Source organism: Cynocephalus volans, chromosome 8, assembly GCF_027409185.1.
Source record: "Cynocephalus volans isolate mCynVol1 chromosome 8, mCynVol1.pri, whole genome shotgun sequence".
Lineage (NCBI taxonomy): Eukaryota > Metazoa > Chordata > Mammalia > Dermoptera > Cynocephalidae > Cynocephalus > Cynocephalus volans.
Genome location: NC_084467.1, coordinates 155,569,711 through 155,687,886, shown reverse-complemented (window position 1 = coordinate 155,687,886; position 118,176 = coordinate 155,569,711). Strand labels below are relative to the sequence as shown.

Genomic DNA, 118,176 nt, shown 5'->3' with positions numbered 1-118,176 from the left:
TATCTATTTTAGGCACTTGCTGTAAGGATCAAATTATATTAAGTAGGTAAATTGTCTAGCACAGTGCCTGGGCTGTAATAAGTGCTGAATAAATAATAAATATATTCATTAGCCTCTTCTTGCTGAGTCTAGTGAAGCATAAATGAGAGGATAGGATTATGAAATGGTAAATCAGAGTTGTGTCCACAATGGATGCTGGGAATAGTGTCCTGGGAGAGAAGAACCACATGACTGAGAAAGTGCACATAAGCAGAAGGCACAGTGGAAAGAGCTGGAAGCATTCAGGGAAAACAACCTGAAGCAGCAGATAACCCATCCATGCAATGAGCTGGGACCCAATCGTGCAAACTGGAGACCAAGAGAAGATAGCAATTTATGCTCCTGGAAGAAAATTAGAATAGAAAACAAAGTCCACGCTGGGAGTGAGAAGGCTTACCCTGCCTCCTGCCTCTCCCCTGGGGGCTTCCCAGCCCCTGGGTTTGCCTTTTGCAGGTTCCTTCTTTCTTAACTAACCCTCTTCAACTTTACTGAGGTTCTGTCTGGAAACCAGATGGAATGGGACGGCTCACACTTCTCTTGAGACAGTCTTCACCCACCTTATCCCACGCTCTCAGGAATGCTATGGTTTGAATGACGGTGTGCCCTCCAAAATTCAGGGGTTAAAACTTAATGGCTAATGCAATAGTATTAACAGGTGGGGCCTGTAAGAGGCAATTAGGCCCTGAGGGCTGCTCCCTGGTGAATGGGATTAGGGCCCTGAATGGTACAAGAAAAGAAATGCAACAATCCATTAGCTCTCTCCCCTCCCCTTGCAAACTCATGCTGTTATAATGAGGGAGAAAGTTTGAGGGAAGTAGAAATTTAAACAATTGCTTTAAAGAACGGGATGAAGTGAAGACTGAGGACTTCTAGAAGGACGACCAGGTGTGACCGAGTGTACACAGGAAGGAGTGATCATGAAATATGGTGGCATTCATCGCTTAGGTTGCCTTATTTTCTCCAAGAGGGAGAGACATCAATTTTCCATAAGTTGATGTTTAAATTAATTTTTAAATTCCAATTAAAAATCACAAAGGGAATTGTTTCTTCTACTTCCTATTCCTTGAATACCTCAAGTATTCAATAGCCGTAAGCTATTGACTTGCATGTTTCTTACTCTCTTTCATGTCAAAAATCAAATGTCCCTAGCCCCACCATTTTTTATCATGTCATGCTGTTTTTGCTTTTGTTTTTCCTGTGTGCTATTTATCATTGTCTAAAATTACTTTACTCATTTATTTATCTACTTGGTTATTTTAAAGATAAAACCCATGTGTGTAGAAACCTTGTCTGTCTTCTTTTCTACATATCTCGAGTGCCTAGAATATTGCTCCCCATATATGGCATGCATGGATACAGTACATAATAAATATTGCTTTTTAAAAAAAATATGTAAAATGTCAGTGTTCTGATATGAAAAGGTGGTTACAAATCAGTAAAAAAAAAAAAGAAAACAATAGAAAAGGGGGAGAAAGATGAGATGCAAATTTTAAAAAAATTGGCCAATGAAAACAATTTAAATTTTAAAGAAATATAAATTGAAACAAACTTTTCACTTTTAGTTTCTACATACTTAGGACTTGACAGACTTTATGTTTTGTGCTATAGGGAGACAGTCAGCAAATACACTTTTCTACACAAATGCAGAATTTCTTATCCAGGGAAATGGCCACATGAGAAAGAAATAATTAGCTTTTAGAACTCAAGGCTAAAAAATATATACATATTTCTTGATTACGCTGATTGTATTTCATTTCACTTCCATCATCCAGTGATCAATATTGACATATAATAGCAAATGTCTTGATGAATTTTCATGTTTGATTGTTTTAGGTACCATGGCTATAGACTTGCAAGACACAAGCTATAGATCAGCAAGTGGCCCTACCCTGTCTCTTCCTGCAGACGGAAGCAAAGAAGTGAGAAGACCTAGTATTGCTCCTGTTTTAGAGGTTGCAGATACAGCATCAATTCAAACATGTGATCTTCTAAGTGACCAATCAGAAGATGAAACTGCACCAGATGGAGAAATTTCTTCAAACTCAGAGTATGTTTAGATGCTTGAAGATGTAAGATTACTGGGTTTGTGTCCTTAGGTAATGTTTTCAGGTACTTTACCAATAGATAAGGAACTAATGTTCTTACCTTGTGGACATTGTAGAATCATTTCTACGTGCTTCTACCAAAACACCCTTCTATTACTCAGTATCTCTTGACTACAGAACATTCTAAGCCCTCAAGTTTCTGGCTTCAACATGTATTTCCAGCCTCATTCTTCTAAGTTATTCTTTATCTTTAAAGAAAAAAAAAAAAGAGATATAAATCAGTATTCCAGGATATAAACTGCATTTACGTAACTGTGAGCTTTTTTATTATATTGTACATCCTACCTTTTGTTTTTCTTATTTCATGTCCTTATTAAAGCTCAATCAATTATTCAGTGGTATGTGAATACAGCCTCTTCCATTAAGCTTTCCTTGCTCATCTCAGCTTTTCGCAGTCTTTTTCACACAGGATGCATCAATAATATTTTAAATGTTTGAATAAAAGAAGTGCTGTGTCCCTTTTGTAAGCTTCCATAATAATGCAGTACCAACCTATATAACATTAATCACATTTTAGCCTGCAGTAGAGTTTGTTTACATGTTTTATTCCACATATATATATTGCCAGTGCTTGCGTAGTGGTCCACAGCCTTGACTTTGGAGTCTGAAAGACTCTGCTGTACCAGACCCACCTTATATTATTGTGTATGAATGACTTTGATTGAACAATCTTACCTACAATTTCTTTACCTGTAAACTGAGTGAATTACTACCTCCATAATGTTATCTGAAGATTATATGAGATAATGGAGAAAAAGTGGTTATGATTATGTTTTGGCAGAGTGAGCAATCAGTAAGTATTAATTACCGTTAGAAGTAATACCGGTATTAGTGGCATCAGTAACATCATCTCCTAACATTTCTCCCAATACCTTTCATATAATATAAGCTTGATTAATGTTTAATTAAACTAAAACAAACTGAAATACCACTAAAACTTGGAAAGATCTCTTCTTTTAAAATCCCTTGCCCCGCCCTTTTCTTTTTTCATTTATTATAATAAACTTTGATGTACCCAGAGAACAAAATCCACTCTCCAGGAAATTAATGGCCTGAGTGCTCAAATATATTTGTGGAATCCAGGATGGGAACACGGAGAGGTTTGGCAACCAGTATCGTTCCAGGAAATGGTGTTTTGGGGTGTGGTTGAAATTCTTTTTTCATACTTATTTCTGAAAAAAATGAGGTAGATGTTTTTTTATTTGTAGAAAAATGAAAGAGATGTTGAAGTAGTACTAAAGATTACCAACTTCAAAATTTGCAAAATGTGCTCTATTTTTACTTCTCAGCAAATGATGTCTGGAAAACAGTTTCAATGAGGTCTGAAATTTCATGTTTTATCTGGTAAATTTATTTAAATCAAGAGCTTCCCTATTGCTTTCACTAAATTTTCTTTTATTTCCTAATTTTCATTTATGCTACTACTTTTTAGAAGTTTCCTTTTGAAAGTCAGCATAGCCAAAATGTGCATGTGGCTATTTTTCAGAAGTCAGCAAACAAACTGAATGTCCTTGATAAATGATTCCAGAAAAAACTCTAACAAATTAAGTCAATCATTTGCCCCCTTTTGATTATGCATTCATAGCTAGTGAATACTGAGAGAGTGATCATAATAATGCATTTTTCTTTAAGTGTATTTTGTAAAAATTGACATTGCTGTTTGTTAAAAATATATCTAAATTCTCCACACTAAGGGTTGGCAAACTTTGTCTAGAAAGGAACAACTAGTAAATATTTTAGGCTTTATGATCCTAATTGCAATGATTCAACTCTCTTGTTGAAGCACAAAAGCACCCATGCACAACACATAAATGAATGCGTATGGCTGTATTTCAATAAACCTTTATTTATGGATACTAAAATTTCAACTTTATGTGATTTTTACATGACATAAAATATTCATTTTTTTTTTTTAGCCATTTATAAGTATAAAAACCACCTTTAGGTCACAAAATCATGTGGTGGGCCAGATTTGATCTCTGAGCTGTAGTTTTCCTACCCCTGTTCTAAACTACGTCATTAATCGAAATATGATTACAACATAGTGAGTTACTGATTCTAACTTTATGAAAACAGAGGAACATGGCCGTAACTTAATTTTCAAATGTTGCAAGCCTTATTCAAGGGTAATATTTCATCTTATTTTGCAGATATGCTAAACGCTACCCACCTTATTCTCCATATATAGGAAGTTCACCCACTTTTTGTCATCTCCTTCATGAAAAGTGCCATTTTGCTGCTTAAGACTAGACTAGGTAAGCGCTTGTTGTTACCGTTGTTCCCTCCAAAAATAAAAGCATAGCATTTGACAATTACATATATTTAAATAATTTGTACAGCATTTTGACTAAAGTATGTTTAAAGGGTATTATCTCTTCCAATATAAATTTAATTAAATAAAGTAGTAAGTTTTACTTTTTATAACCGCACTAAAGATTATCCAAATGCTCTACTCTTCTACTAAATTAACCAAATGGATAAGCCAGTCAAGTTTTTAAAGAGGAAAACAGAGGTACCAGAATCTCAGCCCTATGAACCCTAACATCCAAAGTCTTTCCAAGTCACTTTATTTTGGCCAAATATGCATTATTTCTTTTACTATTTATGCTTCAAATCTCAATATGGAATCTCTTGACATATGTTAGACACAAAGACTCATTTATGACTAGACTGGAAGCTAATATCAGTGTCTTGCCTAATACGTCTTCTTTCAATGTTTCTACTGTGGTTCTTGACTCCTGCCTGGATGTTCTAGAGCAGCCATCCAAAACGAAAAAATTTCATTAATGTTAAAATTTTTATCTTTTTTACCATATAGGCATGGGCTTGACCTGTATTAGTTTAGAAAACACATAAAAAGTAGCGCTTTGCACTTTCCCTAGAGATTCAAATGTCCCATTAATTCTAGCCAGGGATTTCTCATTTTACTCTAAATTTTGGAGTAGAATTAAAATCCCAGCTCTCCACTTATAAGTTATACAACTTGGACAACTAACTTCACCAATAAATCTTAGTTTCCTCATCTTTAAAATGGGTATAATTTAATATGAACCTCATAGGTCTCTTGTAAGGTTTATATAAATTAGTACATGTTTAACATAGTACCAGGAACTTAATAACTGAGTAGGTGCTTAATAAATTTTTCTATTAGCACCTAAGTAGGTGCTAATGCTTTTGCTCTGTCTAGTACTTCCAACACTATTTTGAATAGGAGTGCTAAGAGTGGGCATCCTTGTCTAGTTCCTGTTCTTAAGGGAAAAGCTTCTAGCTTTTCCCCATTCAGGATGATATTGGCAGTGGCTTTATCATATATAGCTTTAATTATGTTGAGATCATTTCCATTTATACCTAACTTATAGAGGGTCTTTGTCATGAATGAATGTTGAATTTTATCAAATGCTTTTTCAGCATCTGTAGAGATGACCATATGGTCCTTGTGTTTGATTTTATTAATATAGCGTATCACATTGATTGATTTGTGTATGTTGAACCAACCTTGCATCCCTGGGGTGAATCCCACTTGATCGTGGTGAATAACTTTACATATGTTTTGCTATATTCTGTTTGCTAGTATTTTAGTGAGGATTTTTGCATCTATATTCATCAAGGATATCGGCCTGTAGTTTTCTTTTTTGGTTGTATCTTTACCTCGTTTTGGTATCAGGATGATGTTTGCTTCATAGAATGAGTTTGGGAGATTTGCATCTGTTTCAATCTTTTGGAATAGTTTGTAAAGAATTGGTGTCAATTCTTCTTTGAAGGTTTGGTAAAATTCTGCTGTGAATCCATCTGGTTCTGGGCTTTTCATTGTTGGGAGCTTTCTGATAACAGCTTCAATTTCCTTTATTGTTATTGGTCTGTTCAGATTTTCTATGTCTTTCTGGCTCAGTTTTGGCAGCTTGTGTGTGTCCAAAAATTTATCCATTTCCTCCAGATTTTCAAATTTGTTGGCATATAGTTGTTTATAGTAGTCTTGAATGATTCCTTGTATTTCAGATGTATCAGTTGTAATATCACCTTTTTCATTTCTAATTTGTGTTATTTGGATCTTCTCTCTTCTTTTTTTAGTTAGCCATGCTAATCGTTTGTCAATTTTACTTATCTTCTCAAAAAACTAACTTTTTGATTCATTGATCTTTTGCATTTTTGGGGGGGTTTCAATTTCATTGAGTTCTGCTTTGATCTTAATGATTTCTTTCCATCTGCTAACTTTGGTTTTGGATTGTTCTTGTTTTTCTAGTTCTTAAGGTGAAGTGTTAGGTTGTTCACTTGCCATCTTTCCATTCTTCTGAAGTAAGCATTTAATGTGATAAATTTCCCCCTTAGTACTGCTTTTGCCATTACCCACAAGTTTTGGTATGATGTATCATTATTTTCATTAGTTTCAATAAATTTTTTGATTTCCTTCTTGATTTCTTCTTGGACCCATATGTCATTAAGTAGAATACTGTTTAATTTCCATGTGTTTGTATAGTTTCCAGAATTTCATTTGTTACTGATTTCTAATTTTAATCCATTGTGGTCTGAGAAAATACCTGGGATAATTCCAATTTTTTTGAATTTATTGAGACTTGATTTGTGACCTAATATGCGATCTATACTGGAGAATGATCCATGTGCTGATGAGAAGAATGAATATTCTGAGGTTGTGGGATGGAATGTTTTGTAGATATCTGCCAAGTCCAATTGGTCTAGAGTATTGTTTAGATCTTGTGTTTCTCTACTGATTCCTTGCCTAGATGATCTGTCCAATATTGACAGTAGGGTGTTCAGGTCCCCTGCTATTATGGGATTAGTGTCCGTTTCCTTTTTTAGGTCTAATAGAGTTTGCTTTATAAATCTGGCTGCTCCGACATTGGGTGTGTATATATTTATGATTGTTATGTCTTCTTGATGGATCAATCCTTTTATCATTATGTAGTGTCCCTCATACCTCTTCTTATGGTTTTTAGTTTAAAGTCTATTTTATCAGATATAAGAATAGCTACTCCAGCTCGTTTTTCTTTTCTGTTTTCATGGCAAATCTTTTTCCATCCTTTCACTCTTAGTCTATGTAAGTCTTTATGGGTGAGGTGGGTCTCTCGAAGGCAGCATATAGTTGCGTCCTCCTTTTTAATCCAGTCAGCCAGTCTGTGTCTTTTGATTGGGGAATTTAAGCCTTTTACATTAAGAATTGTTATTGAAAAGTGTTGATTTATTCCTAGCATTTTATTGATTATTGTTTGGATGTCTTAGGTGTCTTTTGTTCCTTTCTTTCTGATGTACTGTTTGTTTTCTGTATTTGTTGATTCCTTGGGTTGTAGATAGCCTTTTGTTTGTTTTCTCTTCATGAATGTCATTCTTATTATGCTAGTGGGTTTTGATTTTTCTTGGGTTTTTATGGCAGTGGCAGTTATTTTTCAGGTACCAAACCCAGTACTCCCTTGAGAATTTCTTGTAAGGGTGGTCATGTGGTAGTGAACTCCCAGTTTTTGTTTGTCTGAGAAATATACTACTTGCCCTTCATTTCAGAAGGATAGCCTTGCAGGGTAGAGTATTCTTGGCTGGTAATCTCTGTCTTTTAGTATTTTGAATATTTCATCCCATTCCTTTCTGGCTTTTAGGGTTTGTGATGAAAAGTCTGATGTTAGTCTGATTGGGGCTCCCATGTAGGTGATTTGATGCTTCTCTCTTGCAGCTTTTAAGATTCTCTCTTTGTCTTTAAGTTTTGCCAATTTGACTATAACATGTCTTGGAGTAGACCTTTTTGGGTTGAGTACGTTTGGGGATCTTTGAGCTTCCTGAACCTGAAGATCTGTAACTTTTCCTGTACTTGGGAAGTTTTCTGCCACTATTTTGTTGAATATGTTTTCAATGCAATCTCCTTTTTCCTCCCCTTCTGGAATATCCATGACTTGGATATTTGAGCGCTTAAGGTTGTTTGATATCTCCCTCAGATTTTCTTCAATGCTTTTGATTCTTTTTTTTTTTTTTTTGTCTGCCTGTGTTATTTCAAACAGCCCATCTTCAAGGTCAGAAGTTCTCTCTTCTACTTCTGCAAGCCTGCTGGTTAAACCCTCTGTTGTGTTTTTTTATTTTGCTGAATGAATTCTTCAGTTTGGCAAGATCTGCTACATTCTTTTTCAGGGCATTGATTTCCTTGTACATTTCTTCTTTCAGGTCCTGTATACTTTTCTTCATTTCATCATGTTGCCTAGCTGAGTTTTCTTGTATCTCATTCACTTTCCTTAGAATTATCACTCGAAATTCTTTGTCAGACATTTCAAGGGCTTCTTGTTCTGTAGGATCTAGAGCTTGGGAGTTATTACCCTTTGGTGGTGTACTTTCTTGATTTTTCATATTTCTGGTATCTTTTCTTTGATGTTTAGTCATTGTGGCATGGGGTTTCACAGTCCACAGTTTTGACACTATTGTCTGGCTAGGATCTTGCTGGGGTTGCCAATTTGGTATGGCTACCTCAATCCCTGCTCAGTTGGCTACTAGGGCCTTGTGTGTGTGGTTGCCTCAGGTCTTGGGTCTCTCCAGGGAGCCACCTCTCTGGTCAGCATGCACTCAGCCAGGCTGCTGGGTCACGGGACTGTTATTGCAGGGTGTGCAGGGTGTGTGGGAAACTCTGCCAAGTTTCCAAATACCCTGCTGGATGTCTCCCTGTTCTGTGTGCACTGGGCTGGGCTGCTGGGATGAGCGGAGGCACCGCAGAGCGTGTGGTCTCTGCAGAGCTTCCGCCTCCCCTGCTGGATGTCTCCGTGCTCTGTGCACACTGGGCTCGGCTGGGGATGGAGCTAGGTGGCAGTGGTGAAGCTTACCTGCTGGATCGTGTGGCGGTGGACCCGCAGGGCATGTGGTCTCTGCAGAGCTTCCTCCTCCCCTGCTGGACGTCTCACTGCTCCATATGCACTTGATGTTATATTTTTATAGTTATAAACTGGTTGATTTGTGGGAGAGAGTGACACTGGGGATCGTCTATTCTACCATCTTGACTGGAAGTTGCTGATGGTATTTTAAATCAGATATATTATGGTACATGATTCATTGGGAGATATATTCTGTGCTATGATACAAAAAAGTCATTGAATATGGTTATGTTTCACAAATGCTACTTAAAACATCACTGGAATACTCTGAGATTTTTATTTAAAACTATTTTGCAAGTGATAATCTATTCACAATGCGATGGAAAACAGGCTACTGAAATAGCTACTGCAATTTTCCTTAAACTAATCAACTAGCCAGAAAAATCTTGTCAAAACTGGAAAATTTTGTTGGCATACTAAATAACCATTAATTATCAGAGAAGCATTTACTGATCTAGTTTTATATGTTATACCATGAAGCATCATCATAAGTTATTATTGTTGTATCACTGTTAAAATTTATATTCTATAATATAACATAACATGAATAATGCTCTACCGTGTGAATTTATCTTGAAAATATTTGATTAGTTTACTTTTGTTAAATAATACTTCTTAAGCATGTCAAAATTCTTATGCAAATATAAATATAGACCACTGAATACAATGGTCAAAGGCATTTTATTCTAAAATGACATTATTCTTCTCTGAAACTGAAAATTAGTAGCAAGTGGTCCTTTGAGAAATGCCATATTTTAGAATTCTTCCACTCTAATCATCCATTCGAAAATGATGCAAATTTCAGTATAAACTAAATGAATCCAAATTTATTGCCTTGTCTCTCTCTTTCAAAATTATCAAAAGCAAATGCATCTCCCCAATATGCTATAACTTCATGTTATATTGTTCATTCTGGATATACCAGTATCAAACTACTCATTGGTGCATCGTTCTTAGCATCATCATCACCATGATAATCAACCCTAAAAATTGAGCGCACTTGTAGAATTTTCAGTTGAAGGATTTCCAAGTACGATGAGTGAATGACTTTGTAAATACTTCTTTGGTGTCCAAAGAATGGTGAGGCATATTTAGGGTAAGTGTGGTGGAACAGAAAGTCAGACTCAATGTCAGACAAAATAAAAGCTTATTGAAATAAATTTTAGGAGACTAACAGCTGGGTATTGGGATGGCTACGGAAACAGTGTTGCAAAGCATCCCTCGGGTCTATTGAAAATAGCCTTAGTTCTGAAGTTTCCCTGCTGGAAGCTCTGAGAGACTGGCTGAGCTGGGACATCAGAGATGCTCAATCAGTTATGCAGGTTCAAATGTGTCAGAACTTGTCTCTTGTGCTTATAATGTGTCCACTCACCTAAAGGTAGAATTTAAGACAGGGGCATTTACAAACTGATTGCTTTGGGGCAACCCCCACTTGTATTGCTTGCATCACCCTGGATTACCTCAGGCCTCAGGATGCAGAGAGGAAGGCAGGAAGAGCCTTGGAAATGAAGAGGTGCATCTGTGCTCATGGCATTCCTCTGGTGAGGATAAGGGCAAAACTGTCCTTTCCTATTCCTTATATTATTTCAAGATAAAATTTCTTGTCCTGATGTGTAAAGCTCTTCCCAAAATCAGTCTCTTCATATCTGGAAGTGAAGTTCACTCTATGGACAGAGAAGGACTCCTCCTTTTCAATCTCTAGTCTTGCTAAGTAATCCCATTTCAGAATCACTTATTTCCCCTTTTCCACCTCATTTTTCCCATCAAGCAAGTGACAACAGCTAGGGATTCTATCATATGTGTCCCTTACGTAGATTTTAGAGTAGGTGTAACCAGATTAGTCCCTTTCTGTTTGGTTCTGAATAAGCAGGGTACAAAAATGTCTTATTACTGAATGATTGATTGATTAGTATATTAGGATTATAACATCAAGATGTTGTTTGTACAGTCTTAATTCCCGGATTTGATGAATCACAGAAAAATCTGAAGGCTCTCCTCTTAAGTACTGACAAAGTGATCTGTATTTCTGTACAAATATAGACGTGGCTTTTATCAGGGAATATTTTATCTTACTGAGAACATAAAGATCATTTAATGATGTTAATATTCTTTACCTCCCCCTCTGTTCATAATAGTGGTAACTACTGAGCATTTACCGAATGTCAGACTAGACACTTTACCTTTTTTTTTATGTTATTCCTGTAAGAAATTTGGTCACATTACGTAGTGATGATTTAGCCTCAGACAGATGTACCAAGCTGTTTAAAATCTCAAAGCTTACAAATTACAATGTAAACATTTAAATAATCTGAAGACTGTGTGACTCAGATACACTATTGTCTCGTATGTTACAGACCATATAAAACAGACCCAAAATAGTTAAATGATCTATTCCAAGGTCAATTCTAGGATTAGAACCTTCTATGCAATGCGTAGAATACTGGGGGTTTTCTTTTTGTTTGTTTGTTTGTTTTGAATATGCAATCTTATTTAATTTACAGGTTTTTGGTATATGAAAAGAAAATTTTGTCAGTTCTTTTTGGAAACAAGAATATATTTAACTTGAGATTTTTTTTACTAAAATTTCCCTTTGGCTTCCTAATGGCTTACATTTTGGAATACAACTATTCACATGATGTTGATAGAAAATTCTTGTAGGGTTTGACTTTATTTCAAAAGGTTAGGCTGAAGGTGTATGCTGTAAAATCTATTAGCTTTCTGTGTACTTCCCGAAAGTGGTGTCAAACATTTTTATTTGTTGTCCTCTTGTCCTCTGTTCCTTTAGTCAAGAATGAGGAAACAAAAACTAAACACGTACAAATGATGTTCCAGGAAGTTTTATGCATTTTTTTCTTTTTAAACAATGAGATGTCTATTGCTCTGAAACGACTAGTATTTTTTGCAATCTATCCTACAATATTACAAAGAAATATGATGCTTTCTTCTTTAAAATATATACATGTTATAAGAACTTGTATAATGCACTTCGGTAATTGTTAATTAGTTTTAGGGGTTTGACTTTATTTTAAATTAACATGAGCATTGCTGAAAATAATATTTGGTACACAGCTATTTAGGAAATTTAGCTGAAAAACCAATTGATTCAATATAACAGAAATAAATAATAACAGATGTCACAAGTATGAAACTTTAAAATGTAAATTAAATTTATAATATACATATAGATAATATGCTGAAATAAGTGTTCACAATGTTTCCAAACAGAAAGCCTTCTAGATCTCATATGGTAATTAAATAAAACTTAGTCGTACTAAAAAGCATCTTTCACTTAGTAATGGTTCATTAGACCAGGTGTCTGTTCTGATTGGTTGGCCATCTGTTCTGTTTGGTCTGTTGTGCAATATTGATTTTAAATATTTTCATTACCACCCAAACTTAAATGTCATCTAGTTATCTGGCAGCACCATTTTATATGAAAGATAGAAAAGTGAGTCAAAAGCTGGAATATGTTACCCAAAGTTACACAAAGATGAAGTGCAAGGTCCAAGCTTCTGTTCTTCATTTTTACCAAAGTCTTGTTTACACTACCCATTTATTAAGTGAATCTTTTCACGTATAGTGCGAAGTTAACTTCAGTCCAACTTATTTTAAAAGTAACGATAAAACATCTGATATATGAGTGTCCTTATCAATGAAATTCAAACTTTGGACTCATACAGATCTGAGATAAGATTTAAGCTTACCCTCTGGATAGTCCTGTTACCTGTTATTGAATATCTCTAAGCCTCATTTTTCTGGTTTGTAAAGTGGTTAGAACATTTATCTCAACAAGTTATCATAAGATCATACAACATAATGTATATGAAGCACTATAGCAATATCTGACTCATAAAAGGCAGTCAGGAAAGGTCAAATTTTCTTCTGCCAATCAAGAAAGTAGAACTGTCACTATTTGAACTGATGTGTGGATTGGTGTGTAAACCTCATTAATAAAAAAATATGTATTTTAAGTAGTTTAAATTGAACTACTTTTATGTTTTTTAGGAAGAAATAAGCTACTTAGAAGTGGAATTATGAAATATTAACAAAATAAACTGTGCTCATAAAAACAAACTGCACTCATTTCTTGAACTGGAAATATAGAAATTTATTATGGTTATTAGTTAAATAGAAAAGAAGTAATGGTCTTGTATTATGCAAATTCTCAAACTTTTTCACTTCCTAGCAATCAATAGTTATTCATTATTTGCCTGTAATGGCAATTTTTACTGTGAGAGTTTTTATAAGGATATGAGGCTTTAGGCTAATTAGTAGTTATCTTTCTTAATGGAATTACAGCTAGGACTCTACAATTGTGCTCATTTTTTTCTGTTTACTAACATCAGTTACCTTTTGTGTTTGTTGAATTTTAATTTCATTTATTACAGGTTAGTTTCAGCCTGTTTTGTTTTGTTTTGCCTTTGGTCTATGCATATTTATTCTGCCCTAGATCTGTTATCCTATCATGTTTATCATTCTCATTGATTTAAATTATTTCTTTTTGTATTAAGCAAATTTGATCTATAAATTTTTTGACATTTGTTTTTTATATGTTAAAATGTTCGTGATGAGCTATATAGTTAAATCTGTCAATCATTTTTAGCAGTTTCCTTAACATAATTTCTAACTTAGGCCTTCTATATTTAGTAGCCAGATAAAAAATTTCCATACGTCTTATTCTATTGTGTTAATGGTTTTATATTTCCACTTTCAACTCTTCATCTGTACTTTCGGGGTGTAATTTAAGAAGGGAACATCAATTTTCACGAATGCTTTATGTTTTTGCTTATGTTTATCAATAATAATGCGAGGGTTATACTTGCCAGTGAACTGTCTCTCTGTGACTAAACAGATTAGTCTATTAAGAGCCTGTGGTGTCATTTATGTTAATCAATTCCTAAGCAGGTTGGTGCTGTAAATACCGTTGCCAATTTATTTAAATGAGCTGGCACAGTACATGTAAGTGCACAATTGATTTGTTCTTTACGTTTCAGGTTTATTTTTAAACCATCTTTTTCAACAGCCAGAATAGGGCTGGCTGGTTAGCTCAGTTGGTTAGAGCTTAGTGTTGATAATAACAAGGTCAAGGGTTTGTATTCTTGTACCTGCCAGCTGCCAAAAAAAAAAAAAAAAAGGTAGTAGTAAATGTATCTGTTTTTTATACAAAATTAAATTTTGCAAAGAGTATGGCACAATAGACCTTTCACAACAGATATGTTTCATTAGGATTATATATTTATCAGGGTTCGGGGGACTTCATTTACCTTCAACATAGCCGAATTCACGTAAGGATGACCCATTCTACCACAGTACATATGTTAAAGCAATGTCTAAGGATTTTGAAGATTACTTGTCCATTAAATGCATATTTGTGGCAGAACTGTATGTGACCACAATGTATAATTTTCCTAAAGTAAAGCAATAATTTTGATGGCCAGTTAGACAAAGCAACACAAACAAAGGGCTTATCTTCAGTTTTAACTCTCACAGAAGGGTTCGCATAACAGAAAGATTTACTTTATTCCCATGTACCTTAGTACTTGTGATGACACAGAAGATTTTCAATATCTTTATTGAACTGAGTGACTCAATACTATTTTTTTATTGTGAATATTCATGAGATACAAAGCTAATTGTCACCCCTCGTGCCCGTGATGTGAGGGCCAGATTCATACTGGCTGTACACCCATTACCAGAAATTACTTTTGTACCCCATGTCCCCACCCAATTATTCCCCAACCTCCCTCCCTGCCCCCTTCCCACTTGTAGCCCTAGGAATGTTCCCTCGGTCTGTAAGTCCAGCACCCCACCGTGGTCTGTCTTTCCTGGCTTCCTTTGTCTCTTAGCTCCCACATACGAGTGAGCACATGTGGTATTGATCCCTCTGTGCTTTGCTTACTTCACTCAACATAAATTTCTCCAGGTTCATCTATTTAACATTGTGGCCAGACAATGTCTATTTAACAAGTGGACAAATGATCAGAAAAGACAGTATGAAGAAATTGAAATGATAAAAGAAGGGGTCAGATTAAAAAGGAGACTATTTCACTCTGAGTATATCTGTAATAATGAAGAATTATAGACCGAGCTCTGCCACATAAATTATAGTTACTTGAAATACTTTATCTAACAGGAACTATATGAAAAGTTAAGAGCAAAGAAAATAAAAATAATAGCCCCCCCCAAAAAAGACACAAGCAAAAGGATTTTTCAAACTCGCATAAAATGTCAGTGTCACCCCATTTTTGTGGTACTTTCATTCTCACCCATGCTTCTATAATCACAAGACAAGGTCAGAGCGACATAGAGCATCTTGAATTAGTGATCAGAATGGCCCTCCGATTTTTGAGAAGTAAGAGAGTGCCCAGAAAAAGAACTAGAAATCTTTACAACAAGACACTGTCAGAAACTGCTACTGCGAGTGTCCTCGCCTATTGTTATAATATTTGCTGAAAACAACATACGTCAGGAGCTTTAAGAATGTTTATAGACTGTGATCTACTAATATTGCTTCTGTGAATGTTTTGGGGGTAATGATGAAAACCAGTGCTAAAAAAAATTTAAAACTGAAAGTCACCCAGAGTATAACGCTAGTCGTAGTAGTGTTCTGTATAATAACACGGTATTGGAAACAACTGGGAACTTCAATAATTAATAGTAAAAAAGTGAAAGTAACCTATCAACTAAATAGTTGAGGATTTTTTTAAGTGAACTGTGTAGCACATTTATAAGATGTAATAATATTGTGCCATTTAAATGACTACAAAGAAATTTAATGATAAGAAGAATTTAATCAAAATTTAACAGTGGGATTCTTAGAAGGCTTCTTTTTCATGCTGTGATGTTTTGGGCATTCTTTTTCCTCAGAGCGTGAGGAGATAGGCGAATAATCAACAAGATGTCATGAAGGGAAGGAGTTGACCTAGTTGGGGATGAGCATCTGGGACATCGCAGGTGCTGTAGTCCCCTGGGCCTAGAATGTCCTTCTCTTTCTCTTGTACTGGACAAAATCCTCCTGATCCTTCACCACCCAAACTAGATACCCCCTCTGTGAAATGGGCCCCACTTCTGCTTCCTAAGTGCAACGTATTGTTTGTTTTCTCAGATTAAAACAGATATTGTAATTGTGTGTTTTTATACATGAATTCAAAAACCTCTATGTCTTACAAGTGAACATGATATTATTGTTTTGTATATGAATGAGTATATTTTTCGGATACACACATATTTTGAGAAACAGATGCACGGAAAGATTAATAACTGTAAAATGAATATAATAGATTAAGTGATTTCTACAAAAGCTTTCCAATTTATGTTTCTTTCCTCAAATATGCACATAATTAAAGATTTCGGTCATCATAAATGTTTAATATGTTTATATATAAATATATATATTTACTCAGTTTCTAATGCTATATATATATATATATAGTAAATCAATAAATTAAAAGGTGAATTACTTTCATTGTAAATTTAAATAATACGTATTTTTTATGGAATACATATATTTATTTGATGTGTTTATATATTATGAGGCATGTTTTGATTTTATATATATATATACCTTAGAAAATGTTGCTCTTGAAAGATATGCTTAATAGTTGCTCTTAACAGGCATTAGTACCCTATGCTTTAGGTTATCTAAGAAAAAATTCATTAGTTCTTCACTTTCTAAGGCCTCCTTAGCATGGATAACTTTTTTTTTTTTTAAATTTTATTTTGTCGATATACATTGTGGCTGATTATTGCTCCCCATCACCAAAACCTCCCTCCCTCCTCCCTCCCCCCTCCCCCCCACAATGTCCTTTCTGTTTGCTTGTCGTATCAACTTCAAGTAATTGTGGTTGTTATATCTTCTCCCCCCCCCGTTTTCTTTGTGTGTGTGTGTGTGTGTGTGTGTGTGTGTGAATTTATATATTAATTTTTAGCTCCCTCCAATAAGTGAGAACATGTGGTATTTCTCTTTCTGTGCCTGACTTGTTTCACTTAATATAATTCTCTCAAGATCCATCCATGTTGTTGCAAATGGCAGTATTTCATTCGTTTTTATAGGTGAGTAGTATTCCATTGTGTAGATGTACCACATTTTCCGTATCCACTCATCTGATGATGGACATTTGGGCTGGTTCCAACTCTTGGCTATTGTAAAGAGTGCTGCGATGAACATTGGGGAACAAGTATACCTTCGACTTGATGATTTCCATTCCTCTGGGTATATTCCCAACAGTGGGATAGCTGGGTCGTATGGTAGATCTATCTGCAATTGTTTGAGGAACCTCCATACCATTTTCCATAGAGGCTGCACCATTTTGCAAGTGGTGCTGGGATAACTGGATATCAATATGCAGGAGAATGAAACTAGATCCATACCTCTCACCGTATACTAAAATCAACTCAAAATGGATTAAGGATTTAAATATACACCCTGAAACAATAAAACTTCTTAAAGAAAACATAGGAGAAACACTTCAGGAAATAGGACTGGGCACAGACTTCATGAATACGACCCCAAAAGCATGGGCAACCAAAGGAAAAATAAACAAATGGGATTATATCAAACTAAAAAGCTTCTGCACAGCAAAAGAAATAATTAAAAGAGTTAAAAGACAACCAACAGAGTGGGAGAAAATATTTGCAAAATATACATCTGTCAAAGGATTAATATCCAGAATATATAAGGAACTCAAACAACTTTACAAAAAGAAAACAAGCAACCCAATTAAAAAATGGGCAAAAGAGCTAAGTAGGCATTTCTCTAAGGAAGATATACAAATGGCCAACAGACATATGAAAAAATGCTCAACATCACTCAGCATCCGGGAAATGCAAATCAAAACCACATTGAGATACCATCTAACCCCAGTTAGGATGGCTAAAATCCAAAAGACTCTGAACGATAAATGCTGGCGAGGCTGCGGAGAAAAAGGAACTCTCATACATTGTTGGTGGGACTGCAAAATGGTGCAGCCTCTATGGAAAATGGTATGGAGGTTCCTTAAACAATTGCAGATAGATCTACCATACGACCCAGCCATCCCACTGTTGGGAATATACCCAGAGGAATGGAAATCATCAAGTCGAAGGTATACCTGTTCCCCAATGTTCATCGCAGCACTCTTTACAATAGCCAAGAGTTGGAACCAGCCCAAATGCCCATCATCAGATGAGTGGATACGGAAAATGTGGTACATCTACACAATGGAATACTACTCACCTATAAAAACGAATGAAATACTGCCATTTGCAACAACATGGATGGACCTTGAGAGAATTATATTAAGTGAAACAAGTCAGGCACAGAAAGAGAAATACCACATGTTCTCACTTATTGGAGGGAGCTAAAAATTAATATATAAATTCACACACACACACACACACACACACACACACACACAAACCGGGGGGGGGGGGGAAGAAGATATAACAACCACAATTATTTGAAGTTGATACGACAAGCAAACAGAAAGGACATTGTTGGGGGGGAGGGGGGGAGGGAGAAGGGAGGGAGGTTTTGGTGATGGGGAGCAATAATCAGCCACAATGTATATCGACAAAATAAAATTTAATAAATAAATAAATAAATAAATAAATTTAAAAAAAAATAAATGCATTGATAAGATTGTTCTTTACTCATAATTAAGAATATCAATTTGGTATTTTGGTAGAATTATGCCATAATGTTTCTGATTTAGACAGCTAAAATACAACTTGTTTTTATAATTCTGAAAGTATTGTATGATTCATAACAAGTGCAAGTGATATTTTCTAATTAACGTTAAGAAAAATACCACTTAAAATTCATCTTGTCAGCGGTGTTTCGTTTTGGAAATGCAAACTGTGTCAACTTACTTCCTTTCCCTAGAAGTGCTGCCACTCTGTGACATTGTGTTTCATTTTGTAACCCATCTGCTGCTTAGGCCAGATATGCATTTTCTGGATGCAATCTGTTGGTTTCCAATGGTTTCCAATGGTGGGCTCTATTGACAAGTAGGTGACAAAATCTTTGGCACACTAACTAGTGTACTGTCCTGTAGTTTGTCATGTGTTGTGCCCTGTTACTGCATGGTAAGTGTGATTTGTCATGTCAGTATTGCAAATATGATATATTTTGCATGTAGAGCTTATGTTCTCGTGTTATACATTTTGTATAAAACTTCTAATCAATAATCTACTACTAAATTAAAACAGATGTCTCTGCATGTCAATTTTGTCAGTTTTACTCAGTTCCTATAGCTATTTCAGTTCTGTGTCGTCTACAAAAATAACCTTATTGCTACTGACATTAGTGGTAGAGAAAAGCTAAAGATTCAACATTGTGATGCATTGATATCATTACCATAACTTCTGGGAACCTTCAAAATAATTTTAAAATGCTCATTTTAACTTAGATTTATAAATTAAAGAATCCCTTAGGAGTTTACTTTATTCTAGTCATGTGTCAGAGTCTATAATTTCTAAAATATTTGTTAATTAAAAGGTCATATGTGTGTAATGCATTAGTTCCCAAATACAAATTCTTACATGTGCATCATGGTGACATTATAAAATACATAAAAAAAAAAGATCAGAAAGCTAATATACTTGCAATAATATAAAATATTCGATGTTTTCATTTTTTAAAAACTGTCAGCCAGGGCCTTTAAAATAAAATGCTAAACCTTACTAACTGGGAACTTTAATGTTTACATTTCATCCTGTAGATCTTGAAAGAACAAAGTTGTTTTTCAAAGTGTTTATTAGCTGTGGATACATTAAAGGTCAACCAGACTAAAATATTTTTAGTCTCCATTCTACATTAATAAATTTACATTATCAGTTAGCATATTACTAGCCAAGTAACTAAAATGTAGTTAGATGTACTAAAATTACCAATTAAATTCTACACATGTTTTGTAACCAGTAATATTACTTTGAAATGATAGTGTTCTATTAAAATTCATTAAAAAAACAGTGTATTTAAAAGACAAAAAGTAAAACTCCCCTCTCTTTTTTCTGATGTCAACTGTGAAGTGAATTCTTCTACAAAAGTATTTATGGTGAGGAAAAGAACAGAGAACATCAAATTTCTAGGAACAGAGATGAAACAATATTGGCCATCAATTATCAATTACAAATTACAAATTGATAATTACTGAAGTTGGTAATGGGTACATGGAGGCTCACTGTATATAATTCTTTTTTGTTTATGCTTGAGATCTGCCTTAAGGGGGAAAAAAACTTCTTTGAATGAATTAAAACGCAATTACAGACAGATTCTCCCTCACACTTGTACATTTCACACTGTAGTCCTTGGAAAAAGGGGTCTTGGAAAAGGGTGGAAAGAGAGACAGCCAGCTAGGTTGTAACTTTCTTGTTCATCCTGATTGACTTTCTTCGGCCGCCATCTAGTGGCCGAACTTTGTAAAGCAAGCATGCTGAAGAAAAGATAAGGCCATGGCCTACTAAATAGGGTAGTGGGGGGAGATTACAGTAGACACGAGTTATAAGAATTAGTTGGCCTACTCAAAAAGAAAAAAGGAATTAATGTAACATCAGATAAATAGAAAAAGAATAATTTAACATTAAAATATGAAGAACAAAAACCCTACGTGTTTCAGAGATATTCCAATTTTATGTATTTTCTATGGATTTAAACTCATATATAATGATAATTATTAAAATATTTTCTAAGGTTATATGTAAACTATAACAGCCGATATTTTGAAGATGGAATTAACTGATACATATGGGTATATTTAGATGTTAGCTCTTTAGTCCAGGTACTCTCAAAGTGAAATTTTTGTCAAGTATTAACTTCAACTTCGTTAGATTATTGCTGATTAAATATTCATCTTTCCTATTTTAACTTCTATCTGTATATCCTTATTCAGTCAATCTCACCTTCTACTCCCTTATATTTCCCTTTTCCTATATAGATAATTATAATAGAGGTTTTTGGTTTTTTGGGGTTTTTTAGGGAGGGAAAAAAGGGAAAAAAGAAGTTCTTAGATGAAAGGAAGACCTAAGTATGCCTAGGGATTCAAATTTCACAGTCATCATATTGTTTAGAAGTTATGGTCCTGGCCTCTTTTACCATAGGAAATTTATTTGGAATAACATTCTGCTTCCACAGTTTTAGCCATAAAATCTCTGGCACAGAGCATTGTTCCTGATTCAAGTGAAATATTTTTTTCTGGACTACTCCTGGGGATCTTGGACTCAAGGCTTTGGTAACACTCTCTCAACTAATAACAGAGTAAGAAATCCTGCCTCCTGTCTTTCCATAAAAGGAAAATAACTCTCTTTAACCATGGCTAATTCGAACAAACATGTGCTTAGAAAAGATCCTCCGGAGCCTGACTCTTCAGTTGAAGAATGTGAAAGGAACTGCTGTATTTTAAGTTTTAAACTACCTGTTTTAAATCAGAAGAGATGGAAATCAATTAACCTTTCTTTTCTTATATGTCTCCAGTCAACTCTGTACTTAGAACATTCTTGAACTCATTTAAGTTTATTATCCACTTCAGTCCTATTTTTCTAGTTTCTATGAAGCAGAGGCAATGAGAGTAATGATTTCCCTATTTCAGGTTTAATAGTAAACATTTTCTTTTAGTTCATTGGGCGAATGCTATGTAAGGTTTTTATCAGTGATAGGAGAGAAGACTGACAATTATAGCTCACAGGTATCTGTATCCTAGTTTAGCAATCACTTTGTGCAGTCAGAGAAATCATATTGTTTAGTAACTTGCTCAAAACTTAGGCTGAGTTAACGGTAGGCTTGAATACAGCAGATATCTTTATATTTCACATGCTCTTGTCTGTGTAGAACCAAATTTATAACACGTAGCTTTTAAATAAAGAAACAATAGACACATAAAAATAAACATTTTATAGTTTTATATTATTTTCTTTAGGCTTGACCATCTCCATTAATATAGAAATTTTCATTTCTACTCTTACCAAAAGCAACTTAGAAATAAAAAAATGTAAACATGTCTTTGAAGCTGTTTGTTAACTGTAAAAATAAAGTTGTATCTTGTTCTACTTCGATTTGATTGCAAAATGGGTGTTTTTCATGTTTCATTTATATAATTAATAAATATTATTAAATAAGGATTCTTAACACACATGCCTTGAAACAGTTGAGATCTAACAAAATGTAAAGAACCCCAAATAATATTTCATATCAGTGGATAATATTATACCATAATTCCCATTAATATCTACCTGTGCACACTCTGTTAAAGCCTCCTGTAAGAGCAACTTATATAAGCACAGAGGATAAGCAAGTCTTAGCACTGATTCTAACTTTATGGTTTAAAGTCCATTTTTCTTTGTCAATTTTTACCAAAGCCTAGATGATTTACTCAGGTGTGGAGTGACTTTTGCTGCCAACATGGTGGTTGTGGACAAAGAGAAGAGCACTGTGAGTGCTGAGGAAGACTACATGGCAGACGCCAAAACAATTGTGAACGTGCAGACTCTTTTCAGGTAAATGTCTGAATAATTCAACCTGTCATTTAGTTGGTGCTAAACAATCAGATTTGAATCTGATTCTGTGTGTGAAGAATACACATGAGATACTTACACTTGTGATTCATTCATTTATTCACTTGATCATAAAACAAATAGAATCTAATACATGACTCGCACTGCATAAAGTAAATTTTTAACACCACATCTGTAATTCTTCTCTTAAAGTAAATGGAATGATTTATCTGTTTTCTCAGGTAGTTTAACAATAACAAATTCTAAAAAAAAAAATAGTGTGCCATAGCAGTCATGATTTGTGACAAGCTATCCATGTTGGAATTTGGGTTTTATGTCTAGCAGTGGCCAAAGGTATGCATTTACACACTGGATAACTGTGATTGACAGATTGCAAGGCTGAGGATATTTAATTTGCCCATGTTAGGAGCAAAGTCATAATCTTAGCTGCAGTGTTTTTCCTGCCTTTCATTAGTTAAACTCACCCAGATATGAACCCCTAGTATGGCCATGTTTGGGTAAGATTGAACAATACTGACCAAAGAAAGGTTTGAGTTATGAACACAGGCACAATCATCTACAAATTAAGACATCTACATTACTTGGAATGATTCTCTCTAAAATTATCTGAAAATGTAAATATCAGAAAGATTATTCCAGTTTTATGAGTTTTAGCAGAAGTTTAAAGAAAATATGTGAGCTATAGGGCTGGCTGGTCAGCTTAGTTGGTTAGTTCATGGTACTGATAACATGAAGGTCCGGGGTTCAATCCCTGTACCCACCAGCCACCAAAAACAAAAAACAAAAAACAAAAACCCAGAAAATATGTGAGCTACCAAATTATGAAAGTAAATAAAACAATCTCAACTCTATCATAACCCTCTAACTTTATCTTCATACTGTCATATTGTAGCAAAGCATATATTGAGACTAATGATCCAGTTTATAGTGTGAGTTCAAAATTCAGAGAGAGCCTAGGCGTGAATCCCAGCTAAATAGACTTTGTTTTTTATAATCTTAGGCAAATGACCCTCCTTCTCTAAAATTCAGTGTCTTAATCACAAGATTATTCTAGATTTAAAAATATATATTGCCTTAGCACATACTTGGTAGTTTCTAATTACTTAACAAATATTAGCTAATATAATTATTAGCAATATAACTATCACTTTTATGTGGAAGAGTGGAAAAGCTACTGACCTTGGACTCTACAGCAGCAAACTCTCTGGCTCAACCTCTATCCAAGAGCCTCCAGGAGACACTAACTTTGTGACCTTCCTAACCTCATTGAAATTCGGTTTTCTTCCTGCATAAAATGCTGTGCAAAATAATTAACCTACCTTGCAGTGTTAATGTAAAGATTAGGAGATCAGGTAGGTAAAGAATCTGTCACAGCACCTAGAAAATCTACCCTGAATTTGCACAAGAACTTCTAGTTTCAGAAGGGTGACTATGCACTCTGAAGTTACTGTAATGCTACAGTTCACTTAGAAATAGCTAACTAGTTATTGAACTGTATTACATAGTACATTTAAAGTAGTTTAGGACATTGAAAATATGACAGATATATAAGCAATTTTTATTCTCTAGAGGATAAAAAAGGAAATTACAGGATAGAAAATTATTTCAGGGATGAGATTTGTAGCAAATAAAGTAAATAAAGTAAAATCATACTTTTTGATTCCATGCTTGGCAAAGGCTAATTAGAGTTTTAACAGGCGAGGATCCTAGGTCTTTTTGGTTAAACATGCGATTTTAATTTTCAATTTACTGTGAGTTTATTTCTATTGTGGTGAAGTTTCTATTGATTTGATTTTTATTATTTATTCTCTGAATGAGTTATTTGATTCCAAGATAATAAATCCCCATCTTACTGAGAGTTGCAAAGGCTCTACTTAATAATTTAAAATAAAATAACTGATAAGAATAATTGAGCGTGAATATACACATGGCAACTGACTGTGCAAAGGCTGCCCTTCTCTGACTACCTGTACGACGAGGAGATCACCACATGTTGAATGAATGAATAAATGACCTTGGATCCCTTAACTATTAGGCTTACTTATCTTCAACAGTGGCATATTTTAGGAATTAAGCATTTTTATGGTATATATAGGCATCTACACTGAATAATTTCAAGCTGAATTTTTCAAAAGGACTATAAGATACCCAAATTTCAAGGTACCTCTGTTTTTCTGTTTCTGTGCCTGGTAAAGACACTAGCATTATTTTCCTAAGTACATAGTGATATTTTTCAGGAACTTTTTGATGGAGTGATTTATAAGCTGCTAATCTATACACGCTAAACTAGCTAGTTTATATAATAAAAAATAAGACATTGGTAGGTCCTTATGATATAAGAAATATCACTTACATATCTCAGTGACAAAAATCATGCAGACTTTGGAGTTTTCTTTTACAGGTACACTAAGTTACCACTGTCTGGGTCACTCTTCCTCATTGCTTGAAGATTTTAGTTTCTGATTTACTGTGACTCTTGCCAACTCTGATTCTAACATAATCCTTGATGTTTTCAACCATCCTACATAGATGATCCTTTCAATATCTTACCTTAGCCATCCATTCTCACGGTCATATCCTTGACCTTGCACTATAAATAATTTTACTCTCCCCATTCTCAGTTTCTAGCATTTAACTCTCTGAGTACTACTACTTATTTTCTATTTCTATCTAATTTCTGCTAACATCCCCAACTTTTAACAGTCCTTAGACCACACAGGAACCTATCATCTACTGATCCTACTACCTTTTATTGACCCTAATCACCCAAGGGCTTTTTTCCCCTACTTACCCATATTAAATTCCATGATTAATCATTATAATCACTGCTGTGCTGAAACCCTCAATGGATGGTCACTGACTATCTACTATAGACTAACACTGATCTCAACTCTCTTTCCCTTTTGTCTCTTCCTCCTACTCCCAGGTTTCTCTCCTTTTAGGTTCTCTTCCCACCACTTTGCATGAAATTCCTTAGAGGCAGATGACAACATTCCAGAGGTAGGATCTAGTTACCCTCATCATTAAGCATCAGGCAACCGGAAATTCAGCCTTAATGGCTGGGTACCTCACTATTTAGGATTAAGGCTTTGGACCCCATCCCTAAAGGAACTAAATTGTTACACATTAATTATACAAGAGTGAATAGTATCTCTACAGTATCTCAGCCAATTCTCATATCTTGATGAACATCATTAATTTCCTCAATAGAGAGCCAATTTCTAATTGGTTAATTAGTAAGGCCTGTGATGTTGATAGAAATACAGATAACAGAAGCAGTTGCCGGTGAACTTTCTGATTAAAAACCAAAGTGAACCACCCTGGATAGTAAAATAGAATGCTAGCTGTACCTGTAGTTTAGCTTAAGCTAACACATGAACCTATCATGTGATTTATTCTGAAGTATTTTAAAGTAAATTACAGACATCATAAAATTCATTCACTTGTTATTGATGGAGACTGGGACTTAAATCAGAAGAGTTCCAAAGTCTAAAGTCTTGCTTTAATCTAGGCAGTCTGAATGTGTACATACTATTGCATCGTTCTGCCAAACAAGGTTGTTGAAATGACTAAGTGAGATGTTTCTGTAATGCACTCAGAGCAGTGCGTGACACATCGTAGGCAGTAATAATTCGCAGCTGCTGCTTGTTAAAAGAACACTTCCTTAAATTGATGTTTTTAAAATATAGTGGTCACAAAATGAATATATGTAAGTAGACATCAAAGCTATTTTATAGTTTATTAAGGCAAGAAATTTGATGCAATATTTTATTTGGTTTGCTTGCTTGTTTATTTCTAGAAAAAAAATCACATCTTGTGATTTACTCCGTATCTGTATGTATTAGACAAATAAAGATTATTGTATGGTGTTACTTTACGTGAGGTGATGCTACATTTCATTTTAACATTTGTAAAATGACTGCGAAGCTATTTGGGCCCATGCCATTTTTTTTCTTAGTACATTTTTTTATTGGTTATGAATATTCATGAGATACAAAGCTGATTGTCACCACTTGTGCCCAAGATATGGTGGCCAGATCCATACTGGCAGCGTGTCCATTACTAAAGATTGTGATTATACCCTGTGTCCCCACCCAATTATCCCTGACCTCCCTCCCCTTCCCCCTATCCCCCACTCCACTTTGTATCCCTAGGTGTGTTCTCTCCCTCTGCAAGTCCAACACACCACTGTGGTCTTTCTTTCCTTCCTTTTTCCTCTCTTAGCTCCCACTTGTGAGTGAGCACATGCGGTATTTACCCCTCTGTGCTTTGCTTATTTCACTCAAGATAAGTTTCTCCGGGTTCATCCATGTTGTTGCAAATGGGAGAATTTCATTCTTTTTTATGCCATGCCATTTTGAATTGGTCATTTTAGCATTCCATATTAATGCTTTTAAAACTGCTTAGTGTGTTTAAGAAAATCTTCAGTCTGTGACTATGTTAGAGCCCAGTAGACAAAAATTAGATGGAATTCAAGGATAAAATGATAGAAGGGGTGCCCTGGTTCACAAGGTATTTGTAACTGGTATGGTCTATTTTGCAGGCTGGAATAAGGTTAAATTTCTTGTTCAGAAGCTTAAATTGATCTCTTGAGATCTTACCTGCCCACCTTACTAGGACATACACCTTCACTTGACAGGCCTCCACTCTCCCCAAACTTGTCCAAGGACCCTTGGAAGTTACTCAGTTCAAAAGGATCAAAAACTGAAGAATCTCATTCATTCACTAGCAGTGAATGTTTGTGTATGGGGGAGAGGTGGTGGTTAGGGGAGAGCTGAGGGCGTGAGAAGATTTTCTTTCCATCTGTAATTTAAACATGGTTTGGTGATTGAAAACTGAACCGCACAATTCAATGTGTCTTCGTCCGTAGAGAAGGATAAATAATTTTCCCTTTACCTTTCTGAGTTCTCAGCTGGGGCTTCTGTAATAGATTAACAAAATAGAGTAACAAGATTTAAAAAAAAAAACAGATTAACAAGAGAAAAACAAACAAATTTTAACATGTGTGTCACACATGTAACACTCGGGAATACCCAGAAAAGAGTAACCGAAGGATGTGGCTTAGAACTCTGGCCTATATGGCATCTTCAACAAAGAAAACCACATTTTAGAGAAGTGCTGAGACAAAGGAAAAGGGCCTCGAGTCTCTAGGAGTTGGGGTGGGGGAGGGAGAGAGGGGAGTAAACATGTGGGAAACTAATGGTAGACAACGGCCAGTTAGTAAAGTTGGATATGTAGATCCCTCTTGGTCAGGTCATCTGGCCATCTTTGTTGATTAACTTTTGTCCTTCCTGGTAGAGAGGGCAGGAGGACACTTTTGTAAGTTTATGTTCTACTTTTAGACAAAGAGAGAGAGGGCAGAGAGCTTTTCTCTTTGAAGTACCTTTGTATGTCCTTTTTCTCAATTGCCTTCAACTGAAGATAACCATTATGGCCAAGTGGCATATTTAGGGGTGGCATATTCTGCCACCCTTCAATCCACTGTGACAGTTATGCATTTGCTGGTTCACCTCCTGCATGATTATTTGAGGGAGAGATGTCATTCCTTCCAGAGAACCTATCCACAAAGAGCTTCATCTTCAACATCCAAAGTCTTGAATATAGGATCTAAAATTTTAACTATCACATGTTTGGTGAGTGCCCCTGAAGTTTGTGCTGGGATGGCTGGGCCAAAAGGAGTGTTCAGCCCAGTCGTGCTTTGTGCCAGAATGAGCTCTCTCCGCAGAGCAACCTACACTGGCCTTTTATTGATCACTTATACTGATTCGTTCCTCTTCTCATGGTGAGATTTCCTTTATAGGCCCTCAGTAGTGCTTTATAGCAGTGAACTTCCTCTGGGACAAATTCTACCCCAGAGGTTCCAGATGCCCTGAAGGAATAGAGTAGCTCCACTGCAGGTACTCAGAAGAGATTCCTTGAATCTTGAGCAATTCACTCACCACCTTTCCAGAGACCATTTCTGAATACCAAAGACATTAGGAGATAAAGCCCTTTTCAAGTCAGATTCTCTTATACCTTCTCTTGCATATGGCTCCGCACTTCATCTACACATTTAAAATACTCAAGTGAGTCTTCTTAGTACAAAGCTCTCCTAAAAAGTGAATATCTGATTTCCAAAGTGAAAGAAAAGCAGGTCCTCACTTTCAAATTTAAATTTCTCTTGCTAAAGTTTTACCTAAAAAGATATTTATTACATTTGGAAATTATTATAAGTTTTCATATTTTTATGAACAGGTACTAATATCTGAACTAAATTTAAATAGGCACGTCAAAATATTTCTTTAATTAAAAACAACCACTTCAAATGGCTATGTCAGATTGACCTATCAAAGTGCCCTATTTTGAGAATGTTTGGCATATCAATGGCATCTGTCATTTTTTACTGAGAAAGAAAATCACATTGAGAGAAATGTAGTGGCTCATCCTACCTCATATTAAAAAAAAAGCAGATTTAGGTCTATACCCTGGGTTTCAGCAGAAAGAGGAGATCAGGAAACTTTCTCTAGGAGGTGACACACAAGTTTCTCTGGAAAGCACCCAGAATAATGTTTAGTGCGGAATGGGTACAAAATTAAATGGTTGTTAAATTTGTATGGTGAAAGTCCAGGACTGATTTCATTCTGAAGGTATCTTGGTTTGATTTTGTTTTCATATGAAAATGGTTGTTGCTATTTTTGCTTGTTTTCTAAAATTTAGCTCACCAGACCTGCAAGATAATGAGCACTGTCAATGGAAACATTCAAACAAGTCACGTATCTGTCACCTGTCTGGAGTAGAGCAATTCCTGCATTAGATGAGTAGTAGGACAGGATGACCTCTATGACCACTTGCAGTTGTGACTTGATGATGTAGTGTGCTAAGCCCATAGATTAACTGAGCATCTAGCAAGGGTCGGGACTATGCAGAATGTTATAGCTGCAGTGCTGAATAAGGTAGACATAGCTTGTGACCTTACGATGTTGATACACTAACAGGGAAGGTAGTGAACAAGCCATTTAAAGATTTAACTAGAGAATTATAAGTGTGGCAATTACTGAAGAAAAAGTAGAATGTTACATGGACCTCGATAGCACGATTATTTGATCTAGTCCCCTGGGTCAGGGAATGCCTCCCTGAGGAATTGATCGTCATTTCTTTGAAAGTTATAGAGACTAAGTAGGCAGAGATGGATAGAGCATTCCACGTGGGGCAGCACATACAAAGCTCTGAGGTACTGAGACTGTGGAATATTCCAGGACTTGGAGCAGAGCAAAGGGAAGAAGAGTGACAGGAGGCTGCAATGGCCATCAGAAGCCAGACTATTCATGGCTTTGTAGAGTATGTTAGTAAGTTGCTCTTTATTTTAAAAACCACAGGAAAGAACTGAAGGATAGAGAAGTTTTAAATGATTGCTTTAGGTACAATGTGGAGAATGATTTTGGAGAAAAGGAAGAACAGGTGAGAGCAGAACAGTTAAGAGACTTTGCCCTGCCAAAACTATAAGAGCACAGAAGGGCAAGTTTTTTGTTTTGTTTGTTTTGTCTTGTAAATGAATGTTGTCTTTAGCTTGGCACAAGGGGGTCATAATGTTACTAAGGAAATTATATGCATATTCATGTGAAAAATGACTGAAAATAATATAACCATAAAAACAAGTAAATAATTTAAAATAAATATTCATTGTCCACAAATACAAGAGCAATTTCTTTATATAGTTAAAAAAAACTCTTAATGTTTAGATTTGCTATGTCTTACATGAATACAATTTTTAAATATAGGAGATACCTGATATTTATCATACTCTATTACTAACTCGAACTTCCTAAAATGTTTTAAAATTATTCGTAAAAGATTAAAATATGTATATATCTTTACCCCTATAAATAAATGTATACTCCCTGTTATTCAAAAACATAATTTCCAGCCACCATGACAGATCAGAATTTATAGTGTAATGCACTAGCTCATTAAGTAATATTTTGATTGAAGTATTGTAAACATTTTTCAGATCTGTATGTTCTTATGCTTGTTTTGATTTAAGATACAAATGCAACTAGTTTCAAAGTCCTACCAGCAGCCTGTGAAATAGAGTATATGATATGTTTTTCATCTTTATATTAGTTTGCATAACTGAACATGTCAAAAATAGATACTGAATAATTTAATGCAGTCAGAGAGCTATTCCACAGATATTTTACACATCTCCACAATTACACTTACATTACTGAGTCAGAATATAAAATAAATATAGACAAGTTTTGAATAGAATAAACTATATTATTTTTTAATTATGCTTTATTATGATCCTATTACCTAGGGAAAAGAGACTTATGTCATTTTATTTCTGAAATATTTTGTATTCAAAATGTGTTTAGCTCATATTAGGTGCAGAAATAGATTTGCAGTATTAATGTCTCAAGATACATAATTAAATATATCAGATGACCAAATTTGTAAATGTAAAATAATTAAATATAAGTAATACTCTGTAGGTATAAAAGACACTGCAATACAATTTTTTATTGTATAAGTACTACTTAATTCTAGATTTTCACTAGGTGGCAGGCTTAGCCAATGCATTCAGAGTCTCAGTATTAAATAACATCAATGGTGTAGGTTCACTTCTATAGAACAGAAATGGCAGGTACATCACATAAATTTTGTTGTCCTATGTAATTCCAACTCTAGAAGTCCCTCAAATACAATGACTACGTCACTCGATCATATTTTCACTCACATTTACTAAGACCCAAAATGCATCTACCTACATTTATGTATATATTCCTATTTGATACAGTGTGTTTTAGAAAAGTATTATAAACAAAAGAATCAAAGTCATCACAAATTTATTCAAAGTGAGAATAATGGCATATATTAAAGACAAAAGCCATATTTCTAAGGAAAAATAAAAATGTTCCCAAAGATGAAATAGATTTTCATTAGTTTGTTCCTGTGTTTTCCTCATAAATTTCTTCTCGGGTCTTATACGTCAGTCCTGTCCTACATGTTCTTCACAAGCTGTCCATTCCCTAGTGTCTTCATTCTACTTAATCTACGAACATTCAGTCAACCATAATTTATCACCCCAACAAAAATATGTATGGCCTTATAATTTGTGAATTTTTGCTGTTTCATCTACTCGGTCATAATGTGTTTAAAGGCAGGAATTTCACTTTGTACATCTTTGACTCTCCTGGAGACCAGAGTTTGTGAACAGTAAATACATTGTAATATTTGTTATATTAAATATTAAATATTGCTATCAATAAATGAAAATAAAAATAATGAAGTTATGACCTAACAATCACTATTTAGGGGTTAGACAGGGAGGTAGAGTTTACAAAATACTATATTTTAAAAATAGAGTTGATTTTTAATATACAAAACCCCAGCATGTTACTAGACATTCTTAGTGATTTGTTATTTTACTTGGATCGTTTGAGTTTCCTTTCCATTGGTCTACCTACCTGTTTATTATAACATTAAGGGGAGGCTTTAGAACCTGAATGCTGGGGTGTGGCTCAAGCTCTGCTGTCCACTAGAACGTTAACTTGAACTTGTGTTGGGAAAATAGAATAGTTTGGTCAGGGCCCTCACCTTGGGTCCAGTTGGGTGTGGTTCAGTAGCACATCTATTGTAAGCAAACTGTGTGTGTGTGTGTGTGTGTGTGCGCGTGCGCATGCGCTGCGAAGTTAGTGTGCATGTGCACCAACGTATCTTTTTAGTTTTGTTGCTATTCTTGTGTTCTTCAGAGAGCGAGAGAGAGAGTAGACAGAGAGAGAGAGAGAGAGAAAGGAGAGAAAGAGAGAGTTTTAGTGAAGCAGGCAGGCGGGTGTCGGCCTTGGGCTTCTGCCCCACGGGGCCATGCGTTCCAACCTATGGCTCCAAGGACCTTTTGGCCGGTTACCTAGCTCATAGACCTGCGTGAAGGGGTCTGGTGACCCAGCCTGGCATATGAAGGGTTTGTGACCCAGTCTGTGAACAGGCTTGAGGGGTCTGTGGGCTCCAGATCCGGCCCTAGCTCGACAATCGGCCCAGTCGGCAGGATTACTGGCAGGTAAAAGAGCCCGACATCTGGCATGGTTGTGGTCACCTCGCTTTACAATTGGCCTCACGAACAGGATAGAGAGCTGGACAACTTGCTATTTGATTTCTCTGTGCCACATCTGTTTCTCATCTGTAGACTAGTAATTATAGGTAAATCACAGAATAGTTTTCTCCAATTTGAAGAGATGTTGTGGCCTGCTTAACTTCCAACAAAAGTTAGAAACTATCAAGATCCAAAGAGGTCAGGCAGATACAGAACAAAATATCAGGTAGGAAGATGTGACATTGGTGTATGGTGATAATGAGCTTCTTAAATCCACCGTGGTCAATCTCTGTGCTGGACAAGCACAGAACTTGCCCTGTAGGCCTGAGTTCACCTCATTGCTTGGAACAGACCAGCACAAGTCTAAAGGTTACTGAAAAGATAGTCAGGTTGGAGTCACATGCCCCCAACGTTTTCCAGGGAAGAAGGTGGTACAGGTGGAAGCATGAGGCAAGGAGGTTCTCACCTACTGTCATGAAGATCACGTGAGTTAATATATGAACAACTTGTAGAATAGTGCCTTGTAAATTTTAGATAATATTATGTCATGGACATTTTTGTCCTTCCAGAAGATAAAATGGGGAAAGACAAGGCGGAGAACCTTAGGTCAGTTAATTCCTTTTTAGAAGTTCAGATGAGACTATAGAGCTTGGTGTTCATTGATCCGTTTTGGTCCTATTATTCACTCCTCATTTCAGTTTCTGTTGTCACAGATTATTGAATATTGTCTGGGACAACCCATATTATGAAAAAAAATCTTTAGTGACACTTTCATTTGAAAATATTTCTGAAATCAATATGTTTAAACTCCCAGATGGTATGAGATGTGACAATTGGTGGCATTTCCTAGGCCTACCAAATGGAGTTTGCTGGCCAAAAAGCCAAGTGATTCCCCCCCACCCCCCCATCAGGACATTCTTCTAATTTTAAAGATTTTCTGAAAAAAAGAACTTTAATTTATTGAATTCACTATCATTGGTGACTTTTGAGTGACAAGAATAGAACTGCCAAAACAAAGTCATGTGGAATGTGGATAATACTGTGTTTCTCCATAAACTAATGTAATTAAATTCAGCATGCTCTTCATCAAGAATTTACTCAACTATGAATCCCAAATGCACAAACAAGAATTGTGAAATTATTTATTTTAACAAAGTTTGATTAATTAAAGAAATAGAAGATGCAGTAGTAGGCACTGAGAGGAAACTTTTGTCTTTCTAGATGTCGTGATTTAACAGGAGAGCTAGAGCTTGAATAAAGCCAACTACAATATAAGGCAGGAAGCAGTGTAATAAGTGGTATAAATCAAAGACCAGGGAGCCAAAGTGGAGAAAATGATTCTCACTTTAAACATGTTTTTAAATTCCATGTCAATTAGACTCAAGAGAAACTTTAAGTAGTGGTTGGGATTTCAAAATATAGAGTTTGAGGAGGGAAGTAAACAGGAAAGAAAGTACATATCAGGCAGAAATAGCAGCACAAAAGGAAAATAGCTAAGAAAATAGTAATACCACCACAACCGACTGTGTGTCAGAAACCGTGCTAAGTGTTTCACAAACCAGGTCTCTAAGCTTCTAGACACCCCACCTTTACAGAATCTGAGATTCAGAGTTTCCTTAACCAACTCAGGGTCACAGAATTATTGAAGACAGTGGCCCTTGGCACAAATAAAATTAAAATATTTTAACATTAAATATCAGCCAAAGAAAATATATTCTGATTGCTGTTTTGCTTATATTATTTCAGTCACACTTACTATGATTTGCCTAGATCAAGAAATACAATAATATTTGTTCTCAAAATGGAGAGCAAGCCATATGGTACTGACTATATTCCGTCCTATTATAAAGAGTGGATTTCACAAAACACCCAGTGATAACATAAGCCTTCATTAGGTAAATCCCAAGTATTAATCTATTTATGTAGCTAAGAGGGCATACGAGTTTCACAGATAACTCTGAAAGAAACTGTTCTTAATGATGGTTTAGTGTCTTAACTGGAATGGTGACGAAAGCCCAGGGGAAGCAGACCTCAGAGGCAGGTAACGAAGAAAGGCTCAGCCACAGGCTGGAGAGTGGGCCCCTCCAAGGTGCGGAGCCATCGGGCAAGCCCACTGTCCCTGGCAGAAGGGAGAAGTCCTGGCAGATAATCAACCAGCATTAGGGAGTTAGACCTGAGCAAAGGTAAAAGCTCATCAGTAGCGCGGGGTTCAGCGACGGGGCTCCCATCTTAAGAGAAGCACATTTCTTTATAAAGCACCAAAGCATGTGCTCAGATACATGGCGGTAACAGTAACCTCAGTCCTGGAACTGGCATAAGATGAGAGTCACAGACTCTAATTTGTTTTTGGGCCACAAATTGGCTGTTTATATCCCGCATATTTTCACTCAGTCCTAATCCCTGAATTCAAGGGATGAGTTTAACCTAAAGAGGGGACTTTTAAGTGGCTGTAACTGATTATCACAGGAAGGGGTGGCCACAGAGAATCTCAAAATATCTGAAACTGGGAAAGCTACCTGTCACGCACAATATCAGGTAAGGATCGCATCATCAACAGCAGCAGAAATAAAATGGCACTCATTGTGGCTTTATTCTGCCCCTTTTCTCTGGGGGGAAAGAAATCTCATGTGTATGTGAGTATAGGTGTGCATGTTTATGTATGTATTTGGCAGGGGGGAGGGGTGTCAAAATGGAAAGAAAGCTAGTGCAAAGCCAGGGGCCATGAAAATTCCCAGGATCCTTTTGGAACAACATTATCAATGCTTTATTTAGCCTTCATCCCAATTCATTACAATGAAATTGTATAGAAAGATATTTCTTCTTCTCAGAAGTTCATTGTAGCAAGATATGACATTTAAAAATTGTGTACTAGGAGAATAGGGAGCCATAGGACATCAAATGGACAAGAAATTCACCGTGTGGAATTTTTGCCTGTCGGCTTTATTCATCATATAAATTTCTGTTTCAATATTATTCACAAAGTAACCTCGTAACTTCTTCAATCAGCTTTATGAGTTTCCCTTCTATACTGTTTCATAATCATAGAGAGAAAATGTCTAATAAAAGCAAAATTACTGAATTTATTTTTCATATTCTGCTAAAATGTTGACAAAATATTCTTTGGAAAATAGTGTTTCATTTTTCTTACATTGTACAGAACATTTTATGTGGCACTGCCTGCCGTTGTAATTGGGTATAGTTTTATGCCTAAGGCTAGGGATCACTCACTCATAAATATGTTGTTATAAAAAAGTCCATATCTGATTGTTATTGTAATGCAATTTTTTTTTTTTTTTGGAAATGTAGGTTGTTTTCCAGTCTCAGTATTATCACAGAGCTTACTCACCCAGCCAATATGAGATTTATGCAATTCAGAGCCAAAGACTGTTATTCTCTTGCTCTTTCAAAACTGGAAAAGGTAAGATCGCACATTATTAAGTAAGTTGGATTTAACCTTTTGGTTCAAAGAATATCTATATATTGGAAGAAATGCTATGAGATAGTAAAAGCAAAAATGCTGTTTTCAACTCCTATTTGGGAGCTAAAATCCTAACTTGTACTGGTAAAAAATTTAAATTGATGGGTTCGAACCATTTATATCACAAGTGAATATGTTGGAGATATTTTGTTCTATCATAAATAAATCAAAGATTAACATAATTTATGAAAAATTAAACAGAACAGAAATGTATACACTCATTTATAATGTCAGTTATGCAGATATTACAAATGATTTTCTCTGTCATGAAATCTATACTTACTTAGAGCTCTACAGTTTTGAAAAAAATTCTTATTCTTAGAAAACTCCTAGGTTTTGTTGAAAACTGGCTTCTCAAATGTCACCAACACGACCTGAGATAAAGCCAAGTGTTTATTCTTTACCCAGGTAAGGGAGAGTGCCACCTCCAGAAAGCTTTGGCAATGCCTTGGGGGGGAGGGGAAGCGATGTCAAAATTTATTGAGAATTGGAAATTTGATCCAATGAGAGTATTTCAAAGTGGGGACTTTATTAGGATTGGGCAGATATCAGGATAATGGAGACCGTGGAATTGCAAGATCATGCTACGCGGTCAGAAAGGTTTGTTTTTTATTCTCTGTATCTGCACTGAGTGTGGGGGTAGATGGGTTTGCTCTCAGCTTTTACTTTATTCTAGTACACTAGGAAAATTGGATGCAAAAGGACAAAAAAAGTAAAAGACTCAATCTCATGCAGGTAAGAATATGCTGCATCTATGCTGTCTTCACTGTTTATGATATATGGGATAGAGAATAATGCCTTACTTCTTAAAATTTTTCTTTCAGTTACTTTTATTTCGATCAGCTGTTATGCCAGACACTGTCCTAATTCCTGGGGGACATATTGATAAGTCAGGTTGTTTGTGCTCTCTCGTCTGTTGGTCTCTATCCCCAAAGCTGGCCATGCACCTTAGGTCAGTAGAGACTCACCATGCGTCTTTATGGGCATAGAGAAATTGCTGTTAGGCCCTGCTTCCAGAAGTGGAAACTGAGTTTGCGACAAGTTACATAACTTTTTCAAGATTATACAGCTGTCAAGTCAATGCAGTAAGGGAAAGTTAAGGCCATTAATGTTCAGGACATTCAAGAAAACTTCCATTTTGCAGCACCACTTTAACAACGTAGAAGTGGTGTAAGCAAAGCAAAATTGTCTCAGCATCCACTGAAAGAAATGGAGCCGAAATGCCGGGTACTGATCAATCAAGCTTTATTAAAGAAAGAAATCTGCCGGGCTGTGCTCACAGTGGAGGACAGCAGCTAACCTAGGGCGGTGGGAGCTTATGTTGGTGTGTTGGCACCAAGAGCTAGTAATTCCGGGGTGGGGATTGAGTTAGGCCATGGGAACGCAGAGTTCTGCGCATGTGGAAACGCCAAAAGTTTCATTTTCTCCGAAACCATGAGGCTCCTTGTAAAAGAGAAGGTGGGGGAGGGGAGGAGGTGGGCGGCGCCATTTTGTACTTGAGCTTGTCTAAAATGGCACTGGTTTTGTTGCAGATCTATTATTCCCGCCTTTTAAGTATAGAAAAAGGGGCAAAAGGCAGAGGTTTCATTCTTCTGAAGCTACTTCCTGCTGGAGGTGGGAGGAGAGGAACTATCAGGTGGAGAAATCCGGCAAAACAAAGCGTCCTGTTGGTTTCCTGGGGGGAAGCCGTGTTCTTCCCGGTCTCTGACCTGCAGATGCTGGTATCCTCCTCTTCCCATGAAGAGTTCAGTGACGTCTTGGCATGCTTTCCTGTAAGAAATTAGAGAAACACCGAAAGAGGCAGGGACCGAGAAGAAGAAGAAGGCTGTCATGGTTAAGGGTCCTGGTAACGGTACCAGCGGGGCATCCATTTCCAGAGCCCACTCCAATTGTCCCAGGAGTCTGCTGCAGCCTGGCTCTTTTTAGCCCTCTGGTTGCTGGATTTGTGTGTGTAAAAGCAGCATTCCTCCCCTAGGAATAGACAAAGCCTTCCCTTCTCTGCTGGTAGCAGATATAGGCCCCGTCTATTTTGTAGAACTACTTCTGCCAGGATGTTTGTTTGCTGTGTGTACAGCTAATGGCATCTGGCTGGTCATAACACACAGTGGGAGCATGTGTTAAGGCTGAGAATATCTTTTGGGGGGCTCCCCCCTAAGTCTAGCTAACACCTGTGACCCCATAATCCACCCAGATCCTGCAACCATTACCGTGGATTCACATGGTGTATGGGAGGTAACATGTGTAGATGGTATAGAAGGGAGTAGGAGAAAGAAAAAGGCTAATTGGGTTAGGAGAGAAAAAGGATGCATAATAAAAGAAAAAGTAGAGAAGAACCTCATCTGGAGTGTAGTCTTAGAGGACCCCTTGCCAGGCTAATTCGGTTATCCACTCAAGGATGTCTTCAGTACTAGAAGTGGCGGGTCCAATCTTGGAGCAGCTCCTGTGTGAAGGATGTGAAACGGGCCTGCAAGACTAGGAAGATAATCACCGGGGGGGGCGGGGGGGGAAGATCATCCTTCTGGGATTGGGGAAGAGCGGAGGTCTTGGAGATTTTTAACCTTGTGGGTCCTAAAATGGACGAAGTGTAAGGAAATGTTGGGTTGGAGGTTGAGCAGGGGGACCCCTCTGGCTTGATGTTAGCAGAATCTTTGTGTAAAATCTCAGGTGCTAGTTTTACCAAGGATAAGTGATACCAAGGGGCCTTTCTTAGTACTTTCACTGCTGTCGGGGCGATGAGAGGTACTGGATAAGGCCTTTCCCAACATGGTGAGAGGGGCTTTGGGATTCGGGTTTTAATATACACTTGCTGTCCTGGACTCAGTTTTAAATCTGAGGGGGTGGTGGGGAAAGGATGAGGTAATAGATGGTTGGCCTGTTCCAGAAGAGGATCCCTAATGAGTGAAAGAGTAGGGAGATACTGGCCTAAAGGCAATGAGTTGGAAGAGAGAGGTGTGAGAGTGAAAGGTCTGCCGTACATAATCTCAAAGGGGCTGAGGCCTGTGGGCTTGTGGGGGCAGCTCGCAGGTGATTGAGTGCTAGGGGGAGAAGTTGTGTCCAGGGGAGCTGAAGCTCCATGCACAGCTTGGTGAGGTGTGTTTTAATGAGGTGATAAGCTTTCTCTATTTTACCCAATGATTGGGGTCAATATGGTATGTGTAAGTTCCATTTGATAGGTAAGGCCTGCATGGTGAGTCGTGCAATCTGGGAAACAAATGCTGGGCTGTTATCAGACTGGAGGCTGGTGGGCAGGCCAAAATGAGGGATGATTTCTGAGGTGAGAGCACGTGTTACTGATGCTGCATCCTCTGAGGGAGGGGAAGGCCTCAATCCAACCAGAGAAGGTATCTACTAAAGTAAGAAGATAACGTGTTTTCTTCCGGGGAGGCATGTGAGTAAAGTCAATTTGCCAGTCCTGGCCAGGAGTGTATTCTCTGGTCTGGTGGGTGGGAAAGGACTGGACTTGGAGGCCACCTTGATTGGAGCAACGAGTACACAAAGGACAGTTTTGAGTGATATTTTTTAGTAACTTGGCCATAAAAGCTGAAGAAGGCATAGTAGAAGTTCACAGTCTATATAAACTGAATTGTGGAAATCTAAGACGATTTCTTCAGCTTGTGTGGTAGGGAGGGCATAGCGACCAGAGAGAGTATACCAGTTGTCCTTTCTCTGTGCCCCCAACTGTTGGAGGTGTTGTATTTCTTGGGGTGTGTATTGGGGTAAGGGTGTGGGAGCCATGAGAAGGACCTCAGCAGGCGAGGAAGAGTTGGGGCCTGATGATTGAGCAGTCTGTTTTGCGGTTAGATCTCCCAGTTTGTTTCCCTGAGCTATGGGGTCGTTGGAGGTTTGGTGTCCTCTGCAGTGTATAACCCCAACCTCCTTTGGGAGTTGTGCAGCCTCAAGAAGTATCTTGGTAAGATGTCTGTTTTTTATGGGCCCTCCCTGAGTGGTCATGTATGCTCTCTCCTTCCATATGGCGGTGCAGGAGTGTAGGATGTGGTGAGCATACTTAGAGTCAGTGTATTTGTTGACTCATTTGTTACTTGCCAGAGTGAGAGCACGGGTGACAGCAATGAGTTCTGCCTGTTGGGAAGTGGTGTTCAGGGGGAAGGGGGCAGCCTCAATAGCTGTGTTAGATTTACTACGCATAACCCACCCAGGGGGTAGTCCTATCTATGAACCATGTATGTTGGGGCTGCATAATGGGATGTGGGGAAATGTGTGGAAAGGGATTGAGAAAAAGGTCTAAAGCCTCTGTGCCATTATGTTCTAAAACGGTTGTGTTTTGGAAGTAGGGTAGCTGGATTTAAAGGAGGACAAGTTTTGAAAGAAAACTGAGAGTTTTCCATGAAAGTAAGGTGAATTAATTGTAAGTGGGAGGGGGAGAGAATTGACATGGCCATGTGGCTGATAAGGTCTTGGAGATGAGGAGGGGAACAAATGACTGCTTGTTGTCCAAAAGTTAGTTTAGAGCTTTCTTGTGCTAAAAGGGCGGCTGCCACCAAGGCCCATAAACAGGGGACTAGTTGTCTTGAGAGGTATGCAACTGGGGAGAAAATATCTCCTGCTTCTTGTCCCAAAACCCTGACTGCTAATCCTTGGGTTTTGGTGACATATAGGATAAAAGGATGGGATGGGTTTGGGAGGGATAGAGCTGGGGTTGTGAGGAGAGCGGCTTTTAATCACTGGAAGGGAGAATGAATGGGCTTTGTGGGATTCTAAGGAATGACAGGATCCCCTTTGGTTGCCCCATAAAGCAGTTTTGCTAGCACACCAAAGTTAGGAATCCACACGTGGAGATATCCTGCAAGTCCCAGGGAAGAAAGAATTTCACTCTTTGTAGTAGGAGTAGGGAGTTCAGAAATTAAACTCTTGCAATCCACCAATATTTCTCTGGTGTTGGGGGTGAGGTGGACTCCCAAATAGGCAAATGAAGGGGAAGAAATTTGGGCCTTGCTGGGGGACACTCGATATCCCCTGGAGGCCAGGAAATTAAGGAGAGCAACAGTGTGGGCCTGTGAAGCCTTATAGGAGGGGCTGCAAAGGAGGAGGTCATCCACATATTGTATTAAAGTGCTAGAGGTTGGAGGAAGTTCAGATAAGTCTTGAGATAAGGCCTGGCTGGAAAAGTGGGGGCTATCCCGAAACCCCCGAGGAAGTACTGTCCAGGTGAGTTGTTGGGAATGAGGTGTGTCAGGGTCAGTCCAGGTGAAGGCAAAGAGGTTTTGACAGGAAGGGTGTAAGGGGGTAGAAAAAAAGGCATCTTTAAGGTCAAGTACAGAGAAGAAACGGGTTGTTGTTGGGATTGTGGATAGAAGAGTATAGGGGTTAGAAACGATTGAGGGTACGGGTAAAATGGCCACACTAGTGGCCCTGAGGTCTTGAACTAAATGGTATGAGCCATTAGGTTTTATAACTGGAAGAATGGGTGTATTACAAGGTGAATGGGTGTATTACAAGAAGAAAGGAGTTTGTTTATAAGGGGCTTTAACTCTATTAAGTGTTTAATAGCAATGGGGTATTGTGAGACATTAGGGAAAGAAGAAGAATCCCACAGCCTCACGAGGATGGGAGGGTGATGAGTAGCAATGGAGGGTGAGGAGGTGTCCCATCCTACAGGATTAACTTTGTCAGGGGGAAAGGGGAGGGTAGAGGTTTCAGGGCTCAGGTCTGGGGCAGCCTGCAACAGGAGTATTGTAGCTGGAGTTAAAGTATTCAAGGTAATGGTAGCTTTGAATTTGGAAAGGATGTCTCACCTCAATAAGGGGGTTGGGCATTGAGGCATCATTAAAAATTTGTGTATGAATTGGGTGTGATATAGGGTGCAGGAAAGGGGTTGAGTGATCTGTGGGCAGTATTCTGATCCCATGACCTTTTGACGGGATTGTTGGTCCTGCATATTCAGGAAGGGTAGAGTAAGTGGCCCCTATATCGATGACAAGAGATCGGCTTACCTGCCATGAGGAGAGTTACCCTGGGCTCATGTGTGGTGATCTCCATGGAGGCCTTGGCCCCTGGGCATTGTCAGTCCTCCTCCTGGGCAAAGCCTAGAAGCTCCAGTAGAGATGGCTGTGGAGCTGAAGGTGGTGGGTTAGAAACCAGACCACTCCCTCTCTGGCTAGTGGCACAGTCAACCCCCCAGTGACCTGGCTGTTTTCAGTGAGGACAAGGTCCAGGAGGGAGTCCTGGGTTGAGACATACTCATGCCCAGTGGCCCAGTTGACCACATTTGAAGCAGTTTCCAGGTGGCTTGCCTCTTGAGGCAGCCGGCTTTGGAGTATGTGAGCCTTGGATAGTATTAGCCAGGAGCTGGTATTTGGCCTGACCTCTTTTGTAACAATCTTTTTTCTTCTCCTCCTCTCTATTGTTAAAAACCTTGAAATCAGCATTGAGGAGGTCTCATTGGGTAGTATTTGGACCATCCTCAAGTTTTTAAATTTTTTTTCGAATGTCAGGGACTGATCGAGTAATGAAATGAGAGTGTAGTAGAACCATGTCTGCTGGGGTGTTTGGATCAATACATTTGTATTTATGTAAAGCCTCAGAGAGGTGGGTTAGGAATTCACTGGGATTTTCAGTGGATCTCTGTGGGATCTCTCTAAGCTTGTCATAATTGACTGACTTGTGAGTAGCCTTTTGAAGGCCACGAAGTAGGTGGTAGTCCCATTTTTGGTCTATGTGAGGGATTGCTGTGGCCCCCACAGGCCTCCTGTTATTCTAGGCTTGTACTTCATCTTCCTGTTTCTGGGCCAACATCCAGATTTGTTCCCTATCTTTGGGAGAGACAGTGGTAGTGAGAATCATAAAAATATCATGCCAGGTGAGATCATAAGATTGGGTGAGATATTTGAATTCTTTGGTATATGTATCTGGGTCAATTTGAAAAGATCCTAAATGCTTTTTGATCTGGGAGAGATCAGAAAGAGAAAAGTGTATGTGGACCCGGATAATTCCCTCTACCCCAGCCACTTCACAAAGGGGATATAAAGGAACCAGAGCTGAGGTGGGGTTGTTACGTGAGGAAGGGGAAGAAGGGGAGGAGTTGGGCTGAGGATGAGCATCTGGAGGCCAGGTGTGGGGAAGAGAGGGAAAAGGTGGAAGCACTGGTGAAGGATCTGGAGCGTAAGGACGTGGTCAGGGTGCAGAGTGATCTGATGGGTCAAAAGATTGATCTGAATTCAGAGGCGGATGTCAGGCATGAGCTAGGAGAATTTGAAACATAGGACACTTTTGACAGAGAGAAGGATGTGATCGGAGATAGAGAAAAGCTTGCACATAAGGAATTTCTCCAGCTTTGCCATTTCTGTGACAAAAGTTGTCTAAATCTGTAAGAATATCTAAATCGAGAGCGCCATCTTCTGGCCACTGGGATCCATTGTCTAGTTAGTATTTAGTCCAAACCTGATTGCAGTAGAGAATGAAACGTTTGTGCTTAAAGTCTCCCAGGAGGCCAAGAAGTTGTAAATTGGTCAGGAGACAGCCTAAGGGTGTAGAGTGTGACGGTTTTGATCCTAAGGATCACACGTAGAGGATGAGGAAGGGAACAAGTAATTTATCTAGTAGGAGGAGGGTGATGACAAAGTCTCCCTGGAAGCTGAGAGATTGTAAACCATCTAGGAGATGGCCCAAAGGTGCAGAACGTTGAGGTTTAGATTGTGAGGATCCCATTTAGAGGGTGACAAAGAGCAGTCAGTCATGGTAGAAGAAGTGTGCCAACAGAGCATCCTCTCTGTTGTCCACCTTCTTTTCAAGAGAAAAAAGCCACCGACCAGCTAATGAAGCATCCTCCAATAGCTGGGGGGCATAAGAGGAGCTCCCCTGGCCAGGTGCCTGGGCTTTGTAGAGACCAGAGTCATAGAGAGTAGTCAGGGGAACCCATAGAAGTAGGCAGGACAGACCAATGACTCACCCTGAATTGAGGCCAGTGTTGGATGGGTGGGTCTGAAACAGCAAAAGCAGAAAGTCCCGAGGGTACCTGGTTCAGCAGGTCCGGGAAGAGTGGCCGGGAGCCAATCAACCCAAGAGAGGGGATCAGCTGACACTCCGGCCAAGACCCTTTCTGGGTTTCGGCACCAAAATGAAAGAAAGTGAGCCAAAATGCTGGGTACTGGTCAAGCTTTATTAAAGAAAGAAATCTGGGCTGTGCTCAAAGTGGAGGACAGCAGCTAACCTAGGGTGGTGAGAGCTTATATTGGTGTGTTGGCACCAAGAGCTGAGTGATGTAATTCCGGGGTGGGGATTGAGTCAGGCCATGGGAACAGAGAGTTCTGCACATGTGGGAATGCTAAAAGTCTCGTTTTCTCTGAAGCCATGAGGCTCCTTGTAAAAGAGAACGGGAGGGGCGAGAAGAGAGGAGGTGGACAGCGCCATTTTGTACTTGGGCTTGTCTAAAATGGTGCTGGTTATGTTGCAGATCTGTTATCCACAAGGAAACCTATAATTAGGAATCCAGTTGGAATTGGTTCTGGTATAGAATGGTCTCCTCCATAACAAGTGAGGAAGGATCAGTGATGAAGAAGCCAGGCTCTGGAGACAGATTTGTCCAATTCTCCATTATTTTTGAGGAATGAAAACTGGATAAATTATGTACGTGTTCATAGCCTTGGGATTCTTATCTGGAAAATAGTGGTAAGAGCTAAGTAATAAGATTATTGTAAAGATTACACCACATGATCTATGCAAAACAACCCATAATTTGATGTACATTTAGTACTGAAATAAACAGTACTAAATGCATAATTGTAAATCGTTTTTGTTGATATTGTCACTAATAAACACTCCACTCTGTGCATTCAGTTTTATGCCAAGACAGTTGATGTAGCAAAGCCAAAGAGAGAGATATTTTCAGTCTTTAAGTGTGTATGTCTACATGATTGTGTGTTTACTAGATTAGAGAAAAAGAGGAAGAAAACAAAGTTTTGATTATTGTTGGTGAATTAATTAACAATGAAATCTTGGCCAACCAAGAAATTCTCTCTACAAATGCAGAAAAGAAAACAGTTTTATTTGAATAAGCATTAAGACAAGCTGTCATGTGCATCTCAGTGCATCTCAGGAAATCCACTAAAGAGATGGCAAAGACAGGATCAGTTACATACATGTTAATAATCAGTCGCATATGTTACATGTATACCAGTCAATCACATGCATCCTTTACCTAAAGGAAAAATAAAACTTTCCTTATCTTTGCAACAAGCAAGAAGGTACAATTTGGAGCCAGGCACATAGGCTCCAAAGAGACAGAGAAACTAGTTGCCATCCTCCTTGATGTTTACATTTCAAAAAGATCGCTCGAAGGCCCTCAAAAAGAATTCCTGGAATGCAAAACTGGCTGGAGATTTATTCATGTTTTCTAGAGATTTGCATCCATTTCAAAGAGACTGAGAAAGAATTTACGAATACAAGTTTTCTAATGGAAATGCTCTAGGAAAAATGGAGGCATAGGGACTTTTCTTTCTCTTTTGGCATCAGAGAATTTTATTTTATTTTTTAACATTTATATTTGTCCTTACATCTTCTAAATTTTTTCCTAAGGAAAAAAAGAATTCAATACATTTCCAAATTATTCAGGAATAGAGAGGCTAGAGGAGGTGGTACTGAAATCAATGGCTTGGATGTTATAAAGCCATGGAACATTCCTTTTAATCCACTTATTACTGTTTTATCCATTGAAACTAGGATTTCATCACTTAGAAACTTTTTAGACTTCTGGACTCTTATAGATTGAATTGTGTACCCACCCTCCCCCCACCAAAAGTATGTGGAGTCCTAACCCCCAGTATCTCAAGTGACCTGATTTAGAGACAGAGACTTTACAAAGGCAATCAACTTCAAAATAGGCCATTAGGATGAGCCCTAATTCAGAGCCCACTGACATCTTTACAAAAAGGGTAAATTCGGACACAAAGACAGAAACAAGGAGAAGACAGCGATCTGTAAGTCAAGGAAAGAAGCCTGGAACAAATTCTTCATTTGCAGTCCTCATTATGAACCAATCCTGCTCAGCCCCTTGATTTCAGACTTCTAGCTGCCGGAATCACATTTGCCAGCACCAAATTTGCCACAACCAAACTTCTGTTGTTTAAGCCACCCCGTTGATAGTACTTTGTTATGGAAGCCCCGGGAAGCTAATACAGATGCCATCCATGATATATGGTAACTATTCGTTTCCAACCAGTGTTTTTATCAGTACTATCTCCTGGTATGAAAATACAGCTGACTGTTTAATTTTCTCTCTATATTTGTATTCTGGGTACATGGAGATATTTTTAGGATTGGAAAACTGATATTTATTTCAAATATTTAAATAAATTCTCAGTAACATTTTCTATAGTTACTGTCGGCTGAGGAATAAGTGGATTTTTATTCTTCCAAAAATAATTATGAATATCGTTTTAGTCTATCTATAAGTAGGTGCACTTGTACCTTCATAGGTAAGGACTTCACCTTTGCAAACATAATCAAGTATTTAAATCAGGTACCAACACCAGCTTGGCTCTTACACACTATTTTATCACTAAGTGGTCCTCATTCAAACTTGAGAAGTGATGGGGTTTATAAGGATGGGTGTGGAATGTTAGACTATATTGACCCCAGTTGCTTTAATTGTATGATGATTAAGCTTTGCTCTTTTCCATGTGGACCTTGTGTTCTAATAAATACATGGTTTCCATTGGTATCAGAAGTAATACTCTGTAAAGATTTTCTGATAGTGCCCACTCACCATAGGCGAGAAAAATTTCTTACATATCACAATGCTCATAGCTGAGATTCCTTTTAAAAAAAGACAGATCAACAAGAGAAACACATAACAAATTTGTTTAATGTATGTTTTATATGGCACATGAATTTTCAGAAAGGAAGAACCAAAGACACAGGGAAATCTGTGTATTTTAATGCTTAGGTTTGTTGAAGAGTGGACAGTTGTGCAGAAGTAACATTGGACAAAGGGGTATGACCTAGGGGTAATAAACTGGGGGGAACTTAGCAAGGCCTATTTGTTCAGATTCTTCTTGATGTCTCTGTGTCTGCAGAGATAAGAACATTCCTTTTTTTCTGGGTATAGGTAGAACTCCTCTTGAATGAGGGTCTTAAGACCTACTTTCAAGGGACGGTCACATAGGTTTTATGGCTTGCTTCAGGTGAGAAGGTGCAAGAGAAGGTCAGAGAGACTGTATTAGTCTGTTTCTGTAGCTTATAACAAAAACACCCAAACTGGGTGATTTATAAGAAAACAAAAGTTACTGCTTACAGTTTCTGAGGCTAGGAAGTCCAAAGTCCAGAGAACACAGCTGGTGAAGTTCTTGGTGGTGGCGTCAGTGATGGCAGGGTATCACATTGTGAAAATGGTGGAGCAGAGAAAGACAGACTCTCCTCTTCTTTTAAAGCCCTCAGAACCACGCCCCTGACCACCGTATTTAATCCGTTTGCTATGGCACGGTTCTACAATCTGATCACCTCTTCAAGGTTCCACTTTTCAATCACCGTCATAGGATTTCCCACCTTCTTAACAGTTACAGTGGGGGCCAAGTTTCTAATACATAAAAGTTTGAGGACACAATTCAAGCTTCAGTGAGTTTTGTGGGGACATAATTCAATCCACTACAGAAGTCTTCCTGCTTCTGGTGTTTTCTCAAATGTCAACATGACATATTTCAAAGCAGCATGTCCTGAATCCCATCACCACAATAATAACTTCCATTAGGAACAGAAAAGAACTAAAAACACAGAGGGATCACTTGCCCATAACATTGATGCTAACAATGACTGTGAGGACCCCTCTTTGCTTTTGCTGAGGAAGAAATTCCTTGATTCTTCCTTTATCACCTCTTATAGTTACTATTGAGGAATTCCCTTGTCTGTTGTTTTCTGTGGCCCTTGTCTCTCACTTCAAGCTTCAAGCTTCGTTATTCATGTCACTTCAGAAGCACATGTTCCCTGCGTCTGTGCAACTTTTGTAGCCTGCTTCTTGCTCATGACAGTTTAAGAAAGTCTAAAGGTGTTTAAACTTCTGAAAGCTTAAAAAGTCTAAAGAATTTTCAGACTAGAGTGTTAATTTCTTTCAAAAAACTTAATCAACTTCATGTTCACCTGCTGCCATTCAGTTTTATGGCTAGACATAGACTTAAAGTTTCTTCCTAAACATAGTTTTTAAGTTCTTTATTTCTTTGCCTCCACAATACATTCATTTCTCTCATCTTCATGGAATATACTTTCAGGTTATTGAGACAATAGGTTTGGGTTGGACTTTATGGTTTAAAGCCTTTTTTATAGTTTATCTCCGACTCTGTCAACATCCAAAAGCAGACACTTTTTTAATTCTGGGAGACACTTAATCTAAGAGTTCTCTATTTTCTTTCATTGCTGCTTGAAACTAATTCTCACCTTAGCTCCTGTTTTTCACACAAAGTCCAACTAAATGAAGCATATGATAGTATACGTACACCAACAGTAAACTGATGGAAGTTTCTATGGGCCGGGACTAGGAGCGGCACATAACACTTCCACTCATGTACCATTGGCTAGAACTCAGATGGCCACACTTGGCTTGAGAGAGGCTGGGAAATGTAGTCCAATTATATGCCTCGGAAGAACGGAGCGATAGATTATTGTGAGCAGTCAGCATTCGCTGTAAAATGCAATACATCACGCTTATTTTCATTAAATGTGAGCAGCCTTTCAAAACATTTCCTGAACAGCTTGCTTTAGTTTCTTCAGTTTGCATTGTCCTTTTCATCCGAACTTTCTTTTATTGTTGTCCACTTTTTTTCCTGAATTCTTTTTTTGATATTATCCTTGTCCTGGATATACCCATCACCACTACTGTTTTCACGATGATGCTTCCCATGTTTGAAGGTCATTGACACTCCTTCCAACAAAGCAGGTGTAACAGACATCAGAATAAGTGCAAAGCAGAGATGCAAAAGGCAAAGAGAAATAAAGGAACAGAGAAGCGGAAGACAATAGAAAAAAAAGAAATTTTTATCTCATTTCTCTCCAAAGGCTTATTTCATTTCTCTTGCTCTGATGTATTTCGCACACAAAAAAGCCTTTTATACATAGGTATACGTGCACACAATTTGCTTCAAGACCGCTTCCTTTGAAATTTCTTTTGAATCATCATCGTTCCCCAATGAAGATCACAATTACACTTACAATCATATGAAAATTACACACTAATGTAAGAAGCAAAGTAATGAAAATGTGAGATGACTAGTGTGGTATATAAAAAAATATATTTGACTTTTGGGTTCCTGGCTCAGAGCTGCAAAAATCTTTGAAATTTTCTGTTTGATAGGAATATCCTTTGTTATTCATAACCTTCACCTGTACCAGATTTTCTGCTAATAAAGTGGCCCATGGAGCAACCCTTAAGTAGCTTCAGGATGGGTGCTGGTCACTGGAAAACAGAAGCCACATGATTAGAAGGTTGAAACTTTCAGCCCCTGCCCCCATCTCCAGGGACCAGGGACGAGAGAGGGTCTGGGGATTTACTTAATCATACCTATGTAATTAAACCTCAATAAGAGTAAAATAAAAATTAAGATAAAAATGAGGCTCTCACAGCTTCCGGGTTAGTGACTGTGTTGATGCACGAGGAGGACAGAACACCCCAATTCAGCCATCACAGAAGCTCCTGTGCTCAAACTTGCCCAATGTGTCTCTTCATCCGCTGTTCATTGTTATCATTTATAATAAAATGGTAATTGTTCAGTACAGCACTTTCATGAGTTCTTGGAGTCATTTTAGCAAATTACTGAACCTGAGGTGGTTATGAGAAGCCCTGAATTTGTAGCTGGCTGGCCAGGAGTGTGACTGGCTCAAGGACACCAGGACTTATGGCCAGTGTTTGAAGTGGGGGCAGTCCTGTGGGTCTGAGCCCCTTAAACTGTGTGGTGTTTGCCGACTCCAGGTAGTTAGCACAGGAATTAAATTGAATCGTAGCACACTTAGTTGATGTGCGAGAGCTGGTTTCAGAATGCAGTAGTCATGCCTGTAAGTCATATAGCACTTCTGAAGTCTCAGGTGGAATCAAATGTAAAAATTTCTACCAATGATTAAAGATATTTCCCGGGAGAAATAGGCCAAGAATATCAAAGTTAATGTTTAAATATGTTCACTGTGTAAAAGAAAGAAGGCAAAATTTTGCATAGTCTCAATTTAAATTCAAGTGAATAAATATTGGCTCAGTACCTACTATGAGCCAAATGAAATGCCTTGCTAAATGCTAGAACTTACAAAATTAAACATGTAGAATGTATAATCTTATGGGAGACAAAAATATATAAAAGCAAACACAAACACGTTATCTTTTTTCTTCTGCCTACTCCAGTTGAACTACGTTTTATTCATAATCCAGGTACTAGTATAGCTGAGTGGGAGTTTGGTGCTATTTGCCAACACTCGGTTTGATTCATTAGGAAAGATTCTTATCCTGTTTTTAAGAAAATATTTACCTTTCCCTGTATTGGTCTAAAAAGAATTTGAAAAGAATTCTAATTAGGTTCTATTGCTTTTAAATGTGGAAAAACATTGCTTGACCTACACTAGAAGAGTGATAAATGCAATTTTTGTGGAAAATAATTTTTAATGTGCCAATTTATCCATTAATAATGTGCATAGTATCATGACTTTACACAACAAGTCTAAAGTCTGCACATTGGGCCACTAAGGCTATTCAGTGCACAGCCCAGGAAATACATTCACATAGACTACAATGTAAATGGCTGGCCTGGAAGGTACCACAGAGCTGTCATATATGTATGTATTGTGAGGATGAAAACATAATATCAGACTGTTAAAACTATTAAAATTGAAATATCAAAAAAAAAAAAAAAACTATTTGATTAAGACCCATCTGGAAAGGGCTCAAATGGGAGAAAATGCTTCCACTGTACTGGGCTATGCCTCTATTCCAATCTATGTAACTCTTGGATCTGAAGAAAGAACAAAGAAATTTTGCTTCTGTAAAAAAAAAAAAAAAAAAAAATTGAAATATCAAATGCAGAAAAGTAATGGATTTATATAACTGACATGCTAGTAAACTTATTAAAATTCTATCATTTTATAAAGTTAAATATTTTATGAAGATAAGTAATTATAATACAGTGGTTAACTATTGCTTTTAGGGAGCCCGATAATTTACTTGTCTTTATAAACATATATATGTATGAAGCCTCCTCACGAAGTTTGTGGAAGGATTCATATTATGTTCCAGTTCCATTTTCATGAGTACTCTTGTAGGAAAAGGGAAAGAGAGACAGAGAGAGAGAGACGAGTGTGTAGAATCCATTTCATTTCTTGATGAGCTGAAAAAACAAATATGCCTGTGAGTCACCAAAAAAAAAAAAAAAAACAGAAAAGAAGAAAAATAAAAAAATGCCATCGAGGATTACAAAAGTAACTTTTGGGTGTTCCTACTTGAATTATTAAAATGAACATAACACTAGACAAAAAATGTTAAAACAATGATTTCTTTTTCTTATTACATCTTCTGCAATAATAAATATTTTCTTCATTATTTGATTCTGTTTTACTGCTTTTGCGAGGCACAGCTCATTTTTGAACCCAGAGTCAAAGAGAAGACAGTACACTTAATCAGCCTTCCATTGCAGGAGACAGAGAACTGAAACAGGAACCCGTGACATCACAACTTAAGTAGGAAAAAAGGTCATTTCGAAACATTGAAGCCAACATAGTACCAGATTCATTATATTGGGAAAAAGAACATTTATTTATAAGTGAGTTAATTTCTTTATTGATATCATAAACTGTAGGGTAGTTCCCCCAAAGCTTCTATGCTTAATGCTATCATTATATTTAGCTTGAACGGAATAGCCTCAGGCTCAGAAAATGTTTCAAATAATTAGTTTACTATTTTCAGTGCATAAGTTTCTCTTTTATACAAGATGTAAAACTATCATTTTATTTTGTAGTCAAAAATTCTCTTTCCAAATTCCTTCAAGTAATGTAATATGAATCTAGAATTATAGTCCCAATGTACTTATTCGTGTTTGTAATATATTCATGGTCATAATCAAATGCTATCAAATTAATTAAATATTGACATTTCAAATTTTTTGTTAATTTTTTTGGCAAAAATGTTGGGTCTCTGGGATTTTTGACTATTTTAATTTTTTTTTGTAATTTTCCAAACCATTTTGTTTTCTTTATGTAATTTTAAGAAATATTATTCTTGGGGTTCTAAACACTATTACCAAATCATAAGACTAAGTTTATGTCACTTAATGCTTAATAAATTAAACAGATAATAATATATTTATATATGATTTCAATCTTTAACTTGAAAATTGTTTTGGTCTCTGGGGCCACATTATTGAATGTCCGCATAATGCAAAGCAGTTATAACAAAAGTTCGTCATGTGCTCATGTGATTATAACTTATATAAGCAAGTTTTTAGAAGCGTAACATATGAAACAATTTTTTGTTTTATTTATTTTATTTATTTATTTATTTTTTTGTGACCGGCCACACGTCACTGCACCGGCCCATCCTTATATGGGATCCGAACCCGCGGTGGGAACACTGCTGCGCTCCCAGCGCCGCACTCTCCCAAGTGCGCCACGGGGTCGGCCTGAAACAATTTTTTGAAGACAGTATCAAAACAACAAAATAGACTCAGTGATGAGTCATTCCTCTGAACTTCTGTTAATCTTTCAAAATCATGATGTAACTTATATTGACAGCCCTCCATGTCATAAACCTTTCACGAGAAATTTATGCATCCCTGTTTACCTTCTAAGCACTCACAAATGTTAAGAATTACCTTTAAGTATATGGACTTCCTTACTTAAAGATAGTCTCTTGAATTACGGCTTTTTACGCTTGCTGGCAGAAAGGCAAACTCTCTTTTTTCAGCCCCACTCCAAACCTAATTTCTGCACTGATACTCTAGTTCAAAAGAGTGGAATTTCTCTTTTAATTTTTGTGTCAAGATTATTTTCTAACCTTCTCTGTTCCAGATTTCCCTTAATGGGGATTGCCAACTGCAGACATTTTGGGTGGTTCTAATTCTCCATCTCTTTTCAGTGAGGTACCTGCATTTTACGTGTTGTTTTATTTCTCAAGCTTTCCTTCATCAAGGATATTTCTGTTGATTTAGCCTGTATTAGTTATTTTTTAAATTATAGTTGTGTGTTATGAGTTACAACTTTTGAACAACATTAAATGATATGGAACTTACCTTTAGTTGTATTTTTAAGTAACTACATAGTTTATGTTACACTTTCATAAAAGTGCAAGAACCCTGGTCACTATTTCTGTAAATTCTAGTTTATGGAAGTACAAATATTTTAGACGTTTTATTCTATGAAAGAGTAAAAGTAATAAGATCACGTACGTGGAATAATGCTTCACTTTTTCCTCTTTGGTTTCCGGACTTCTCTTTTAAGGCTCAACTCTGGTGTCATTTCATCTGTGACACTATTCTCGTCCTCAAGCCTCCGTGATACTTACAAACCTATGCATGCTCACATTACATGGCCTTGCAATGTTTGATTTTAAATCTATCTCTCAGTAAAACTATAAATTTCCATAGAACTGTAATCTTTTATTAATTATTTTTCATCCTAGGAACCTAGTTCAGTGCCTGATATGTGATTGTTAATTGGTAAATGTTTCTTGGTTGCACTGCTTAGAATTTTCTCCCAAGCCATGGAATATCCTGTGGTTGATTAGAAGCACCCTATTTACTTTTTTAAAAATTTGACATAAATTTTTAAAAGTATGTTTAGTTTATTTACCATGTTATTTTCTGCTATAATCACTATTCACCCAAGTTACATTTAAATAAGATATGGGCTAGTAAATTCCTTGACTAATTTCTAAATATTTTATCTTCCAAAGTAGAAAACTGAAGAGCCCATTGGTGCAAGCAGGTAATATAAATTTGGGAAGTGAATCGTATGTAAGAAAGAATGAGTCTAAACCGTTAACTATGATATCAGATTTCACAAATTTACAGTAAGTCAGAAATGCAAATTTTATGTTAAATGTTAAATGTTGAAGGCTAAATAAACTTCAATAAATTTATAGAGACCAAAAGAAACTCCTGTGTATCTCATACTTGCACTCATCTTTGCCAATTTGTAACTTCTAGCCATATGTTGTATTTTTTTTTTCAGATGCAAAATAGTAGGTAAATCAAACTGGATGGTTAAGACTAAGTATTAGTCATCCCTAATTCTTATTTTTCTATATATAAAATCAGCATTGATTTATAAAAGTGGCGTTTATTAAATTAATCGAACTTCTTTATTTTCTAGAACTAAGCATATAAAGTAACTGTGTAATGTATTCTCACCATGTACGATCGGTTGTTTGAGATCTTACTTTTTTACATAACTTTAAAGGCAATAGGCCTTGAAAATAGTGTTAAAACATCATTGGTCTTTTTTACTTTGTAAGGAAAGTTAATAATAAAAAGGCAGTAAATTATAAATGCAAAATTATTCACACAAGCAGAAGGGCAGCATCACTAGATTGAGGCTTTTCAGAAGGAGAAACATAATACATATTTTAGAAGATGAGAGGACTTGCTGAGCCAGTGCTGAAAACAGCGGATTCCATGAGATGAGAGTGTTACACCCACCATGAGTCGTAAGCCAATATAAGGAAGGAGTTTTCAGGATTTAGCCAGAGAGCCAATCTGATTCATCAGTAGTCTATGCTGGGAAGTACTGAGAGGTCATCCTTGCAAGCTGTTTGGGAGCCAGACTTTGGACAGCCCTGAATGTTAAGTCTTTGGAACTTTTTACGTAATGGATGGGGAGCTGGGGCAGGTTTTTAAGTGAGGACAGGGGGGAGGTGACATCATCAGACTTGTGCTTTCATCAGATTAATGTGGCATTTCTATATTTATCTGAAAAGGGATGCTGTGGGGAAAAGGGAAAGAATCAGCAAGTTATTTCAATAAATCAAGCGTGAGATAGTAAAGGCCTGGTCTCGGACCCGCAGGGTGGTTATGCTGACTAAAACGAAAGAGAATTCTGGGGAAGAACCGACTTTAGTGAGGTACATGATCCGTGTATTCCTAAGTATACGAGGGCACTTTAAAAATCTTGTGGAAAACGGGAATTAAGAGATAATACTAATCCTTCCATGAACTTTTTGAAGTACGCTCAATATTTAAATTGTAATACACTGGTGTTGATATATAAATGTAGTTCGGAAAAGAGATGGTGAATTACATATATGCATATACATGTGTATACACATGTATGTATATCTGCATATATGTGTGTACATACATACTTAAAAGTTATGCACATAAATGTATAAATGTAAAGCCTTAAGAAAAGAGAAATTTTTAAAAGAGATCCATAAGGAAGGTGAGTTTAGCCAAGGACTTTATCTTGAGTTCATAAAGGGGGGTGCAGGCAGAAAACAAATCAGAGAGATGAGTAAGAAGCCCCGCAGCCGCCTGCAAGCTGAGACAGAGAGATGCCGAAAGGAAGGCTCATCTCTACAATCAGAATATATTCTGACGAGCACTGCGAGAAAGGTCAAATAGGACAAATGCTGAGAAAAAACACTAGATTTGGAGATTACATTGTGATTACATTCAGAAGGAAGAATGAAGAAATGCAAAAGGATTGTAGTTGAGAAAGCAGAGGACAGAAACCACTAAGTTGTGCCAATAAGATTCTTGATTTTTTTTCCACCTCCCACACTGTTCTTTTAAATCAAATAATTTTATCATCTTATACCATATGGTATTGGATGGACATAGATTAGAGGAAACAAAATTTCTGCCAGAAACAAATTCCTTCTTCCAAGAAAGGCACATATTCATGATAACAAACCAAATGGAAAAGACAGATAAGAGCAAGTGTACTAAACTGTCTGAAACCTTTAAGTAAGGATTTCTTTTAGGTATTTGAGGTAAGTAATTGTTAGGAAAACACAAAATCATCAGTGAAACTTCAATTGAATGAAGAATTCTACTAGGAAGAAAATATGCTTTAAGAAAAAGGAATCATTATGTATGTTTGTACTAGAATTGATAATAGAAATATCTATTGTATCTCACAAGACTCAAAAGAAATTCTAAAATAAAAGAACTTTGAATAGCATGAACATTAAAATTACTTACATCTTCAAACCTCCATTAAAGAACTGAAGTGAGAAGACAAAGGTATTGAGTGAACCTTGAATTGTTTGTTGCTTGCTTCCTGCACAGGAATATTATAAGCTTTAAACTATGCACTAATTTGGTTTTTTTTTTTTTTTTTTTTGGTTTAGGCAGCTACTATAAGTAAAACAAATTTATTCATTTTTGTAATAAAATTTTATTGACCGTGTTAGGCATTAAGTAACAGACAGCAAAACCATGGTCTCTGCCCTTTTGGAACTTATGGTTTAGCTGAGACAGACAATTAATAGATCTTACAAAAATCAAGAGGAGCTGGGGAAGTCCTTCATTAAATAAGGTGACAAAGGCCTCTCTGCAGAGGTAGCGTTTGAGCTACTGTGAAAACACCAAACCAGCCCAGTAAAAGCGTGGGAAGCAGCATTACAGGAAGAGAGAAAGCAAGACAAAGTCTTTGAGGTGATACACGATTTAGTATATTCAAAGAATTAATAATAACAGAAAATAGTATTAATAAAGTGCTTAATGTGTACAATATTTTTAGATGTCTTCTCTTGTTTATTTATTGTAATCACAGTGGGATGTAGATGCCAATGTGAATCCCATTTCACAGGTGATAAAACTGAGGAAGAGGGAGTCTGAGTAACTTGTATGAGGTCCTACAACTAGTAAGTGACAACACTTGACTCAAACTCTTGTGTGTTTCCAAAACCCAAGCTTCAAACCGTTGTATGGTAGGCTGTCTGTTGCATCCATACTTCGAACAGGTGGACATCTCCACAAATGTTAAAACTCAAGTTCAAATCTTCACTTGTGATCTGCTCTTCCTCCACACTTCTTGTTTTACAGAAGGTACCAGCATCTACCAAATCTGAGTATCCTCTTCATCTTCTCTCTGCTTTACTCTCAGATTAAATCATCATGTCCTCTCAGAATTTAATGTCTAAATATATTTTGAATAAGATCTGTTTCTGCAAATGTAAGAGTGGAAGGTAACTTCATCTTTCACTAGGGTTGCTGCACTAACACCCAAGTTTATCTTATTCAGTCTCCCTGTATTAGTCTGTTTCTGTTTCTTATAACAGAATATCTGAAATTGGGTAATTTAAAAAGAAACAATTTATATCTTACAGTTTGGAGGCTGGAAGTCCAAGGTCCGGGGAACACAACTGGTGAGGGCCTTTTTCTTGGTGATGGCTCTGCACAGCAGCATAGGATGTCACAGGGTGATAGAAATGCCTGAGCAAGAGCGAGCTAAACTTCTCACTTGCTCTCCTTTTAAAAGCCATCAGAACCACGCCCATTACTCCATGAATGGATCCATCTGTTCACGAAGGCACAGTCCTCACAATCTAATCACCTCGTAAAGGCCCCACCTTTCAAATACCATAATTGGATTTTTCGCCCATTTCACACTGTTAAAATGAGGGTCAGGTTCCTACTACATGAGCTTTTGGGGACATATTTAACCCATAGCACTTCCCATGCCCTCTTCATTCTCAACCCATTTTCCATATTGTCATCAAAGGGAGCACTCTAAGAATATGATCATATCACTCCTCCTCTTAGAAATGCTTTAGTTTTCCCCACTGTCATTAAGATGAAATTCAAAGTCCTTCACACGGTTTCAAAGTAGGCTGACCATATGTACTGTTATTCCTGGGACATTTTCTATTTATATCATTGTTCTTTGGTGTAATTCTTAACGGCATCCCCTTTCTTGTCAAAAGTACGCTGGTACTTTAAGTTCTATTCTGTGGTTCCTGCTCCAGTCTCATTTCTGACCTCTCCTTCCAGCTCACACACTCAGACTCTATGCTGTCATCTTATGGAATTGCTTCTAGTTCCTCGAGTCTTCAGGCTTTTTACACTTTCAGGTTCTAGCACATGCTGGGCCTTCTGTTTATAGCTTTCTACTTATCACTCACTCTCCCAAATTTCCTGGCTAATTTCTACTCAATTACAGGTCTCAACTTAGACATCACCTCCAATTCAGCTTCTCACTTTTTCACCAAAAGGATAAGGTAGGTGCCCTTCCAAAGTGTCTGTGACTGTAGAATTGTTCCTTACACTCACCCCACTGTTTTTGCCTGTTTTGCTATAGGTACCACTCATGGTTTTATGAATTCTTTCTTTGTGTATTAATGCCTGGCCCATATTCAACACATAATAATTCTTTGTTAACTACTAAGAATTTATTAGTTCTATATAATAACTCTGTATTCCTAGCACTAAGGATAATGCCCTACATAAAGTAGCTTCTCAACACATATTTACATGACTAATTTAACAAATAAATGAATACATTAGTGTTTGGGTCCTTTAATAATGAACAGAATTACTTTCAATTAGCATTTTTGTTATAAAATGATGCTTATCCATAGAATTCAGATGTGTGGAGATAGGAAGGGTTCATTTCCAAAGGGTAACGGTTCTGTGTTTGAAAATATAATGTGCGAATTGGGAATGTAATTGAACCAAACAGTGTTTTGTTTAGGAAAAGTAAATGTGCTATATCATGTGATTGAACTGTAGTATCACGTGAATGTAGGTGAATAGCAAAGAGAAAGTTTTAAATGTCAGTTAAGTCTTTATTAAAGTAAGCAGGCACTTCACTGGATTTAGAAAATGTACCTTCTCAGTGAGACAATTATTGACCAGGGATAACCCAAGTGAAAGAAACCACTAAACACCAAATATCACTCACCCTGATCCACTAGGCTTGTCACTGATTTGATCTTGTTTGCCAAGATATTCTTAGGACAATCCCTTTTCATGAAGAAATATTGCTTTTTCACAGAAGTTCTGCCTCTGTGTTCAGTCATCTCCTGAAAATCTGATTGTAGGGTAAACTGAGCTTAGATTTAGGAACAATAAATGACATTGTCAGAATTGTTAGTGAGATTAATTGGCAGCTGTGTGGGGTGATTTAGAGTGACAAAAGACTTGAGATTGGAAAATTAATAGTAGATTTAAGCCCTGACAAATGTTGTAGCAGTAGGATGTAGAAGAGGAAATAATAGGATAATTGCATTGATTAGTGATAAATGGATGGACTGAGGAGGGAAAGGGTCAGAGATGTTCTGATTGACTAGTTAGAAATTTTGACCCTGATTTACTAGTTAGAAGATTATTCAGCATGATTGGGAATTCATTTTAGTAAAACATAAGATTATGTTGAAAGCTGGAGACTAGAGGGTTATACACTGAGAGAGCAGAGAGCAGGCTGGGATTGGAATCATGTTGTAATTTCTAAATCAAGGCTTTCCTCAGTATTTATCCTAATTGATTTTCAAATGATGTTTTATCCCATGTCTTCTTCTACATGTTGAAATTTGCTCACTGTTCTCAGCTGATCTGGATCTCCATCTGTGCCTGCCCTTGGGCACCCCTGATCCTCACCCCACCATATATATATGAGGGTACTTCAAAAAGCTCACAGAAAAATAGAATTAAAAGATAATACAAATCTTTTCCATGAGCTTTTTAAACGCTCCTGACACCTAGGCTAATACATTAGATAATATATTATGATGTAATGGACATGGGCAAAAAATGGGGCAGCACATGCCTATCTCTCACCCTACCTTCTCCCTCCATATCAAGTGAGGATATTCTTACAGTGTGGACAGGCTGCTCACCTACATAGACACTATGCAAGTGCTGGAAATAACGCCTCTGCTCCTCAGCCTGGCTATTGTTAAGCCATGTCGACCTCATCTGTTTGTCCACGGGACGTCCAGGAGTCAAGCCACTCTCATATCATCATCAACACCAGGAACAGCAGTTGCCAAAGTTTATCTCTAAGACTCTTCTCTTGAATGGCACCCCCTCTCTCCCATTCTTAACGTGCGGAGATGGGAGGCTTCCCTTCCTGTGGGACCCTCAAATTTGCTACATTAGAAATAGTGGCTTACTTCTGTTGCCTCAAAAGCAAAGGTCAACTTCTTGTTTGCTTAGCTGTATCAATCTTTCCTAGTAAAGGAAAGTTGGCAACAAAAGAAACTAGCATTTATTTTTAATTGATAATGTAGAGTTTATTAAATTAAAAAGTATTCCCTTTTTTTCAAGATTTGATTATTTATTTTTGATTTTTTAATATTATTTATTATGAGCATATTATTAATACAGATCATGATTTTTCCTCATGCTCTTTACTAGCATTTTTGACGTTACTGTTTGTTACATACAACGTTAACTCACATTCTTAAGAAGCTCCTTCCAAACTTAAACAAATTTGACATTTACTTTCATGTCTTCATTTATTAAGGGAAGATAATAGCAACAGAATTTTAAAAAAGAAACCACCATACATCATAACAAACACACACATGTACACATAAACACATTTTTGCATGTAATTTACCGAAGCTTAGCTGCACATTGGTGTGGCTGGCACAACTTAAGAGGCAGATGGAGACATGAAACTGAGACGAAGGAAAGCTAGAGACTACTTAATGTGAAAGGTCTGTCTGAGTCTGTTCCGGCTGCCCCATAGATTGGGTGGCTTGCAAACAGCAGATGTTTATTTCTCACAGTTCTGGAGACTGGGAAGTACAAGATCTAGGTGAGGGCAAATTTGGTGTTTGGTGAAAGCCAGCTTTCTTGTTCATAGATAGCACATGTGGAAGGGGTGAGGGTCTTTCTAGGGTTTCTTTTAGAAGGCCACTAATCTCTTTCATTAGGGTTTCACTCTCATAACCTAATCACTTCCCAAAGTCTGCAGCTCCTAATACCATCACCTTGAGGGTTAGGATTTCAACACATGAATTTTGGCAGGGACACAAACATTCAGACCATAGCAATTTTTTTAAACATTTGAGAATATTTAAAAGTAAATCTTCTGTTATGATACATTATGTGATTTTAGTAAGTTTTACATTTGATTACATGATTTTTATTTTATCTGTTTCTTTTATTTTTGTCACCTCAAACCATTTCAGAAATATATATGAAAAGTAAATAAATATGAAAAAGTAAATATTTAATGTATGAAAGGATTAACTCTTCTTAATAATTGAGTTTTTAAATTGATCAGGAAAATTTGGTTATAAAAATTAAAAGCATATTTTAAAAATACAATTATAAATGAAGTAATGATGCATTTATAGCTAAGAACCATATACTGAGAATATCTTTTTTCACATATGCTAAGAAAATTTACCTAGGCAGAAATGCATAAAAGCTCACGAATTTTTATATCTCAAATTTCTGAACAGAAAGAACGGGAGAGAGGTTCTAATCTGGCCTTTATGTTTCGTCTGCCTTTCGCTGCTGGGAGGGTGTTCAGCATAAGCATGTTGGACACTCTTCTGTATCAGGTATGAAAGTTTTATTTTTTTCCCCTAAAATTGTTATTTCATTTAGATTTTATTTAAATGAATACTATTTCTACTGTTTTTCATGGAGCTGTTAACTTAAAATTGGCTCTGAATGTAATTCAATATTTTATTTCATGTATTTAATAACATACATATGCCTATAAAATATTTTGTAAGAAAAATATTATTTTAAAAATCTATGAAAACTACTTTTAGGCATTCTTTGGTGGCAGTGCCCTGCAGTATTTCTTGGGACATTTTAAAACATTTTGCATATTATTTCAGGCATATTACTAGATTTTAAATAAGGATAAGAAAAAAATACTAGGTTATAAAAAGTCATCATTTCTCATAGTACGCATTTTTTTCAGGTTTGGCATAAAATACCAAATTGATGTCAGAAAACTGATAAACCAAGGACATTTTAGGCATCTGCTAATTTTGCCTATTTTCAAAAAATATAAAAAAAGATTTTACAACAGCCAAGAACCACTAAGTTTGTTCCTGAATGCCGAGTTAACAGTGTCGTTTTATCACAGCTGTGAGGTTCAGGGAGATGCTCTTTCACACAGCTATAATGTACTCTCTTTTTGTCTCTACCACAAACTGAACAGTGGTAATATGTAATATTCTCTAATTCAAGTAATCAGACAATCTCTAAATATTTTTAGGGAAAGGAAGAAATTCACAGGGCATTAAATTGTTTGATAATGTTAATCTTAAATTAAGCATTTAAGCATTTTATTGTGCCTGTTCTTATTGATTATGTATTTAAGTACCCTCTTCTATGATTGCTTGACTGCATAAACTAATCCCAAAATAGTTAAAGCTTTTCTGCTGGCCTTTGGGCTAATTTTGCCCATGGGTATGCCTCTAGCAATGTCAGAAACCATCTGCTTCTGTCAGATGAGTGCCAGAACAAACACAAGGGAGAATAAATACTCCTATTTGCCCTAGAGTTTTAGACCCATTATCTGAGAACTCCAGGAGGGAAGGCTCCCACCTCAAACACCATTAACACAACACACAGATAGTTGTAATTTAAAGAGATTAGATTGCAGGGTAGGGCTTGTTTCAAGAGCAATGTTGAAACTGAAGATTTTATATCAATGGCAGCCAAATGCTTGGATGTTATTATGCACCAGTAGTTTTTCGATTTTTTTTTTTAGCCACAGTATCTTATGTTTAAATGAGGTCTCATGAGGAAGTCTAATATATAAGTTAAACAGAAAACTGTTTTGCAGAAGTGGAAAGCAGAGTTTTTTCTTCCTCTTCATTTTTGCTTCAAATTTTATGTTGTGAGTAGAGATACAGGAAATTGGGTGTTTTGTGACGCTTCTGCACAAAGAGTAAACTAGAACTATAGTTTTTAAAGATCTTAAAATGTAACAGAGTAAAGAGTATATTTTGTATTTCAATCCAACATGCGCTTTTATGTGTGTGTGTATTACAAGCAGAAATCTCACAACACTTACCCTTTCTGCTGGTATTGCTGTATTATTTTCTATGTTACTGAAATGTGTTCTATTCCATTTTTAAAATTCACTAGCTTTAACCCACCACTGTATTGTGACTTGTTTGAAAAACAGTTAATTTGCAGACTTCAGAATCAGTAAAATCCAGAGAATAATTTCTCTTCAGGAGGGCTTTTGATAGGTTGCTAATGGTTCTTGAACTATCGGTAATGATTTTCAATCACATTTTCTTTAATTTTTTATTAGTAAAGTTGTCTATGTATCTGTAAAGACTGTGTTCTAGCTTTCAAACTTGTCAATATGAAAGATGTACTGTCACTTCAGGGAAATGTGATGATTCAATTTTTTTTTAAAAGGCTACAATTAGCATGGAATGGTGTGCCAAGAAAGTACATGCAAAAATAAGTGGTAAATGTAATTTAGGAATCTATGTTATTAGCATAGAGCTTAATCCTAAAAACAAAAAATGGTTGAAATATTTCATTGCAAATTAATTTTATTCTTTCAAGTTCTTATGATATGTACCATTTTATTTCAGTTTGTATTTTTTACTAAAATATCTAAAAATGTATTTATCATGCCTAGTAGCACACATAAAATGTAAGCATATCAAGATATTTCTAGATAACAATTACTTCCTATATTTCCTTACAAACAGCTTAACTGTACAGGTTTACTTAGGTCACTGACAAGATAGATTATTATTTCATTTTTACATAGATTTAATGATGTGTTATGAGAAATAATCTTTTAGAAGTGATTAGAAGTTCACACTCCTGGCTGTTCTAAGCATATCATACATATAAAAACACATACTTTGTTTATATTGCAGTCATTTGTGAAGGATTATATGATTTCTATCACCAGACTTCTGTTGTGACTGGACACACACCAGGATCGGGGTTTCTTTGCTATGTAAGTCAAAAATCAATGGAATGGAAGATTGTTTAGATAAAAATTTCTGAAATTCATCTACCCTGTACTTTGGCTAAGTCTTCTATGTCATATATTATTTTTTCTAATGTGTATCCAAAGAGTTTCACCTGAGTTTTTTTAATTTCTTAAAAACTTTTTGAGGAAAACATATTATTTTTAATTAATAATCATATTAAATACCTGTTCTGTACAAAATTCAGAACAAGTTGTGGTTTGTTTTTCCCTAGCTGGCAATTTGGGACTGATAGGTTTAGGCATAGGATGCTATACTTGGTAGGAAAACAGTGATCATACAGTTTAACCCCTTTGTTTTATAAATGAGTATACTATGATTTGCTAACAGTTCAGATTTACAAGCAGCAAAGAGGGATTAGAACTCAGGTTTCCTAACTCTTAGACCTGTGCTTATTCTACTACAGAATTTTCTCAATATAGGTGCTATTAGAACACTGAGTGAGACAAGTATTTTTTTGTACTGGAGTTCCTTTTGTACTTTAAATTTTGTAGCATCAGCAGACCCTGTCTACTAAATACCAGTAGCAGCCTCCAGTTATTGCACCATTCAAAAAGGTCTCCATGTAGTTTACAACATCTCCCAGTCAATTACCAGTGCCCTATTGCCTACTGATATGGAATTAATACAATGTCATACTGGCTCAAATTGAGTACTTGGATTTCTTATGTTTGGCTGAATCTCCAGGATAAGCTGAGATAGAGTACAATAAATAAAGTTAATATATATACATTTAATAAAATATTACTTTGAGATTTCAAAATATTAATAAATTCTGCCTTTTGCAAGTAAAAAATAACCACTGGGTTTAATATTTTTAATAACATCTAATATGTAAATAATTTATATATGTTATAGATGAAAATCACTGAAGACAACTTATGGATCAGAACTTATGCTAGACTTTATCAGAAGTTGTGTTCTTCTACCGGAGATGTCCCCATTGGAATCTACAGGACTGAATCTCAGAAACTCACTACATCTGAGGTTTAGAAATATGAAAATATTCTTGTTTTGATGTTTAATCTGATGAATACAATCATTCATAAACTTGGAATTGATTTCTGAAAAATGCCAGAGAAAGTGAAAAGAATATTATCTGAATATGTAGTGTAAGTTCTCAGAAGTGAAAACCTTCTCAATTATTTGTTTTAGTAAGCCAAATCAGAATTTTACAAAATTTCATCACTTAGGTGCTATTCTAGAGTTTATGGACTTTTGGCTCTGGATGCTTTTTGTAGATCTAGGTTTAGCCATTTCTAGAAGATTGTCAGGAAGAAAATTAATTCTAATTAACTTTGAAGTTCTGACACATAAGTTCTCAAGGCAAGCAACCTAGATCTCTAAAATTACATATATTAGCATTTGTAAGGAAGCAAAGTTAGTAAGTATTGAAATCCATATTTCTCAATCTCTAGATTGAAAACCATTCTAAAGCCAAAAGAAAACTCCAGGAGTAGCGCCAGACCTTCTCAGAGGAAAGCTCAATAATTTTAATAGCAAACTAGAGTCTATTAATATGGAGGGAGAATTTCTGGTGATTGTATGCAGCTGAAAACATATCCACCTTTTGATCTGGTCACTTCATGTGGTTCTAAGTAGTCTTTATATACTTAGTAAAAAGCATTATCTTTTAAATTAGACTTTTTTTATTAAATAAAGATTTTGGATAAATGCACTATTCTATCAATATCTATAAAATTATTTAATACAAATTGTGGTTTATATTCTTGAAATATTTTTCTTCTATAAACACCTCAAAGTTATTATAAATTATAAAGAAATTTTGTTAGCTGTTTATGTATTTGGTCTTATGCAAAATTACCTCAACTGTAAAGCTCAGATCACTCATATGCATTTCAGCAGTCAATATAATCATTAAACCAGGTTGTGATAAAAATCAGCAAACCCATGTATAGAAAAGATCTTTAGAAAGCATAAGATGAATCACATAGAGTTTTAGATTGTTTTCTTGTTAAAATGTGTAGTTTGATCCTTCTATAAGTGGATATTGAGGCCAGCAGGAAATAGTTCAGTTTTTCTGAGGTATTTTTCTCAGGTGGTTTCCCTGTAGTTTTAGGGATGTTAAACGAGGCTTTGTTACCATCTCTCCTGCTGAATATGAGTTTTCTTTGGCTGTGATTCCTTTGGTTCACACCACAAAGAGCAAGACCAAATCAGAGAAAATCTGGAATGAATGACTGGAGAAAAACATTCCAGACAGTTAAATATATACATAAGATGGTTTGGCTATTTGTGCCTAACATTTTAAGAATACTGTATCCAAAAAATTATTATTTGATTAAAAGTTAGGAAAACGCAAGTGCTTTCACACCTAAGCAATTAAGCATTATCTTAGTCTGTATGGGTTGCTATAACAAAATATCACAGACTGGGTGGCTTATAAACAACAAATTGAATTCTCATGGTTCTCGGGGCTGTGAAGTCCGAGATCAAGGTGCCAGCCGATCAGACGTGTAGTGGGGGCCTGCTTCCTGGTTCTGAGCTGGCCATCTTCTCACTGCATCCTCACTGGGTGGAAGGGGGACGGAGCTCTCCACGACCTCTTACATAAGGACCCTTCATCTCCTAATCACCTCCTAAAAGCCCTACCTCCAAATACCATCACACTGGGAATTAAGTTTTTACATATGAAATTTGTGGGGACACAAACATTCAGTCTATACAAACCATTTCTTTGACCATAATAAGTACAGAGAAAATTTTCATACAACAGAGTATTGCTATGTTCTTTTCTTATATATATATGTGGTGTTTGTGAATTTGAACTTTGTAAATCCTGTTCTTGGTCAAGTCCATATCCATGTCAGTCATTTTGTTTTATTAAAAGACTTTGTTGTGTGCTGTTTACATTGTTAAGTAGGGAAAGGATAACAGTATTTGTATTGTCATCAAAGAATATTTGACTACATGTTGCTTAATTCTTGCCCATCCCAAGTAAGGATCACCTCAGTAAAATGCTTATAATTTCCCAAACCTCTAGCTTATATAAAAAACACTTATCATTGGGAAAATAAAAGGAAACTGAGTTAAATAAAGATGATACACCCTGTTTTCCTGTACTGAATTAATCTTCCATACATATATTTTATTTAAATTTTATATTTTGCGTAATGTAGAAAAAAATTAGGGCAACAAATAATTAAAGATAAAAAACAGGACCATCAAGCATTTTTACAACAAAATATAATAACGGGCAGAGAAATTAATGTTACTCTATATCTAACGTACACTGATCACTACAGTTGGGCCTGAGTTCTACTTTTGTTTTCCTGGCAAATAAGGCAAAAATAGCTCTATGCTGATTTATGTAATAATTATAGTCTGATACATGAAAGGATACAAGTTTATCTTGCAAAAGATTTGTTTTTACTTATCACCTATTAAAAGAATGAGTATATTCTGTGTGTTCTTAAGCAATTTTAGATAACATGATGAAAAATATCTACCTTAAATCATAGTATTACAAGATGTAAAAATACCATTAAAGTGAATATCTCTTGGTTTAATCTTCTATTACAAAAAAATAAGGGCTGGCCTGTCAGCCCAGTTGGTTAGAGCGTGGTGTTGTAACACCAAGGTCAAGGGTTTGGATCCCGATAACAGGAAGCCTCCCCCCAAAATAAATATCAATTAAATCTTAACCCAATAGAGACACTGGGGTTTGGATAAAAAGGGAAACTTTTTTCTGATTATATAAAAACACAGAATTAAAGCTTACTGACTATAATGACATGTAAGATTGGCTCACACATTCCACTATCTCTCTCAAGTATCAGATGGCACAAAAGAACTAAAGTTCTGAAATTCATATGATGCATAATTATTCAAAATGCCAATTTTCTCTTACTCAAATTAAAGAAAGACACCAGATTTTAGGATGGAAACTTCATTTAATAGTTATAATTTGAGACTGATATGTTCTTGCTTGACATCTGTCAGATCCCTATTCTCTCCAACAGTTCAAGGAGCTGTGCTCCTGCCTCTTACCCCACACTGGAAAATGTTGGAGGTGTATTCAGTGGAGATGGTCTAAAGACTAGGGGACACTGGACACAATTGAGGGCTAGGAGTACCACACTGAATTCTGAGAGCTAAGTGCAAAGGTATATTCTATATATTGTACCCTTCAGCAGCAAATTGGAATAGTCTTCCACAGGGAATCTGATGAAGCCAAATAAAAAGGGCTGAATATACAGATATGGGAGATTCTCTAGTTCAGTAATCCAGTAAGTTCACCATGAAACACACAATAAGAAGAATATCACCCAGAGCTTTCAATCTATGTCTCTTACTCTTAAATAAGAGAAGACAACTAAAAATTCCCTGCTATCCCAAAATAGCGTCTAACGTGGAAATGGAATATGAAGGTACTTCAAAAAGTTCATGGAAAGATTCATATTATCTTTTAATTCTATTTTTCCATGAACTTTTTGGAGTACTCTCACATAGATACCAAAATAAACAAACAGGAAGAAAACAGACACATGAAAAATGCTCAACATCACTCAGCATTTGGGAAATGCAAATCAAAACCACTTTGAGATGCCATCTCACTCCAGTTAGGATGGCTAATATCCAAAAGACTGAGAATGACAAATGCTGGTGAGGATGTGGAGAAAAAGGAACCCTCCTACACTGCTGGTGGGACTGCAAAATGGTGCAGCCTTTATGGAAAATTGTATGGCGGATCCTCAAACAATTGCAGATAGAGCTACCATATACCCAGCAATTTCACTGCTGGGAATATACCCAGAGGAATGGAAATCATCATGTCGAAGGGATACCTGTACTCCCATGTTTATTGCAGTGCTGTTTACAATAACCAAGAGTTGGAACCAGACTAAATGCCCATCATCAGATGAGTGGATAAGGAAAATGTGGTATATCTACACAATGGAATACTACTCTGCTATTAAAACAAACAAACAAACAAACAAACAAAAAAAGAAATACTACCATTAGCAGCAATATGGATGGACTTAGAGAAAATTATATTAAGTGAAATAAGCCAAGCAGAGAAAGAGAAATACCACATGTTCTCACTTGTTTGTGAGAGCTAATAAAAATAAATAAGTAAATATACAAATGAACAGGGGTGGGGGGAAGAAGACACAACGATCACAACAATTTCTTGATCTTGTTAAGACAAGTGAACAGATATGATGTTGATGGGGGAGGGGGAGAAAGAGGGAGAGAAAGGAGGCACTGGCAAAGGAACCCCCAAATTAACTATATTGATAAATTAAAATAAAAATTAAATTAAATTAAAAATAATTAAATTGAAAAGCCCTGTAGGAAAGGTAGACCATTGAGGGAGGAGAGAATTTTAAAACATAAAGTAAAAACTTCTACTCCTAGGTATCTACCCAAAAGAAACGAATATATATTCACACAGAAACTTACACACAAACGTTCTTAGCAGCATTACTAGTAATACCCCCAAACTGAAAGCAACCTAAATGTCCTGCAACTGGCGAACAGATGGACAATATTATTTAGCAACAGAAACAAACTACTTATATGTGCTGCAACTTGGATGAATATCAAAAATATTATGTTAAATGAAAGAAGACAGATACAAGAGACCACATACTTTATGATTCCATGTATGTGGAGTGCCCATACAAGGCAAATGTGTAGAGACAGAGAGTACATTTGTGACTGCCTCTTCTTTAAGCAGGGGGAAGGTAGGGGGATGAGAACTAACAGTTACCAGATACGATGGCACTTACTGGGGTGATGTAAATCATCTAAAACTGTTTATGGTGATGATTTGAAAGTCAACTAACTAAAATAATCTTGAATATAAAACTTGAAATGGGCAAATTATATGATATATCAAATATGTATTAGCAATTTTATATATCAAAAAAGCTATAATTAATATTAAAAACATAAGATAGTACAAAGATGAAAGATGAACAGGAAAATATATTTCTAAAGGAGCATTCAGGTAATTAAAAAGAACTCTTGGTAATTAAAAATATGATAGCAGAAGTGAACAAGTGTATACCAAAGTTGAGGAAATCACTCATAAATTAGAGCAAGAATTTAAAACATCAAAAATGGTAAAGAAAAGATAAAATTAGAGAACTAGTCTAGAAGGTCTAAGATCCAAATTGTAAGATTTCCAGAAGAAAGAAATACAGAGAAATTTTAAAAATATCAGTGTAGTAATTCCAGAATAATCCCTGAAGAGAAGTGTGTTAGTTTCCAAATGGGAAGGGTAACCAAGTGCCCACAACAAGGAATTAAAGTAGTCTCAGATGAAGGCATATGATTGTAAAACATCAGAACACAGAGGGAAAGGAGATCCTCTAAAATTCCAGGGAGTTGAAGCAAGAGGATGTGGAATAGGTCACATTCAATGTATCGTTTAACGTTTCTCAACAGCAACACCACAAGCTAGAAGGCAATGGAGCGACGCCCCCAAGATTCTGAAGGAATGTTACTTTCAAACTAGAACTCTATACTCAGCCAAACTTGTGTCAGAGTAGAATAAATCATATTTCAAATATGCATATTCTCCAGAAATATCCTTCCCACACCTGCTTTCTAAGGATATTGCTCCCACCAAAATTAATGAGCAAACTAAGGAAGGAATCACGGTATTCAGGAAACCAGAAATTTTATGGAACCCAAGAGAGTAAATGAGGCCCCCAGGAAGGTGATAAAAGGACCACTAGGCATATAGGGAAACCCAGAGCAGGCCATAAAGCTTCAGAAAGACTTTTTTAGGAAGATGAATTCTACAGAATATCTCATGTATCACAATGTCTTTAAAAAAAAAAAAGATTAAATAATTCCCAAAGAGCTCAGGATGAATTATTAATAAGTATATATATAAGCAATTCATAAAATAAGACATTTATTAACTCTAGGAATATAAAATTACCATCAACAATAAAAAAATGTGTGCAGGAAATATACACTAACCATATATCCTATATATCTCATCTGTGAATTCTACTAAGTTGTATTGTGTCCTGAATTTTGACCCAACTATTTTGAAATGATGGCAAAGGTAGTGGGTTATGTGGGAAAGACGATTAATTCCTCTTCTTCCAGAGTGAGAAGTCAATGACAAAAGGAGAAACAAAAAATGTAGAAAAAACAAGCACATTATAGAGAAACAGAGAGATAAAGACCAACATGTCCAACTGAAAGAGGCAAAAGCAAATGGGTCCCTATGAGAAGGAAATAAGAGAGATTGTGGGGGGAGCTGCCATTTTCCAAAACAAACCAAAACATTTTCTGACTGTTCAAACTATGCATTTGTAACTAATAAAAACAAGCAATAGACCTATAGGCATAGAGTAGTGATATTAGACCCATTCATTTCTTCTTCAGTTTATATTTTTAAATGCTAAATTGCTTTCTGTTCTATGAAGAACTTTCATTAAATGTCAGAATTTCATACAAGGATAAAATAGAGATAAACTAATATAAAGACTCTAGGCTTTGCCTCCTTGTTTTTTTTTTTTTAATGAAGATTTAAAAAAATGCATTTTAAAGGCCAATGCAGGTTTTTATGCCTCATCATTTTATAGTCTGTCTTCAGTATCATCCCATGTTCTGTGTAGAAAGAGTAAAATTCTATCGCTGCTTTGGCTGTGAGGCGGGAGAAGCACTGAATACTCAAGCAGACGTCTTTGAAAAGACAAATGAAGATGAGGAATATCCACAGTCAAAATCTACGTATGTATTTATTTATTTATAGTTTTTGCAACTGGCCAGTATGGGGATCCAAATCCTTGACTTGGAGTTATAACACTGTGCTCTAACCAACTGAGCTAACCAGCCAGCCCCTGAATCTATAAAATTTAGAAAAAACCTGTAATACTATATGATTTTTTTCTGGTAGACTATAGATTGCTTGAAGGAGAAATCACACAAATGCAAGCACAGAGAGTAAAGTTAGGATGCACACAGTGGCTGGAAAATCTATGCAAAGTAGAATAGAGCTAGATCTGCCCCTTTATTGCTAGTTATATGCCACCATGCCTGTCGGGTCCGCCGCTGGCCGACCCGAACAGCCCTAGCCTCGTTCCTTTTGGTGGGCAAGCGAATGGCCCAGATTCCTCTTTCCCTCTTGTCCCCTTTGGAAGGAGACAGGGGAAGAGAGCCGTGAAGAGAGGTGAGCACAGCCACGGCCCCAACCAGACCGTTAAAGGACACTCAGACGTGGCGGGGAGTGTTCTGTTGAGCAGTTCTGTTTATTATCACACAAGCACTTGCTTTTAAAGGCAAATGGGGAAGGGAGGTTTTTACATCCTCCAATCAACTTAAAGGTCAAGGGCATGCATCCTGTCTCAATGCCTAGCTATTGCAATCACGCAGTGTTCACGAGCGCAGAAGCACGTATTTGGCCAATAAGGGCTAAGGCAAGGTTCCCACAGTCACTCCCACCCTACTGCCTCCCAGGGCCATCCTAGGCTGCCATGTTAATATGCCCTTGTGGGCCCATAATGGCACGCCTTGTAATGTCACTTAAGGTGGTGTTAGTTTTTAAGGCCCGACACATGCCAGCAGAACTTCTACTACTACTAGGTTTCTATCTAAGGGAGCTTTTACAAACATCAGATTCTTCTGGTTCAAACGACACATACAAAAAGGACAAGGCCTCATGTTCCTCTAGGGGTACAAAGAGGAACAGTATTTTCCTCCATAAGCCTTTTTATTCAGTTTTGAAAAGCTCACCATGCTCATTTGGTGGCAAAACTACACCTGAACTGTTGTGAGATTATAATTACTTACTTCACTTAAAATGAATATTTACACTTTTTATTGCAGAAATATTAATTTGTTTATTATAAAATGCTACCCTGGTTTTTATCTACTGTATAGCATATGAGATAGTATTATTTTTCTATAATCTGAAAAATTCTAAATTAATAAAGAAAAGAAAAACCTTGATTAAATCATTTTTATGTTGCTTATAACAGAATACCTGGAACTGGATAATTTATAAAAAAACCAATGTATTTCTTACAGTTTCGGAGGCTAGGAAGTCCAAGGTCCAGGAGGCACATCTGGTGAGGGCCTTCTTAGGGGGATCTTTCTACAGAGTCCCGTGGAGAAGCAGGGTATGACATACCAAGAGTACTTTTTAACCTGCTCGCTTGCTCTTCTTATAATGTCACCAGTCCGCACCCATTAGTCCATTAACCCATTCATGGGTGAATGGATTAATTCATTCATGAGAGCACAGTCCTCAAGATACAATCATTTCCAAAAGGCCCCACTATAATGGGAGGATACTGTAGTGGGACTTCCCCCCCTCTTAACATTGTTACAATGGGGATCAAGCCTCGATGACTTTTAGGGGGACATTCAAACCATAGCAGACCTGCATTGCCTATAGTTTTCTATTGTACTGAAAATCCCATTCACTTGAAGTATTATACAACTAGTGAAAATTTTACTAAAAACTAGAATGAGATCATTTTAAAGTATATTAAAGTACCAACATCTTTTATAGTGTACACAATAAATTTGTGAAATATGGTATCCTGATTATTGGTCACCTTTACATTTAATAAATCCTGTAGCTTTCAAAAACGTGCATGTAGAATAATCACTGACTGTCCTATCTGCCAACCATTCTTTACTCTTAAAATGAAAAGTAGCATTTGAATATATTATTAAAAGAAAAGTTTACCTTTTACAAAATCTCACTAATAAAATTATGTTAATAAGGCCTAGGATAGAATCGTTTTACTGTGCTAGCTACCCGTTCCCTGTTGTTAGCCATCGGGCCAGGTCTTACAAATCCTGAGATAAATAGTTTCAAGGAGTCCATAATCAAATGTTTATTACACATTTCTTATATTTGCAATAACAATTAGATAATACTAGATAATGAATTAGACTTGAGTTATATTACACCAAAGAATATAATTGAAAATTTTACTTCTATCTTTTAAAAAATGAATAGAATATTATTCTTTAGAACTGAAGAATAAGACAGCATGATTTTTATAAGTAAATACTGAGGTATCATAAGTTGATTGTGCAGATCAATTTTTTGACTATACAGCCAATGTGAAATCTCAGAACATTTGTATCCACTTAATTACATTTATATGCAAGAGAGAAACCAATTATACTGTAAGATATCTATGCAAAAATAATAGTACAGATATTAATTCCAATAATTATTATTGAATACCAATATTTATATTAAATATTCTCTTATGAATATAGTAGCTTAATACGCTACTATGAATTATTTTCTTTTCTTCTACTAGTGTCACTTTTTCTTTCTATCAATCTTAGACAATTTTAGCAAAACAAAAAACAATCTAACAAGAACAAATCTTTGGCAATCTTTAGAAATAATAGCTTACTCTTTAATTTTGTTAAGAAGCCTTATGATAAGTAATAATGAGATTATAAGTGTTATGTGGGTATCTGTCATTTTCCTGTCCTTGTTACTGATTGTTTCATCTGTGTATTGTTTAGTCATTGTTTAAACTGTATTTTGTGTGTTTCCTTTTTCCTCCCTTTGTGTCAGTCTCGAGAAATAGCATCACAAGTAAGTATTTTGTTTGTCTCCTTTTCCTCAAATAATGTAATATATGAATTCAGAGCTATTTTTAAAAAGAATATTAAAGATCAAATTTAATATTTCAGATTTTAAATAAAATAAATTAAATTTAAAGGCTTATAAATGCTTTATTTTTAAGTTTGTATGTTTATATTTTCCCAATAAGATTGCAAATGTATTTTATCTGTTTGTCTTCAAATCATGCTATATACTAATCCAACTTAGATTCTTTTTCAGCTTATCAATATATCAAATCATAAATGCTTTAGTTAGCATCAAGAAATTAATGGACATTGCACATTTAAAAGTCTAAAACCTCAGTTATTTAGTTTAGTTTCTTTTTAATTCATTATTTTACAGAAAGAATTGTGCTGCATAACTAACAGACATCCACTTTTCAAAATTTCAGGACTAACAAAAACTGGATGTAAGGCACAAGTTCATGCTTTGGAAAAAATATTAAGATCGGATTAAAAAATGCTAACCATTTTTGGCTGATATTTGCCATTGTAAAGATTAAGATTAAGGTGTATTTATGTTTTAACATTTTCGTACAAATTAAAATTAATAATGAAAGATATTTCAAGATGTAATTATGGTTTTTAAAGTGTTTTGAGAAGCTAGTTTTCTTTTGCTTTTTAAATGCTTGAGATAAAACAGATTCTTCACCTACTATACTGGAGAACTCTGATGGTATTTTCAGCACATGCACTGATCAGACACAAAGCTTGTGGGTTCCAGACTGATATATTTCAGAAGGTGTTTTCCATAAATGAAGTACATAAGAATATTCTTAAGTATTATCTAGTAATGAGAGTGCAAAATCTTCTCTCTAAGGAAATTTCAAGTATAAAGTTAATGGAGAAAGAGAATTAGAAAATAGTATGAATTTTTCTATGAACTTCTGAAGTACCCTCGTGTAACACATTACTGACTGTGGTCGCCCTGCTCTGCATTAAGTCTCAAAACTTATCTTATAACTGAAAACTTGCACCTTTGATCAACATCTCCCCATTTCCCCCAACCCCTGAGCCTGGTAACCCCCTTCTACTCTTTTTCTATGAATTTGACTCTTTTAGAGAAGGAAAATAGTATGAGGAGCAATGACAACGTTATGCTTAGTGAAATAAGCCATGCCAGAGAGAGAAAAATATTATTCCTGTTTCAAATGAACAAATTAAGACAAGTTAACTCGACCAAGATCAAAAACTTAGGATGTAACAGGCCTGGGTTTAGAATTTATCACTATTTGACACCAGAGCCTCTGTAGCAATCTCTACCAATTTCTGACCACCTCTCTCTTTTCTGCCTTCTGCTTAGATGTCCCCAAATGCTTTGTTGGAGAATTAACATGGGACTTGACATTGAGCCATGACCACGTGTTTACAAAAGCTATGTTTTTAGTTTTTCTTCCTCATTTTCTACACATTACCTCAAAATATTCATTGCTGCTTGTGGTTTCAGCAATTACCGAAGTCTGTGTTGATGGATGGCAAATTTGTGTTTTCAGCACTAGATAGTCTAATTCCTTAACACAAAGAGCAAACTCGTGATCTTTGTTTGCAAGATCCTCTCCATCTATCATCTTCCAGAATGACAAATATTTATTAATGCTAAACACCAGATGGACTCATGCAGATGCTTAGAATGCATCAGTAAACAAAAAATTTCTTTGAAAGCTGACATTAAAACTCTGTGCTTATTCTGAGATTTAATTATCTCTTGCTAGATTCATATGTCAAAATTCTCTTCCTTCCAATAGCTTGCATAATGCAGCCAGATTAATGATTATTTTCCTTATTTTACTCACCTGATGAAAAAGCTATAGTGTATGCTCAATGCCGACTATATCAGATCAAATTCCTTCTTGCTAGATTTTAAGCTACTCTATACTCGAGCCATTTTTTATTGATACTCTTTTCCTGTCCCTGGTACAAATCATTTTTCCAATTATTTTGCCTGACCAAGTGAGCACTGGGCTTGGAACCAGATGATCTGGATTTAAATCGTGGCTCCTCCTCTCACGTGCACACTTAGCTGGCTGTGAACTTGGGGACTCCTCAAAATGTAGCGGCATGAAGATTAAGTAGGGAACAATATTAACACTTCACAAGTTAGAAAAAAGCCAGAAATGGGTAAAGTGAATTGTTCAGAGTTAATGGCAAATAATTTTGTGGCAAAGTACTTAGAGTAAGTAACACAGATCTTATTTCATCATTCTTTACTGGTGCATCCTTTTTGAGTGGACGACACTGCCTCAGAAAATGTTCATGTAGATACACTAAAATTTATAAATAAAATTTATAAAGTAAGTATTCCTGTGCTTTGGAAAATACCTCATAATATCAGTTGAACATATTTTCACTGATATGTTCACTAACCTCCAGTGCATTCTACTTCACACATACACGTGTGCATGCACACACACACACACACACACACTCTGAGTCTGAGCTCATCTGTAATTTTCCTTCACTTTCTCTCCTGTAAAGATTTTACTCTTAAATCTTTTTCTTACCCTATTTATAATTCTTTTTCTAATATTTTCTAGCTCTACCGATTCTTAATTTTGTTCATTCCCAACCCCAGGAAAGCATTTTTTTTCTTGCTTTATTTACTTATTTTAATTTAATAGGAATCTCACTGGCATACTTCTTAACAAGAGGCTATTTAAGTGTATCCAATCTATTTGATTTAATTCAATTGCATGATGATGACTCTCTGTCCACTTAACTTCTTAAACTGCCTGGAGATCATTCTTCCACTTTGCACTGCCACGGTAAGTAAATTAAGCCTTAGTCACAGCTCCTTGTCAAATGGCTACTAGAGTCTACAAAGTGAGAACTAAAGTTGATCTGAGTCACCCAGGTCATCATCAGGGAGTGATAATCTATAAGCAACAGTACACTTGGATCAATAGTACTGTTTTAGGTAGCTTCTTTGCATAAGAATACGATCATTGTATCTACCAGGTCTTATATTACTGTGTCTGTTCTTTAATTAAGTCATTACACATAATTTAGAAGTTGTCTTTCCACAAGCTCATTCCACTCCTGCAGGTGGAATATGCTAGAGAACCCAAGTTTGGCTCTTTTCTGTACATACTGTTTTCATTTTATCAAGTCAGCTTTGGTGGCCATGTAAAACTTGCAGGGTGCTGCTGCCATGACCCCAGGCATAAAGGGTCATTGACTGCAGAGTCCTGGGCTCAGGGCCTCTGGTTTCAGCAGAGCACAGGATGCAGCTGACAATTGCCACTCTAAAGGTGTGTGGCATGTGTACAGTTTCAGGCACCAGAAGCCCATGGGCAACTTGGGCATCATGGGTGTTTCAGAATCTCCAGGAGGCGTTAGAGGAGGCCTCTACAGTGAAGAAGTGTCAGCGGGTGTGGGGTGTGGGGGTGGGGTTGAAGGGAACTAATGTGATTGCTTGTTATAAGGCAGTTTGGAGGGATTTTAAAGCCTTTTGTTTAAAGGAGTCTCATTCCAAATCGGCTGATTTGCAATTAAGATCATAGATATGCTTAAGCAAAATTTGAAATTTGTCAGAGAGGAATATGTTGCCTCCAGGACCCCAAAAGACCTAAACATCTTCTTAACATTGTGGATACTGACAGCTCAATAATTGTTTCTTGACAGTGTCAAGGATGGAGCGGCCCTTGACTGATTAAATAATGCACAGAAATTTTACTAAGTTGGGGGGACTTGCACTTTGTGTAGAACAGTGGCCCATCTCTTCCTGTGAGCGCCTTTTTGAATATTTGTACATCCTGAATGAGTGTGTCAAATGAAGCTCCTTGGATGAGGATGGCATCAATGTAACATCACACATGTGTTTCCAGAGGAAGATGCATGCAGTAAAAATCCTGCAAAGAGATTGTGCATGATAGCAGGACTGTTTAGTAACCTAGGTGTCCCTTCAAAGAAAAAGGGCAACTGTGGCTGAGGGGTTGTCACAATTGGCATTAGGCAGACATATTAATCAAATCTATGACTGCAAAGTATTTACCAATTATTGATTGAATGGGGTCAGTTATCTAAATGAGCAATGGTGGCCTTAATATATGAAATCATAGTACTAAGTTTGGAGCAATCTACTACGGGGCTTCATTCATTCTTTACAGGTTTAAGAACAGGCCAAACTGAGCTATTAAGTGGAGAAGCAGTGGTGATTACCACCCTTTCTCTAAATAGTTCATATATAAATGGGTTTCAATACTTGGGGGACCTGTTGCAATCCTTGATGGCCTTATTAACTATTTATTTTGGAGAGACAGAAGATCCATGTGATCCTATTTTGTCAAGCTAATTGTAAATGCCAAAGATTTTACATTTAACTTAATTTAATTTATTATTCGTTGGATCAGAGCATGCATGATTATGATGGGATATTTTAGGACAATGGATGCTACGACCATGGAGAATTTAGGCAAGAAAATAACTCTTATAGTTACGATGAGGCATATCTATTTGTCCTCTATTTTATATTTAATAATCTACTCAAGAGTATAAGGGTACCTTAATTTTAGTGCAATCCCCCTTTTTAGGGTACTTTGTTTTAATTTGACGGAGTCTCCAGTGAAAACTGTAATTCAGTGCCAACTTTGATTAAGGTCCTGAACGTTGGACAATTGGTACATCTCAGGAGATGTTAAAGTCAATTTGGAATTTATGTTGTAGGGCACAAAACCTATTTTTTTGCCTTAACACATTCTTGTAATGAACTAAGAATTTCCAGCTGGGACAAACTGTATACCCCTGTTTTAGTTTTCTGCTTCCTCCTAAGTATCCAGTTTTGTTGTTGCTGCTGTTACTGTTGGTGTCTTGTCTACTCTGCTCGTATCTATAAGCTTCCTCTTCCAGAGACTCTCAAATCAGTAGCATAAGGGTAATGGGCTCCCCGATGGTGGTGTTGCTTTATCAGATTTTATGTACCCCAGGCATAAGTTAGGGTTGAATAAACCCCTTGGCTGTGCCACAGGGGTTCGTGAGTGTTTTTCCTTGTAACTGTGGTGAACAGGATCTTTGTTATTACAGAGACATACACAACAGCAGCAGCAAAAGCATTTTGTAGGGGCCGAACGAGCTATCTTGTTTTAGTAGTGGGAACCTCAGCATTCCACAGGGTCACTGCTCTTCGTCCACATTAGCAACCACCCAGTGGACCTGTATAATGCACAGGGTATCAGTCTATCCCTGAAACACACTATAGAATGAGGGCCAATGCCTGGTTGAGACACAGAACCAATGGCCACAGAGTATTTTTCCCCTGAGCCTAATGTGAGTCATGTTTCTTACTGGGTGCTAGCATGTGATTCAATATGAGACACACAGGTAGGTCTAGGCTGAGACACCTGATAGGGGTCACTTTAAGGACAGTCCCAGTTCCAAACTCCTGTACCTAAATGACATCATTAAAACTTCCAACTTAGTTCAAATCTAAACAGAACCTTGGGAAGACTCAGCAAATGCAACACAAAGTCACTCAGCTCAAAGTACTAATGTTCCAGCAGGTGGAAACACACTTAAAAAACATGCTTGCCTATAGTCAGCACAGCCAGTTATCAGGCCAAAGCATAAGAAGAAAGATCCCCAGCGGTGGTGTTCATTGCCTCGATACCCTGCTTGCTGTGCCAATTGCTGAGACCACCCTTCATAGAGGGGATAAGTCCGCCACCACCCAAAATCTGGTGTTGAGATTAATAATTTCACACATGCAGCAAGAGGGTGTGGGAAAGGGCTCTAACTGACTTAATGAGGCTCTCTGTGGAGAGTGGGGCAGGCTCCCAACCAGGTCAAAAAATGGATTGAAAGAGCAGAGAAAAGAACTGGTTTGACATTTACTGTGATTAGGAGTTGGGGCTGGAGTGAGAGATCCTGGATGGAGAGTGAGACTTCCCTGGTTCGAGTGGGGAGAACTCAGGCTTTCTTACCAGCTTGCCCAGATATGGAGTAGAAGGGAAAGGAAGAACGTCGGGGCTTGAGAGCTGTCAGCAGTCAAGCACCCAAAACGGAGTCAGACTATTATTACAAAAAGAACACGACAGTCATGTTCAGGATATAAATGTCTTTATAAATTGAGTAGATGGGATACTTAAAATTTATAAGTATGTGATAAAAATTAATGACTAATATATACCGTCTATCTGTCATCTAATAATTTATGAATTACTTTACTAAAACTCCTAGTATGAGACAACAAACCAATCAAAATGAGGGCAGAGTTCCTTCTCAACTTGTTCTTATTAACACAGATGAATTGTTTAAGTTCTAAGTGCAGACATCTACCATGTCGTTAGCTATTACATCCTATGAGTATTTGCAATCCTAAAGCAGGAAGAAAAAAGGAAGATCTTTCTGGGCTTGAAGCAGTAGGAAAGGCATCAGGAAATTAAAACCCTTGTAAATCATTTGTTTCTGAATGACAGCTTTGAAAGTTCAGAGGAAAAGACACCACCAGCATGAGAAAGAATACCAAGACAATAAATAAACTAAATTTCAAATTCCTCAAAGACCGAGTATAGGTAGAAAGTAGAGATTTAAACATACACATGTACACACACACACATAGAGCAGGAAAGCAAAATCACCAAAGTGTGAATATGCAAGTTAATGTGTAAATTCAGAAAGAACAAATAATAAAAAAGGAGATGCAACTGGCTAGAAACACAAAAGTAACTATGATTTTCTTTTAGTGATAATAAACAAAGAGTAGGTAGGCAGATGTGAGAGAGACAGAGAAAGAGAGAGAGGCGCTCTGTCAGACAGCAGTGGAAACCAGGACCATAAATTTGTGGATTATTTAACATTATCTCTTAACGGAGATCTTCAAATTTTTTTTAACTTGGACATAAAAATAAATTTTGACTTTGAAGTTGTAGAATTAGAATGGTGAGGTAGTGGAGGCTCCACTTACTGTGAGCAAACCTTATATTTATAAAATAATAGATGGACCTGAATGACGCCTAAGAGATCACGTAGATGAAATATCTCAGTTTTAGATATGGAAAATAAAGTCAAGAGATTAATTTTCGTTACGTCTCCACCCCAATTATTGGCTTTAAATTTCTTTAGTGAATATGTAGCTTTAGAACCTATTTTAGAGTTTCATTACTACATTCTCATAAGTTTGGGGTTTTTTTGTCATGAAAACCAGGAAAAGTATTATTATTACTATTTTACAAGAATCTCAGTGATTTGCTAAAGGTCACGGAATATTCAACTGATGTTGTTGAATATACAGCTCAGTTATTTGGTTCTAAACTCAGTATTTTTTAGACTATTAAATTGCTTATTTTGTATTACCTCTGTGATTCTGAACATTTGTTGAAATGCATCTGAATACAATGTAACAGGCTATTTTTTTTATCTCCGCTTAGATCACAGACTACATGAACATTTTAAACTGGGACTTTGAAAATTGGTGAAAGCTCTTTCAATAGCTTTTTGGTTTTTGTTTATTGTTTTTAATAAAAATAAGTTTCCAGTCAACCCAGGGCCACTAGCCATGCTACATATGGATTTATATTTAGGTGATCTTCCAAGTATTCTTATAATTTAAACTTTCTTTCATAGGAAACATTAAATTTGAAATCTTTTATAAAATGTTAAACTAACATATCTTCAGTGATTTCATTTTCTTTTGTTTTCTTTAGCAACAATTTTGAATGTCTTCAGTCACAAATCAGATAGCACAGTTTAGAATACTGTGAAGTCTATAAAACTGTACTTAAAGGAGTCACAAATCCAGATTACAAACACTAACTTTCAAACTACTGGGTGAACTGACTTATATTAAAATACCGCTTTGTTCTATAGATTGTTCAGTAAACTATAACATGAATAACTGTTCAATAAAAAATTGAGAGGAAGTTGAATTGAGCCATTTTGGTGTGCATGCATGTGCTCGCGCACACATGTGGGTAGTGTGGAAGAAGTGTTTGATATATTTTGTGAATCTGAGACTTTCCACTTTCCTGAAAACAATAGCATAAGCTATTTTAGGGAAAAGAAATGTTCCCTCATTTACAAAATTTTCAATTTTTGTTCTTGTGACGAGATGTTTATAGCCTTTTAAAAATCATATTAAGTTTGAAAAATATTAGAGAAATAATATCTTTTCGAAAATGACAATATTTTAAATTGGTGCAAAAATTGTTCGAGTAGCCCTATACATTTTCATTTCCTTATTGAAATGTATATATATATATATATACATACACACATATAAATATTTCCAGAGCATTTCATGTGACATATGTAAATGTCTTTTTTTATTCTCACAAACATTAGTGTGAAATCTTGATTTTTCAAGTTAACGATTAGGTTTCCTGCATTAAAAATACAAAAAAGTCAGAATCCTCTAGTTATTCATAGAAACAGTAGAGAATAATTAATAGAAACAGTGCAAAGTAAAAAAAAAAAAATTCACTTTTACTTTAAAATTTTTCTTTAGCTTCACCAAACTTCGACCAATGCATCTTTGCCCCCAATAATTTGCTCCTAGCACCTTGATTTCTTTGGAAATAGTCAGTGACAGAGAAAACTGCACCAAAAATATGAGTCATTTCATCTCTTTTTCATACCCATTTTTCACTTTTACATACACCTCAAAATTATTTCTTTTTCTTTTCTCCACTTATTGCCCTTTTATACAAGGTCAAAAGTCATAATATTAATTAATATTTATTGAATATTTTCCAAGACAGGCACCATATTATGTGCTTTTCATGCATTATCTCTTCTATTTTCTCAGAATAAATAATATAATGACCATTATTTAAATAGGGAAATTGGAATGACCTTAAAGAGTTTAAATTATGTAACAAAGAATGCAAACATGGTAAGCAGTGGAACTGGTATTTAAACCCAGGTCTATCTGTTGGTAGAACCCTTGCTTTTAACTACACTATCACTACTACTCTAAGTTCAGGAAAATTCCTTCAATGAAGGCATCACTGTGTATCCCAGCACTACATTATTTTCATTGGATTATTATGTCACATTCAAAACACAATAGAGTCACAACCAAAATTAAAAATGATATAAGGAAAGTATATTTATAAGTGGACCACCTTTTAAAGCACATGTGCATGTGCATGCATGCACACACACGGAGTACAGAAGGAATAGAATAACAAGCATATATTACCAATATTATTGATGTTGTGGATATTAATTTTTATTTGAATATAATAATAATAGTATTATTATCATGTGAAAGTTTGCAATTGAAAAATGTTTTCTTTATATATTAATATGTCATATAAATTTTCACAACATTTTTGTGAGAGAGTACTGCTTTGCCTCACATGGAGTGATGGGGATGCAAAAAGGATTACTCAAAGCCCATTTTGTCTGAGCAGTGAGAGACCCCAAAGGGGTTAATTTCCTGGAACGTTCAAGAGAGAGGCATTCCTCCTTTGGGAAATTAACCATGAACTGGGGTTCTCTCCCTGTATTTATTCTCCAGACCAGGAAGTTACACACAAAGAACATAACTGGAGTTATGGCTAAGTATACTTTAACAATAGAAGCTGGTAACATCAGTGAAATAACAAAGTGACATTCCATAATGCAATTTGTAAAAGGTTAAGTCAATCCACCAACCAAACTTGTTCTTAGCAAATACTGTCTTTCCCTACAGCAATTTCCTTAGCATATTTACATAACACTCAAGTAACTTTCTTAACATACACTAATCAGTAGGTCAACCTACTCCAAGGACGTCTGTCCTTGAGAGCCAGCAACTTTGCTGTGTTACAATTCTATATCCACAACAGAGACTATAGCCTGGGGAAAGTTTCCTGTCTTTTCAAACTTAACATTTCTATATGTAATTTTAAAAGGCTAGGTTATACCTAAAACTACAGGGCTTGGAGGCCCTGTGAAAGACATTTGCTTTATAAATGTTAGTATACTCTATATGATAGAAAATTGGTGTTATTATTCTCATTTTTTAATAGAGGTTATGCAGTTTTTTGTAAGGAATGAACTTGGAAACGTCCATAATAGCATGCAAATTTGTGTGTATTAATATGTAAAAATTCAGTGTGCTTTTCATTATGTTATTTTAGAGGGATGAGTAAAAGGCATGAAAATTCCAAACATATAAAGAATGATTTATTTGTTTTGGGTTTGAATTTCTTAAAATTAATCTCAAAGTTTTTCTCACTTTTTTCTCTAATTAAAATGAATTTTACAAAGAGATGTTACTTATTTTATGAAGTTATGGGAAAAAAGGACTTGAGATACTTTTAGATTTTTATGTATAAATCGCGATATATTCTTTTTGGGGAATTCAGAATAATGATGAATAGGGTAATATTGCTTAACTAATATATACACAGGCTTCAGTTAATGTTTTAGATGCATACTATACATAATACCAGATATGCATGACTAAGGAAAAGTATTCACAAAGACAAATAATGTTTTATCTTCTGCTTGGAAGAGAAGTGAGTCCCCACATTCCCTCTTAGAATATTTACTAGTCTGTGATTCCATGACTTGAATTGTAAGTGACATTACATGAACTTAATATCTTGAGGATTTGGTCTAGCAAGATTACTATTTCTACATATTTGTAGGAAATCAAACTATTGCTCATCAGGATTTGTGACTGGAAAGACAGAAAGATCACTTCAAATAAACTTAAGATCATAAACTCTGCAAGCGTCTAAATATTAGTGAACAACGTTTTCATTTTTGGTACAAATTACATCTAAACTACTGAATAAAGATTGACATTCTTTACTGATAGTAGATATTACTCAAGAGTTTATGTATTTTGCTTCCACAGAAAAGGATTTTCAGTATTTTATCAAGTAGGTGAGAACAGAGTAAGGTAAGACTTATAAAAAATGCCCATTATTGCAAAACCACAGTATTAAAAACTTTTAATGCTTCCAACTCATGTTCCAAAAGATAAAATATGGTTTCTAAAATTTTTAATCAAATATTCTGTTACCATGGAGACACGAAGGTTGAATAAAGTATTTTTGATGTTACTCTGGCACAGTACTATTTTGAAATAGAAATGTGGATGAATATTTGAATTTTTGGCTGAATTTAAGATGAGATAATTTCATAGCTTGCCACTGGGAATTGTCTGTAAGGCACTGACTGAGCCTCCATAATTTATGTTCACTTTTAAAGGATTTTATTGGATCTACTTCCTGATCTTTCTTACATTGGTAATTTAAATTCCATTACTTTGAAATTGGGCAATACATGCATGTTATAGCTAAAGTTCAAGCTTCCATTCATAGAAGGAGAGAAACACAGTTAGCAGATTCATGAATGCTACTTCTATGTACCATAAAATTCAAGAAGTTGTTCATTTGCCTGTGCATGTTTTTAGAAAGTAAGAGTTTCTGCTTTGATCAGCATTGCATTTTGGATGACTTTCTTGAATAAAAAGCAAAAGTTCTCAAACTTTTACTGAAGGTTTTTGCTGAAGCTTTTACTTATTAAGGACCTGTAATCAAAGGAGAACTTCTTACTTTAAAAATCAGATTTACTAAAAGAGTATAAGTCAAAATAGACTTTGTGAGTTTGTTCATTGTTTTTCCCTCCTATGGAAAATGGCCTGGTTTAAGTTCTAGCTGTGATTCTACAATACATTTCTGAAACATTAATGTTTATAACATGCTTTCACTTAAAATACTTAGAACAGTTTCTGAAATGTGTTTTAATATTCTAATTAGGAAGACATTTTGTGTGGTGTATGATAAATGCTTGGGTTAAAAAGTGATTTTGTTTTCTTCTGAGGCATGTGAAAGAAGAAAAACTAATTCACATTTTATAAAGTTCCTTCCAGTACCATCTTTAGAAAGAGCAATAATTTAAAAACCTTTAAAATATATCACTAATTCCAAAAATAAAACAATTTTTATAGTAGTCATTTAAATTGAATGTGAAATACTTGCAGTAGAAAAGTCTATTACACGGACTTTACTTGGATAAAGCTATAAAAAGCTAGTTTTTTGTATGTTTCAAACAACTGAATGCTAGTAGTCATGTACGATAAGAAAACCCTTATGCATAAAAAATTAAATTCTTTCATAAAAACTTTTGTTAGAAGATGCAGCTATTTCATTTTGTTTACATATAAATTCAAGAAAATCTATTTTCTAATAGTATTTTAGTAACAGAAAATTAGAATCAAAGATTATGGTTTTGCTCTTTCTGTGGAAACTCTCAAGAGAAGATATAACTATGCCAAGATACTGACTAATGAGTATTATTTCAACTGTAGGCCGTGATTATACCTAAGATGTCTAATTATCAATACCCATTTCCTTTAAAGTCTCAAATATCTATCAGTGTAGAAGAGTGGGAAGACACCAAAGACTCCAGAGAACCAGGGCACCACTGCAGCAACCACTGCAACTCGACCTCCAGCGACCAGTCGGACCACCCCTTGCTGCGGAGAAAGAGCATGCAGTGGGCCCGAAGACTGAGCAGAAAAGGTCCAAAACACTCTGGTAAAACAGCTGAAAAAATAACCCAGCAGCGACTGAACCTCTACAGGAGGTCAGAAAGACAAGAGCTTGCTGAACTTGTGAAAAATAGAATGAAGCACTTGGGTCTTTCTACAGTGGGATATGGTATGCTCTTTAAAACTACTGTATATGTGGACTTGTGATTTCTTGCCAGTAGTTACATAGTTGGCTCTAATTTAGTAAAGAATTGCATTTTTGTTTCACAGGTCAATTTGTAAGCACTACTGACATGTATCTAATCTCCTATAGAAAGTTTAAATAATAATAAAAATAAAATGCTAAAAATTTTAAGCATTTACTTAGTCCGCTAGGCACTGTGCTGAACCCATTACATAACTTATCTCAATTTTAATATCACAAAAACTCTGAGCGAAACCCTCTGTTTCCATTTTAGAGATGAAGAAACTTTTAAGTTAATTGCTAATTAGCTCATTAATAACCAAACTAAGATTTACATCGAAGTCTGTCTGGCTCCAAAGTCTCCCTTACACACACACGCACACCCCACACACATACACACACACACCATAAATCTTATTCTAGGGCCTAGGATAAAATGAATTTGAGGCATTGGTAAGTAACTAACTGTAGCAGCCATCAATGAACCAAAATTTTCCAATAAAATTTCATTACTTTCTTGTTGTCCAGAAACAAAAATTCTTCAAAAGCTTTACTCTTGAAGCTCAAATAATGCTTTGTCTCATATAGTATGGATCTGTCTCAATAATTGTTAGGCTCCTATGTTGATCTGTGATTACCATATAGACCATATAGACACAACTTAAATAAATAAGTCAAAGATAACTCTAAAATCTATCATTCATCACTGTGTGAGTTTTATTTTAAAAAGAAATTTGGTCAACTCAAAAGAAAACCAAATGATAAATAAGGTCTTTTGCTATCTACACACCTATAATTTTGGTAAATCAGGACCTGAAATTGTGTCAGTATTATGCAGGTTAAGAATAAAATAGAGTCCATTTCATATTAACCCCCACCTCATCTTTATTATTAAAGTCTCAACTTAAGACAGTGTTCACAAGGAGAAATTTTAACCATTAAATTAGAGTTCAAGAGAAGTTGCCTGTGTTTCTTTGAACAAGAAAACAAAAAACAAAGTTTACTATTACTCTGCGCCAGGTACTATGCTATACTTTCTCATTACTTCTCATAACCCTGATTAGACAGATGTCTCATTCTACCCTCCATGAACTTGACTTTCAGAGGCTAAATATCTTCCTCCAGGACATATAGTTGAAATGTGTTGGAGTCAGGATTCCATTCATAATTGAAATTTATATTTCACTTATTTAAATGTAGTACAGTCATTTGAGACCAGTAATTTTAATATAATCTCATTTAATGTCGTACATTAAGAAGCAAATTAAAAGAAAAAAGATGCTCATTTTAGAAATTCATTAATAGCTCTCTGCCATTTAATGACATTGAGTATGATTATATTTTTATAAAATTATAGTCCTATATATGTGTACTTCTGTTAGTTATTATTCAGCTACTTTTTCTTTTAAAGAAAACTTCTAGTAAATGATGGCTCATCCAAGTTGCAGTTGTTTGTCGTGAACGTTACGACCTTATTCTGTTCCTGTAAGCAGTGTGGCTGACAGTTTGAGTAACAATTTGAATCTTAAAGACATAAAAATGCATGAGCTGACTGCATGGGAGAACCATAGAAAACCTACTATGTTTTTGCTAATGAGAGCTCTATCAGGTACCTCGTTTATTTTTACTATAATTTGTTAATTAAATTTTCATACTCTTAGAGAAAGGAAAAACAGATTCTGTCCGACTATTTTCCCTCTCTTTCCTTCTTTCTTTCTTTCTCTCTCCCTTCTGTCCATCTACCTTCCTCTACATCCATCAATTCATTCTAAAATATGTACTGGAGACCTCTAATAACGTAGTGACTGTAACAACAGAATTCGGGATCTAATACATCACGGTCTTCTGGACTTCTCCATTTGTTCCTAACTCACAATAATTCATCCGCTCTCCAGGTATTACTGGGTTGCCTTCCCAGTGCCAGGCACTGTTATTCCAGGCAGTGGGAATAGCACAGTGACCTCTTCAGGCAAGACCTCTCTGCACTTATAGAACTCATAATTTAGTGCCAGCCAGTATATTTGTTGAATTATATTACCTCTCTGAGCCTATTTTCTTATCTGTGAATGGAAATAATAATACCTACATTGTAGGTTTATTGTGAGAGACAAATGGGATAATGAATGATAAAGTGGTTGGCCCAGAACTGGCGTTCAATTAATACCACAGGTATACTGTGTATCTGTTTGAGTACTGTATGTAATATCTGTTCTTTATACATAAAAAAGTAACATTCTTTTTTTGCCCACTTCCAAAAAAAAACAAAAATTTTGCATCATCAGGCATTATTATCTACACTGAGAATGAATGCTTTAAAGCAATTATTGTTTTGCATGTTAACTGGTTTAATGATGAATCACAATCTGATTTTTTCTAAGTAGGCCTGGCTGCTTGGAGAGAATTAAACGAGATATGGAATCTAAAGGAGAGAGAAAGAGAAATGTTAAAAGATGACTCTTGAGGGCTCCAGCCTGAGCGTGTATGCTGGTGGCGTTCACTAAGCTTAGAAGAAGACAAACACTTTGGGATGAAGGTAATGAATTTAATTCACGTGTTTGGGCGACATCTAATGAGTGATGCTCTGTAAGAGGCTGGATTTCTTCCATATTGATGCTCAAGAAAAATAAATGTGTTTATAGACTTGAGAGTCACCAGCATATAGATTTTAATTAATGCTATACGAGTAGGTGAAATAACCCCCAAGTGAAGACTACAAGAGAACTCTAAAACACTGGTAAGGAAAGAAGTATTTAAAAAAAAATATTTTAAGTGTCTAGAACTGAGTTACCCCAAAGATATGCCATAGCACTAGAATATGCTATCAGTTGGTCACATGTTTCATCATGGCATCGATCCCCTATACCTTCAGAAGGTCATGGGGCCTAGGTGGTCAGAGCCACACCTCAAGCTGGTTACCTCCAGCCATAAGCAGTTTTGTTCCTCCAATATGCTGCACAAATATCATTTTCTGTGTGTTCCATCATGTGAAAAAATGTCGGGAAGTGATGGACTAGAGAAACAAAAAAACTGGAGAAACAGGAATAAATGATTAATAGTGCCGAATAGTATTAAAAGTATAGTGATATGTCTCAATGAATACAATATCAGTTGAATGATAAGTGTAAAACCAGATTTGAGTTGCTTGAGGAGTGATATTAGGTGAGGATTTGGGTATGGTGGATTTAAATATATTCGGATTGACTATAAGTAACAGAAAAACCCAAAGTAGCCATGGTTTAAATAAGACTGAAGATTGTATTTGTCTTGCATATCAAGACTTTCAAAGCCTTATCATACAAGATGAAGTTAGAACTCCTATCATTTTGTTCACCTTCCACACAGAGAAAGGAAGGAGGGACCAGAGAAGAAAGAACTGTCTCCACAATTAAAAGATATTACAAAGTAGTTGAACACACTATTTCCACTGTATCCCATTGGCAAGGACGTATGGGTTTCTTCGGTGGTCCAGTACTAAGATATACAGAAGACAAGAAAAGTGGATACCAGTTAACAACTAGAAGTCTCTGCCTCAGTAGACATTTTTTCAAGAAGTTTCATTGTGAAAAAGAGATGAGAAATATGGAGATAGATGGAGGGAAGAGTCGAGAAGGAAGAGGAATTGTTTTTTTTTGGAAGATCAGAGAAATATGAGCATGTTTAAATATTGAGATTGAGCTCTTAGTGAAAAAGTTAAAAATACAGGAACGGGAACACATTTGGAGTCCTTTGCTTAGATGCTTGGAAATAAGAAAAAGTTACATGTTTTTAAATGCAGTAAACTTGATAGGTATTTTGACAGGAAGTTGAGAGATAATTTTTAGATAATAGGAGGTAAAATCATTCACTGAGAATGAGGGCAAGGATGGAAGGGTGGGTGTTTTGAAAATGGTTGGCAGCGTCAAAGGAAAAGAGGCCCTTTCTGTGCAAGACTGTACCAAAGCTTCTGGTTTAATTAACACAGAAAATTTCAAACGTGAATAAATATAGAAATGATAGTATAATAAACCAATATTCACCCAATATCCTGCCTTAACACTTATCAACTCATGGCCCGTCTTGTTTCATGTATGCTGCCACCCATTTCCTTCACCTCTTATATTATTTTTAGGTATATCAGACATCATATATTTCAATTTATACCTTTATCGTTGCAGGACTAGTTTTAGGAACATAACCATCTACCATTTTCATGATTTAAAGTAAGTATTTAAAATCATCAAATATTCACCTGATGTTTACATTTCCAATTATCTCATAAATGCCGTAATGTTTTATAGTTTGTTTAATCAGGATAATTGTTTCATGCATTGAGATGGATGATAACTTTAAGTCATTTTTAATATATGTTTTCCCATTCTCATATTTTTTCTATCACAATCTATTTCTTTAAAAAAGTCAGTCTTTGTCCTGTGGGTTTTCCCATGCTCTAAATTTCCAATCTAAATTTGCCCATTGCACTCTCCCCCCACACACCCTTTTTATTTTTCTTAACCAGTCTTTTGGTATTGTTATGAACGCATGGATTTAAACATATTTTATGTGTTTTAATCCATGGCAGTTATGTTATTTATCATATTTTCCCAGATTTGCCCAGTGGGAGCCTCTTCAAATTGCCTTTGCAGTCATTGTCATGACATCAACCATCTCCGATGGACTTCCCTTGTTCTCTGCAAGGCTAAATGCTGCCTCCCTGGAATAAATCATCCCTTCATGAATCCTCAGTTTCTTTTAGTGGGAAATAATATTTCAAGACCATAATAAAGATTTAGAGATGCTCAGTTTTACTGGGTTTTTGTCTTTGTTTCTAGGTCTTTTTCAGTGGACAGAGCTAAAAGGTAGATAGATGATAGATAGATAGATAGATAGAAAGAAAGAAAGATAGAAAGATGACTGATAGATAATTATATAGATAGATGATACATAGACAGATGATAGAGAAATAATAGGTAGATTGATGATACATAGACAGATTAGAGAGAGAGAGACATTTTTTAAAAATTTCATTAGTTAACACAGATACTTGCAATTGAAATCCTGGTCTACAGAGTTTTTTATTTAATTTTTTCTGTCATATCTATGTGCCCTTTCTCCCACACTGACATTAGTGGTTGTCAATAGTGAGAAAAATGATAGAATTATAGTATATAGTTTTTTCACAATATAGATAAAACATTCTCAGAATAATTGTTAAATGCTGATATTGTTATGGAATGAACTTGACAGAGAAGCGGTTGGCACTCAGAGGGTTGGAGAGTCAGGTATTTTATTACACCGGTGGACCCAGATGAGCTAACACTCCAAGATCTGAGCTCTGAGCTTAAGTTTCACAGGGTTTTATAGGCAGACTCTTCATTTTTTTTAGATTTCATTTTCTCAGCATTCATGTGGCTAATGCAATAGTAGGTTTTATTTTCTCAGAATTCATGTGGCCAGGGTGGCAGCTAACGTGATATGCAGACATGGTTACAGAGAATGTGAGCAATTGATTAACAATGGGGCTGATGCCATAAGCAAGCAAGTACTATTTTGGGGCTTAGAGAAAATTATACTAAGTGAAACAAGTCAGGCACAGAAAGAGAAATTCCACATGTTCTCACTTATTTGTGGGAGCTAAAAATAAATAAATAAATAAACACACACAAAAATAAAGGTGCGAGGAAGGAAGAAGAGAAAATAACCACAAAAATTCCTTGAACTATTTAAGTCAAGTGAACAGATACAGTGTAGTGGGGGGAGGGGAGGGGGGAGAGGAATGGGTAAAGGAGCATGAAAATCAAGTACAATGTATTTTCAGAAATAAAATTTAAAATAAAATAAAATAAAGGCAAAATAGGCTGAGAGAATTAATTTTAATTTCTCCTAACAATATCAATATTATAATTACTAAAAATGTGTATTTTTATTTTGTTTATGCACTCATTAAAGTATTGCCCAATGGGGGATGTATAGTAAAATTATTCTGTTTGAATCTTGGAATAGTAACTCTTAGTGTGGTTATATCACCAAATGGATATAAAGTGACATTTAGTTTTGTTTTTGAAGCTCAGGGATTGCTATTTCTAAAATTCAATTTTACTAGTTATGTAAGCAATTTACATAGCTCCATAGTCAAAGTTGAATACAAAGATTATTGAAAGAAATTCAACATCTATACCTGTCACCACCACACAATCTTCTTCTTTCCTCATGGGTGACATGTTTTTGATGAAATTTATGATTTATGCTTTCATTTTTTAAACATAAATTTTAAAATATAAATGGTGGTATGATATGTTCATTTTTCTTATGTTGCTTCTTTCACTTAACAGTACATTCTGAAAATCACTGGCTTATTTGAATATAGAAATAGGCCTTGTTTCTATTTATAGCTGTCTAATACTCCATTGTACGAATGTACCAATCTACTTAACTAGTCCTTTATGTCTTTTGTCATTACAAATAGTCCTGCAATAAATAGGCTTATGCATACATCTTTCGTATTCTTCCCAGTGTATCTTTCAGAGGGATTTCTAAAAGAGAGATTACTGGATTAAGGATTAAATGTACATGTAATTTTGCTATTGGCTAAATTTTCCTCCTTAGGTGTGTATCATTTTTCATTTATACTAGCAAATTATGAGAGTTTTCTCAAAAGCTTGTCAACGGAATAGATTGTCAGACTTTGGGGTGTTTTACCAATCTGATAGGTTTTTTTAAAAAAAGTATTTCAGTGTATCTTGCTATTGTGGTGAGGTTTATAATTTCACATGATTAAGAGCTCTTTACACTGAACTATTTATTTCTGTAGCCAATTTTTATAGACTTACTCCAATAGTTCTAGAAACTGCTTATATATTTTCCTTTACTTCTGCTATTCAATATTATTAGTATAATTTTTATCATTTTCATTACTGTTTATTGATTTTGAGTAACAGAGAAGTTTTCTCCTTCCCAATTTAAAGAGGAATTCTGCCATGTTTTCTTTTATTATTTATTTGGTTTCATATTTTTTGTTTAAATATCTGATGTATTAATGTATTTGGAATTTATTCTGTTGTACAGGGTCAGCAAGAGGACAAATTTTAATCTTTTCCAATATACTTTTCCATATTTAGCTATGCAACACCAGTTATTAAAATACATACTCTCCTCTAATGATTTTACATCCTGCTTTTTCCAGATCCCAAATTTGTACACCTGATTGGGTCTATTTCTAGACCTTTTGTTGTGTTACAATGGTCTGTCTGTCCTTATTTTTCTTGATCTATCTACAGGCAAAAGTACCTACTGTTTTTAATTATAGAGACTTTGCAGTATATTTCAATATTGGGTGGGGGTATGGTCCTCTGCACTCTACTTTTTCAGTATTTTCTTAGCTATTTTTGGATTTTTCTTCTTCCAAATTAATTTTATAGTTAGTTGCTCCAGATAAAAAGAAAGAATTATTGGCCTATACTGCTGATCCTGTTTGTTCCAGGCTCCATCAAAATCAAATTGTGTTTGCTAATCTCACTCTTTCATAATCCTTCATCTGTATTTTTCTTCTTCAGTTTCTCCTGTAACTAAACAGATGTTCTTCCCTTATCCTAATGCAAACACACATGCACACACACACACACGTACATGTTTGTGCATGCTCACATGCACGTGTGTACACACACTTCGTAGTGTTCAACTTTTCTCTTGTTATCTTTCTTTTATCAAACTACACTCCATGTCTTCATATTACCACCTCACATTTACTTTTAACCCATTTCTTTTTTTCCTATCCCATTTTGAGAGAACATTATCAAATATAAATTATCCTTATTTTTCTTGATCCATCAACAGGCGTATTTTTTCTTGGATCCTCTTTCTCTGTCTTCCTTCTGAATTTGTGTTCTCTGTATTTCTTCTGAATTTAAGTTTTTAACAAAGTATTTGTATGAGAATCACATGTGAAATTCTCAAACTTGCAGAATAATGCTGCTTTAGAAATGACACATTAGACATTTTATTTTTATATTTCTAAAGGAAAAAACTGGCAATATCTCAAACAGCAGGTAAATTATAATGAAACATTGGAAAATACTTAAAGTTTAAAAATTCTCTAAACTGCTAATATGTTCTTTCAATCAATTGGCAATAATTTTAAAATACAAGTCATCACTAATATCTCAGGGCAGCCAACACTGTCATAACTTACAGATCAAGTATTTCCGGATTATCTTTCCTTAACTAAAGAATGTAAAGTTATGATTTATAGAAAATGGTCTCATGGACCATGGCTTACGTGGGATGTTATTTTTATGTGGCCTAATGTTTTCGTGATTGATTTCAGGGTTTCATATCTGAGAAAAATGTTAACGTATTTTTAGTGGCAAAAAGATATGCTAGGCCTAAAAAGAGGTTCAACAGTACCAAGTTTACGAACCCTCCCTCAGTAAATTTATAAAGTTTGATGCTCGAGGCTATAGAAATTATTGCTTTATGACTGTGAAAGAATTGGCAGTTGTTGAGGAAAATATGAAGATAAATTTCAAAAGGAAACATTAAAGACAATTTTAAGACCAAGGGCAAGATTTTTATACCTGTATTATGCTTATATAATACCACATGAAAACTCTCAACAGTAAAGTAGTGGAGATACATTTTCTTACCTTTTATAAGATAAAAACAAAGCTCTGAGACATTAAATTCCTTGCTCAGAGTAATTAACATGGATAAGGTACCGAAAGTCGACTTTGTCCCTGCAATAATTAGAATTTTTAAGATTCTTTGATATAAGGTCTATCTCTACAGGTTAGGTTGAAATACCCCAAAATAATATAAATGCTTATACTTGTATTATCTGAGATAAACATATACCTATTCCCAAAAGACTTCTATTAGATTACAGGTACGTAATACCTCCCTTGAAATTCCAAAATACAAAACTTCTGAAAAAAAGTTTTTAAGTGAGTTTGGCACTAAAGCTAGTTTGGATGCAGAAACTGATGCAAACTGCTTGAAACTATTTGTATCTTTTATTTATCTTATTTTTTTGTAAACATTCATATATTTCCTTGCAGAAATATGAATTTGTCTGCTACTTCAGACCCTGCTGAGGATGTTACATAATATACATTATTTGTCTAGCATCTCTTTCTAACTCTGAAAAATTCATTTCTGAAGCACATCTGATTCTAAGGATGTCAGAGATAGAATTTGAGGACCTGTATTCCTTGGGAAAATATATAGAGTGACTATTTACAAATTTTGATTGCTTTTTATTGATTTTTTTTGTAAATTAATATAATTTTTAAAACATATTCTACTCAAAGATGTGTGTTTTGGGGCTAGTCACTATCTCTCTGAACTTCACATTCTACAACCATCAAGTGAGGATAAGAAAGTATTTCCCAGGGGCGTGATGTGATAGTTATAACTGTCAAATAATAGAATGCATGGGAAATGGTTTCTTAACCTATCAGCTACTCTGCAATGTGAATAATTGTTATTTTCTGTCTGTTAATAACTAGCATTATTCTTCAACATTCTATTTGGAATGGCTCTCACACTCACTAAAATTACTCTTTCTAACTATTAACAGATACTTAATGATTAGCTCATAGAATGGCAGGCACTTTTCATAGTGTGAGCTGGCAAGTGAAGTCTTCCTGGTGTGACTCCTGCTATAAGGGCTAGCTGATTTTGACATGAATTATTATAGTTCATACTGTTAGTAAAAGATGGAAAGCCAAAGGGAAAATAAAAAGAAATCATTTGAAATAACAAAGAGGTAATTAATAGCGTCGAGACCTGTCTTTTATTATATCCATCAGAAAGCCGTATTATTTAATGTAAACTTATAATTTTCCTGAAATTGTGGCTAGATTAACCAAGAACCTTCTTAATAGCTAAAATGATGACTTAGTTCTCAGTCATTGCCTTTCTTATGGAAAAGAAATGAGCAAAGCTAACAGGAAAGGTTTGTTATTCCTACCCAAGCTATGATAGATAGATGTAGTAGCAGTAGCAATAGTAGCAGTGCTGGTGCTGGTGCTAGTAACGGTAACACCATGACCATCTGTTTTCAGACTCATGTAATTCACTGCTTATTTTCATAGGTTTTTTGAACAGAAAATTTCTCCAAATTCTAATAAATGTGTCAGGTATTTTTCTCTAACACAAAATTTTTCACAGATTTATCCTAAAACATATTACCAAAGACAGAAAAGTCATTTTCTTTTAGAATAGTGGCAATATTTAGGGCTTAGAAAGAGTAATTACTTGAGATCACTCTAACGACTTGCTTAACAATTTATTATTTCAAAACAAATAAGCCCTGGATTTTTATTGCTCAGAGAGCTATATCATTTAACTTTTCCCTATATAATTGAATGCATAGTGTTAATACGTGTGTGTGTGTGTGTGTGTGTGTGATCAGTATGTTCCCAGTATAGATTCCCAGAAAATGGATGATGTTTTTGTGTTATTCTGTATGTCTAGAACTAGTCCATTCTCACACAGTGTACTCAGAAACATAAGGATACAGTTTTTTTGCTTGTTATTGGTTTATGTTAATCTCATTCTGTCCATAGAACATTAATAGAACAAAACAAACTAAATGGTTTTTCTTAATAGATAAAGCAATAAAGCTTTCAACAAGGGTAATTGATGAGTTGATGATTTGTAGTAAATGAAAATATTTAGGCAATACATTTTCCATATCTCCTTAAATTAAACCATAAAGTTTTACTTCATCTAGTTGTATCATATTCTTCCTAGAACATTAATTGTTCAATGCCAATATTTTTAAATAATTTATCGCCATAGTTAACTTAACTGAATTTATACATATATTTATAAATATATACATATATTTTATTTATATGTCTGGAAATTCAAATATCATGCATTGGCATATGTGTAAGAAAAATGTGGCCAATTTGAAAAAAATAAAATATTTTTTGCCATTGACAAAGAAAGTTAACTGGTTGAGTGTACTTTTTACTTTTAACATTTTGTTATGGGTCGAGTGCACTCAACAAGACGGCAGACTCAGCTTTCTACACGCACTAAAACAACAAGGAGGAACTTCCGATTCTGACAACCATTTATGCTCTAAACTTAAATAGCTGGAAAAATATGAAACAATAGTGTGCGGACATTGGACAAAAGAAAGCATATAACTGTGTTTCCTGAGAGAAGAGAAATAAATGAGTTAAGCCCTTTCCAGGTCAAGAAGGTAGACCTAAAATAAGAACAAATGACCCATAACCAGTAGAAAAATCAATCAATGGAAACAGATTCAGAAAAAAATGGATGTTCAAGTAGTTGCTATAATATACTCTATGTGTTTAGGATGGTAGAAGAAACATGAGCATGATAAGGAGGTAAACTGAAGGTATAAAGGAAGCCAAATTAAACCTCCTAAAGGTGAATAATGCAGTATTCAAAGTAAAATACTGGATGGGATTAGCATCAGAATAGCTCTCACAGGACAAAATATCAATTTGTATAAGCCACAGTGACAGACCATCCAAAATGCACCACATGGGAGGAAATCTGGAGGAAAAAAAATGTTAGTTACTATTGGGTCCGCCGCCGGCCAACCCGAACAGCCCTAGCCTCGTTCCTTTTGGTGGGTGAGCAAATGGCCCGGATTCCCCTTTCCCTCCTGTCCCCTTTGGAAGGAGATGGGGGAAGAGAGCCGTGAAGAGAGGTGAGCACAGCCGCCAGCCCCAACCAGCCCGGTAAAGGACACTCAGACATGGCGGGGGTTCTGTCGAGCAGTTCTGTTTATTATCACACAAGCACTTGCTTTTAAAGGCAAATGGGGAGGGGAGGTTTTTTACATAATCTTATCAGCTTAAAGGTCAAGGGCATGCATCCTGTCTCAATGCCTAGCTATTGCAACCTCGATCGCGGAAGCGCGTATTTGGCCAATAAGGGCTAAGGCAAGGTTCCCGCAGACACTCCCGCCCTACTTCCTCCCGGCCCATCTTAGGCTGCCACGTTAATACGCCCTTGTGGGCCTATAAATAGCGCCACTTAAGGTGGCCTTAGTTTTTAAGGCCTGACAAGTTACTGGTGGAACAATATCAAATAATCTAACACATGTAATTGGAGTTTCAGAAGGAGAGAAAATGGATATTTCAAGAAATAATGGCCAGATTTTTTCTAAATTTGATGAGAACTCTACCCAAAATCCAAAAATCTCAATGAAACCCAAGCAATATAAATATACAAAATTGCTGAAAAGCAATGATAAGACACCTCAAGAAGAGTCAGAGTAAAAAGATACTTTATCAATGAGGAACAAATATAAGATGACAACAAACTTCTTGTTCGAAACTTTGCAAATCAAAAAACATTAGAAAGACATCTTTAGAGTACTTTAGTGTATATTTAGAAAATAAACTCTATCTAGAACTCAATACACAATATAAATATCTTTCTAAAATAAAACCAGTTTTAGATAAACAAATGCTGAGAGAATTCGTCAATAGCAGATATCTACTATGAAAAAATGATAAAAGTTACCAAGACAGAAGGAAAACAATGCCAGGTGGAAATCTGGATTTAGACAAAAGAAATGGTAAATATATGAGTAAATACAAAATATATGTTTCTGTTTTGTTAAAAGATAATTTACTGTTTAAAGCAAACGTAACATACATTGTGAGGTTCATATCACACATAGAAGCAAGAATATATGAAAATAATTATACAAATAATAGGGAGGGGGGAATGGATATATAATGAAGTAAGGTTGTTTCACTACCTGTGAAGTCATACAATATTATTTGAGAGTAGCACGTGATAAGTTAAAGTGGTGTGTGGTAAACTATAGAGAAGGGGACAGCAAACTAGAGCACCCTAGCTTCTGTCAATGAAGCTGTCATCTGTGCTTGTTTATGTATTGCCCACAGCTGCCTTGAATCTTCAGTGTAAGAGTTTAGTAAGTGCAACAAAGACCATATGGCCTGCAAAGCCTGAAATTTTACTATCCGGTCCTTCATAGAACAAAAGTTTGGCAATCTATGACCCAGAGGAACTATAAAACAACTAAAGCAGAGAGATAACCAATAGTGCAATAGTGCAAATAAAAGGAGAAAAAATTTTTTAAAACCCTCAATTAATCCAAAAAGCAGAGAATGAAGAAAGGAAGAAGAAATATTATTTGGGACAAGTGGAACACAACTGCCAAGATAGTAAATTGAAACCCATTTATATTGATAATTACATTAAGTATAAATAGACAAAATATTAAAAGGCAGAGGTCATCAGATAAGATTAAAAGAAGCAAAACCCAACTATATGTTGTCTAAAAGAAACCCACTTAAAATTTTTAAAAGGTTAAAATTAAAAGCATAAAAAATATTTCATGCACTAATAAATTAATATCAAAGTAGATCCATGCAATAAATGGATACATCACAAAACATTATGATGTTAAGATGGAAAAAAACACACAGAAACACACTATATGATTCCTAGAAAAGTGATTGCACCTTGAAGTCAGTGATTGTTAGGGGTTAAGAGTTAGGGGAGGGAATTGACTGCAAAGAAGCGTGAGAGAACTTTTCGGTATTAAGGAAATGTTCTATATAAAAATTACAGTAGTGGTTGCCTAACTGTATGCATTTGTTAGAACTCATTGAATGTGCACTTGGGATTAGTTCATTTCTTATGGTGTTTTTACGAACAAGCCTATGAGATAAACAACAATGATAATTATCCTAAAATATCTTAAATGATGTGTTCAAAATCATATAGGAAGTTCAGTTAACTTACAGGTAAACCTGTCACTAAAGACTCCTGACACCTGTTCTAACGATCTGTATTACACAGTATATTGCCCTGCAAGAAAATCGCTGGAAAGGTCTGTGAAGGCGAGGACCTTGCCCATCTTCTCACTGCTATATTCTCAGTATTAGAATTGCCTGTGGTTGTAATCCTGCTCGGTTATCGTTACAAAGTAACTGAAGTGAAGAACAAAATAATAAATATCATGTGATAAATTATGATTTATCAGTCGCCAAAATGCCTCTGTAAGTCAAATGAAAGTACTACAGGATAGCTGCAAAATGGAAAACATGGTATATGAATGCTTATTTTTAAATTGTCTAAATAATATGTTTGGTACATTTTTCTTCAACCTTCAGATACCATTTCAGGAGAAGTACCTTTAAATTTAAAGCAGTGGATCCAATCATTAAAATGAAAAAATATATAATAAATGTGGTATTTGTGTTTCCAAAATCTTTCAGACTTTCTGTAATGTATTTATTTTCTATTTTTAGATTATCAATTAGATTCATGGCTTTAAATTTAGAAGTACTTTGCCTAAAAACATATCAAACCCATTATTTGAAATGCAACTAATTCTATTTAAACATAAATATACCCTATGTTCCTTACTTTGCAGACAATGCAGATAATTTTGGCCCACATCACTTAATATAAAATATTTCTCATCACAGTATTTTGAAAGATACTGGGATTTACTGAAAATTTCAATTCACCAGGGCCACCCAATAGCCCTGAAGGTCTATACTTGGTGGTGGCCTGGGAGTTGTGGGGCAGCGGAGAAAATACCTTAACAAAACAAAACAGGACTTTGCACCATTGAAGAAATGTTTTTTAGACTCGTTCATGTTTCTGAATTCCCTGTCACATTAAAATACTAGCAAGGCTGTTCTGGTCTTTTAATATTTACAGAAGGTAGTAACATAGATTTTAAAAAGTTAAGAAATATTGAATGCTCCATTTTGAAAGGAAAATTTAGTCTCTAGTAACTAGAGTTGTGTACGAAGCTCGTAAGTGATAGAGTGGCTCGTTGCAGAGCTGATATTTAGGTATTTTTGAAATGTTGCCAAAATCATTCTACTGATTTTGGTATTATTTCATGCAATCTTCACTTCTGAAGGAAAATTAAGATAGCCCCCCCTTTTTTTTCTTGGAATTTCCTTGCCTGTTATAAAATAGCTCTAAATTTTTGAAAGATAATAAAAATCATTTAAAATAGAGGTTGGTTAAATAAAATTCTTCTTTTATTCCTATCTCTGATCACCTTTTTTTCCCCCTAAAATATACTGGTCAGTTCAATAAAAATGGGTAAAATGGTTGTACTGATAAACACAGTTCAGCGTTCAAGTGGAATACGAGCCAGTCTGACAGATGGGTGACACGTAACGTGGATACAAGGTCAGTGAGGGGAAAGGAAACCTTCAGTAAGGTTGTGCTAGTACTAATTATTGGTATTTTTAGACTACATAGAAGGAGTAAGTAGTGTACAACTGAGATTATTTTCCCGACAAGGTATTTCTTTGTAGTAACTGAAGAAAAATATGCCCTCTCTCTCATATAGAACCTATTTCTTTTACTTGCTTTTTCTCATTACCGTTCACACCTGCTGTGCTATTTCCCATCCTCAAATCGTCTCCTCCCATTCCTCCCTCCCTTTCTCAGTTTCTCTCTCTCTCCCTCTCTCTCTCTTTCTCCCTCTCTCTCTCTCTCTGTCTCCCCCTCTGTCTCCCTCTCTCTCCCTCTGTCTCTGTCTCTCTCTCTGTCTCTCTGTTCCCCCCATTTCCCTCCCTCTTTTCTAATCTCCTCCGTTTTCACTGCTCCCAGGCTGCCACCATCTCTCACCTGGGTTTCTGTCCCACAATGACCACTCAGTATTCCCGAGTCTGAGGTTGCCCACCCCCACCCCCACCAAGTTCATTTCCCACGTAGCAAAGTGATATATTTAATAGGAAATCAGATCGTGCCACCAACCTCCCTACCCCAGCCCCTTACAAGTTTTCAATGTTTTTTTTTTATTGCATTTAGAATAAAATTCAAACTTCTCACCAAGGTCTGTAAAGCCCTCGAGGATCTGGCCTCAGCTTTTTCAACATCATCTTCGATTAATCTCCTCCATGCTCACTTCAGTCCATTCTCTGGCGGCTACTTTCTGAAGATTAAACTAAACCATTTTAAGATTTCCCATTTGCTGTTCTGTTTACTTGGAACACTGCTCCCCTATCTTTATGTATCAACACCTTTTATCACAATATACATACAATTATTTTTTAAAATTTATAGCTTGATTTTACCTGCTATAATAATAATAGATTACCTTTACATAGCACTTGGTATGAATTAGGAACTAAGTTTAAGAACTATATATTAATGTCACTATATTAATTTTAAATTGTATTACTTTATAATTTAATTCTAACAACAATGTATAAGGTAGCACTATTCCAGTGCCCATTTTACAGGTGAGGAAACTGAGCACATAGAAATTAAGAGAAAATAAATAATTTGCCTAAGATCGCAGAGTGAGTAATTAATTGATAGTGACAGAATTTCAATTTTGTTTCAGAGCCTTTGTTCTTAACTGGCCTCTCAGTGATGTTTGTAGTATATGAAATGTTTCTCTGATTATACAGCATATAGTGGATATGTACTTTCAGAAGTTGTATTAGTCTACTAGGACTGCCACAACAAAATACCACTAGAGAGCTTCAAAGACTGGATGGTTTAAACAATAAAAATTTTATTTTCTCAAAGTTCTGGAGGCTGGAAGATCATGGTGCCCAAAGGATTGGTTTCTTCCTGAGGCCTCCCAACTTGGCTTGCACATGGTGGCCTTCTTGCTGTGTCCTGACATGACCTGTTCTGTGTGTCTGCAGTCCTTGTGTCTCCTCTTCTTATAAGGACACCAGTCCTATTAGACTAGGGCCCAATCTTATAACCTCATTTAACTTTACCCCTTAAGGCTCTATTTCCAAATACAGTCACATTGGTGATTAGGGAGATTTAATTGGTGATTAAAATTTGGGGGGGGGACATAACTCATTCATAAAGGAAGAATAATGCTAACCTACACAAATATATGTAATACTTAAATATCTTTCTTAGCAAATTATATTCTCTTCTTTCACAAGGCCTTTTAAAATACTTAAACAAACAAAAAAAGGAAATGTGCTTATGTGGAATAGGACTCATTAATTAATTATTTTGTAAGAACTATAAGACTATGATTTCATTTCCTTCTTAATACACTCTATTTACATAAACCACTTTGAGCGGAATATTTGCTATTTTTGAAAATTTCAACTGAATAATTGTATGTGTTAATTATAGCAAGATGAGTTTCTTTGTGAATACTTCTTGCAATCCTTGAACTTTACCCTATAGAATTTCTTTTAAAGTGTGCAATATTCTAGTGTGGGTTTTTTTTTTTTTTCCAATTTTTTACAAGAAGAAAATGGTTTCATTAAAGGAATCATGTCAATGATGGAACAATAATTTCAATGAAAATAATTTAAACTAAATAGCAATTTTTATTTTGCCAAGGTCATAGTTTAGCTATCAGAAATACAGTGAATGTATTCACAGCAGATTCCCTTAGTAGATATTTTCTTTGGGTAGGAAATAGAATGAAGTCAAATTTACCAAAGCAAATTCATTTTATGCAGTAAATATGGTGTTGTATTTTTGGTACAGAACCTTACTTTAATCAGTTTGTCATGGCCAAAAATAATTATAATATCTTAAAGATACAGCAAGGCTACCACATTTTCCCCTTCAGAATTAAGAAATAACTAAAAAATAGCCCTAGGGGATGACTGATGGGAACAAAAATATCTGACTTTTGGCTGATAAAAACTATTGTTGAATGTGGTTTTGATGTGTGCCCCCAATAAGCTTTATAAAACTCTCACTCCTTAATTCTTAAACACAAAGCCACAAAGAGAGAGAGACAACTGACAGCTTTCCCAACAGAGAAGCATGGCAGAGAACAGAAGGCCAGGATTGACTCTGTAGTGAGGCAGACGTGAAAGAGGAAGAAAATAGCTCTGGACTCAGCAACTCCTTCCAACCTAAATCAAGAAGATAACTCATTCTTGTCCTGAGGAAAAGCCAGTGAGGGGTGAAGGAAGAAACCAGTAGTGGTCACTTCTGATTCTGATATTATCCATGTCTTGATATAAACCATATAAAATTTGTGAATTGAGCACATTAGCAAAACGTTTGCTCCAATTCCTGTTGTTCATAGCAAAATCAAAATCTTCAGTATCTTATAATTTTATATCTACTGTTGGAAATTTCTGCTATCTAGACAATTTTTACATTTTTAACTGGCAAACGAAGTCACCAATAAATTTTGGCTTAATTCCAGAACTAAAAATGAGTACAACACTTGTTAATAATCAAGAAGGGAAGTTTGGTATCTGTGTTCACTGAGAAGTTGTCTGGTGGAATTGCTTTCCTTGTGTGACAGTTCAATGACGCCACTGTTTATATAAGAAACTGAGTTGTACAAAGCCAAACGAAAAGGAGATTTTCTAGTAGACCTGTTATATTTCACAATATGATGATTTAGTCTTCACAATGCACTGTCAATCTCTGTTCCTTTGCATAGCAGTTGTGGAAATTCACACAAGGGAAAAATTTCTCGAAAAGCACACATGAATCAAAATTGCCTTTTATATAGAGAAATAATCTTGATAATCTTTTGACCATGCACTATGCTTTCAACTGGAATATTATTTGGAGTAAGCATCATCATATTGGAATTCTAAGCTCCAGCAAGTTGAGTTAGCCATCTACTCTTGGGAATGATTGCAACATTTAGCAAATGAAAATACAGGTTTCCCAGTGGAATTTGAATTTCAGATAAACAACAAATAATTTTTTTCAGTATAAGTATGTCACATGCAATAGCTGGAACATATTTATGCTTAAAAATTGTAGCTGTTTATTTAAAATTCATGTCTCACTGGGCATTCTCTAATTTGCCAGACAACCCTAACATTCAATTGGAGGGTAGATGCAATTCCTTATATCTACAGAGATGCAACTGAACTTTAATTTGAATATTAATTTGATGAGGCTATGATTATAATAGTCTTACTGGCAAATTCACAGTGGGTTTCAATTATCCTGAAGTTTATCTGCCTTATAAGATAAATTTCCAAAGTCTATACATTTTTATAGACTTTAAAAATAGGGTATATCTGAATATCAACTTGAAATACCATAACTGAAATTATTTTTTAATATTAATTTATATTTTATGAAAATAATATATATTCCAGTCAGCAAATTATTTATCAGGGTCGTCTATGTTGACCTTAAAAAGTCTTTATTTTAGTTTAATGTTGTAATTTGAGTATTGATATATCTCTACTGGTATGAAGTTTAGTCTTAGATTTTGGATCAAAGTGCACAGCTCAGTACTTCTTTTAGGAGCCACGTTTGTCTGCAACTGATGTGACTAGAAGGAATACTGTGGCTGCAGAGCAGGATTTTTAAGAGTGTCATCACAGGCTAAAAACTTTAACCTTGGGAGAAATTACGTTTATTGAAGTATGTGTCCACATGGCTTTACATTTACATCTTATGATAACCTTGAAATCTAAAAAATTGAGAACCTATAGCAGTTTGGTTTTTTTTAACTGTCCTATATATTACCAAATCAGCTTTCTATCCTTATAGCCTGAAGATGTCTTCAGAAAGAATTAGTCAAGTTAAAAAGGAATAGGCTTTTATATAATATATATATATATATTGTTGTAGAAACAAACAAACAAACAAATGACTCAAAGACATTCTTCCTTTAAAACTATGGTTAAATTCTCTTCCAAAGGTTTCTTTGCATTCTGCAAAAACAGTAGGGTGATCTATATCAGATGTATCATGAAATAAAGACCTTCAAGCTTCTTAGACACATTTCTATCATGTTTACTAAACACAATGTAATTAGATGATTTTTCAAAGAATTCACAATATGAATATTCCTCTCTGGGATTGCTGTCCATAACCCTAATTATTTTTTGTAATTGATAAGCCATAAAAACTCAAGTTTTTTTCTTTAATAGAAATACTTTTTTTCAGCAAAATAGCTTAAAGAGTAGACTGTTCCGAACAGAATTAGATACTTTATTTTTATCATCTATTGGTACAAAAAAATGGGTACATGTCAGATGTTTCCAGCGACTGTAATTTGAAAATAGCTAAACTTATGCTCCCAATCAGGCTGTGAGCACAACTTTGGCAAGTTCTTGTTGACAGCTATGTAGTTTGAACATAAGCTGCTCTACAATAATTCCTGTAATTTTCTGTAAGTAGCATAACAAACTTGGCATTTATTTATCTTCTGTATGAAATGAATGATCATCAAAGTACCCTCTCCCACATCCTGATTAACCGATCTCCAGATACCAGACTAGAGCTGAATGATGTTGTGTAAGTTGATCTCATATCTCACATAAGTCATGTATTTTTAGAAAACTACCAATTTCTTTTTATATTTTTATTTCTGACATTATAGCCCTTTTTAGTGATATAAATGTTTAGGAGCTCAAAGACTAATATTTTTTCAATAAACAAATGCATTTAATGTGTTGCTGTGTGCAGTACTATAAAAATTGTAGGATTGTTTAAAAGAAAGGGTATAAAAATAAGAAAATATCAACATGAATTCTGTATGCTGACAGCTAATATATATTTGCAGAAATGAGAAAAAACATAAATAATAAGAGAACAACTCAAAGTAAATCTTGAAATATCCCACACTATCTAGTTCTAAATAACTTAAATTTCCTAAAAGAGTAAAATAGGCCAAAACACTTACTAGGAAAAGATCTCTGGGAGTAATTTAAGTCATTGAAAAATATGTATGAGGGTACTTCAAACAGTTCATGAAAGAATAGAATTGAAAGATCATATGAATCTTTTCATGAACTTTTTCAGGTACACTTGTACTGTGAATGTATAATTGTAATAGCACTGCTTTAAATGTGGTATAGAGATGACTAAGACATTTTCCCTGACTTCAAAGTACTTATATTCTAATTAACAGAACTATAATTTAAGCATGGAAAAGTTTAGTAGCAATATATAACATGACTTTGTCACTAATAAACAGCCTCAATTGAGTGAGATAGGTGATGCTTTTCTAAATTCAAGGAGGAAGACATTATTGAGAGTTGGAGTGATTACAAAGGATGCTATAATTCAACTAGACTCTAAAGGGTAGACAGGATTTGTGTTGGTGGAGAGCAGCGGACATTCCAGAATGGGGAAAATAGCTTGAGAAAATGCATGTTGTGGAATTGCATAAAGTGCTTCAGTTGGCAGTTTGTCCACTAGAGAAGCTTCGTATTTTTAGCATTTCTCTTGTTAAGTAGTTAAACATAATATCAGAAACGTAAGTTAGACTTGACTCTGGAATGGGCTTCAGATGATGAAATAAAGAGTTTAAACTTGACTTTATAGGTGATGGCAGCACTTTAATATATATAAAGCAAGAAAGTAGCAAGATTTTAGAAAAGGCACTTTGGCAGGTTTTGGATGTAGAAAGAAATTCCTGAGGAGAATCTAGTCTTGAGCTACTTGGTCTTGTCCTGAACTTGACCAAGGTAGCTAACTCCAGATTGTATTAGTGACGTGAAACAAATGCCAAAGATACAAAAGTATTGGTAGGTGTTAAGTCCACAAGACGTGTTTTTATCTGTAATCAGGACAACAAATAAGGTCAGAGACTAGCAGAAGTAAGACAATTTTGTGATGCACAGAATAAATGGATCCATGCAAGTGGCTTAGAATCGAAGCTGGTAAACTGCAAAGAATCAGAAGACTACTTTTATACGTTGCCAGTTTTGTGGGCAATTTTGGCTGGGGTGGAAACAGTATTATTCTTTTTAAAGGAGTTCTGCAGGAAGGAATAGGACTGATTGGCAGGATGAATTAAGATTGGGATGGGCCTGAAAGTCAGGTAACCAGCTAAAAAGCAGGTGTGAGGGAGATAAGAATTTGTCATAGCATCAAGATAATAGTTTGTGAAGGCAAGTTCATATGTAAATATATTTATGAAGGCAAACAGTGAGACTTGGTCATTGACTTGGAAATTGGAGTCTATCATAGCTTTAAGGTTTCAGATCTGTGTGATTACAAAAAAAAATGTTGTTTCATCAGAACAAGTCAGAATGGAGAGAAAAATTTTCAAACTGAAAAGAGGGTTTGTTGGCTGGAGAAAAAAGTGAGATGGTTAGCTAAGTCCATATATATAATAAGCCAAGTGAAAATGTCTAGAAAGCATGGACATGTATGGCAGTACTGGAGATTAGAAGGTAAGCTAGTTATGTACAAAAAATATTTATTTTTCATCTTCTAGAAGAAGAAAACTAAAAAGAGAATGATTTTTCCAAAGAGATGCATAAAGAGGAAAAAGTAGAAGAATGAATACTGGACTGTTGAATAATGTTTGGTTTTATGGCAGAAAGAGGAATGAGTTTCAAAAACTTGATAGTGAAATACAACAGCAGGAGTAACTGTGAACCTAAGATACAATTAGTGAGTACAATAATGTTCTATTTTACCATCAGATGATACTGGTTAGGACACAGGAGCTTTGAGAAATCAGATGAATAACAATATAAACTACTAGAGTTCATAAGGCACTGCCAAAAATTATATCCAAGGATGTTGTTGAATTTACAGAGGACATTAAATAAGAGAAAAACATCATATTAATGATGTGCCTGGCTTTCAACTACCCACCCAAGAGCCTTCACTTAATATATTACTATAATAAAACAAAACTGCCCTTTTTCTCTAGAATCCATATCTATACATGTCTTCTTTCTTTTAAACTCATAAATTCAGGGAATTTTTATTAATTCTCCATTTTATGCCTTTTAATCCCAACTTTCTCTTACCTCTTTTTCAATTAATTACATAGAGTTTGCAAGTTATGCTTAATGTATTTGTATTTCATAATAAATTGTAAGTTTCTTGAGCCTAATACAAGTATTTCCCATAACTATTTTTGACAAAATGTTAAAGAACACGTTGTTAATCTTCTGAGTCTATGAACATGGCCTTCCATCAAATATGTATGTTTATAGTTTGAAATAATTTCCCAAACTTTTGAACTTATATATAAAATATGCACGTTACTATGTATACAGGTATTTTCAGAGACCTTTTGGACACTCTCCTTTTATTGGTTTTAAGCTAAAACATCAGCTTGACTACTACTAAAATAAATAAAAACCTTTGCTCACATCATTACAATGATCTGTTGTGGCACTGAAATAATTAAATTTTAGTAGAACTGGAACTATGATAAAGCACCATGAAAAAAATGTCTACCATGGCAAGTAGTATATAAAAACACAGTTTAAAAAATTTGCTTTATTGAACTCATAGGTTTAGTAGTGTTAACCATAGAAAAACGAGCTTTTGTCAGTACAGCAATGAATTTAGGGGATAATGATTGTACTTGTACCTTATATGCTTTTCTAAAAATTCACTTTCAAATGCTTATTCTAAATGAAGGGGAAGCATTAATTTGATTCAGAGAAAAATAAATCACTAAATGATATCGCGTTAAAAAGCAAAATGTGCGCTCTTAGTTTTCTTCATCGATCTGCATTGCTAATGATATTTAAAGTAATTATAAAGCAGTGTTCATGGATAACAAGATCCAGTTAATATATCCAAGAACACGAATCTCAACTTTTATTTGATCAAGAAAAAAAGCAGATTGCAGTGCTTTCAATTGCCTCTTCTCATTTTCATTAAGGGATATATTTTGTGAATATTTTCTCTTTAGTTTTTAAGAGAAGTACACTCGTCACTAGAGTCCTCACTTAGATTAGTTTCTCTCTTCATTTTTTGTACCTCTTTCTAAAGTTATTATGGGAGTATGAAATACTACTTTCATTTGCACCTGGCACAATACTTTCTCAGAGTGATGCATTGTGTATATTTACCTCTCTCCCATCCAAATCCTCAGTAACTTTCCACTGCTTTTAGAAAAGAAATTGAAACTACTTATCCTGAAAATTAAGGACCTCAGTTAGCTGTTTCCTACCTTTCTTTCTGACTTTACCTGCCACTACTTCCTAGTGTGACCAGCCTTCTAAAGTCAAACTCATTTTCTAAGCACATCAGCAACAGCCTCCTCTGTGTTCCCCATTGTCCAAGTTTGGGGATGACCCCAGCTCCCCTCCTTTCAGGCCTGGAGAGACAAGTTCAAGCCAACTCACTCAATAAATTATTTCCTAGTTCTTTCCGCTGTTCTTTTTCTCTTTGTGTGATGCTCCAGATTTCTTTTTCTTCTTTTTGTCTGTTTCATAAATTATGCTCTAATCTGCAGGATAGGAGTAAGATTTTGTGATTTTTATATTCCCAGGTTCTCAAGAATCGGGCATTAATGATGAGTACATCTGGTGAGGGTCTTGGTGCTGGTGACAATGACCCAGGGGTCTCACATGGCAGAAAATCGAGTAGCGGAGAGAGACTAATCTCTCATGTGCTCTTCTTTTAAAGCCCTCAGAACCACACCCATGACCACCATTATTAATCCATTCACTACCGCACAGTCCTACAATCTAATCACCTCTTCAAGGTCCCACCTTTCAATGACCATAATAGGATTTCCTACTCTCAGCAGTTACAGTGGGAATTAAGCTTCCAATACGTGAACCTTGGAGGGACACCATTCAAGCAATCTATAGCAATCACTTACTACACCATAACCTGAATTTTAGATGAATAACTTTCCTGGTAATTAAAATATTATGTGTGCATAATATTTGCCATAACATTTATCAAATCATTAATTTTTATAGAATCATAGAATATTTAAATTGAAAAGACTGTGGAAATTCTTATTTTATGAATGATAAAAATAAGACTAAGAGAAGTTAAGTAATGGAAGAATCATGGCTAAGATGTAGGTCTCCTTGATAGATAAATGGCCAAAGTAAGAGATAATACATCAACAAAATACTGAAAGAAATCATAAACTTTTGATAAGATGAAGGTGCTAATAATAGAAAAATAGTGATGCTTGATCATCAGTTTTCGTCATCCTAATCTTCTCAGGTATGGAAATGGTAATATAATTCCTGAAAAATCTTACAGGCAGCTAAACAGAAAGTCCTTCCACCAGTGTTATATACTGAGTCACAGTTTAGATAACCTGAAAACTGAGCAAATAGCAAAGCAGAAATTTGAAGTGTCAGTGTGAGTTAACGTTGCCTTTATTTACTATGACGAAGTTATTTGTTCTGTTTTCTTTTGTTAGATACTTAATTCGTCCAGATCCACTGGTGTACCTTCCAGACAGTGAACCCAGTCGGAAAAACACCATCTGCAACGCCACTGGCCAAGACTCTCAAGAGGAAACTCAGCTTTGATCAAAAGGAAATAACAGACTTTTTTTTCTCTACAAGGATCTTGCTTGAAACAGAAGTGTTGCTGCCACGAAAGAAACTAGATTGGAATATGTTCAATTCTCTCATATTTAAAAAGAAAATTTATTCTCTTTGAAGTATAGATTATTTTGAAACTTAATGTACTACTTATTGGTACTTCCTCTGTTAATATTTGAAAGACATCAATGGAATGATTTTGAAAATCCAAATTAACACACAAAAATCTAAACCTGATATTTTATTGCTTGACAATTATGCAAATTGTATAGTCAAAGTTTAAAATTATTAAGGTTTTATGGAAATCAACTAAAAATCTAAGTATATTTGGTGCATCACAATGGACATAGAAGATTGTTGCTCCTCTTAAAAGTTAAATGTGTCATATTATATTATTTAAATTTACCGTTTTATAAAATGAACTCATCATAAATGTCTAGTCTTCTCCGCATAGAGATTAATCGACTTGTGTGGCTGACTTTTGTGTAAGAATCATAGTTTGCTTTAGAATGCAAATCTTTAAGTCACTTTAACCTTTTTTTTTCTGCCTTTTCATATGATATCATATTCATTATAGCATTTGAGATGTTCATAGCATGTTTTATGACATTGAAGAAACTAGAACATAAACAAAAAGAAATATTAAGTACCTGATCTTTTTGATAACTTTATGTCTAGCACACATTTTATGCCCAAAGTGTACTAGAAAGCAAAGTGTACTATTGTTCACCTAAAAGAATGCCTAACCTAGAGAAAGTACTTAATACACATTTGCTGATTTAAATTTAATCTGAGAATAAAAACATTAATTGTATTTCTTGAAATAGGCAGTAATGATTTTCATTAGACTCTTGAGCTTTAACATTGTTCGTATATCTATATAGAATTTCACTTAAAGTATTTTAAAATGTTAAAAAACTGTACTTTTTATGTACTATGAAGATAATTTAAGACGTTACAATCTTCCCTCTGTTTTTAGTATTGAATTAACCACACTTAAAAATATATGTTAAAAAAATTTATGTAATTTTGAAAAAGCATCTATAAGAATTAATTTTAACATGTTGAGGAAAAGGCATAAAATAAAAAATAAGTAATTCTTATCCTTTAATTGAATGTAAATTATGCAGAATTTGACTTATAATTTTAAATATAAATTGACCCTTAGTGATGCTAATGCTTTTGTCTGTATTGCTTATTTTCCCTACGGAAATAAATCAAAAAGCACAAGATAACGCATAGATAGTTTACCAGGTAGTTGAAGTGTATTAAAGTGTTCCCATGAGAGAAACACTGGCAAATTTACAAAGATATTTTTCTTCTAATTTTATATTTTTCTTTTTCTCTTAATTTGAAGTTGAGTTTAAATTTAATAAAAAATAAGACATGAGACTAGAAAGAGACATTTTATTCTTTCTTTTTATAATGTAACAGATCAACTAAAAGGAAAATAGAATTTTGTTTTTAGAAAAGATAAAGAAAGCCTAATGTTCTTTAAATAATTCTACAGAAATAAAAAAAATAAAATAAAATGTGAAATAAAAAATTAAAGCAATTGTATAATTTGGCTTAGTGAATATGAATTTTTTTAAAAGTATTTTACATTACCCACATTTTAGAATAACAGGAAAACCAAGAATTTCCCCTAAAACAGAAAAGGCCTGTCTTTAGTCTTTTTTGATCACATAGAGAAGTAGAATTTAGAATAGATTACTTAAAATTGGGAGCACACCTTAAAACTAAAAGATTGTAGGCATATGCATTGTATATGTCATAAACATCTGAAATATATTTGAAAAACATAAATGTTCACATATAAATTGTTAAAGATGAAGGCAGAATTGAACTAATATATGTAATGGAGAAATATAATAAATATAATGAACTTGTTTTATATTTGCATGTCAGTAGTCAAGTATGATGTTTCTTTGAGTTGACATTTTCTTACTCCATTACAATTATTTTTCAGAATTAATGCGAGATTTTACAAATCTACTTACTCACCAGATCTCAAGTTTAGTATTTTTGCATTAGGATAGTTGTCAAGACTAGGATTTTCAGCTAGGATATGATTATATTTCCTATAAAACTAAAAATTTTGTTTCATAAGTTTTAAAATAATTATTTTTGATTAAGAGCATTAGTTCAAATTTAATATTTGACACTATTCATATCAGCTTGCTATAATAATAATAGCTATTAGTTCACTAGATATATAGTTTATTAGTCTTTCTGTTATTTAAAGAATAAAGCCGTGCTTATAAAAGACTTTTAACAAACCGTTGCCTTTTAAAAATAATTTCCCTTGTTCATGAAAATAAAACATAAAGTAATAGTCCTAGAAGCCCTCTGGGAATTGGCTCTGTTTATTGTCTATGTATCATTTTGCTACCAGTTACATGAATTGCTTTAAAATAAGTAATAAAATTATTTCTGATGATGAAAACCCTTGGTGTTTTTTTTTTCTGCCAGAACTTTAGTTGTTTAGACAAATTATGTGTTGAAACTATAAAATTCATTTGTCACATGTATACTTCACATTCAAAATAAACATGAAGGTGATCTCATTGGAAAGAACAGTGATAGATAAAACTGCAGTTGGATTACTTCTTAACATAATAGACCTGAATATTGGATTATAGCAGGAAAGGAGGAGGCAGGAAGGAAGGGGCGGGAGGGTAGGAACGGAAAGGAGAAAATGAGCAACGGGAAGAAAGGAAGAAAGAAGAAACATAAAGAGGGGGGAACTCATGTGGGTGCCAGAAGAAAAATATATCCTCAAAACAAAGAGTAATGTTTTCATGCACTAATTAAAGGGCCAGAAAAGCACTAGTTAGAGAAAAGGAAAATAGTTTTAAGTGCAAAGGCAGACTTCTAGTTCCAGTCAAATGGAGTAGACACATTTTTCCCTATTCCTCCTGATAAGTACAGCTAAAAATTCTAGATATTATAAACGAGTATAAAACAGACATAAGAAGTCTGAGCCATGGCGTGGAGAAGGAAGACTGACTAGCATGGAGGGGCGTGGAGAAGGAAGACTGACTGGCATGGAGGGGCGTGGAGAAGGAAGACTGACTGGCATGGAGGGGCGTGGAGAAGGAAGACTGACTGGCATGGAGGGGCGTGGAGAAGGAAGACTGACTGGCATGGAGGGGCGGGGAGAAGGAAGACTGACTGGCATGGAGGGGCGGGGAGAAGGAAGACTGACTGGCATGGAGGGGCGTGGAGAAGGAAGACTGACTGGCATGGAGGGGCGTGGAGAAGGAAGACTGACTGGCATGGAGGGGCGTGGAGAAGGAAGACTGACTGGCATGGAGGGGCGTGGAGAAGGAAGACTGACTGGCATGGAGGGGCGTGGAGAAGGAAGACTGACTGGCATGGAGGGGCGTGGAGAAGGAAGACTGACTGGCATGGAGGGGCGTGGAGAAGGAAGACTGACTAGCATGGAGGGGCGTGGAGAAGGAAGACTGACTGACTGGCATGGAGGGGCGTGGAGAAGGAAGACTGCCTGGCATGGAGGGGCGGGGAGAAGGAAGACTGACTGGCATGGAGGGGCGTGGAGAAGGAAGACTGACTGGCATGGAGGGGCGTGGAGAAGGAAGACTGACTGGCATGGAGGGGCGTGGAGAAGGAAGACTGACTGGCATGGAGGGGCGTGGAGAAGGAAGACTGCCTGGCATGGAGGGGCGGGGAGAAGGAAGACTGACTGGCATGGAGGGGCGTGGAGAAGGAAGACTGACTGGCATGGAGGGGCGGGGAGAAGGAAGACTGACTGGCATGGAGGGGCGTGGAGAAGGAAGACTGACTGGCATGGAGGGGCGTGGAGAAGGAAGACTGACTGGCATGGAGGGGCGTGGAGAAGGAAGACTGACTGGCATGGAGGGGCGTGGAGAAGGAAGACTGACTAGCATGGAGGGGCGGGGAGAAGGAAGACTGACTGGCATGGAGGGGCGTGGAGAAGGAAGACTGACTAGCATGGAGGGGCGTGGAGAAGGAAGACTGACTGACTGGCATGGAGGGGCGTGGAGAAGGAAGACTGACTGGCATGGAGGGGCGTGGAGAAGGAAGACTGACTGGCATGGAGGGGCGTGGAGAAGGAAGACTGACTGGCATGGAGGGGCGTGGAGAAGGAAGACTGACTGGCATGGAGGGGCGGGGAGAAGGAAGACTGACTGGCATGGAGGGGCGTGGAGAAGGAAGACTGACTGGCATGGAGGGGCGTGGAGAAGGAAGACTGACTGGCATGGAGGGGCGTGGAGAAGGAAGACTGACTGGCATGGAGGGGCGTGGAGAAGGAAGACTGACTAGCATGGAGGGGCGGGGAGAAGGAAGACTGACTGGCATGGAGGGGCGTGGAGAAGGAAGACTGACTAGCATGGAGGGGCGTGGAGAAGGAAGACTGACTGACTGGCATGGAGGGGCGTGGAGAAGGAAGACTGACTGGCATGGAGGGGCGTGGAGAAGGAAGACTGACTGGCATGGAGGGGCGTGGAGAAGGAAGACTGACTGGCATGGAGGGGCGTGGAGAAGGAAGACTGACTGGCATGGAGGGGCGTGGAGAAGGAAGACAGACTGGCATGGAGGGGCGTGGAGAAGGAAGACTGACTGGCATGGAGGGGCGTGGAGAAGGAAGACTGACTGGCATGGAGGGGCGTGGAGAAGGAAGACTGACTGGCATGGAGGGGCGTGGAGAAGGAAGACTGACTAGCATGGAGGGGCGTGGAGAAGGAAGACTGACGGGCATGGAGGGGCGTGGAGAAGGAAGACTGACTGGCATGGAGGGGCGTGGAGAAGGAAGACTGACTGGCATGGAGGGGCGTGGAGAAGGAAGACTGACTGGCATGGAGGGGCGGGGAGAAGGAAGACAGACTAGCATGGAGGGGCGGGGAGAAGGAAGACTGACTGGCATGGAGGGGCGGGGAGAAGGAAGACTGACTGGCATGGAGGGGCGTGGAGAAGGAAGACTGACTGGCATGGAGGGGCGTGGAGAAGGAAGACTGACTGGCATGGAGGGGAGAAGGAAGACTGACTGGCATGGAGGGGCGTGGAGAAGGAAGACTGACTGGCATGGAGGGGCGTGGAGAAGGAAGACTGACTGGCATGGAGGGGCGTGGAGAAGGAAGACTGACTGGCATGGAGGGGCGTGGAGAAGGAAGACTGACTGGCATGGAGGGGCGTGGAGAAGGAAGACTGACTGGCATGGAGGGGCGTGGAGAAGGAAGACTGACTGGCATGGAGGGGCGTGGAGAAGGAAGACTGACTGGCATGGAGGGGCGTGGAGAAGGAAGACTGACTGACTGGCATGGAGGGGCGTGGAGAAGGAAGACTGACTGGCATGGAGGGGCGTGGAGAAGGAAGACTGACTGGCATGGAGGGGCGTGGAGAAGGAAGACTGACTAGCATGGAGGGGCGTGGAGAAGGAAGACTGACTGACTGGCATGGAGGGGCGTGGAGAAGGAAGACTGACTGGCATGGAGGGGCGTGGAGAAGGAAGACTGACTGGCATGGAGGGGCGTGGAGAAGGAAGACTGACTGGCATGGAGGGGCGTGGAGAAGGAAGACTGACTGACTGGCATGGAGGGGCGTGGAGAAGGAAGACTGACTGGCATGGAGGTGCGTGGAGAAGGAAGACTGACTGGCATGGAGGGGCGTGGAGAAGGAAGACTGACTGGCATGGAGGGGCGTGGAGAAGGAAGACTGACTGGCATGGAGGGGCGTGGAGAAGGAAGACTGACTGGCATGGAGGGGCGTGGAGAAGGAAGACTGACTGGCATGGAGGGGCGTGTAGAAGGAAGACTGACTGCGGAACTAGGACTGGAGGACCAGCATGGTGGCGAGATCCCCGGGATTCTTTTTGCCTCCTGTGTCCTGATCTGGATATCGAGAAACACCAATGGGCACAGATAAAAAAGTGTCAAGGAAA

General features: G+C 36.1%; 1 pseudogene; it reads left to right on the top strand.

Moving 5' to 3' along the window:
* The first annotated feature begins 1,877 nt into the window (after positions 1-1,877).
* Positions 1,878-112,238, top strand: LOC134384434 (potassium channel subfamily T member 2-like; annotated as a pseudogene).
* Positions 112,239-118,176: the final 5,938 nt, after the last annotated feature.